This window comes from Odocoileus virginianus, chromosome 3, assembly GCF_023699985.2.
Source record: "Odocoileus virginianus isolate 20LAN1187 ecotype Illinois chromosome 3, Ovbor_1.2, whole genome shotgun sequence".
NCBI lineage: Eukaryota > Metazoa > Chordata > Mammalia > Artiodactyla > Cervidae > Odocoileus > Odocoileus virginianus.
Genome location: NC_069676.1, coordinates 23,825,588 through 23,969,766, shown reverse-complemented (window position 1 = coordinate 23,969,766; position 144,179 = coordinate 23,825,588). Strand labels below are relative to the sequence as shown.

At 39.7% G+C, this 144,179-nt stretch overlaps 1 protein-coding gene, 1 long non-coding RNA gene and 1 pseudogene across 3 annotated transcripts; 1 reads left to right on the top strand and 2 right to left on the bottom strand.

Moving 5' to 3' along the window:
• Window positions 1-56,280: 56,280 nt before the first annotated feature.
• LOC139034346 (uncharacterized) lies at window positions 56,281-61,366 on the bottom strand. The gene is made up of 2 exons (XR_011486779.1): window positions 61,280-61,366; window positions 56,281-57,841 (listed from the first exon to the last, which is right to left on the bottom strand). It is a non-coding gene; the product is annotated as an uncharacterized lncRNA (long non-coding RNA).
• PRRC1 (proline rich coiled-coil 1) lies at window positions 61,285-119,731 on the top strand. Of its 2 annotated transcripts, none has more exons than XM_070465079.1 (9): window positions 61,285-61,375; window positions 70,108-70,231; window positions 71,310-71,699; window positions 74,171-74,331; window positions 77,098-77,200; window positions 78,639-78,802; window positions 86,537-86,640; window positions 91,883-91,985; window positions 119,430-119,731. In XM_070465079.1, the coding sequence occupies exons 2-9, from the start codon at window positions 70,126-70,128 to the stop codon at window positions 119,454-119,456; spliced, it is 1,158 nt and encodes a 385-aa protein (XP_070321180.1). In that variant the 5' UTR covers window positions 61,285-61,375; window positions 70,108-70,125; the 3' UTR covers window positions 119,457-119,731. The 2 variants fall into 2 exon arrangements, with proteins under 2 accessions (XP_070321180.1, XP_020770278.2); XM_020914619.2 differs by lacking the exon at window positions 119,430-119,731 and adding an exon at window positions 97,513-100,896.
• Window positions 119,732-125,004: 5,273 nt separating this feature from the next.
• On the bottom strand, window positions 125,005-125,472 carry LOC110151288 (cytochrome b-c1 complex subunit 7 pseudogene; annotated as a pseudogene).
• Window positions 125,473-144,179: the final 18,707 nt, after the last annotated feature.

Below are 144,179 nucleotides of genomic sequence, written 5' to 3'. Positions count from 1 at the left end.
TTAAAGACTAAGCATAACATTTTAAAACATAGCCATGGAACTACATATTACATGATACAAATTTCCTCTTTGGCAGTTACTGATTCTAAAGGCGGACTGATTTAAGTCAAGATGGCATCTCTAAAAAAAATTTTGTCACAGCCCAAGCTGATTATTTCAAGGAAAACTTTGCTTAGGGTTTACATCCTGGATTATTCATTAAAACAAAAACCTAGACTCACTACTTTTTAGTCAGAGCTCTTATATTGTAAGAGATTGGTTCAGAAGCTAAGAGAAAATCAGTTCTCCCAGGAAAACCTCAGAGGAATTTTGGAAAACCAGCAACTGCTCTGAGAGGCAGGAAGTGCTGTGACCCTTACCCAATGACAGAGCTGCCTGGGAACCTCAGCTCTTATGGGGGTGATCAGCCAGTACCCAAATCCTCTAGTCCCAGTGGATTTCTTGACATTTTTACTCACAGCGATTCTCAGCATCTTGTTAGCTAAAGCACATCGAACTGGAGCCTGTTGCTTGTGTGTGATCATTACATTGTTGACTAGAGCAGATGGCCTGCAGCCTTTCTTAATAGAATTGGAAGATGTTCCTTGACTTCTCTCTGCTAGTCTACAGAGTATCGTCTCAACCTTCTGTGAACTTCTTCCCCACATCCATCCCACTGCATACAGACCACACCATCTCTTCCAAGTGACATTGATTCATATTGCAAAGAAAATATGGGTAGTATGTTTAAGGGATTCTGACCGCAATTCCACAGTTAATTACAGTTACAGTAAGTCTCCATATTTATTTTATATAGACCTTACTATCTTCATTGTCTGCTTTTGCAGTGCTTTATTAGTGGTTTTAATGTGACTACTTTAAATTCTTTGTCCAAATGAGAACATACTCTAAGTCAATATCGTTTGAGAATGATAGGAAAAAAAGAAGAAATAAGGAGTGGCAGAATTGGTGATTTTCAGCTTAGACACCTGTGATCTTGATCATGAAAGTTCATTTCACTTGACTCTAGTCTATTCACCTGAAAAGATACATTACCTTCATAGAATTGGCATAAGATGTAAAGTATATGTTTGAAATCTCCAGGTGAATGTGCCACTTACTGGAAAATAATATAAAATAACTTTGAGATGTTGAAATATTTTGATGAAGCTCAAATTTACCAAAGTTATCATTGTAGGAAGAAGGGATATAAATGTAATTTTCTAGAATTAGTAGAATGGTGTAAGGTACACTTCTGGGGTGATTAGTCATTTAGTAGATTCTTAGTCATGGGTGGACAGTAAGGATAGGAAAAGATAAACCAATAGCTCCAAATCCTGATTTAATCTGTTCAGCTCTAAGATGAACCTTCTGGGTAGCTCTGTTTAAATCACTTCATCTTACACCATAGGAGTGACATCTGGTGTTTCCAGCAACTGATGACATCAGAGAAATAAGGATGGGGAAAAACCGTCCATGAGATAATTTGTGGAAAAGTCCTAACCTTTGTGGAATGTGCTGCTGTGAAAACAGCAAATATTATTTTAACACAGGGATAATCTCATGTTAGGAAACTATTTTTAAATAAATTAATGAACTTCATTTTTTAGAACGGTCTTAGGTTTACATCAAAATTGAGTATAAAAGTACATAGAGTTCCCCCAAAAATGTGCCTGTTGTACCACTTCCCTGATATCAGTATCCTCACCAAAGTGGTACATTTATTACTATTGATGAACCTACATTGGCACATCATTATGATTCAAAGTTTGTAGTTTACATTAGGGTTCATTCTTGCTGTTGTGCATTTTATGGATTTTGACTAATGTACATACAGGTATAGTGACATTTACCCATCATTGTAGTATTGTACAGAGTGGTTTCACAGCCCTAAAAAATCTTCTGTGTTCTGCCTATTCATTCCTCCCTCCCCACCAACCCCTGGCAACCACTGATTTTTTACTCTCTTCATTGTTTTGCACTTTCTGGAATGTCATATAGCTGGAATCATATGTATGTAGCTTTTCCAGATTGGCTTCTTTCAGTTGGTAGTATGCATTGAATAGCTTCCTCCACATCTTTTCATAGCTTGATAACTCGTTTCTCTTTGGTGTTAAATAATACTCCACTATGTGGATGAACCACAGCTTATCCATTCACCTGCTAAAGGACATCTTGATTGCTTCCAAGTTTTGACAGTTATAAATAAAGCTGCAATAAGTATCTATGTGCAGGTTTTTGTGTGGGCATAAGTTTACAATTCATTTAGATGAAAGCCAAGGAGTATAATTGTTGAATTGTATAGCAAGTAAATGTTCAGTGTTGTAAAAAACTGTCAAACTGTCTTTCAAAGTGGCTGGTCATTTTGCATTGTCACTTACAATGAATGGATTTCCCTGGTGACTCAGTGGTAAAGAATCCACTTGCCAATGCAGGAGATTTGGGTTGGATCTCTGAGTTGGGAAGATCCCCTGGAGAAGGAAATGGCAACCCACTCCAGTATTCTTGCCTGGGACATCCCATGGACAGAGGAGCCTGGCAGGCTACAGTCCACGGGATCTCAGAATTGGACACAACGACTGAACAACAACGCATAATTGATCTAGTGACTTCTCATTCTTTTGATATTGTCTTTTGCAGAGCAGAAGTTTTTAATTTTAATGAAGTCCAGCTTATCAGTTATTTCTTTTATGGATCATATCTTGATGATGAATCTAAAAAAACATCATCATATCCAAGATCATCTAGGTTTTTTCCTATGTTATTTTATAGGAAGTTTATAGTTTTGCATCTTAAATTTAGGTCTGTGATCCATTTTGAGTTAACTTTTGTGAAGGGTGTAGTCTTTGTCTAAATTCATTGTTTGCTAGTGGATGTCCAGTTGTTCTAGCACCATTTGTTGAAAAAACAACCCTTGCTTCATTATATTGCCTTTGTTTCTTTATCAAAGATCAGTTGACTATATTTACGTGGCTCATTGCTGTCCTGTCTAGTCTGTTACAGCAGGTCTGTCTGTTCTTTCACCAACCTTCTCCACTTCATCTGTAGGTTAGTGTCTGATGTTAGTTTGGGGGAAATTCTTGATTATTGCTTAAATACTGTTTCTTTTCCTTTTGCTATTCCCATTATGCATAGCTGTCCCACAGTTCTTAAATATTCTGTTTTTTTCTTTCTCTTTGCTTTCAAGTTTTAGAAGTTCTGTTGTCATGTTCTCAAGCTCAGAGGTTCTTTCCTCAGCTGTGTTCAGTCACTGTGAACCCATCAAATGCATTTATTTCAGTTACAGTATTCTTGATCTCTAGCATTTATTTTTTATTCTTTCTTAGAATTTCTGTTTATCTGCTTATATTATCCACCTGTTCTTGCATGTTGTATATTTTGCCATTAAATACCTTAATCATAGCTTTTAAAAATTCCTGGTCTGGTAATTCCAACCTCGGTGCCATGTGTGACCCTGGTTCTGATGCTTGTTCACCTCTTCAGACTTTGCTTTTGCCTTTTACTATGCCTCATAATTTTTTGTTAAAAGAGGTACATGAGGTATTAGGTAAAGGGAACTGAGATAAATAGGTCTTCAGTAATGCAGTGATGAAGTATGGAGGGAAGGGGAGCATTCTCTTTTTTAACGTTTTATTTTATATTGGAGTATAGCCAATTAACAATGTTGTGATAGTTTCAGGTGGAAAGCAAATGAACTCAGCCATACATACACATGTATCTGTTCTCTCCCAAACAGGGGAAGCGTTCTTTAATTCTGTGATTGGTCTCAGCTTTTCCTGAGCCTTGCTTCTGGGCTGTGAACTTCACAGGTGCTCTCAATTTTTAGGGGGGACAAGTTGATGAGAAAAGGCTGAGCTTTCCGTCCTGCCAGGTCAGTTGCATGTGTACTCCGTTGCTTGGTCATGTCCGACTCCCTGCCAGGCTCTTCTGTCCGTGGAATTTTCCAGGCCAGAATCCTGGAGTGGGTTGCCATTTCCTCCTCCAGGGGGTCGTCCCAACCCAGGGATGAACCACGTCTCTTGTGTCTCCTGCCTTGGCAGGTGGATTCTTTGCCACTGTGCCACCTGGGAAACCCCCAAGTCAGATAGGCTCTGATGAAAGCCCAGCAGGTTAGGCTGTGGTTCATTGGTTTCTCCTGAGTTAAGCTTGTTAAGGGCGCGCTCTCGTGTGTTGCAAAATGGTTCCCCTACCCCGCACCCCAATAGAAGCTGGAGAGGATTTTTCTCTGATATTCCCTGTGAGAACCTAGTCTGAGCTCCCGGAGCTCATGAAAGCGCAGAGTCTCCCCCATGACTGGGTCCCTCTGGAGTTTTTAATTCTCAGATTTGCCCACACTGAGCCCCCAGCAGTTCACTAACTGCAGTTCGGGTTTTTCTGCCTCAGCACTGCTTCCTGCAGCCATTTCTGCTCTGGTGAGTCATGACTCTCTCTAGCCATCTGTCTGTCTCTTCAGTTTTGAGAGCAGTGGTCTACCCCGTGACCTCCCTTTTCTGATGGATTTAAGAACAGTTGCTGATTCTTTAGTCTGTTTGACTTTTTACTGGTTATTAGAATGAAATGGCGACTTCTAAGCTCCTTACATGCAGGACTGGAAGCTGTAAGTCTAAAATGCCATTTTTATATCAAGTAAATTTTGACTTTTTAAAATTATGACTGTGAAATTGTGTTGCAAACAAATGCTGAATTTTTCTTTCCTCTTGAATGTGCCAAAGATCCTTATTCCTCAGTTCAATACCACACTAAGAAGGGCCTACTTTGTTTTACTGGAAATTTTCAATTATTAACATTTCAGCTGTTTTCTTTTGATAATCGAAAAAAGTGCATTTTGAAAGTTTCATTTTAGTATTTCATGTGATGGTTTCCATGTGTATGGTGCAGAGTGAAATATTGGACGTTTAGAAAATTATTTTTACCCTCTGGAAGCTTCTAGTCTAAATTGAATTTTCTTCCTTGTATGTAGCAACCATTCTTTCTGGTGTTTGATGGCAAAGCCAGGAGGAAAAGTATTAATGTGTTTCCTCAGTAACTGGTACTTCATGAATCCATGAAAAGTTCTAAAATATTAAAATGCAGCTAGGCATCCCAAGAATAAGATTCACAATATTTATTTAAAAACAGCCACTAAAATTATTGTAATCAGACATTTCTCTCACTTCTTGAGTCAGTCATTATCTAAGTTATTACTCAAGTAATCAGTTATTATTTATTCATTTGAACGAGTCTAAAATTCATTCAAACTTTCCAATTCTACCCTTTTTCCCTCCTGATTTTCTTATCCAAACATGTATGGAATAATGGCTGCATCCTTTCCTGTCAAAACCCTGCTGGGCAATAAATCACTTTCTATTTTAAGCAACAAGTGATTTCATTTATCAAGACATTCAAATAGTTGCATAAATTAGTAAGACAAACCCAAGAGAAACAGGGCTTGGATACCTCTGTTAACCTTTTATTTCTCTGCAATTATTTTCAGTTACCTTGTGCAGTGGTCTTAGGACTTTTTGATCCTTGCTGCCATCTCTGCTATCAGCAGGGTTTTGCCTAGATTCAGCATCATATGTGATATATTCCAAGTTTTTTTTTTTTTTTAAAGTATTTCCATGGCCTAAATAAAAATGAAGTATGGTCATTTCCCATTTTTGAAAGCTAAAGATTTTTTTCACAGTTTTTCAGCACATCGATGAGATGGGGCTGGGTTTTTTGCTTTTTTTTTTTTTAACCACTAGTCCACGGCTGAAAGCTCTCATTGGAGTGTAAATTCTGACCACATCCACACACATGCATTGCCCCAGATCTTGACTGTTTTTCTTAGCATCGTAAAGTTTCTGTGAGGCAGCTAATATGAAATGCAGGAAGTCCAAGCTCATGATAACTTGGCAGTTTCCACTGAAGGGCTTTGAATTCTCATGGACCAAAGTTCAGTCAGAAATCAAATGAGTTATCCAAGAAGTGAAATTGTGCCTCAATACAAACTCAGGGAGGAAGAGAAATCTTTCCAAATATTGAACAAAGAACCTTAGACACAAACCTATGAAAGGAACTAATCAGAGGAGAAACTCAGCATGGATTAATAAACCAATGTGCACAGGTATCTTGTGAATATGCGGTGTGTGGTCTCTAACCCAGCAAACATTCCTATGTGTGGTTGCCCGGGTCAGAGGAGATGGAGAGAGGAAAAAGGCAGTTTGTCTTGAGTTTAGTTTTGGTCACTTCTGGCTTAGCCATGAGCGTGCATGTCTGAACTGGGATGCGTTATGAAGATATGCTTGGATATAAAGAGTTTCTTAGACATCTGGCCTGGCAATAGTTGTGAATTTTTAGTAAAGGGCAATTAATATGGCAGGTTCTAGTGCACTTTTTAAAATTACTTTTTCAGTTTCCTCTTTCTCTCACAGTTTTTAAATTTAATTTTTATTTTATATTGGAATATAGCTGATTTACAATGTTGTGTTAGTTTCAAGTGTAGAGATGTGATTCAGTTGATCATATGCATATATCCATTCTTCTTCAGATTTTTTTTCATATAGGTTAAAACAGAATATTGAGTAGTTTCCTGTGCTATTCAGTAGGTCATTGTTGGTTATCTATTTTATATACAGTAGTGTATATATGTTAATCTCAAACTCCTAATTTATCTATCCCTACTGTGTTTCCCCTTTGGTAACCAAAAATTTGTTTTTGAAGTCTGTGAGTCTGTTTGTTTTGTAAATAAGTTTATTTGCATCTTTTTTTAGATCCCTCATGTAAGTGATATCATGTGACATTTGTCTTTGTCTGACTTAATTCACTTAGTATGATGATCTCTAGGTCCAACCATTTTGCTGCAAATGGCATTGTTTCATTCTTTCTTGTAGTTAAGTAATATTCCTTTGTATATATATACCACAACTTCTTTATCCATTCACCTATCAATGAACATCTAGGTTGCTTCCATGTATTCACTATTATAAATAGTGCTGCAATGAACATTGAGTTGCATGTATCATTTTGAAGTATGGTGTTCTCTGGATATTTGTCTTGGAGTGGGACTTCTGGGTCATATGTAAGCTCAACTATTAGTTTTATAAGGAACTTCTATTCTGTTCTCCATGTTGGTTGTACCAATTTACATTCCTATCCACAGTGTAGGAGGGTTCCCCCACCCCAGCATTTATTACTTGTAGAATGTTTGATGATAGCCATTCTGACTGATGTGAGGTTATAACTCACTGTGGTTTTGATTTGCATGTCTCTAATAATTACTGATGTTGAGCACATTTTCATGTACTTTTACTGATTGGGTTGTTTATCTTTTTGTTATAGAGCTTCATGTGAGCTCACATGTATATTATGTATATTATGGAGATTAATCACTTGATGGTTGTATCATTTGCAAATATTTCTTCTCATATGGTTTCTCTTGCTGTGTTGTGCAAAAGCTTTCAAGTTTAATGAGCCCCCATTAGTTGATTTTTGTTTTTATTTTCATTACTGTAGGAGGTGGATCCAAAACGATATTGCTGTGATTCATGTCAGAGAGTGTTCTTTCTATGTTTTCCTCTAAGAGTTTTATAGTATCTTGCCTTACATTTAGGTCTTTAATCCATTTTGAGTTTCTTTTTGTGTATGATGTTAGCGAGTATTCTGATTTCACTCTTTTACATGTAGCTGTACAGAATTCCTAGCACCACTTATTGAAGAGACTGTCTTTTATTCAGGTATATTCTTTCCTCCTTTATCATGGACTAATTGACCATAGGTGTGTGGGTTTATTTCTAGACTCTCTGTCCTGTTTCATTTATCAGTATGTCCATTTTTGTGCCAGTACCATATAGTTTGATGCCTTGTAGTATATTCTCAAGTGAGGACACCTAATTCTTCGAGCGCTTTTTTCCCCCTCAGGATTGCTTTGGCTCTTCAGGGTCTTTTGTATTTCCATACAGATTAAAACTATTTTTCCTAGTTCTGTGAAAAATGTCATAATTCTTTTGATAGGGATTGCATTGAATCTGTACATTGCTTTGGGAATTGCTTTGGGTAATATAGTCATTTTCACAATATTAAATTTTCCAATCCAAGAACGTGGTGTATCATTCTATCTGTGTTAGCTTCGATTTCTTTCATCAGTGTCTTATAGTTTTCAGAGTACAGGTCTTTTGCCTCCTTAGGTAGGTTTATTTCCAGGTACTTTGGCCTTTTTGATGCAGTGGTAAATGTGGTTTTTTTTTTCTTAACTTCTCTTCTGATCTCTCATTATTAGTGCATAGAAATGCAAGAGACATTTATGTATTAACTTTATATCCGGCAACTTTATTGAATTCATTGATGAACTCTAGCAGTTCTCTGATGGCATCTTTAGGGTTTTCTATGTATAATATCATGTCACCTACAATGCTGGTTTGAATTCTTTTCCAGTTTGAATTCCTACTATTTCTTTCTCTCCTGATTGCCATGGTGAGGACTTTCAAATCTACACTGAATAAAAGTGGTGAGAGTGGACATCTTTGTCTTGTTCTTGATCTTAGAGGAAATGCTCTCAGCTTTTCGCCATTGAGAATGATGTTGCTCACTGAGTCTGAACAACCCAATGGATTGTTGCATGCCAGGTTCCTCTGTCTTTCGCTATGTGGAAGCCACACATGTCCATTGAGTCGGTGATGCTGTTTAACCATCTCATCCTCTGCTGCCCACTTCTTTGGCTTCAATCTTTAACAGAATCAGAGTGTTTTCCAATGAGTTGGCTCTTTGCATCAGGTGGCCAAAGTACTGAAGCTTCAGCTTCATCATCAGTCCTTCCAATGAATATTCAGGGTTGATTTCCTTTAGGATTGACTGGTTTGATCTTGCCATCCAAGGGACTCTCAAGAGTCTTCTCCAGCACTGTAATTTGAAAGCATCAGTTCTTTGGTGCTGAACCTTCTTTATGGTCCAACTCTAACATCTGTACATGACTACTGGAAAAACCATAGCTTTGACCATACAGACTTTTGTCAGCAAAGTGGTGTCTCTGCTTTTTAATACACTGTCTAAGTTTGTCATAGCTTTTCTTCCAAGGGGCAAGCATGTTTTAATTTTATGGCTGTAGTTACTGTCCACAGTGATTTTGGAGTCCAAGAAAATAAAATCTGTCACTGCTTCCACATTTTCCCCTTCTATTTGCCATAAAGTGACTGAATGCCATGATCATAGTTTTTTGATAGTGATGTTAGCTATGGATTTGTCATGTACGGCCTGTATTATGTTGAGTTTTTATCATAAATGGGTACTTAATTTTTGTCAAAAGCTTTTCCTGCATCTATTGAGATGATCGTATGATTTTTGTTCTTCAGCTTGTTAATGTGATATATCATGCTGATTTGTAGACATTGAAAAATCTTTGCATCCCTAGGATAAATTTCACTTTATCATAGTGTATGATCCTTTTAATATGTTGTTGGATTCAGTTTGCTAGTATTTAACACATTTTAAAAGCAAAGGTTCAAGTTTAGATTTTGTCACAACTGTCTGCTTTTTACATTCCCACTGGGAATATAAAAGTTAATATTCATCTCTAAACCTAATAATCTCTCTTCATCCTGGGAGAAATAACTCAGTAGACCTGAATGGACATTCTCTAAGACAGCCTCAGAGATCCTCATTTTATGGGCTCAACAAAGAATCTAATTCAGGTCTCAAGAAGGTGGCCATAGGGTCAGAAATGAAAAGGAAACCTTAAGTCATTTAAAGAGAGGTTACAACTCAGGAGTTAATACAACACTGATTCTGTGTTCCCATGACATTTACAACTGAGGATGTCCGACAGGAGTTGTAAGTTAGAATATATACCCTCAAATCAATTGTTGTAAGATGGGTAAATATATGTTCAAGGTGAAAAACTGGTAAAAAATATCAGAAAATTGTTTACCTGGGCTTATGATATGTTTTAAAGACAAGTTTATTATTTTCAATGACTTTATAATTATGTTTATTTAATAATTGGTACTGGCTCTTTGTGAATTATTTCAATCCGGAAATAGGTTTTGCAACATGTCATCAGGTTACAAACATTTGTATATGCACAGAAAAGTTCTGGAAGGACATGCACACAAAAACAAGTTGTGGTTGCTTCTGGCGAAAAGCAGCAAGAAGGGAAATGGCTTTTCATTATATAAACTCTGTGGTGATTTCTATTAACCATGTCCAAATATAAGGTTCACAAATTTTCAAAAAGTAAAAAACAATGAATGAGAGAAATGTCATGTGTGTGCATAAGGGGCTTATAGGCTAATAATTTATTTCAAAATTAGAGTATGGTGTGTGAAATGATAAAACACATTTGTGCTGATATGGCAAAGAAGTGCCTAACTGCAATAGCTATTTTTTTTTAAGTATAGTGAATTTACAGTATTACATTACTTTCAGATGTAAGACATAGGCATTTGATAGTTTTATAAGTTATACTTCAAAGTTTTTCCCCAGAAAAGGAAAAGGCTACCTATTCCAATATTCTTGCCTGGACAATTCTGTGGACAAATGAGCCAGGCATACTGCAGTCCATGGGGTCGCAAAGAGTAAGACATGACTGAGTGACTAACACATTTCCAAAGCTATTATAAGATATATAAAAGACTATATCCCCTGTGCTATACATTACATCTTTGTAACTTATTTATTTTTAATTGGAGAATAATTTGTAACTTACTTTGTACCTAGTAGCTTATTCCTCTTAATTCCCTTCTCCTATTTTGTCCCTTCCCCAACCTCTCCCTTGCTGGTAACCACTAGTTCATTCTTGGTATCTGCAAGGCAACAGGTATTTTCTCACAAAAGCAGGAGAAGGTATTGACTGATGAGGCTCCCTTTTCTTTTCTTATGCGGCATCTAACTTTTTTAAAAAAATAATCCTCATTTACCAATTACCAGAAACATGGAATTCTTTGTGCCTGAAACAGATTCTCATGAACAAAGGAACTAAGAGGAAACAAAAACCAGAGAGTAATTGTTTCTAAACAGAACACACCATTCTCACTATGGGAAGAGTCATTCTTTAATACAGTCTTCTCTGATGATTCTTCCCCTTTCTTTCCTTCTCTTTCCCACCATCTCTCAGGCAGGGTTGAGCATCATGTTGATGGTTTGCTGCTGTCAGTTGTAAAGTAGAATATGCAGTGGATTTGTCCATGAACTGCTGATATTGTAAGTGCATCCTCCCATCCTGCATGATGGCCTGACCCGGTGGCTCTGGATCAGTGGCCCTGGCTTTGCCAGCGTGTGACACAACGCTGACAATGCCATGGCAGTCGAGCTGAAGGCCATTTGCACAGTGTGACATGCCTCCTCGCTTGGTGCACTTGCGGGGATTTTGATGATGTGATCCATTGTTAGAAACAAGGGGCCACTTCATCTTGACATGGACAAAAGGGGTGAATTACTGAAAAGCTTGAAGGAGTTAAGTTTCTCATAATAAGCCAACAGTCTGGGAAGCACTGGCAGCAATATAATCCTTTAGAAACACACTGATCTTCGGGTTTCTGTTCATTGTCTGCTAGTGTTCAGAATTCCATGCTTCTGAACTTTTTTTGCTTGGCAGGAAAAAAAAAATGGAATGTTTTAAATGTATGAAACATAATAGCTTATTGTAACAGCAAAAGTATTGTGTTTGTAGGCCCCCCTTTGGCAGATTTTTCTTGAAAGTTTCAGAAATCCCTTGTTAACTTTTAATGCTTTTAATTGTAAAATGCACTTTAACCCCAAAGTCGCCGCATCTCTGCACTGTCACAAAAAGAAACTGGTTAGTTTTGTTTTCCTGCATGTCTCATTGCTCCTTTTCTTTCTCAATAGTCTTAAGAAATACTTGAAAAGAATATTTTTTATATTGAGAGTTCATCTCAATTGTTACCAAGACAAGTAATTCCATTAATTAATATAGTCAAAATGAACAGGAAAAAAAATCTGAGTTCCCTTGCTGCCCCTTTAAGCTTTCTAGTTAGTGAAAGTGGAAAATACCTACAGCAGACAATTCAGGCAATGGTTTCCCATTATGTAACAGCCAGTTTGCAACAAAAGGCAAAGGAAGAAGGGAAATAGAGTAAATAGGGATTTACAAAGCTTCTGAATAAAGATGAGAATTAAACTTTACATTCTGTACTTCCAAAATGATTTTTCACTTGAAGTTTCTAAAACTGACAAGTACAATTTAGAATTACTTGACCTTTTATACTACTATTTCTAGTAGAAGAAAACTTTCTATAAGTAACTAAAGTTCTTTCCGTATTCCACAACAGTGTTTAGATAGTGTAAAAAAAAAAAGCCAAGTTATTGTAACATAATTTTATCATCATTTCTATTACCTAAATACACATAACAGTACAAAGAATATCATCTAACTTGTGGTAAATAAAGATTAATTTTAACTTTGTTCACATTAAGTATTTTGCTGAATACAATAGAACACGTTCTTAAATTTTAACCCCTCTCCCTATAAAAATGATTTTACACTGATGTTGAACACCTATTTCATTTGAGTGAGTTTACTGATGTTATGTATTATATACTGTGTGAATTCTCCACAACCAATTAATGATCCAGATTGACTTTCCCTGTCGAGCTATGAGCTGATTAGTTCTGCGATGTACTGTTACCATCATAAAATGAAAAATCATTTAATATTGACTTCACTAAGACACCCAGAAGACAAATTGGCCCCTAACAATAACATCATGCTCTTCAAAGCCAAATGGAAATGAATTTCAGATCGTGGACACCACTGCTTCTTCCCTTCTATCACAGGAGTAATTAGTGCTAAATGTACTTTTCTTAAATGCATCAATGATAATTTGATAGTTTACATCAAGATTTTTGCCAAGTGTGTTTGGTTTCTGTTCCTACCCAACCTTTAATCTATTAATCAATGCTCTTGATAAATATTTAGCTCAAGATCAGCTTCCTGTCGTCTTATAAGAACCCTCTTCAGCTTCAATTCCCAGTTCTTAACCCAGTGCCTGACCATTAGTAGTTGATCTTGTACCTACTAGAATACATGCCAGATGTTGTTCCAAATTCCATATGTATTAACTTACTTAATATTCATAATAAGGAGTGAACTTGTTATTACTGCCATTTTACAGATTACAAAACAGCGAGGTTCAATAACTTTCCAAGTTCATTTAACCAGAAAGTGGAGGAGCCAGCCTTTAAACTCAGGCAGTCTGACTCCAGGTCTTGCATTCCTAACCACGAAGCCGTGTATACCCAAGCAATGTTGATTTCACAGGACTGATTTTACTGGATACTTCCACAGATACCCTGAGCAATTTAAATGCCTTGAAAGGGGGATGAGGAAACTTATTTGTCCAGTGAAATCTGATTACTTAGCAGAGATGGGAGCTAAATTATGTTTTCCTTATATTCTGATTTATCTTATGCTACTTTAAATTAAATACGAAGGCAATATTTCTTTTGTAATGTGTCTAAAATACTCCCAGTTTATAAGTTCTCCCAGAATGTCACATGCAATTTAGGTTCGCTGTTTTCATCATTAAGTTTCTTTCTCTTCAAATGAAAGATCCATTTAAATTAGCATGTAAGTTAATTAAGAATGAGTGCATAATTCATTTTATGGATAAGTAAAGTGAAAACGTGTTAAGACACTTAGGTGCATAACATTTGATGCAATTTTTTTCCACTACACTCTATGTTTATAGATAATGCTGTCTTGAGTGCCTGGCTATTTTTCTCAAAATCTGAGGTAATGCAATAACTATTATGAAAGGGGGCTATGCTGTGCTTTAGGCAGATAATAAATAGTGTAGTATTACTGTTCAAAGGTGGGAATGCTTACCTCTGGCTAAAGGAGTAGGATGTAGGAAGAAAGACCCAGAAGAACATCTCCCAGGATGGGTCTTGAAGAGTAAGTAGAACATGGTCTTATAAAAAAGATGCAGGCCATTCCAGGTAGAAGGAATATTCAAAGAAGGACAACTCTGGTTCCTAAACTGTGGTGGGCTCAGCTAACATGGACTCTTTCCTGATACAAACACCTGAAGATTCTGGGGGGGAAAAAAAATAGGAAGAATAATGTAAATACTATGGCTGAGACTGTAAGATTAAAAAAAGTGGGAGGGGACAATCCTTTTGGCATCAGAGTTCCTGAGACACGGAGCATTGGAAGTAGAGACGATTACCACTGTGGTCTGGAGCTGGGATCTCAGACCCACAGTTAGGTCTCACAGGCCTAGAAGCCAAAGACTTAATGCCTGCCAAAAATAAGAGTCTTGCCCTCCAGAAAGATACGAGCTAATAACATGCATTAAGATAGGAAAGGCTGCTCACTCTGTGACAGGATGCTAGAAAAGTGACATCTACAAGACCAAGGATGGGGAAGAATGTCCAGAGCAATGTGTAGGGGGAAAAGTCTCCATAAAAAATGTATATAGTTCATCTAAGAGGAAAATTTGACATAAAAATTATTCAGTGGCTTGTGATATCCCTAGATACCAGATATTGTAAAAATCAATACCATTCCAAAATGTCACTTGCACAATTCAAGCCACATAGGGTTAAAGATAAACAATTAAATATTAAAGATGTAACAATTCCTACTGAAGATGGCCTTACAACAAACATTACCAAACAAATGAGGAAATATGTCATACTTGAAAATTAGCAAATACAGTAAGCAGAAGAGCAACATCTTTAAGAATTTGAGATAATAAATCCATCTGAAAGGGGAAAAAATACCTATGTATATATTAACTAGAGGGATAAAAAAAGGAATGAAATCCATAAGGAGAACCAATACATCAAGACAAAAGAACAAGTGGATTAGAGAAAGAATAAAATGAAATTTCTAGAAATGAAACATACAGTCATTTAAAGTGTCAGGGTTAAACAGCAGATTACACAGTCAAACAGAAATCTGTAGCAGCCATGAAACCGAGCAAGTCCGCTCTCCAGTAGGGAATGTAATTGATGAATGGCCCCAGGTGCTTTGCTCTGAATCCACCCCCACATTCAGGCAGAGGCAATGCTTCCAACAGCCTGATCCAAATCGTGACTAAGTGCTCTAGGGATACTAAGGCAGACTGAGTCCCCTTAGACTCAGGAGTCTTCTAATGAGTGACTGTGCCCCGAGGTTTCCCAATGGCCTGGCAGAAACTTTCTTAGGGAGTTTAAGACACCATGTATCCAACTCTCCTTCCTTCCCTCCCTCCTTTGAGGACTCAGACTTGCAGACCCAGTCCGATAGCCCCCTACTTCCAGTTTCCTCCTTTTCTCCTTCACCACCATTTCTTTCAATTAATCTCTTGCTGTCTAAACCCATCTTGATGGGGACCAAACAAATGCAGAAACAAGATCTGAAATAGAGGTCTGAGAAAAATTATCAAGAATGCAAGACTGTAGTAGTTTATAGCATCCAAAAGTAAGGGCAAAATTAAAACATTTTTGTATTTTAAAAAGAAAACAAGGCATTTTACTCACAGATCCTGTTTGCTGATATAATTCAGAAATAAGAACATTGAACCCAAAATGAAAGAACAGATCCTAGAAAATAATGATAAATACATGGATATTTTTTTAATGAGAATTAAATATAAACAACAGCAAATGACATAGTTAATGAGATTTTTTTTTTTTTTAAACAACCCTAGGTCATAGATAACATGAAATGTGGGAAAATAGTTAAATCATTCTATGGAATAGTTATTGTTCAGGAAGAAGATAAATATTTGAATAAATTTATCCGTTTAAAGTCAAGTAGGTACAATAACTCAGTTGGTAAAGAATCTGCCTGCAACGCAGGAAACCCCAGTTCGATTCCTGCTTTGGGAGGATCCGCTGGAGAAGAGATAGGCTCCCCACTCCAGTATTCTTGGGCTTCCCTTGTGGCTCAGCTGGTAAAGGAGCCACCTACAATGCGGGAGACCTGGGTTCGATCCCTGGGTTGGGAAGATCCCTTGGAGTAAGGAAGAGGCTACCTACTCTGGCCTGGAGAATTCCATGGACTTTATAGTCCATGGGGTCGCAAAGAGTCGGACATGACTGAGTGACTTTCACAACCAGGTAAAAGCACAAAATGGGAAAGATAGGATCTCTTATAAACATGCTAGTTTGAACATGTGTTTAGCACCACATATTTCCCAAATTCCATTAAAATGGCAAAAAATAAATAAGAAATAAACCCACAAGGAAAAGGAGAAGAGAAGATGGGATGATAACAGCCAGCCTGTGTTTAAAAATAATTGAAGACATAAAGTATATTAACTAGAAAAATACATTATGGCAGGGGAATAGGAAATACAAAAGCTTTTAATGAGTAAAGCCTATAAGAAACAGTCCAACTCACGTCACACAGTTAGGAAAGGACAGAGAAGTGCAAATAACAGGTTTTGCTAAAGCATGGGTTGGGGGGGGGGGGGGGGGTATTTGGGGGGAGGTAGAGTTGAAGAATTGATTGAAAGCATAAAAAGCAGTTCAAACCTCACACCACCTCCATGCTGCAAACAAATGCCTGCTTTTCCCTCACCACAGCAAAAAAAAAAAAAAAAAAAAATAGAAAGTTTATTCTCTGAAGACACTGTCCTCGAGAAGTTCTGGTGTTATTGGGTTGGTGTGACCGAGAGCAGGTGAGGGGCCAAACTAGAACAGTCAAGTTCTGCAAGCTCCCTCCCCAGGCCTCTCCTCTCCTCTGGGCTCTCAGAGGGCCGACACCCAGGCTGAGTCTCAGGCAGACATACAAAGACCGCTCATTGATGAAACGGACCAGCCCAAGATAACCACGTGAAACAGAAAACAAAAACAATTCTAGATCCTCTATCATGTGGGGATGTCACTAAGAGAAATTTCAATTAGCTTTTAAGGGCCTTGTTCTTAAATGTGAATAGACATCCCGTGAGCACTAGACATTCAAGGAAAACTTCCAGAGTAAAAGTGGGCCATAAAAATAATGGAATAAACAGATAGAAAATAATCTGGAAGATGGAGCAAGTAATTTAAATATAAAAAATTAATATTCTATTAAAAATAGAACTTACTGCACTTTTGAAATAATAATAAAAATTCCCATTGAAAAATTAGAGAATAAAAAAGCTTTGGAAAGGAAAATTTGGACTGCAGGACCAACATTTTAAATAGAAGAATTAGAATACAAAATTTAAAAATGATTCCAGAAAGTAGAACAGGAATTTAATGGATCAGCAATAGAGAAAGGAAAGAAAATTAGAGGATCATATTAAGAGCCAAATGTTAGGAGCTTTAGGAAAAAGGAACAGAAAACATAGGGAAGTATCAAAGATCTAATACAGAAAAACTTAATGACCCAAAGATAGGAGATTCCAGATTGAAGATGCCCCACTGATTGCAGAGTAGAATGAAAAGAAACAAAAAGTCTGTTAAGAAAGTACATCACTGTGAAACATCAGTACCTTAATACACGGGTGATTAAGAGAAAAAGTTGAAAGTTTCCAGGAGGAATCAGAGAATCAGATACAGAATGACACTGTACTTCTCAGCAGAAATATTGGAGAGTGTAAGGAATGGGAAAATGCTTTTGAGATTCTAAGGGATAATTGATTGTTGGTTTAGATTTCACAGCCCCATATTCAGTTAAATAATCAAGTGTGAGAGTACAGTAAATCATCTTTAGACATGCAAGTTTGGAGAAAAAGCTGCATCCCAGGCACCCTTTTGTAAAGTAATCTTCAGAAGTAATTTTCAGAATCTCAAGACAGGCTGGGAAAATAAGAAACAAGAATCATGGAGTATGGGGGTAACAGAGCTAATATAGTAAAAGCAGGATGATGGTAAAGAGGAAATCCCAGGAAAGTAGTCATACTGGTTAAGTCAGTAGATTGTGTCTAGAGTAAGGATTTTTTAAAGTAGCATAAAATACTATTTTATAAAACAAATATAATTATTCAAAGAAAGAGCTGAAAGTGTTCAAAGAGGTTCCTTTCTGGGAGTGGGATTTAATAATAGGAAGGCTAGCCTGTTCCTTTTCCTCTTAAACCTAAGTACTAAAGCTTTGACTTTGTGACATTTTTGTGTTACTTTAAGGAAATTAATCTTTTGGATTAAGAGAATCTACCAAGTATAAAAAGAAAGTCAGTATGGGGAGCAGTCAGTGAAGTGGAGAAAAGGAAATGGGGAATATTTTTGTGCAGATGTATACATTGTTGTTCATTCCTCAGTTGCTAAGTCATGTGTGACTCTCTGACTCCACGAACTGCAGTACGCCATGCCATGCTTCCCTGTCTTTGATTGTCTCCTGAAGATTGCTCAAACTCATGTCCATTGAGTCAGTGATGCTATCCAACCATCTCATCCTCTGTCACCCTATTCCCCACCTACCTTCCATCTTTCCCAACACCAGGGTCTTTTGCAATGTCAACTCTCTGCATCAGGTAGCCAAAGCATTGGAGCTTATCAGTCCTATTGAATGTTCAGAGTTGATTTCCTTTAGGATTGACTGGTTTGATCTCCTTGAAGTCCAAGGGACCCTCAAGAGTCTTCTCCAGCACCCCAATTTGAAAGCATCAATTCTTCAGAGTTTAACCTTGTTTATGGTCCAACTCTCACATTCATACATGACTACTGGGAAAGCCATAGCTTTGATTACAAAGACTTTCGTTGGCAAAGTGATATCTCTGCTCTTTAATATGCTGTCTAGGTTTATCATAACTTTCCTTCCAAGGAACAAGCATCTTTTAATTTCATGGCTGGAGTCACTATCCACAGTGATTTTGGAGCCCAAGAAAATGAAATCTGTCACTGTTTCCACTTTTTTCCCCTGTCTATTTTCCATTAAGTGATGGGACTGGATGCGATGATCTGAGTTTTTTGAATCTTGAGTTTAAGCCAGCTTTTTCAGTCTTTCACCTCCATCAAGAAGCTCTTAAGTTCCTCTTTGCTTTCTGCCATTAGAATGATATCATCTGTATATCTGGGGTGGTTGATATTTCTCTGGGAAATCTTGATTCCAGCTTGTGATTCATCCAGACTTGCATTTTGCATGATGTACTTTGCATATAAGTTAAATAAGCAGGGTGACAATATGCCAGTTTGACGTACTCCTTTCCCAATTTTGAACCAGTCTGTTGTTCCATGTCCAGTTCTAACTGTTGCTTCTTGTCCTGCATACAGGTTTCTCAGGAGACAGGTAAGGTGGTCTGGTATTCCCATCTCTTTAAGAATTTTCCACAGTTTGTTGTGATCCACATAGTCAAAGGCTTTAACATAGTCAATGAAGCAGAAGTAGATGTTTTTCTGGAATTCCCTTGCTTTTTCTATGATCCAGCGAATTTTGACAACTTGGTCTCTGGTTCCTCTGCCTTTTCTAAATCAAACTTGTGCATTGGAAGTTCTCAGTTTGCATCCTTCTGAAACCTAGCTTGAAGAATTTTGAGCAATTCCGTGCTAGCACGTGAAATGAGTACAATTATATGGTGAAGTGCTAGTTGTTCAGTTGTGTCTGACTCTCTGCAGCCTCAGTGACTGTAGCCCATCAGGCTCCTCTGTCCATGGAATTCTCCAGGCAAGAATACTGGATTGGGTAGCCATTCCCTTCTCCAGGGGATCTTCCTGACCCAGGGATTTAACCAGGTCTCCTACATTGCAAGCAGATTTCTTTACTGTCTGAGTCATCAGGAAATGGTAGTTTGAACATTCTTTGGCATTGCCCTTCTTTGGGATTGGAATGAAAACTGACCTTTCCCAGTCCTCTGGCCACTGCTGAGTTTTTCAAATTTTGCTGGCATACTGAATGCAGCGCTTTAACAGCATCATCTTTTAGTATTTGAAATAACTCAGGTGGGATTCCATCACCTCCTCTAGCTTTGTTCATAGAAATGCTCCCTAAGGCCCACTTGATTCACACTCCAGGATGCCTGACTCTAGGTGAGTGATCACACCATCCTGGTTATCTGGGTCATTAAGACCTTTTTGGTACAATTCTTCTGTGTATTCTTGCCACCTCTTCTTAATATCTTCTGCTTCTTTTAGGTCCTTGCTGTTTCTGTCCTTTATTGAGCCCTTCTTTGCATGAAATGTTCCCTTGGTATCTCTAATTTTCTTGAAGAGATCTCTAGTCTCTCCCATTCTATTATTTTCCTCTATTTCTTTGCATTGTTCACTTAAGGTGGCTTTCTTATGTCTCCTTTCTACTTATTCTCTAGAACTCTGCATTCAGTTGGGTATCTCTTTTCCTGTCTCCCTTGTCTTTTGCTTCTCTTCTCAGCTATTTGTAAGTCCTCCTCTGAAAACCTCTTTGCCTTCTTGCATTTCTTTTTCTTGCGATGATTTTGGTCATGGCCTCCTGTACAGTGTTATGAACCTCTATCCAGAGTTCCTCAGGCACTCTTGTCTACCAGATCTAATCCCTTGAGTCTATTCCTCACTTCATAAGGGGATTGATTTAGGTCACACCTGAATGGCCTAGTGGTTTTCCCTACTTTTTTCAGTTTAAGCCTGAATACCTTTTACAATAAGGTTGTTGTGATCTGAGCCACAGTCAGCTCCAGGTCTTGTTTTTGCTGACTGTATAGTGCTTCTCTGTCTTTGGCTGCAAAGAACACAGTCAGTCCCTGTGATCATTTTGGTTGGCTTTCTGTGGTATATCCACTCTTTTTCAGATTCTTTTCCATACAGGTTATTACAGAGTATTGGGTAGAATTCCCTGTGTGATACAGCAGCTCCTTGTCAGTTATCTATATATGGTGAAGTATACATGTCAACCCCAGCCTCCCAGTTTATCCTCCCCCCACCCATGCTTTCCCCTTTGGTAACCATAGGTTTGTTTTCTGTGTCTAGGAGTCTATTTCTGCTTTGTAAATAAGACCATTTGTATCTTTTTTATGTTTTAGATTTCACGTATTAGTGGCATCATATGATATTTATCTTTCTCTGTCTTTCACTCAATTTGGTAATCTCTAGGTGCACCCATGTTATGGCAAATGGTATTATTTCATTTATTTTTGTGGTTCAGTAATATCCCATTGGTATAATGTACCACATCTTCTTCTTCATTCGTCAGCTGATGGACAGAGAAGTGTGGTCATTTCGATTATTTTATAAGAATGGAGGAAAAAAAGAAGAATAGCAACACCACAAATGTAAAAGCACAAACTAAGATCATAAAAATCTAAAATATAAATTAGAAAATAATGTAACAGACTATACTAGTCAGATAAAAGTCAGAGTCTCATATAAAATAACAAATCCATCTCTGTTTTGTTTAAAAGAGACATACTTAGAGCATGACAGTGTAGGAAGATAGAAATTGCAAAAATGGAAAAAAATGTATCAAACAACACTAATCAAAAGAAAGTTGTCATCATTATATTAATGTCAAAATAGACTGTAAGGCAAAAGTTTATCAGAGACAAATAATTCCTACATGTGGATAGAATAATTTACTTGGAAGCCATGATTTTGAATCCATGTGAGCCTAATAATGTGGCTTCAATCTATATAAAGAAACACTGAGAAAATTTCAAGGAAAAGTAGAAAATGAGAAAAGTGTAGCGTTTTTTGAAAATGTAACAATCTTGGGCTAAAGTTACTTAAGTGTGTGTGTGTGTGTGTGTGTGTGTGTGTGTAGATATACATAATAGTGATATAGGTATAGACATGGATAAAGGTGTATCTTTACATATGATTTATTGAACTATCCAATTAGTTTTTATAAAATGCAAGGAAAAAACAGCCAATCTTTCAGCTTCTAAGGGCTTTGCTCCTAAATGTAATCTCAACAAGTCCAGCTCTTCCTGTTGTTTTCGGGAAATGAAAGTCTAGTCCGGTCCAGTATAGACAACTCTACATTCACATGATTTTAGTTACTCTCCTTTCCCAGCTCAATTGTCACAGGTGTGAAAGCCCACCATGGGAAAGCTTGATGTGGTTGGCTTCTTTCCTTTTCCTTGGAAATCTCTTTTCTTCACTTCCTAGATGTGTTGTTGGCCAATGAGGAAAGGAGGTGGGGCATAAAAGGGGATTAAGGAAAAGGCAACAATTTTTGAAAGTTTACAGGGTTACAATCTGGTATGAAGCTTTGCTTTGCGGTCATACCCAAATTCCGGCTCTTTCTTTTAAGAGATACTTTTGTGAAAATTTATTTAGACACTTCTTCTCATTGGCAGTTTCTAAGTCCCTGGATTGGCTAACTTTAACAGTCCACCCTTCTGTTTCAGTCACCTTGTCTCTTCTCAGTCATGCTCTTGGGAGTATCTCCCTCCCAAGCAGCCATAAAATCTTGAGAGAGCTATGCATCTGTTTTTGCTAACAGATTCTGAAACTACAGGCCAAATCCAGGCAGACCTCCAGCCAGGCTCTCGTCTTTACTCATGAGTCAGGTACCAATTACAGTGTCCCCCGAGTCTAGGAAACACCTGTCTAGCTCTCTGATTGGTTCTTTTGAAACAGGCTCCTTGATTAAAATGAGAGGAACATTAACACAACATATGGATGGAGAGAAGAAACACCATGGCTCTGCAACGTTTCCTCCCCAGCCTCTTCATCAACACCTAACCAATTCCCTAGACTAGTCTCATGCACCGGAGAAGGCACTGGCACCCCACTCCAGTGCTCTTGCCTGGAAAATCCCATGGAAGGAGGAGCCTGGTAGGCTGCAGTCCATGGGGTCACGAAGAGTCGGATACAACTGAGCAACTTCACTTTCACTTTTCACTTTCACGCTTTGGAGAAGGAAATGGCAACCCACTCCAGTGTTCTTGCCTGGAGAATCCCAGGGACAGGGAGCCTGGTGGGCTGCCGTCTATGGGGTCGCATAGAGTCGGACACGACTGAAGTGACTTAGCAGCAGCAGTAGTATCTTATTTCACACACACCCACACACACACACATCACCTTGTACTCATAATTTAAAGCCTTTAAAAAAACCACGGTGCAAGTCTCAATACGTCTCAAAGAACTGACATGATACAGACTGTGTTCCTTTATCTCAGTGCAATGAAAACAGATATAACTCAATGAAAAGATGACATCTTCATAGACTGGTAAATTTAAACACAATTCTAAATGAGTCATGGGTCAAAGAAGAATTGTAAGATTAGAAAGTGACTAGAATGGAATTACAAAGATAGTCTCTACGTATCAAAACTTGGCACCTAAAATCTAACTTAAAGGGAAATTTAAATATACATAGTAGGAAAAAAATTTACCTGTAGAGAGTAAGGATTTTAACTTTGATTAGATGCCAATAGGGTGTTGTTCACAGAGTTTATTGTATTAGATTATTTATACTCGTGACTTTTTAAAAAAACAATTATTTTCTTTATTTTTGAGGATATCTCAAGGAGTCTATTTATTTTGAAAAAATCTGGGAAAACTCAGGGTTTTAATGGCAGAGGTAGTTTTAAGTGCTGAAAGTTCAGAGGAAAAAAAAAAAAATTTAAGCTTTGAGCTCCCTCTACAGGCCCAAAGAAAAAATTCCCAGAAACAGTAAGAAACTACAATGAGATAATAAACCCCATATAAAGATGTTTTAAAATTCTCAGAACTCTTCACATTGTTGCTTCACTTTAAGGGGAACATCCGTGATGGTGAAGCATCGATGTGTACCCAAATGGTGCTTAGAAGAACCTATTCACTTCATCTACATTATTTATGAGTGACACATTAGCTCACCCCCTAGTGGACATTTGCAAAAAATGACACAAAGATATCTTGCAAGATTAAACTATTAAATTGTATGATTGAGACAGCCCCGGTTGAGGCTCTCAATATTATTTAATCCAGGCAGTCATTTTGTGCTTGGGGAAATGTAACAAACTTACTTATGACAAGAATAGAATATCTTCTCAATGTGTATGTTTTTTCGTTTGTATTTTCTTGATAATTTTTTTTTGTTTGTTTTAAATTTCATTTGAGTACAGTTGGTGGCTCAGAGAGTAAAGATTCTGCTTGCAATGTGGGAGATCTTGGTTCAGTCTCTGGGTTGCAAAGATCCCCTGGAGAAGGGCATAGCAACCCATGCCAGTGTTCTTGCCCGGAGAATCCCCATGGACAGAAGAGCCTGGTGGGCTACAGTCAGTAAGGATGCAAAGAGTCAGATGCAACTGAGTGACTAAGTACAGCAGAGCACACAGTTGATTTACAACGTTGTCTTAGCTTTCAGATGTACAGAAAAGCGATCCAGTTATAAGTATGTACGTGCGTGTGTGCTGAATAGCTTCAGTTGCGTCCCACTCTGAGACCCTATGGACTGTAGCCCACCAGCCTCCTCTGTCCATGGGATTCTCCAGGCAAGAATACTGGAGTGGGTTGCTGTGCCCTCTTCCAGAGTACCTTCCCAAAACAGGGATAGAACTCATACCCCTTACATCTCCTTGTTTTGGTGGGTGGGGTCTAGCGCCACCTGGGAAGCCCATACACATACCTATATCCATTCTTTTCAGATTGTTTTCTCACATACATTATTGGAATATTGAGCACAGTTCTCTGTGCTATAGAGTAGGTCCTTGTTGGTTATCTATTTTATATTTATTAGGGTATGTAAGTGTTTCCCAGGTGGCTCAGTGGTTAAAAAAAAAAAAAAATCTGCCTGCAATGCAGGTGACATGGGTTTGATTCCTGGGTTGGGAAGATCCCCTGGAAAAGGAAATGGCAAATGGCAACCCATTCCAGTATTCTTGCCTGGGAAATCCCATGGACAGAGGAGCCTGGTGGGCTACAGTCCACGGGGATACAAAAGAGTTGGACATGACTTAGTGACTAAACAAGAACAAAGCATATGTAGATTAATCCTGAGCTCCTGATTTATCCCTCTCCCCTACGTTTCCCCTTTGGTAAGCATCAGTTCATTTTTGAAGACTGTGAGTCTCTTTCTGTTTTGTAAATAAGTTCATTTGTGTCATTTTTTTAGATTCAACATATAAATAATATCATATGACATTCGTCTTTCTCTGACTTACTAGGTCCACCCATGTTTCTGCAGATGTCATTATTTCATTCTTTCTTATGGCTGAGTAGTATTCCACTCCATTCCACATATTCTATATCCATCATCTTGTCAGTGAATAGTAGGTTGCTTCTGTCCTGTGCTAAGTCGCTTCAGTCATGTCCGACTCTGTGACCCTATGGACCATAGCCCGCCAGCCGCTATCCATGGGATTCTCCAGGCAAGAATACTGGAGTGGGTTGCCATGCATTCTTCCAGGGGATTTTCCAGACCCAGGGATCAAACCCTCGTCTCTCAAGTCTCCTGCATTGACAGGAGAGTTCTTTACCACTAGCGCCACCTGGGAAGCCCAAGTTGTTTCTACGTACTGGCTATTGTAAATAGTCCTGCAATGAACACTAGGGTACATATATCTTTTTGAAGTATGGTTTTCTCTGGTTATATGCCCCAGAGTGGGATTTCTGGATCATACTAGAGGTCTATTTTTAGTTTTTAAGGAGCTTTCATACTATTTTCCATGGTGGTTGTATCAATTTACATTCTCACCAACAGTGTAGGAAGGTTCTCTTTTTCTCTACACCCTCATCAGTTGCTTGTAAACTTTTTTGATGATGGCCATTCTGACTGATGTGAGGTTATACTTCATTGTGGTTTTGATTTGCATGTCTCTCATAATTGATGTTGAGCATCTTTTCATGTTTTTTTAGACATCTGTATGTGTCTTTGGAAAAATGTATATTTAGATCTTCCATTCACGTTTGATTGAATTGATTTTTTATGTGTATATATATAGAGGGAGCTACATAAGCTGTATGTTTTGGAGATTAATTCCTCTATAGGTTTCTTTGTCTGGGAATGTTTTCTCCCATTCCATGACTTGTCTTTTTGTTTTGGTGTTTTTCCCCTCAATTTATTTATTTTTAATTGAAGAATAATGACAGTGTTATGTTGGTTTCTGTCACACAACAACATGGACCAGCCATAGATATACCTGTGTCCCCTCCCCCCCTCCCTCTTGGACCTCCCACCCCATCCAACACAGAGCCCTGGTTTGAGTTCCCTGGGTCATGTAGCAAATTCCCACAGGCTATCTATTTTATATATGTTGGTGTATATAGTTCCATGCTACTCTCCATCGTCTTTTTGCTTTGCTTACGGTTCCTTTGCTTTGCAAAAATTTTAAGTTTAACCAGGTCTGATTTGTTTATTTTTGTTCTTATTACACTAAAAGATAAATCCAAAAAGATAGTGCTGTGATTCATGTCAAAGACTGTTCTGCAATGTTGTCCTTTAAGAGTTTTCTAGTGTCTGGCCTTACATTTAGGTCTTTAATCCATTTTAAGTTCATTTTTGTGTATGGCATTAGAGAATGTTCTAATTTTTATTTATTTTTTTTTACATGTAGTTGTCCAATTTTTCCAGCACCACATATTGAAGAGACTGATGTTTTCTCCATTGTAGAGTCATGCATCCTTTGTCATAGATTAATTCACCATAGGTATATGGGTTTATTTCTGGGCTTTCTACCCTATTCCATTGATCAATATTTCTGTTTTTCTACCAATATCATGCTGTTTTGCTTACTGTAGCTTTTTAGTATAGTCTGAAGTCAGGAAGCCTCATTCCTCCAGCTCCGCTTTATTTAATCAGGATTGTTTTGGCTATTCACGGTCTTGTGTGTTTCCATACAAATTGTAAAATATTTTGTTCTAACTCTGTGAAAAATGCCATTGGTAATTTGATAGGGAATGCATTGAATCTGTAGATCACTTTGGGTAGTATAGCTATTTTCACAATATTGATTTTCTCAACCCAAGAACATGGTATATCTCTGCATCTGTTTGTGTCATCTTTTATTTCTTTTAACTGCATCTTAGTTTTGTGAGTACAGGTCTTTGGCCTCTGTAGGTAGGTTTTTTGCTAGATATTTTACTCTTTTTGATGCCAGGGCAAATTGGATTGTTTCTTTGATTTCTCTTTCTGATCTTTCATTGTTAGTGTATAGAATGCAAGGGATTTCTGTGTGTTAACTTTCTATCCTGTAACTTAATCAAATTCATTGATGAGCTCTAATAGTTTTCTGGTAGTATCTTTAGGATTTCCTATGCATCTGCAAGCAGTGACAATTTTACTTCTTTGCTAAGTTTGACTCATTTTGCTTCTTTTTCTTCTGACTACTGTGGCTAGGACTTCTAAAACTATGCCGAATATAAGTGATGAGAATGATCATCCTTGTTTTGTTCCTGATCTTAGAGGGAATGCTTTCAACTTTTCACTGTTGAGAATGATGTTAGTTGTAGGTTTGTCATATAGGGCCTTAATTATGTTGATATATGTTCTCTCTATGCTCACTTTATGGAGAGCTTTATTTTTTATCATAAACAGACATTGAATTTTATCAAAAGCTTTTTCTGCATCTATTGAAAGGATCATATGGCTTTTATTCTTCAGTTTGTTGATGTGATGTATCACACTGATTGATTTGTGGATACTGAAGGATCTTTGCATCCCTGGGATAAATCCCACCTGATCATGGGGCATAGTTTGTGTAATGTATCGTTGAATTTGTTTTTCTAGAATTTTGTTGAGGACATTTGCATTTATGTTCATCAGTGATATTGGCCTGTAATTGTCTTATTTTGTAGTATCTTTGTTCTGGTATTGGGGTGATGCTGGCCTCATAGAATGAGTTTGGGAGTATTCCTTCTCTGCAATTTTTTGGAAATAGTTTCAGAAGGATGGATTGATAAAATTCACCTGTGAAGCCATCTGGTCTAGACTTTTTTTTTTTGGTTTTAAAAATCACTGTTTCCATTTCAATACTTGTGATTGGTCTCTTCATATTCTCTAGTTTTTCCTGGTTCAGTCTTGGAAGGTTGTACCTTTCTTGGAGTTTGTCCATTTCTTCCAGGATGTTCTTTTTATTGATGTATAGTTGCTTGTAGTAGCCTTTTATCACCCTTTGTATTTCTGTGGTGTCCACTGTAACTTCTTTTTTATTTCTAATTTTATTGATTTGCACCCTCTCTTTTTCTTGATGAGTGTGGCTAAAGGTTTATCAATTTTATTTATCTTTTTCAAAGAGCCAGATTTTAGTTTCATTGGTCTTTTCCATTGCTTTCTTCATCTCTATTTCATTTATTTCTACACTGATCCTTATGGTTTCTTTCCTTCTGCTAACTGGGTTTTGTGGATTCTTCTTTCTCTAGTTGCTTTAGGTGTAAGGTTAGGTTGCTTATTTGAGATGTTTCTTGTTTCCTGAGGTAAGATTGTATTGCCAAAAACCTCCCTCTAAGAACTATTTTTCTCATACATTTTGTATCTTTATGTTTTAATTGTCATTTATTTCTAGGTAGGTTTTGATTTCTTCTTTGATTTCTTCAGTGATCCATTGGTTGTTTAGTAAGATGTTGTTCATCCTCCATGTGTTTGTGGTTTTTACTGTATTTTTTCCTGTAATTGATTTCTAATTTTATAGCCTGTGGTTAGAAAAGATGCTTGATATGATTTCAATTTGCTTAAATTTATTGAGCCTTGATTTGTGGCCCTAGATATGCTCTATCCTGGAGAATGTTCCATGTGCACTTGAGAAGAAAGTGTATTCTGCTGCTTTTGAATGGAATGTTCTATGAATATCAATTAAGTTCATTAGGTCTAATGTGTCATTTAAGGCCTGTGTTTCCTTAATGATTTTCTGTCTTGATGATCTGTCCATTGATGTAACTGGTGTTAAAGTAGTTGTGTTACTGTTGATTTCTCCTTTTATGGCTGTTAGCATTTGCATTATATATTGAGGTGCTCCTATACTGAGTGCTTATATATTTATAATTGTTATATATTTTTCTTGGATTGATCCTTTTGGTTATTATGTGGTGTCCTTCTTTGTCTCTTATAACAGTCTTTATTTTAAAGCATCTTATCTGATGTGAGTATTGATACTCTAGTTTTGATTTTCATTTGCATGTAATACCTTTTTCCATCCCCTCACTTTCAATCTATATGTATCCCGAGATCTAAAATGTGTCTCTCAGAGACAGCATTTATATGGGTCTTGTTTTTGTATCCATTGAGCCAATCTGTCTCTTTTGGTTTGAGCATTTAATCCACTTACATTTAAGGTAATTATTGATAAGTATATTCTTATTGCCATTGTGTTAGTTGTTTCAGATTTGTCTTTGATGGTCTTTTTCTTCCCTTCCTCTTTTGTTCTCTTTTGTGATTTGAAAACTAACTTTACTATTGTGTTTGGATTGCTTATTCTTTTTTGTGTGTATATCTGTTGTAGAATTTTGGTTTGTGGTTCCCATAAGTTTTTGATATAGCAGTCTGTATATGTACAAAATTGTTTTAAGTTGCTGGTCTCTTAATTTCAAATGCATTTCCAATATCCTGCATATGTATGCTCCTCTTCTCACAATTGCTGAGGGAGAGGTATTTATTTTTAAATGGAGGATAATTGCTTTATAATATTGTGTCCACAATGTTATAATTTTATAATTATAACATCATAATTTGTGTCCACAAATACACATATGTCCCCTCCCTCTTACCCTCCCCTGCCACTCTCCACCCTATCCTACCCCTCTAGGTCGTCACAGAGCAGTAGGTAGGTTGGGCTCCAGTATGAAGATTCCTTTAAAAAACTAGAAATAAAACTACCATATGACCAAGCAATCCCACTACTGGGCATATACCCTGAGAGAACCATAATTGAAAAGACACATGTATCCCCAGTTTTAATAGCACTGTATAGAACAGACTTGTGGACTCTGGGAGAAGGCGAGGGTGGGATGTTTCAAGAGAACAGCATTGAAACATGTATATTATCTAGGGTGAAACAGATCACCAGCTCAGGTTGGGTGCATGAGACAAGTGCTTGGGCCTGGTGCACTGGGAAGACCCAGAGGGATCGGGTGGAGAGGGAGGTGGGGGGGGGACCGGGATGGGGAATACATATAAATCCATGGCTAATTCATTTCAATGTATGACAAAAACTACTGTAATGATGTAAAGTAATTAGCCTCCAACTAATAAAAATAAATGGAAAAAAATAATAATAAAAAAAGATAAAAAAATAAAACAGCTAGGACATGTAAGCAATCTAGATGTCCTTTGGCAGATGAATAACTAAAGAAGTTGTGGTACAAATATACAGTGGAATATTACTCAGCCATAAAAAGGATTGCTGGTTTTGACATCATATCTAGGAGGATGATTTCATAACTTTACTTCATGTTTACCTTTGCTGGCGAGCTTTCCCATTCATAATTTTCTTGAGTCTAGCTGTGGCTGGACTTGAGTGTTTTCTTTCCCATGTTATGGAAGTTTTTGTCTATAATATCTTCAAATATGTTCTCAGACCCTTTTTCTCTTCTCCTTCTGGGACCCCTGTAATGCAAATTTTGGTGTAAATATAACTAGTATTTCTGATCAGATTGTGAAGTAGAGTGCTCATGTAATCATGTTAGTTCACAAAATCTTTACTGGTAGCTGGAATCAGGACAGAAAAATAAGAACTGCATATATTCAAGGCAGCTAACAGCATGTGTTAAAAAGAGATGGTGTGAAATATTTAAAGCATTGAAAGGAAAAACTACCAATTAGAATTCTGTAGCCTGCAAAATTATTCTTCAAAAGTGAAAGAGAAATAAAAACTTTCTCGGCAAATAGAAATTGAAGGAATTTCCTATCAGTAGGCTGCCTAGCAAGAAAGGTTAAAAGACGTTCTTTTTCTGAAAGAAAAACAATATATATTAGAAACACTGATCTACATAAAGAGAGGAAAAGCATTAGACAAAGTAAACTGATATAATGTTATCTAAAAGTGGGCTTGGATTAGTTGTAAATGACTATTGCTAACTCTCGGGTTGTTCAGTCACTAAGTTGTGTCCAATTCTTTGTGACCTCATGCCAGACTTCCTTGACCTTCACTATCTCCCTAAGTTTGCTCAAACTCATGTCCACTAAGTCAGTGATGTCATCCTCTGTCATCCCCTTCTCTCCTTGCCCTCAGTCTTTCCCAGCTTCAGGGTCTTTTCCAGTGAGTTGGTGCTACACATTAGGTGGCCAAAGTATTGGCACTTCAGCTTCAGCATCAGCCTTTCCGATGAATATTTAGGGTTGGTGTCCTTTAGAATTGACTGGTTTGATCTTCTTGCTGTCCAAGGGATTCTCAAAAGTCTTCTCCAGCACCACAGTTTGAAAGCAGCAATTCTTCACTGCTCAGTCTTTTTTATGGTCCAGCTCTCACATCTGTACATGACTCCTGGTAAAAACCATAGCTTTGACAATATAGGCCGTTGTCAGCAAAATGATGTTTCTGCTTTTTAATATGCAGTCTAGGTTTGTCATAGCTTTCCTTCCAAGAAGCTAGCATCTTTTAATTTCATGGCTGCAGTCACCATCTGCAGTGATTTTGGAGCCCAAGAAAATGTAATCTGTCAGTTTCCACTTTTTTTCTCATCTATTTTCCATGAAGTGATGGGACCACATGCCATGATCTTCATTTTTGAACGTTGAATTTTAAGCCAGTTTTTCACTCTCAAGAGGCTCTTTAGTTCCTCTTCACTTTCTGCCATTAAATTGGTATCATCTGCATATCTGAGGTTGTTGATTTTCTCCTTGAAAACTTAATTCCAGCCTGTGCTTCATCCAGTTTGGCATTTCAAGTGATGTACTCTGCATGTAAGTTAAGTAAGCAAGATGACAATATATAGCCTTGATGTACTCTTTCCCCAATTTTGACCAGTCCATTGTTCAATGTTCAGTCCTAACTGTTGCCTCTTGTCCTGCATACAGGTTTCTCAGGAGACAGGTAAGATGGTCTGGATTCCCATGTCTTTAAGAATTTTCCAGTTTGTTGTGATCCACACAGTCAAAGGCTTTACCATAGTCAATGAAGCAGAAGTTGATGTTTTCTGCAATTCCCTTGCTTTTTCTATGATCCAGTGGATGTTGGCAATTTGATCTCTGGTTCCTCTGCCTTTGCTAAGTCCAGCTTATACATCTGGAAGTTCTCAGTTTATGTACGGCTGAAGCGGTTGGATTGAAGGATTTTGAGCATAATCTTGCTAGATTGTGAAATGAGTGCAATTGTATGGTAATTTGAACATTCTCTGGCACTGATTGCCTCTCTTTGGGATTAGAATGAAAATTGACTTTTTCCAGTCCTGTGGCCACTACTGAGTTTTCCAAATTTGCTGGCATATTGAGTGTAGCACTTTAATAGCACCAGCTTTTAGAATTTGAAATATTTCAGCTGGAATTCCATCACCTCCGCTGGCTTTGTTCATAATAATGCTTCCCAAGGCCCATTTGACTCACACTCCAGGATGTCTGGCTCTAGATGAGTGAACACACCATCATGGTTATCTGGGTCATTGAGGTTTATTTGTGCAATTCTTCCGTGTATTCTTGCCACCTCTTCTTAATCTCTTGTGCTTCTGTTAGGTCCTTGCCATTTTTGTCCTTTATTGTGCCCATCTTGGCATGAAATGTTCCCTTGGTATCTCTAATATTCTTGAAGATATCTCTAGTCTTTCCCATTCTACTGTTTCTCTCTATTCCTTTGCATTGTTCACTTGAGAAGGCTTTTCTTACCTCTCCTTGTTATTCTCTGGATCTCTGCATTCATTTGGGTACATCTTTCCCTTTCTCCTTTGCCTTTCACTTCTCTTTCATCAGCTATTTGTAAGGCCTCCTCAGACAGCCACTTTGCTTTCTTACATTTCTTTTTCTTGGGATAGTTTTGGTCATTGCCTCCTGTACAATGTTATGAACCTTTGTCCATTGTTTTTCAGGTACTCTGTTTAGACCAGGCACTCTAATCTAGTCCCTTGAATCTATTTGTCACCTCCACTGTATAAGGCATTTGATTTATACCTGAGTGGCCTAATGGTTTTAGATCTAATGGCCGAATGCCCTTCTTTCTTCACTTTGAGCCTGAATTTTACAATAAAGAACTGATGATCTGAGCCACAGTCATCTCCATGTTTTTTTTTTTCTCTTTACTCACTGAATAGAGCTTCTCCATCTTTGACTGTAAAGAATATAATCAGTTGATCTTGGTATTGACCATCTGGTGATGTCCATGTGTAGAGTCATTTCTTGTGTTGTTGGTAGCCATTACCAAAAAATTAAGTCATTATTTATATATTGAGAAAAAAGAAAAAATAGAATCATATAAAATGGTCGATTAAAATCACAGAAGCCAGAAAAAAGGGTGGCAGACAAAAAATATATTAAAAAAAGCCAATTAATAGAAAATTATATCAGAGTGGGTAAAAAGCAAGACCCAACTATGTGTTGATTATGGACACTTTAAGTACAGGAGATTTTAGTTCCAATATCTCAGTTCATAACATAGCAAATTAATAAATAATTTTCAATGGAATATATAGATAATATTAGCAATAGGTAGGTAAAAGTGTTTTCCTTGGAATTAAGTTCCATTACTTCATATTCTGTTTACATATCCATTAAAAATTGGAGCTAACTGGATATGTTTTAGGACACAGAATCTTAGTCAATTAAAAAAAATTACGATATGAATTGATATGAATAAAAATGAAAAAAGTGATATGAATAAGAAGTATAAATATTATTAGTAATTGGTTAACAAAAGCAAATGAATTCATTAGCTATTGGATCCAAGTCAATTCAGTAAGACAACTGGTGAAAAAATTAAAATGATGAAATACATAGCCTTCTTATGTAAAAGCAATAATCCATTAGAAAATGCAATAGAAGAAAAGACCCTATTGACAATGGCAGGAAAAATATAAAATACTTAAGAAAAACTTATGAAGAAATATTTAAGTTCTAATTTTTTTAAAAAATTAAATACTCTTATCAGGGCACATAAAAAGTGATTTTGACAAGAAGATAGCATTATAAAGATGTCAGTTGTCTTTAATGCAATCTACTTGATAGGATCTCAATTAAAATATCTGAGTTTTGTTGTAGTATAGAATAACTGATCATAAAGATCTCGTAATTTGATACTAGAAAAATAAAAAAAGATAAAAGATAAAGTTTCTGCATGGCTAAACACACATATGCAAAGTCAAAACCCAAATTACGAAGAAGACAAAATATTTGCAATATGTATTATATATAAATGCCTAATTTCTTTACTGTATGAAGACTGCCTATCAACTAATTATAAAGTCAATAATATAATGTAAACCAGAGATCACATCAAAAAATTATAAAGTCAATAATATAAACCAGAGATCACATCAAAAGAAATACAAAAATGCTTAATTCCACTCTTCATAAGATAAATGCAAGGGAATATTTTTTCCACCTGTAAATCAGCAAAGATTCAAATATTTGATAACAAACCTTAGTTGGAGAAGAAGTAGAGAAGCAGGCCTCATACATTACCGATGAGGGTATAAATCAAAACATCCCCAATGAAGAGCAATTTGACAATATTTATCAAAATTCCAAAGACATATCCTTTGATTAAGTAACTCTACTTTTTGGAATTTATTCTACGAATATGCTTGTGATGTGTAAAATGGCGTGTATCCAAGTAGAATCAATATAGCATTGCTGGTATTAGCAGAAGATTGAAATGAACTAAATGTTTAGGGATTGGCACAAATTAAAGAAATTATTGGCAATTTAATCCATTCAATGGAAGTATCAATATATGTAGCTCTTTATCAATTAAGTAGCAGAAATGAATGATGTGGAAATAGTTCCACAGCGTATATGCGTGTGTGTGTGTGTGTGTGTGTGCATGTGTGTGTGTGCATGCATGTGTTACTGACTAGGGTTCTTGGCCTTCTTAATTTATAGAAATTGATCAGAGGCCAGAGACTTTCTGACAAGGTTTTATTGGAGTACCTACAGCAGTTGGGAGGCAGGGGTTAAAAACAAGTAACAGGTTCCCTTGCTCACTCACTCACTGATGGGGTGGTAAACTGGTTCCTTATATGGAATGAAGGTTGGAGTGTTTTCAGGTGTTGGGTCAGAGGGGTGTGCCTAATGACTTGTCCACCTCTTTGTGGTGGTGTGTGCAGGGGGCATGCCTAGTACCCTGCTTTGCTCCTGACCTGACTTTTGTTCCTGGCTCTTCAGAAGTAGCAGTTAGCAAACACATGAAAAGATGCTCAACATCACTCATTATCAGAGAAATGCAAATCAAAACCACAATGAGGTACCATTATACGCCAGTCAGGATGGCTGCTATCCAAAAGTCTACAAGCAATAAATGCTGGAGAGGGGGTGGAGAAAAGGGAACCCTCTTACACTGTTGGTGGGAATGCAAACTAGTACAGCCACTATGGAGAACAGTGTGGAGATGCCTTAAAAAACTGGAAATAGAATTGCCATATGACTGAGCAATCCCACTCCTGGGCATCCACACCGAGGAAACCAGATCTGAAAGAACATGTGCACCCCAATGTTCATCGCAGCACTGTTTATAATTGCCAGGACATGAAAGCAACCTAGATACCCATCAGCAGATGAGTGGATAAGGAAGCTATGGTACAATTACACCATGGAATATTACTCAGCCATTAAAAATAATTCATTTGAATCAGTTTTAATGAGATGGATGAAACTGGAGCCTATTATACATAGTGAAGTATGCCAGAAAGATAAAGACCAATACAGTATACTAATGCATATATATGAAATTTAAAAAGATGGTAATGATAACCCTATATGCAAAACAGAAAAAGAGACACAGATGTACAGAACAGTCTTTGGGACTCTGTGGGAGAAGGTGAGGGTGGAATGTTCTGAGAGAACAGCACTGAAACAAGGATACTATCAAGGGTGAAATAGATCTCCAGCCCAGGTTGGACGCATGAGACAAGTGCTCAGGGCTGGTGCATTGGGAAGACCCAGAGGGATGGGATGGAGAGGGAGGCAGGAGGGGGGATCGGGATGGGGAACTCATGTAAATCCATGGCTGATTCATGTCAATGTATGGCAAAAACCACTACAATATTGTAAAGTAATTAGCCTCCAACTAATAAAAATAAATGAAAAAAAAAAAAAAGGAAGTAGCAGTTAGGTTTTTTGGTCTTTTTTTTTAAAATCTTGTTCGTAATTTCCCCCAACTTTTCAGGCACACAGTTATTTTTAGTCCCTTATAGTTTCTTTGTATTTTGTTGTTGGTGGAGATGTTTGTCCAGGTGCAAGCATTGCAAGGGTCGCAGGTTTCATCCTGTCTCATTCCACACTGAGAGATGCTACACCATTATTCTTAAAGGGTAAGGGGCTGAAGGTCTCTTCTGAAACTTCTTTCTGTTGGACAGAGGCTGCAGATCCTAACCTACCCTAGAGGTATAGAAGTTCCCTGCTGATTGTTCCAAAGAACTGTAGGGACCTGGGCCACTTCTGAAATGGGTCGAATTCCTTGAGCCATAGTGAGTGAGCCTTACTTCAAACTGTGTTAGAGCCTAGAAGACACAAACCTAACCAGAGGTTGAAACAATCAAGGGAAGAACAATAGTACCCATTAAAGAGCCTAGAAAGGGAAGGAACCAGATTAACTTTGGGAAGGCTTCTTTAAGTCTTGGTCCACCAGTGGAGGCAATATCGCCTCTGCCAAAATTGTGAAGCCAGTCTGTGCAGGCATTTATTTCCTTAATATTAACTTCTGCCTGTCCTGTCGCATTGATCCAGGGGCAGCAGGTAGTATTAGGTATCACACAAAGTACCTTTTGATGGGGCCTGTCTTTTGGATAGGTATCTCAGGTTTTCCACTGGCTTACAGATATATTTTTTTCCTCTGTTGTGACCTGCAGGGTTTCTGGAGGTAAAAGCTTTAGTCTGGACAAATGTACCCAACTAGATATCCTTGCAGTTTGACAGCAGTGAGTGTGGCCAAAGTTACTTTATAAGGGCTCTTCCATCTTGGCAGTAGTTGGTCTTCAGGGGAGCGTCTTTCCAGGTTTTAAGAAGAACTTGGTCCCCAGGGTTTATTTGTGAACTGTTCCTTCCTCTATATTTTTAATGGGAGCTGGCAGTGCTTTGTGGGCATAGTCCTAGATTGCCTTCTGAACTTGTCCTAGATTAATAATAAACCTCAGGGTCTGGTTCACTTCCTTCTCTAGTACAATGTCAGTAGTAATAAAGGCCTCTCATAGGTCATTTTAAATGCGCTGAGCCTCAGACCATTCCTTGGGGCTACATGGAACCTTAGGAGTGCAATAGAAAACAAGTTGGTCCCAGGGTTCGACAGTTTCTTGGCAGAGTTTTGCTAAGTTTTTCTTTAAAGTATGGTGTATTTTTTCTACCTGTCATGGTGCAGGGAGGGGGAGGATGCCAAGAGGTATGTAGCTTGTAGTCTATCCCTAGGGTCACTGTGAGCCCCTGTGTGATTTTTGGCTATAAAAAAGGACTTGGTATCACTGGAGGGACTTTAGAAGTCCAAACTGAGCAGTTATTTTCTTTAAAAGGGACTTAACTGACTTCCATGGCCTTTTCAGATTGGGTGTTGAAGGCTACAACCCATTCTGTGAAAGTATCAATAAACACCAGAAGGTATTTATACCCTGATCATGAGGGCATTTGGGTGAAATCTAACTGCCAGTCTTCCTTGAGATATGTCCCTCGGTATTGAATGGGCTTATGAATTATTATGGGCTCATAAATCACAGGCAAGTGCCACTTATTTTATTGTTCTTTTAAGACCCTTCCCTGAAAAAAGGCTTTTGCACTGAGTTCCATAGTGCATCCCTCCCATAATAGGTGGTATCATGTAAGCTGTTAGTTTCCATTGTTGAGACTCAGGAATTAGAAACTTCCCTTCCTTTTTATACCTGTGCGTCCCTTCTCATAGTCCCATTTCTTAGCATGTTCTTGTTCCTGTGAGGAGTACTGGGGAGGCTGGGGGAGCCAACCACTAGAACCATAACTTGTTCAGGTTCCCGCAGAGGAGCTGCCTGTTTTGTAATCTAATCCGTTTTACTATTTCCTTGGCTCACAGAATGCCCATCCCTCTGATGGCCCCTCCAGTGGACAACTGCTGCCTGGTTTAGGAGCTGCTCTCCTTCTAAAAGAGCAAGAATCACATCTTTATGTTTTATGGGGGAATTTCTAGCAGCCAACATGCCTCCTTTTTTGCAAATGGCAGCATGAGTATGTAGCATATGGAACCCACAATTAGAGTCAGTAAAAATATTTAATTTCTTATCCCTCCCTACTTGCAAAGCTCTCATTAATGCAATTAGTTTGGTCTTTGATGTCTGGGGTGGCAGGGCCCTGGCTTCTCTGACTTCATCTAGACTAACTAAGGCACACATACTCCGCCCTTTGGGTTACCATTTCTATAAAACTGGTCCCATCAGTAAATCACTCAACCTCAGGACTGTCAAGAAGTTCATCTAGCGGATCAGATCAGCTGGAATAAGTTTGTTCTGTGGTGTCTATATACTGTTGTGCTGTATCCACTCTCAACCGCTGGAAGCAGACTTGAGTTGGTACACCTTTAAGGTCATTTGGGGGTGTCCATTAAGAGGACCCGATATCTTGTTAACGTTTCTTCAGCCAGCCAATGATGTCCTTTGACTTCAGCATAGATTGTACCACTGAAGAGTTAACCCATCTAAGTGTTGTCCCAGGGTGAGCTTAGAAGCCTCGTTAACCAATAGGGCTATGGTTGCTCCTATACAATGTTATGAACCTCCACCCATAGTTCATCAGGCACTCTATCAGATCTAATCCCTTGAATCTATTTGGCACTTTCACTGTATAATCATAAGGGATTTGATTTAGGTCATACCTAAATGGTCTAGTGGTTTTCCCTACTTTCTTCAATTTAAGTCTGAATTTGGCAATAAGGAGTTCATGATCTCAGCCATAGTCAGTTCCTGGTGGTGTTTTTGCTGACTGTATAGAGCTTCTCCATCTTTGGCTGCAAAGAATATAATCAGTCTGATTTCAGTGTCGACCATCTGGTGATGTCCACGTGTAGAGTCTTCTCTTGTGTTGTTGGAAGAGGGTGTTTGCTATGACCAGTGTGTTCTCTTGGCAAAACTCTATTAGCCTTTGCCCTGCTTCATTTTGTATTCCAAGGCCAAATTTGCCTGTTACTCCAGGTATCTCTTGATTTCCTACTTTTGCATTCTAGTCCCGTATAATGAAAAGGACATCTTTTTTGGGTGTTAATTCTAAAAGGTCTTGTAGGTCTTCCTCAGTTCAGTTCAGTCGTGCAGTCATGTCTGATTCTTTGCAACCCCATGGGCTACAGCACACTAGGCCTCTCTGTCCATCACCAACTCCTGGAGTTTACTCAAACTCATATCCATTGAGTCAGTGATGCCATCCAACCATCTCATCCTCTGTCGTCCCCTTCTCCCAGCTTCAATCTTTCCCAGCATCATGGTCTTTTCCAATGAGTCAGTTCTCACATCAGGAGGCCAAAGTATTTGAGTTTCAGCTTCAGCACCAGACCTTCCAATGAATATTCAGGACTGATTTCCTTTAGGATGGACTGGTTGGATCTTGCAGTCCAAAGGACTCTCAACAGTCTTCTCCAACACCACAGTTCAAAAGCATCAATTCTTCAGCGCTCAGCTTTCTTTTTAGTCCAACTCTAACATCCATACATGACTACTAGAAAAACCATAGCTTTGACTTGATGGACCTTTGTTGGCAAGTAATGTCTCTGCTTTTTAATGTGCTGTCTAGGTTGATCATAACTTTTCTTCTGAGAATCAAGAAGCATCTTTTAATTTCATGGCTGCAGTCACCATCTGTAGTGATTTTGGAGCCCCCAAAAATAAAGTCTGTCACTATTTCCATTGTATCCCCATCTATTTTCAATGAAGGGATGGGACCAGATGCCATCATCTTAGTTTTCTGAATGTTGAGTTTTAAGCCAAATTTTTCACTCTCCTCTTTTACTATCATCAAGAGGCTCTTTAGTTCTTTTTCACTTTCGCCCATAAGGGTGGTGTCATCTGCATTTCTGAAGTTATTGATATTTCTCCCGGCAATCTTGATTCCATCTTGTGCTTCATCTAGTCTGGCATTTCTCATGATGTACTCTGCATATAAGTTAAATAAACAGGGTGACAATATAGACTTGACATACTCCTTTCCCAATTAGGAAACAGTCTGTTGTTCCATGTCCGGTTCTAACTGTTGCTTCCTGACCTGCATACAGATTTCTCAAGAGGCAGGTCAGGTGGTCAGATAGGGCTTCATAGAACCGTTCAATTTCAGCTTTTTTATCATTACTGGTTGGGGCATAGACTTGGATTATTGTGATATTGAATGGTTTGCCTTAGAAATGAACAGAGATCATTCTGTTGTTTTTGAGATTGCATCCAAGTGTTGGGGAAGTGTGTAATTTCCTCGGTTCTGTCTCACCACAGCAAAAATTTGAAGCATCAGACGGGCCAGGGTTATAGCTCAGCTTTATTGGCAAGCAAAGGAAAATACATCCTTGAGGCATGAGGGCGGGCTGCCCCAAAAGGCACGAAGGGAAGAAACGTCCTCAGGCCCAATTTTGGCTCCTCTTTTTATATGTCTTTTCTCCTCCACCTGCGCCTGCCCTATGTAAATTGGGCTAGCCAGGAGGGCTGTTTGTTTTACCTGAGGTTCTCACTCCAGTCCTCGGACTTTCCTTTGTTCTGTTTCCTTGGGCTTTTCCCTTTGTCTTTTAGCTACCGCCATTTTGGACTCCTTTTTCCTAATCTAACTACCTAACACAAGTACTGCATTTCAGACTCTTTTGTTGACTATGATGGCTACTCCACTTCTAAGGGATTCTTGCTCACAGTAGTAGATATAATGGTCATCTAAATTAAATTCACCCATTCCAGTCCATTTTAGTTCACTGACTCCTAAAATGTCGATGTTCACTCTTGCCATCTCCTGTTTGACCACTTCCAATTTACCTTGATTCATAGACCTAACATTCCAGGTTCCTATGCAATATTGTTCCTTACAGCATCAGACTTTACTTCTGAGAGGGTAACAGGCAGGAAGGACAGGGGTCTCCAAATGGAGGAAATAGGCTGTAAATGTCAGACATTTTTTTATCTCTCTCTTAAGCAGCAGGAAGAAAGAAACTACAAGTGTTAGATTTTTTTCCCTTCTCTATACAAATTCAAAAAGAGGTTTCTTTTAAAATTCTGTGTTGCCATGATGACACCTAGTTCCACCTGAACTTAACTTTTCTCAAACCTTGAGCTAACCAATGTATTTTTCTTATGGAAATGTTTGTCTTAAGCTATGTTAATGAACTATGTATTTACCTTAGATTCTGTCTTCAAGTGGGTTCCACCTAAGACTGAGAATCCACTTAACAAACCAGTATGTTTTACTCATGCAAATGTTCTCTTAAGCTATGTTAATGAACTTGTATTTGCTTGGAAACCTGCCTTTCTTCAAGATTCATGTCAATCATTTTATGGCCCGGGACAACTCACCTTGTGCCAATGTTGTCTCAAAATGCATGTTGTGGGTGAGGAGCTTGATGCCAGTCTCTGAGTTTTGAGACATTTCCTTTCTCTAATTAGCAGACTGCTAGTAGCTATATAACATCTAGCTAAAGACTAGCAGAGTGGGGCACTCTTTCTGCCCCCTTCTGATGTCTATGTCAGAAGCTTTCTCTATCTCTCTTATACTTTAATTACATAAAAGCTCTGAGCAATCAAGCTTCGTCACTGGTCCCAGGTTGAATTCCTCTCCTCCAGAGGCCAAGAATCCTGGCATCTTTCACAGCTCAGCAACACCTTTTACTTCAATCACCAGTCACATCCACAATTGAGTGTTGTTTTTGCTTTGGCTCCTTCTCTTCATTCTTTCTGGAGTTATTTCTCCACTGTTTTCCAGTAGCATACTGGGCACCTACCAACCTGGGGAGTTCATCTTTCAGTGTCCTATCTTTTTGCATTTTCATACTGCTCATGGGGTTCTCAAGGCAAGAATGCTGAAGTGGTTTGCCATTCCCTTCTCCAGTGGGCCACATTTTGTCAGAACTCTCCACAAGGACCCATTCATCTTGGGTGGCCCTACATGGCATGGCTCATAGTTTCACTGAGTTAGACAAGGTTGTGGTCCATGTGATCAGTTTGATTAGTTTTCTGTGATTGTGGTTTTCATTCTGTCTGCCCTCTGATGGATAAGGATAAAAGGCTTACGGAGGTTTCCTGATGGGAGAGACTGACTGTGGGGGAAACTGGGTCTTGTTCTGATGGGCGGGGCAATGCTCAGTAAATCTTTAACCCAGTTTTCTATTGAGGGGCAGGGCTATGTTCCCTCCCTGTTGTTTAACCTGAGGCCAATCTATGGTGGAGGTGATGAAGATAATGGCGACCTCCTTCAAAAGGTCTGTACACACACTGCCACACACAGTGCCCCCAATCCTACAGCAGGCCACTGCCAACCCATGCCTTTGCCAGTCACATCCACAACTGGGTCTTGTTTTTCCTTTGGCTCCGTCTCTTCATTCTTTCTGGAGTTATGTCTCCACTCTTCTCCAGTAGCATATTGGGCACCTACCAATCTGGGGTGTCTCCACTGGAAACTCCTTGACACAACTGAGGGCTCACCTGAACTGAACTGGTGATTGCTCCTGCCTGCAGGCAGCTTGGCCATCCCAGGGCCCCTGAATCCAGTTGTTTTGGAAAGCAAGTTACTGATCTCTAATTTATCCCATTTGGGGGACTCCTAGTGTTATTTCTGGCCTCTTGTGAACGTATAGAGTGAAAGGCTGTCCAAATTTGAAAGCCCCAATGCCGGTGCTCTACTCAGCTCAGTATTTTGAGTCTCAAAGGCCTGCTGGTGTTCCGTATTCCATTGAAGGGGTTCCCTTTCTTCTCACTTTAGAGCCTCACATTAGGGTTTGGGACTTCCCAGGTTGTTCAGTGGTGAAGAATCCACCTGCCAATGCAGGGGACACAGGAGACACAGGTTTGATCCCTGGGTTGGGAAGATCCCCTGTAGGAGGAAATGGCAACCTAATCCAGTAGTCTTGCCTGGACAGTCCCATGGACAGAGGAGCCTGTCAGGCTATAGTCCATAGGGTCACAAAGAGTCAAACACAACTGAGCATGAATGCACAGGGGTTTTGCTTATAAGGCCATAATTTGGAATCCAGATATGAGAGAGCCCAGCCAACCCAAGAAAAACTCGGATTTGCCTCTTTGTGGTTGGAGATGGTTGCACTAATTGCTATATTTCCATCTGTGGTCATGGCTCATGCCCCTGAGGTCAGATCAAATCCTAAATATTGAATCCATTGCTGTGAGATATGAGCCTTGGTTGGAGAGAATTCATATCCCCTTTCTGCCAGAAAACTTAGGACCCTAACAGTACTTTTATTTGAATCTTGTTTGGCCTCATTACTTATCAGTAAATCATCAATATATTGTAGCAGTGTTCCCTTCTCAAGACTCCATTCCTGCAGTTCCAAATAGCTGGGGGCTGTCCCCAAAACCCAGTGGAAACACTGTCCAGGTATACTGGGTATACTTGGGTGGAGGGTGTCAGAGCCCCTCCATTCAAAGGCAAAAAGATATATTGAAAGTCTGGATATAGGGGAATACAGAAAAAAAGAACACATCTTTGAGGTTCAAAACAGAGAAATGCTGAGAACTCCCCAGCACTCGGGTGTGGGTTTGGGTGAATAGTGATGCCTGCCTCACTCACTGTTCATAAACCAACATTCTCTCTTAGGCTTCTGAATGGGAAGGATCTGGGTGTTGCAAGGGTATTGGCAAGGCCTAATGAGTCCATGTTTTAGAATTCAGTGAGCAGTGGTTGGATTTCCCTCAGGGCCTCAGGCTTTAAATGATATTGTCTTTTCCAGGGCTATTTCCCTGAGGTTTTAACCTTATTTTTACTGGGGGAACACATTTTGCCCTTCCTGGCACTGAGGTATCCCAAAGTGCAGGATCTACTCATTCCCCAGCTTCTTGGGGGATGTCTTGTGGAATATTTTGATGACCAGCAGGTGGGTATTTAGGGCTACTAATTGATGCATTCTCTGAATTCTCTATCTCCTTGGACTTCACCCTGTTCTAAGACTATGTAAAATGAAAGTGTTAGTCATTCAGTCATATCCAACTCTTTGCAGCTCCATGTTCTGTAACCTGCCAGGCTCCTCTATCCATGTGATTCTCCAGGCAAGAATACTGGAGTGGGTTGTCATTTTGTTTTCCAGGGGATCTTCCAGACCCAGGGATCAAATTCGGGTCTCCTGCATTGCAGGCAGATTCTTTGCTGTCTGAGTCACCTGGCAATCCCTAGCTCCTCATTATTTAGCAAATCTCTTCCAAGGAGGGATACAGGACATTCTGGCATATACAAAGAGGCGTGAGTAATAACAGTGGACCCGACACCACAGGCAGGGAAACATAAATCGCCCTGCCTTTGACTGTCCACTGGCTCCTGTCACAGTACAATCACGGTTGGAGAAGGGGCCAGCTGGCCAAGTCAGAACAGAGCAGGCAGCTCCAGTGTCTACAAGAAACTCAGGTCTCTTACTGCTGTATGGAGTGTGACCTGAGGCTCTGTAGGAGTAACGAGGATGGATCTAGTTGGATCTGGAACCAGGCAGGTGCTTGGGCCCCGTCAGTGAACGTGTGGGAATCTCTTATCCAAGAGACTTGCAAGGAACTGGGGCGGTCAGATTTGCCCCTCAGGTATCCTACAGGAGGGTGCTGAGGACAGACCCCCTTCCGATGCTCTTCCTTCTGGCAAAATGCACATTGGTTCGAGCCCAGGTGGCCTCTAGGGATCTGTCCCTCGAGGTGATGGGTGGATTAAAGCAGCCCAAAGCTGTGTTTTCTTTCTTAGCCTCTTATCCTAATTGGCCTCCTCCATGAAGTCTCAGTTTTTACAGATCTTGAAGGCCTCCTCTACCAAGGTTGACAATGTGGCTTGTGGCCCAGCCTCAAACTTCTGCAATTTTCTTGGGATCTTAGGAGTAGCTTGGGTAATAAAATGCATGAGCTGTGGAGTTCTCCCCTCTGTGGACTGAGGGTCTGCATTGGTGTGCTTGCTGAAGGCCTCTGTCTGCTGGCTCAGCAAGACTGTGGCGTTTCATCTTTACCCTGTGTTATCTCTCGGACCTTGTCATAATTTACAGGATTCACCATACACCTTTCAGTCCATCTGACAGACGAGTAATATCTCATCCTAGCCTGGCCTACACGACCTTCATAGTCCTCATGTGGGTCAGGTTCTGGGACTGCATCCCCATCTGCCTAACAAATTTGGTGTGGATTGGGGCCACTAGTCCATCTGTGTGTTTCCTGGCCTTTCTAGGTATTCACTCCTTTTCATCTGGGGTACAGCAGTGGGCCAGAACAACCGTGATGTCCTGCCACATGAGACGAATGTCAACCCCAGCCTAATAAATCCATCCCTAAACTTGTCAGGGTTCTCTGAGAACCTGCCAAACCTCTCCTTACAGATTCCTAAGTCCCCCATTAAGAAGGGGACATGCACTCCAGTGATTGCTCTGTTCCCATCAGCTACTTCACGGAGGGCATAAAGGCCTTGTGGGACAGAGGTGGGGGTGAACTTTGAAGCTGATCCTGGATGACAAGAAGTTCCTCTACATGTTACCCCGGAGGGACTAGTCTCTCCTTCCTGGTGTGATGGAGGAGATAAAGGGACATAAAGAGGAGAAGTTGGGATTGGTCAGAGGGACCCGGAGAAGAGGCGGCTCCAGGGATGCAGGTGGGGCTTGGTTCATCCCTGAGAGCTGGGAAACGTTGAAACAGAATCATCTAAGATGTTGCAAGTGTTTTCTGATTTCCCAGGCTTTTGATTACAGGAGTCACATAGAGTGAGTGAGGTTTTGGTGAAGGACCATGAATGCTTGAGTGTAGAGAACCTCAGTTCATTTTTCTCATCTTGTGACAGCAAAGATCCAATTGCAAAATGGTAAGTATCATATACCTAGCATGTTTCAGGTGACGGGGTCATTTCTTATTTACCAGGATTGCTCTTAGATTTAAGATTGCTCTTACCACAGATTTTCTCTTAGATAAGCTAGAGGGAAGGCAGCCTAACTAACAAAACATTGTCAAAGGACCACAGTATTGATTGTATAATAAAATCAGATCAACATCACCAAATAGGGAATTATAAATTGTGAATCAAGTGGTTGTAAATGGGCACTTTCAAATTGTCTTTTGAGTGGGTTACATGTTTCTCAGATATTTTTGTTTTCAGTTTTACCTGGGGCATTCAAAATGAATGGGTTTCAATGAGGTTTGCCATATGGTTTAATGGTTTCTTTTAAGTCTCAGTAGGAAGGTCACATCAAGCAAATCATTTTTTTAGTATCTGCTAACAGGTTTTCTGTGGTCTTTGTCCTGGGAGTCTGATAGAAAGTAAGAAACAAAGCAAGGCAGATAGTTATAAGGGCCTTGTAGAAATGATACAGATAAAATTCAATAAAAGTTCAGAGAAAAGAATTTTTTTGAGGGTTCAAGGAGGACTTCATGGACTATAAATCTGATGGACCTATAATCTCCACAGGCTGTAGACCTAATAATGGAAGGGATTTGTTATTGCCATTTTTATATTAAACAAGGTGTAGTGGTCATTTATTGAATGTTGGTGTTTTGGATCATAAAAAGTAGGTTTCGATCAATTCTCCTTCCTAATCAGAGAAAGGGCTTCCCTGATGGCTCAGTGGTACAGAATCCACCTGCCAACGCAGGAGATAAGGGCTCAATCTCTGGGCCTGGAAGATCCCTGGAGAAGGAAATGGCAACCCACTCCAATATTCTTGCCTGGAGAATCCCGTGGACAGAGAAGCCTGGGTGGGCTATAGTCCATGGGGTCCCAAAGAATCAGACACAAGTGAGGACTAAACAACAGCATTATAGCTTACAGACCCGTTTTCAGGCCATTTTTCTCCATTCCCTAAATTATGCAAGAGCCAGGCAATGTTAGAGTAGTTTTCCTCTTCTCAGCCTATTTTCAAAATTTTCCAGATCTTAAGGATACACTGCAGAGATGTTTCTTCTGGCTTAGAAGAGGATCCTCGCATGTTGAGTAACCTGCAATCAATAAAGAGCCCTTCTAGAAGTGAAGTCTGGAAACATTTACCCGGAGGCTTTTGTCCTGTAATAAGTTTCCCTATGCTGAAGATGTTTCTTGAGATTTAGCGTCTATGAAGTCTAGGATGTTGGCTGCTTGGAAGTGGCCAGTCTAATATGAAATCTGTTACAATGTCTGGGCTGCCAAAGTCTGAAGCAAAGAGGGTCCTAGAGGTATAGAAAGGAACTCCTGGAGGAATTGGAGATGGGCACAGTGGGAAAATGACACAGGGAATATTCCTACAGGGGATTTTTTTTTTTTTTCACATAGAGTAAGCTGTGAGACAAGGAAGTAGAAGAACCCCAAACCCTCTCCCCTATCTGTTTGGCAGCCACGATAAAACTGGGGAAAGCCTGATGATTCCATCTGACACAGGCAACAGTGAGTTTGGACAATGATTCCCATGTAATTTAACATACCAAATGAACCCAGTAAGTTTAGGATCTCTCTTTGGGATGCTCCACGGGCCCCATGTGGCAACCATGAAGTGTCTTTGACATTAGCATTCCCTGATTGGAATATCCCATAATCTCCAGAAACATGTGTCTTCCCAAAGCACAGTTGCTTTCCTTAATATGGTGTAAGATGTATCTAATAAACCCAAACATCTTTAGTTTGCCTCTTACGAGAAAACAAAAGTAGGTAAATGTAGACCTGTTTAGCAATTAATGCTCCAGTATTTCATTTTACTTAAAATGACCTAAAAACTCAGTGAATGTCTCTCATTTAACTTAATTTAGTTTTAAGTTACCAAAATCTGGAGGGACTTTTAAGTAACTATAATAGTACAAGAGCTTTTCAGTAAATTCTATAGAGGTACTCAAAAGCTCTTATCCTAGTTATATTTACTTAAAAGTGTAATCATATTGGGTAGTTTTCCTTCCTGACAAAGTTGATAACAGAAACAATATGTACTTAGTGACTTTCAGTAACCTAAGGTACAAGAAAAATATTACACTTAATGTTGATAACTCTAAAGACAGATCTGTATTAAATCCACAAGCTTAAGCTAGACAAGTTAATTTTTTGCAAAGTCAGCTATCTCATGGCTTTCCCACTTGAATTTAAAAGGCTTCCTTTTTGCTCCCTCAGTCTGGGGGACTCCAGGTGGATGAGGTGGTTTCCCAGAGTCCAGGCAGAATAGTTGCATTGCAAAGGCAGAGGAGAAAGATGCAAGCTCCTCTCTTATTGTCTTGCTCTTTAAAATCCTACCAAGTAACCCAAGGCTGGAGTTTCAGGCAATGCGGGTTGTGTTTGCATTTCAAGACGTAAATGCTCCGCTATGCCCACACTGTAGACAGAGACTTGCAGGAGCAGCTGGACAGACAGAAGTACATGAAACAAAGATCCTTTTAAAAGCATGTGCCAGTAAGAGAAGGTGGACGGACACCCCTGGTGGCTCAGATGGTAAAGAACCCGCCTGCCAATGCAGTAGATGTGGGTTCGATTCCTGCATCTGGAAGTTCCCCTAGAGTAGGAAATGGCAACCAACTCCAGTATTCCTGCCTGGAGAATCCCAGGGACAGAGGCGCCTGGCAAGCTACAGTCCATGGGGTCGCAGAGAGTCAGACACAACTTAGCTTCTAAACAACCACCACTGCCAATGACAGAAACTTAAAGACACAAACAAGGAGTCTTCATGATGAAAGGGATGGGAGGGTAGGGGTGAGCACCAAGGGAGAGTGAAAGGGAGGAAGGAAAGAAAAGATGGAAAAAGAGAAAGAGACAGAAAGAGAGAGCCTGCCATTTCAATCTGCACCCCTGTGACCTGTGCACTTCTAGAAAGGGCGAGTGAAGGAGGGCGCACCCTGCCCACTGTCCACCAGGGTGATCAAGCTCAGGAACCAGCCAGTTGTACATCATCTGTGGGACTCTCGCCTATGCATATATGAGTTGATAGAAACCTGCTGCCTCCGCCTGTTCCCAAGGGGGCTTCTCTTGGCAGCAGGAAAGTACAGATAAGAGTGCTGGAGTGATAGGACTTCCAGCCACTGCGTGACACGAGGTTTGAACTGCTATCATTCTTGTAAATCATTTGGGAGAGACCCAGGTCTCCCCGGTGTGAGGGGAATCTCTCCCCCTCCACTTGTCGCCCATCAGGGTGAGCCAGTCCGGCCAGAGTGAGCAGGTCTCACAAGCTGAGAGGAGAGATTCTGCGGCTGTCTGACGTCCACTATCTCGGACGGTGAGGACACAAATAGGAGAGGACAGAGGGAGGAGAAGTAGAGAGATTTCAGGAGAGGGGAGGGGAAAATGGTGAGGGAGAAAAGACAAAGAGAAGGGGGAAAACCTTGCCCGAATGAGGGTAAGGGGCCAGGAGGGCGGGCTTACCAAATGTAGTAACGCTGAGGCAAGAGTCAGATGATAGCTTGTCACCCGTGGGGAAGCTGCTTTCAAGGAGGCCCGAAGGTGCCCGGATCTTCTGGGAAGGGGACAATCGTCCCCTCGTGGTTACCACAAAGTATGTTACCGACCAGGGTTCTTGGCCTCCTTAATCAATAGAAATGGATAAGAGGACAGACATGAAATTCAGGCAAGGCTTTATTGGGGCTCCTGCTGCAGCAAGGGGCAACTAGAGCAAACAACAGTTTCCCTGGCTCACTTGCTCCCCGAGGGGCGCAAGCCGGTTCCTCATATAGGGTGAGGGTTAGGGTGTTCAGGGCTTGGGCCAGAGGACGGCCTTAGGTGGCTTGCCCACCCTTGTGTGGTGTTGAGTGCTGGGGGTGGGGGAGATGCATATGAAGTGCCCTGCTTTTGTTCTTGGTTCTTCAGACGTGGCAAATGGGCTGTCGGGTCTTTCTATATCTTGTCCATAATCTTCCCCAGCTGTGTGTGTTCAAAGTTATTTTTAGCTCCTTATAGTTTCTTTGTATTTTGTGAGACACGGAGCAGTGGTTTTCTCTAAGGAGAGGAACGCTGAGGCCAAAGAGAAACTTGGCATTATAGGCTTATGAGAGAAACCTGGCATTACACACCTTTCTATAATTTTGAATTTTCTGCTGTGTCTATACATGACTGATGAAAAAACATATCAACTCAAACTTTTAAAAAATGTTAAAAATCTGAATTTATACTTGCTAAGCAAGACTTAGCTATGCTCGTAGGATCCAGTCTCTGAAAAGAGAACTGCTGACTTTTATAGGGACCGTATTTGATCCAGTCATTAGAAATGCAATTTGACAGCTCTCTCTCCTCCACTAACCATATTCTTCGGGCCCCCCAAACCTGTTAAAGCCTTCTGTTTCTTTGTAGACCACAGTAAAGCTCTGTGGAAAAGTATCGTAGAGATCGGAGTGGAAGCAGGTGGGCCCTTAGGAAACTAGCGAAGATTTCCAATGGAAGGGTGACGGAGTTGGCTAAGGTGACAGGGCTTCTCAGGTGGCACTAGTGGTAAAGAACCTACCTGCTAATACAGGAGACAGAAGAGACTGGGGTTCGATCCCTGGGTTAGAAAGATCCCCTGGAGGAAGGCATGGCAACTCACCCCAGTATTCTTTCCTGGGAAATCCTGTGGACACAGGAGCCTGACAGGCTACCGTCCACGGGGGCATGAAGAATCGGACATGACTGGAGCGACCTAGCAAGGCGACATCAATAGAGCAGAGGGGGTATGGTCAATCCTAAGAATTTGCTAAAGGGTTGAATATGGAGGATGAGAGAAAGGAGGCATAAAGGGTATCTCTAATGTGGTGGTGTTGTTTTTAAATAAACTTTACTTTTCAGAACAGTTTTAGAGTCCCAGAAAAATTAAGACAGTACAGAGTGTTTCCTTATACTCCACACCTAGTTTCCTCCATCTACTAGCATCTTGCATTAGCACGGTGCCTTTGTTACAATTAATGAACCAGTATTGTTATATTATTAACTGAGGTCCAGGCTTTTATTTGGATTTCATTACTTTTTACCTAATATCCTTTTTCAGTTCCAAGATCTCATCCAGGATACTTCTGAATATAAAAATGGACAATGGCCAGACCACATATAAAAACAGAACTGTGACCCACAACCTGTAACAACCTGCCCAGGAAGCCAAATGGTAACCCCAGCAGCAATCAGCCCCAAATGGCCAGGACTTGATTAATAACTGACAGCTTCCAATTTAGGACCAACCACAGAAAAGCAAATATGCACTCCTAGCCAGTCACAGGGAACACTGGGCTTCCAGTTAGCTCACCTATGGCTTCCTCATGCCACAACCTTTAATAAGAGTGTACTGGAAGCCTTCACTTCCTTCCACTAAAAGCTTTCTCACTGCACTGCCTGCCTTTGAGTCTCTGCCAAAATGGTGGTGGCTAGACTACCCTGCAAGATCTGAATTAAGAGTCTTTTCTTGTTCTCATTTGGGTGGCCTTTGTTTCTATACCTCATCATATTTAGCTGACATTGTCTCCATAGATTCCTCTTGGCTGTAATAGTTTCTCAGACTTTCCTTACTTTTTTTTTCAAGTGATGAATGGATTTTATTTTTATTTTTTAAAATTTATTTTTAATTGGAAGATAATTGCTTCACAATACTGTTGGTTTCTGCCATACACCAATAAGAATTAGCCATAAATATATGTATGTCCCCTCCATCTTGAACCTCCCTCCCATCTCCCACCCCATCCTACCTCTCAAGGTTGTCACAGATCACCAGTTTTGAGCTCCCTGCATCATACAGCAAATTTCCACTGACTAAGTTTACACATGGTAAGGTGTATGTTTCAATGCTACTCTCTCAATTCATCCCACCATCTCCTTCCCTCACTGTGTCCACAAGTCCGTTCTCTGTCTGCATCTCCATTGCTGCCCTGCAAAAAGGTTCATCAGTACCATCTTTCTAAATTCCATACATATGCGTTAGTATACAATATTTTCCTTTCTGACTTATTTTACTCTCTAAAATAGGCTCTAGGTTCATCCACCTTACTAGAACTGAGTCAAATGTGCTCCTTTTTATGGACCTTGACAGTTTGGAGGAATATTGGTCGGAAATGTTGTAGAATATATATTCTCATGGTTCCTCAGGATTATGGGTCTTTGGGAGGAAGACTACAGAAGAAAGTGCCATTTTCATCACATCGTATAGAGGGCAGACTATCAACATGGCTTACCACTGTTGATGCTGAGTTTGAGCTAAGGTGTTTTTTGTTTTTTTTTTTTCACCAAAGCAAATGGAAAAGCAGAATTGCCATTCATTGACCAGGAAGAGTATAAGTGGAGTGATTTTGGAAACATCAAGAATTTTAATTAGCCTTCTGATTAAACACCAAAAAGCTAAAGCTACTGAATAGGTTAGAATTTAGGAGAGAAGTTAATGGTTGAAGATATAAATGGTGGAATCTCTGAAATATAGCTGTTATTTAAAGCCATGGACTAGATCACTAAGAACTTGAAAAAGGGGGTGCAAGTTTATTTTTTTCTTTTAAATTTCAACAGGAAGTTTTACTGCAAATAAGAACAGTTTTGATTTTTACTTTTCTTGTTAAAACTTTTAATCTTTTTCCATTATTCCTGACTTTAAGTGAAATCTTCTAACAGCTCTACATTAAGTACGCTATCTTCTATGCTATTTTGCATATGCTCTTTATCAGGTGAAAGATGCCTTCTAATTCTAGTTAACCAAGAGTTATTATGAATAAGAGTTGAACTTTCTCAAATGTTTTTTTCTGTATCTGTTGGTATTATAGACTTCCTGGTGGCTCAAATGGTAAAGAATCCACCTGCAATGCGGGAGACCTGGGTTTGATCCCTGGGTTGGGAAGATTCCCTAGAGGAGGGAATAGCAACCCACTGCAGTATTCTTGTCTGGAGAATCCCCATGGACAGAAGGGCTATAGTCCATGGGGTAACAAAGAGTCGGACATGACTGAGCGACTAAGCATATGGCACATTGGTATTATTAGATTGATTTTCTCACATTTAAAACTTATTAAATCACCAATACATTCTTCTGAAATGGAACCATTCTTGCATTCCTGGGGAGAAAACCTAGTTAATCACAAGGTATATCATCATCCTTGCCATCATCATTCTTGTATCTACTGCAATTCCATTTTGTAACATTTTATCTAGTACTTTTCATCTATATTCATGAATACAATGCCTTATTTTCTCATCTTATGTTGTTAGGAAAGTAAAAGTGAAATTGTTAGTCACTCAGTCATGTCTGACTCTTTGCGACTGCATAGACTATAGCCTTCCATGCTCCTCTGTCCATGGAATTCTCCAGGCAAGAATACTGGAGTGAGTAGCCACTTCCTTCTCCAGGTGTGATCTGATGATAAAGAATCTGCCTATGATGTGGGAGACCCACGTTCAATACCTGGGTTCAGAAGATCCCCTAGGGAAGGGCATAGCTACCAACTGCAATATTCTTGCCTGGAGAATCCTATGGAAAGAAGAGCCTGGCAGGCTACAGTCGATGGGATTGCCAAGAGTCTAACATGACTGTTTGACTAATGTTGTTCGGAAGTCAACCATAATTAACATCTGTCTCAGAAATCACTTAGCAATCCTTCACTTGTCAGGGAAGGAAATTGAAGCTCAGAGAAGGTAACTTCAGAGTTGCATTGTTAATTAGTGGCAATACTAGATTTCTAGTCTAATGTGCTTTCCACCTTACTCTAATGACCTGCTCAGCAACAGTTCTAAAAGAATGCCAGTGGGAAGACACCAAATGGCTATGTACATGCTGTTGGGTTGGTGTGTGATATGTGAACTAGGGGGCTTTCCAGGTGGTTCAGCAGTAAAGAATCTGCCTGCAATGCAGGAGACATGGGTTCAATCCCTGGGTTGAGAAGATCCCCTGGAGGAGGGCTTAGCAACCTGCTCCAGTATTCTTGCCTGGCAAATCCTATAGACAGAGGAGCCTGGCAGGCTATGATCCATTCGGTCGCAGAGAGTCAGACATGACTGTAACAACTGAGCATGCACGTGTATGACCTAGACTCATTTATCTCCTAGGCTGTCTTTCCAAAACTTCATTTCTAAGCCTTTAAGAAAATGCTGAATTGCCAAAAGAATAAATACAAGTTTTGAGCTGTAATTATTGCTTGAAAATGAATATGCTTATTAAAAACAACTGTGTTGTTTTTCCTTTTTCTTTTTTCTAAACTATGATGTAAAACCTAGGGGGGAGAAGTGGAGTGCTCTTAAATTCAAAGCTTTGAGAAGCACCACTACAGACATAAATATTTAGGAGTTATTATGCATTGGAAACAACTAGTTAAAATTATGCAAACTTAACTTTGTAAAAATACAAAAGTCTAAAAAGATTTAGAATCTTTTGTAGTATTATCACATATTATCAGTGCGGTTTTTGTTTTACCAGAAAACTCATTTTAGTTGCTTGGTTTCTTGTCTAAAGTAACACTTCAGATTTTCCAAAGAAAGCATATTTGTTCTGCCTCCTACATGATTATTTTCAGCAAAATCTCATTTAGGAGAGAAAAGGAGATGATTATAAGTGTTTTATGCAGTGTATGTTCTATGCATAGATCTTCATAGAAAATTCAAATCCATTCAAAAGAAAGTTTATAGAGTACTCACTCTGTGTAAGCATTTGAATATACTGGGACTCTAAAGACAAAGTTATTGCCATCAAGGAACTCATAAATGTACAGTGAATATAGACACAACCAACAAAAATGCAATGCACAAAGATTTATAATGGAAGAAAACTTTGAGCTGGTTCTTGAAAAATGAGGGGTGGCTCAGATAGGAAAAAGGGTCCACCTGCAGTGTGGGAGACCTAGTTTCAATCCCTGGGTCAGGAGGATCCCCTGGAGGGAGGGCATGGCAACCCACTCCAGTATTCCTGCCTGCAGAATCCCATGGATAGCGGAGCCTGGCAGTCCTCTGGGGTGGCAGAGAGTTGGACACAACTGAGTGACTAAGCATATCACAACACAGAAAGGGGAAAAGGCATGTCAGGAAGAGGAGTGAACAGAGCAAAGGCTTGTGAGGTAGCAGATCCTTGAGGCTGGTGCCTGGGGATGGAGGAAGATGCAGGAAGAGAAGAGTCCAGAAAATAAACATGAGTTGATATTTCAATGCTAGTCTCTCAATTCATCCCACCATCTCCTTCCCCCACTGTGTCCACAAGTCTGTTCTCTATGTCTGCATCTCCCTTGTCGCCCTGCAAAAAGGTTCATCAGTACCATCTTTCTAGATTCCATTTATACATTAATATATGATATTTGTTTTTCTCTTTCTGACTTCACTCGGTATAATAGGTTCTAGGTTCATCCTCCTCATTAGAACTGACTCAAATATTATGGCTGAGTAATACTCCATTGTACATATGTACCACAGCTTCTTTATCCTTTTGAAAGGTTGCTGCTGCAAGCCGTGTGTTACATTGGGATTTGTGACCTTCGGAGGAGAGGATTTTGATCCGGGGTCAGAGACGAGGCTTGACTATTTGCAGCTTTTTGTGTAGAAAAGTTTTAATAAAGTGTAAAAGAGATAAGGAAAGCTTCTGACATAGACATCAGAAGGGGAAAGAAAGAGGGCCCCCTTGCTAGTTTTTAGCAAGGCATTTTCTGTCTGTTGGAGAGCTTCTAATCAGGTAAAAGAAACACCTCCAGGTTGAGGGAGTTTCACCAGGCCCCTCTCCCGCAACGTGCATTTTTGAGATAGGATGTCAGGATGTGTGTCATCCCCAGCCATAAAGCAACTGACATGAAAACTGGTGTGTTGAGCCATTATCAGTCCAAGGTTTGAGAAAAGAAAAAAAAAAAAAGGTTAGTCTTAGGCAGAAACAGTTTCATCCACAGAGAAGGGGGAAGAATATGCATGCCACTTGCAGTTTATTTCCTCCTGCTGCTTTGGTATCTCTGGCCTTTTTACCTGTTCGCCTCTCACATTCATATTTTGATGGACATCTATGTTACTTCCATGTCCTAGCGATTGTAAATAGTGCTGCAATGAACTTTAGGGTACATGTGTCTCTTTCAATTTTGGTTTCCTCGGGATATATGCCTAGTAATGGGATTGCTGAGTCATATGGTAGTTTTATTCCTAGTTTTTTTTTTTTTTTTTTTAAGGAATTTCCATACTGTCTTCAGTAATGGATTTACATTTCCACCAACTGAGCAAGAAGTTTCCCTTTTTTCCACACCCTCTCCAGCATGTATTGTTTGTGGATTTTTTTATGATGGCCAGGATGACTGGTTTGAGGTGCTATCTCATTGCGGTTTTGATTTGCATTTCTCTAATAATGAGTGGTGTTGAGCGTCTTTTCATGTGTTTATTAGCCATTGTATGTCTTCTTTGGAGAAATGTCTGTTTAGGTCTTTTAGCAGGTGGATTCTTAACCACTGGACCATCAGGAAAGGCCCGATAAGTTGAGTTTTTAGTATTTTACCATGCAAGCAATAAGGAGACAGAGTGTTTTTATAGATGCATATTTTTAAAAGGATTCGTTTATTTTCTTTTTTGGCTGTGGTAGATCTTTGTAGCCACACGCAAGCCTTCTCTAGTTGTGGCGAGTATGGATTACTTTTTGATGCAGCAGGCAGGTTATAATTGCAGTGGCTTCTCTTGTGATGGAAGACAGGCTCAGTAGTTGCGACTTGCACACTCCAGATCACTGATTCAGTAGTTGTGGCTCATGGCCTTAGTTGCTCTGTGGCATGTGGGATCTTCCCAGACCAGGGATTGAATCAGTGTCCCTTGCATTGCAAGGTGGATTCTTAACCACTGGACCACCTATAAATGCTTATTTTAGGAAGATAAGTTACTTCGTTGAAGCAAACCACAGTGGACTCTGGTGATGATTGTGCAGGCAAGGGGCAGTTACTGACATTTTCACACTGTAACTCACATATGCAGAGAGGAACTCCTTAATAGCTCTGTAACTAGCATAAACACAAAATTTATTGTACAAAGTGGAACACTTTTGAGAATGAAAAGTGGTTGCTTTTACTAGTACGCTGGGAATACAGTCATAAACTGGCAGTGTCCTTGGCAAATTGAGAGGTTGAGTTACTTTGTAACTAGATGAAGTTTTCTTCTGTTGAAAACAAACAAGCACATCAAACCTTTATTTGGAAATTACAACTCAGACTCACCCAAATAAAAATCTTTTCGGTTTAAAATAGTCATTGTCGGGTGAATATTTAGACAATTTAAAAGTCAAAGAGTAACACTTAACACAGAGATTACTGTGAGTCTGGCACTGTTCTAAGCACTTGCCACATATTTAGTTATTCAGTCCACAAGTAAAAGACTGAGGAAAGTATTACTATAAATTCTCAGTTTATAGGTGAAAAAAATCCAGACACAGTGATTTTAAGCGAATGTGCTCAAGGCCAGCTGTTGACCTAGCAGGTACTGGAGGCAGAATTCAAGCCCAGGGCATCTGGTACCAACATCTGTGTCCCAATCTTCCTCACACTGCCTCTCAGACTCTTGGTCATGGCTTGCTTGCCTCCAAAATTTGAATTCTGGATAAACAAACAAAGAATACTTTTTGGTATAGGGTATGGCATCCCTGGTAGCTGAGATGGTAAAGAATTCTGCCTGCAATGCAGGAGACTCAAGTTCAATCCCTGGGTTGGGAAATTCCCCTGGAGAAGGGAATGGCAACTCACTCCAGTATTCTTGCCTAGAGAGTTCCATGGACAGAGGAGCCTGGTGGGCTACAATCCATGGGGTCGCAAAGAGTCGGACATGACCGAGTGACTAACACATATGTTCCATGCAGTGTTTGGGACAACCCTCCTCATTCCTAGTTGCCAAAGGCGCTTCATATTCTCTTTTGTAGGAGTTGGATGTGGGCATGAGACCTTGAGCTCTATGCTTGGGCCAGTACCCTCAACACATCCACTGACATGTCCTTCATGGCTATACAACTCACAGACTGTTCTCTCAGTAGAGCCCATGGTCTCTCAAACAGATTCAACTCTGTCTCCAGTCCTGATTGTGCTGTAGATGCTCAGAACCTCAGCCTGGTCTCCTCTCCACCTGGAGAAACACACATCAATATTCACATGAACAGTACAAAATTTATGGACTGTTTTAAGACTATATATAGGTCTGTTAGCTCTGAGGTGAGCTAGGAAAAAGCCTCAACTCAAATGGGAAATAGTTTGGTTTGCCTTTGTTTTCAAGCCATAAAAACAAAATTCTACTATAGCACTGTATATTTCATGGTAGCTCAGAAATGAACTCTATTATGTATTAGAGACTTCCTCTAGGAAGAAATTTGATGAGATATGCTAGTAACCCAGACAGTGCTTTTGGTAAACAATCCACCTCCCCGTGCAGACGATGCAAGAGACATGCGTTGGATCCCTGGGTCGGGAAGAGCTCCTGGAGGAGGAAATGGCAACCAATCCAGTATTCTTGCCTGGAAAATTCCAGAAACAGAGGAGCCTGGCAGACTACAGTCCATGGGGCCACAATGAGTTGGACATGACTGAGCACAAGACAAGACTACTAGATAAAACCAAAAGACCTACGTAGTTTGTTTGTTGTCATTAAGCTATATTTTTCCCTTGACTCCCCTCACTGCCCTTTGTCTAAGAACATATCTTCTAACCCATCACCTAAAATTAGGCAAGAATTTGGGGGTAGAGACAAACAATTCTGGGTTCTAATTCCAGGTCTACACACAATTCTCAGAGCCTTAGTTTTCTTATTTCTAATATTGGAATAGTAATAATAATACCTGACATACAAGTTCTTTTGAAATTCAAGTGAAAAGTGATGAGTAAAACATATTATAAATGCAATTCAAGGTTAATGTTAAAATTCATTTTATAATCCTGTTTATTTGGTTGACCCCTGTCTCTCATGATCCATATAGTGGGTAGAACAGTGCCCTTCACAAAAAAGATATGTCCACTGGGAACTTGTAAATAGGAGGTTATTTAGAAATAGGGTCTAGACTCTTAACGACCTTTAGATGAGATCATTGTGGATTTAGGGTGGCTCCTACATGCTCAGCTAGCAAAGAATCCACCTGCAATGCAGAAGACTTGGGTTTGATCCCTGGATTGGGAAGATCCCCTGGAGAAGGAAACAGCTCTCCACTCCAGTATTCAGGCCTGGAGAATTGCATAGACTGTATAGTCCACCGGTCATAAAGAGTCGGACATGATGAGCGCCTTTCACTTTCACTACATGCAATAACTGGCATGTTTATAAGAGAAAGGCAAGACAGACACAGGAGAGAAGGCCATGTGGACACAAAGGCAGAGACTGGAGTCAGGCTGGCATGATCCAAAGAATAGCTGGCGCCCCTCAAGCTGGATGAGACACGGAAGAGCCCTCAGAGAGGCCCTGCTGACCCTTGAGTTTGGACTTCTGGTCTCCAGAACTCTGAGAGAATAAATTTCTGTTGCTTTTAGCCAACCAGTCATGGTAATTTGTTTTGGAGGTCTTAGAAAACTAATACAGTCACATCCAATCCATCAGGAAATCATGACAGCTTGACCTTCAAAAGATGTCCACACCATGTACTCGCTCCCCTGCCTGCCCCATTAGTTACACTAATGCATGCGTGTGTGCTCAGTCATGTCTGACTCTTTGAGACCCCAAAGACTGCAGGCTGCCAGGCTACTCTGTACTCTAAGGCAGCATCACCTCATTGTGATCATTCCACTTTTGTCTTTGCACCACCACCCCCTTCACAGTTCTCAAACAGCAAACAGAATATGACTTAAAATGGAAGGCAAATCTTATCTGTCCTCTGCTCAAAACCTCCCACCTGCTTCTCATATCTCTCCAAATATAACCCAAAGGCCTTAAGCTGGCCTACAAGGCTGGCTACCATCTGGCCCTTCTATCTCTCTGACCTCATTTCTAACCACCGTCTTGGTCCCAATTTCCTTCTTGTTTGGCAGACATGCCAGGTACCCTCCCTCAAAGCCTTTGGGTGTTTTTCCCTCTGTTCAAAGAATCACAGGGCTGCTTCCCTGTGCTCTCAAGTAAAATCCTACCTACCCAGAGATACCTTACGCTTCTGGCCCATCCAAAGTGGCCTCCCCCAGTTGTTGTGAAGATCACTTCACCCCATTGACTTTCCTCAAAGTGCCCATCACAAACAGTACTCACTTTATTTTTCTGCTCATAGCTTGCCTCTCCCTTAAGAAGATCTGCCTCTCCCTCAGTGTAAGGATCTTGTCTGTCTTGTTCATTGCTACATTTCCAGTACTGATGCTCAGAACATTGCAGACACTAATATATATTTGTTGGTTGAATGGAGAAACCAACAGTTCTTACAGTTATTAAGGGTGTTGACCAAATAGGATGGGCGGTAGTAATTCTTTTCAGCACGACCCCGAACAGCACTCTATGGAGAGTAACCTAGACCGCCACCTACACACTTCTCAGGGGACATGATAAGAGTCACCACCTTAGGGACCAGTCCATTGAAGCTGCAAATCATTTTTTCTGAAGTTAGGGCACAGTTAAACAGTATTAACTCTTTAGTGAGGTATTTTAAAATGTTTTTAGCTGTCAAGTCTGAGAAATATATTAATGCTAATTCTACAGATGAGTTCCTGAAAGAATTGGAAAATAAGGTAAACAACAGTTATTTGTGTATTTAACACTCAGCACTTTAAAAAGGGCTTTTGTGTGTCTTATTTTGATTCTCTTACCTGCTTGATTAGAGATGGCAAGTATTCTTATCTTACAGATAGAAACATGGAGACTCAAGGAGAATAAGCGATCTGTATAAGGTAACATGACTGCATAAGCAACACTAGGGCAGTCAGGACTCGAACCAGGGCTTCTGATCGCAAATTCTTTATATTCCTCCATTGTACTGTATTGATTGATTTATTTAGGGTACATTATTGGCACCGACTTTCAGGACCTGTTTTAAGTGCTGCACATAAGGTTAAGAAAGTGGATAATTTTCGGTTTTCCATTAAAAATATGTGTAATGCATGAACTTGGGGAAAATCAGTATAGTATCTGCCACCCTGCTCTCTCTCTTTCCTGAGGCAACCGCTCTTATCTGGAAATCTTTGAAAATACATAGGATAAGTCTGTTTTAGGAGCGAAGTCACGCCTGGAGGAGGCATGCCCTTGGGTTGGGGGGCGGTAATCGCTTTCCCTGGGGGCGGTCATGGGCAGAGTAAGTGAGCTACACCCAATAACAAGGGTTCCATTCTCGCATGCTGAGGTTGCGTAGTGGAAAGGACGGCAGTCGTGTTTCTGGAGAGGGCAGCGCCCGGCCTGGTGGCACGAAGATCTTTGGACCCAGGTGCTCTAGCAGGTTCAGCTTGCGGCTTCTGGGCGGGGTTCTGGGGGAGCGGGGCGGGGCTTGGGGCGGGGCCTGGGGCGGGACTCAGCGCGGGGCGGCGCGGCGCGCCGGGGACGTGGCAGCCTCAGGAACCGGCGCCTACGGTGGCCATCTTGGAGGCGGGCGTGCGCGCTGCGGGGTCTTACCTGCATGTTGCTCGTGTTCTCGCAGCCGTAGTCTTACACCTAGCCTGTCTAGCCTCCACTTTTCACTGCCACGCAGACACTATCTCGAGCCTGCAGGTAAGCGTTAGTCCGGCAGCAATGCGGGTGCATGTGGGCGGCGGGATGGGGCTCAGGCGCCCAAACCAGCACCCAGGGGCCCCTTGGCTGCGAGGGGGGCGGGCCGGCCGGGCCCGGAGGCGAGGGTCGCTCGAGAGCTCCTTAGTGGTACAGTCGGGGCTCCCGCTGTTGGAGCGTCCAGGGTTCAGCCCAGGCAAAGGTAGGCTTCATGAGGCAAGCATTCCTGCTGTGGATTTTGCGGAGAGTGCGGCCCGGGGGTCTTGGCCGGTTCTAGGGTCCGGTCCCCGGACCCACACCGGCGCCCCGGGTGTTTGGCTCCACCTTCCACCGCGCTGGCCAGAGGGGAGAGACCGGAGGTAGGCGACCTTGGCCCTGCCCAGCCCGCCTGGAGACGTGGCAGAGCCGGGGGGAGGCCGCTCCCGCCTAGGAGACTCCCGGGTCAACAAATGGGGATGGGCACTAAGAAGGAGCTTCTTTAACAGTGGGTTCCCCCTTAGATGCCTAGCGCCGCTCTGGAGGGCTTTTGCACTCTGCTGTCTGTCTGTCCATTTTGAGGACCTGCTTTGAGCACATTTGCGGGATAGCCTGTGTCCTAGATTGGCAGAATTTGTCCAGTTTAAGAGAGTGTCGTTGGAAGTAGTTCTTGAGAGACAGCATGTATGTTTCCGCGAACATGACACATTTTGACATTCCAGTCTTTTTCTTTACCGCTGCTATTTGGTCAATGAACATTTATAGAAGTTATTTTGGGGATCAGAACTGGGAATGCAGAGACAAAACTCAGACCTTCCTGCAGTAGTGCTCACTAAAGGGTAGTAGAGAGCATCTTTTGAACCGGCAGTACATTAACAGTAGTAATGGTTTTTAATAAGATTTTATGTTTATCAGAGGTTCATTATTCCACCTCTTGTATCTTTATAAATAGCCACCTACTTTTAAGAGATAATCCAAGGCACAAGCAGATTGGAAGAACAGAGTGCATCCAGAAACGGACCCAGTTTTCCAACCCATTTCCATCACTTTTTCTTTAATGCTGATACATTAATATAATTTTTGTGTTGAGACTAAGCTTTTAGAACCTCTACAACTCTGACATTTCCCTGTTACTTTTATCACAAACTTTTCTTTAGTAGCTGGTATTATATTCCCTGGTGGCTCAGCAGTTAAGAATCCTCATACAGTGCAGAAGACTTGGGTTTGATCCCTGGGTGGGCAAGATCCCCTGGAGGAGGAAATGGCTACCCCCTCCAGTATTCTGGCCTGCAGAATTCTATGGACAGAGGAGCCTGGTAGGCTACAGTCCAAGGGTCACAAGGAGTCAGACATGATTGAGCACATTGTTTATGAATCCAAGATTTACCCAGTATTGTTGTTAAGCTAGTTCTCAAACAGTCTAGCTTTTAAAGACAGAAAGAAATTGACCAATATTCCATTTTATGGGTTGTATTCATTGTACAAGGTCTTTTGCAAGTGTAAACATTGCACTTCATTCAGTTATGTTTATCTTTAAATTTGACTCCCACTAATCACTTGGAGGATTGGTAGCATTTGTAGTAGGAAGATGAATAACCAGTGAAAAAATGAGATGAAAAGAGAGAGCTTTGTCAGGGAGTGATAAAGTCCCCAGAAGGTGGTTCTGTCCCATATTATCTACCTTTGATCTGTTGTTTAGTCACTGAGTCGTGTCTAATTCTTTTCAACCCCATGGACTGCAGCATGCCAGGCTTCCCTGTCCTTCACTGTCTCCCGGAGCTTGCTTAAACTCATGTCCATTGAATCAGTAATGCCATCCAACCATCTCATCCTCTGTGCTCACCCCTTTCTCCTCCTGCCTTCAATCTTTCCCAGCCTCAGGGTCTCTTCCAATGAGCCATCTGTTTGCATCAGGTGGCCAAAGTACTGTAGCCTTAGCTTCAGCATCAGTCCTTCCAATGGATATTCAGGGTTGACTTCCTTTAGGATTGACTGGATCTCCTTGCTGTCCAAGGGACTCTGAAGAGTCTTCTCTGGTACCATGATTCAAAAGCACCAATTCCTCGGCATTCAGCCTTCTTTATGGTCCATCTCTCACATCCGTACATGACTACTGGAAAAATCATAGCTTTGACTAACAGACTTTTGTTGGCAAAGTGATGTCTCTGCTTTTTAATACACTGTCTATGTTTGTCATAGCTTTTCTTCCAAGGAGCAAATGTCTTTTAATTTCATGGCTGCAGTCACTATTCCACAGTGATTTTGGAGTTGAAGAAAATAAAATTTGCCACTGTTTTCACCTTTCCCCCATCTATTTGCCATGAAGTGATGGGACCAGTTGCCTTGATGTTAGTTTTTTGAATGTTGAGTTTTAAGCCAGCGTTTTCACTCTCCTCTTTCACCCTCATCAAGAGTCTGTTTAGTTCCTTCTCACGTTCTGCCTTTAGGGTGGTCTCATGTATACATCTGAGGTTGTTGATATTTCTCTCAGCAGTCTCAGTTCCAAATTCTGCTTCATCCAGCTTGGCCTTTCACACTATATACTCTGCTTATAAGTTTAATAAGCAGGGTGACAATATACAGCCTTGATGTACTCCTTTCCCAATTTTGAACCAGTCCATTGTTCCATATCCTCTTCTAACTGTTGCTTCTTGACCTACATACAGATTTTTAAGGAGGCAGGTAAGGTGATCTGGTATTTCTATCTCTTTAAGAATTTTCCACAGCTTATTGTGATCCACACAGTCAAAGGCTTTAACATAGTCAACGAAGCAGAAGTAGATGTTGTTGAATGAAAGGATCTTGCCTGTCTGGATATCTGCTTTCTACTTCCTGCCCATAGATCTTTCATCTACACTCATAGTAAAAGTTTTAAAAGTGTTGTGCATATTTGTTTTACTTCCTACCTCAGTCCAGTTTGAAACTGGCTTCTATCCTCACTCCATTTTGGAAACAGCTCTCACTAAATTTTAACTCCAGTTTGGCAAATCTCTTGACTTTTTCATATGTCATCCTATTTGGCTTCTCTGCAGCATCCGATACCATTGCCTTGAACACCCTTCTCTGGTTTTTGGACACCACTGCCTTCTGGTTTTTTTCCTGTTTTTGTGGTCTCTCATTCTTCTCTGCACGTGTTTTTTTCCCCTCGTTGGGCCATCTTCTTTTTTCACTTAGTCTTCTCAGATTATCGCTTTTCAGCACATGACTTTAGGGACTGTCAGTGAACTGACGAAGCCCCCATTTATGTGGTTTCTGAGCTGCAGACCAAGTCAGCTGTACTTGGTTGCTTCAAGGAGTTTGCGCTTAGCATGTCCAATATGAAATACTGCGTAATCCCTTCTTTCCCAAAACATCAGACACACACTTTGACCTCCTCCAGTGCTCCTTATCTTATTGAATGGCACCACCATCTGTCCAGGTGTGCGGGTCATGCCTCTCCACTTCCTGGACCCCATATCCAGCCTATTGCTGGGTCTTCCCACTTAAACATCTCCCGAGTCTATCCACTCTTCTCCATCTCCACTGTCATCACTTTAGGCTAAACCAGAGTTTTTCAACCTTGGCATTGTTGTTTGGGGCCAGATAATTCTTGTGACTGTCCTGTGCATTGTAGAATTTTTAGCCGTATCTCCAGCTTTTACCCACTAGATACCCCTAATACTTTGTAGTTGTTGGTTTTTTTAAATATTTATTTCTTTGGCTACCTGGGTCTTAGCTGTGGCATGCGAGATCGTTCTTCTCAGTGCATGGGTTTCTCTAGTTGTCACGTGCGGGCTCAGCAATTGGAGTGTGCACGCTTAGTTGTCCTGCAGCATGTGGGGATCTTAGTTCTTCAACCAGGGTTTGAACCTATGACCCCTGCACTGGAAGGCAAATTCTTAACCACTGGACCACAAAAATGTCTTCAGACACTGCCAAATGACCCCTGAGGGGCAGGTCACTCTTCTTCACTCCCTGTTTGAGAGTCACTAGTCTAGAATGTTATTTGAAATACTTCTGTATCATTCTTAAGCGTCTCCCTGCTGTTCTGTGTAGATGTCCTATGGCACGGTCTGCATTCTTTGGTCAGAGGAATGTTTTCAAAACACAAATATGAATTGCCTAAAGCAGCCTAAATATCCTTCAGCAAATAAATGGATAATCAAACATCTATAAAATGGGATAGTATTCAGCAATGATAAAGAACCAACCAACGATCCATCCAACGGCTTGGATGGATCTTGAGAGCACCCTTTTGCATGAAAAAAGCCAATTTCAGAAGACATATGCAGTATGGTTTTATTTTTGTAACATTCATGAAATGAGAAAACAGAGAACAGTTGTTTGTCAGGGTGTATGGCAGATGAGAGGGTGTAACCAAGGAACAGCACGTGGGAGTTTGTTTGGGGAGATGGAACAATTCTGTGTCCTGATTGTGGTGTTGGCTCCGAGAGTCAGTGCATATGATGAAATGTCATAGAACTGCATACAGACTCACACATGTGAATAAAAACAGGTGAAATCCAAAGAAGGTTTATACTTCAGTTACCCATATTGTACCAGAGTTAATTTCCTAGATTTTATGGTTGAACCCTAGTTATGTAGGATGCTGTCATTGGAAGGAGCTAGGTTTAGGGTACTGATGAACTCTGCCCTGTATTGGCATCTTCTTGTAAGTCTAAAATTCCTTCAAAGAAATTAAAAGACAAGTAACTTCATCCCTAGTTTGAATGCCCCCACGGTGACTTTCTGTTCTTAGAAGATTCTACTCTTTAACTTGGCTTGTAAATCTCAGTACAGTCTGGGCTCCCATCCAGGTCTCCAATCCTCATTCCTGTTCCTTTCTGACTTTCTGTATGTTCACTTTTTTTGGCATGTACCCTCCTTGTCTTCTTTCCCTTTCCTAATTAAATCCTGATCATCCCTTTCTGACCCCAAGTCAAAATCATTTTCTAGCAAACAGAATTGTTCTTATCCTCCGAGTACATCATTCAGGCTACAGTTTACTGTATGTTGGTGTTATTGGTTGTCTCCTGGGCTGGACTGTAAGTATCCTATTTGTTTTTGCTTACAGTCTTATTTCCAGAGGCACCAGTGTAGTGCTTGGCAAGTGATTGACCTTCGCTGAATATTTGTGAAATGAGTAAAAACTTCAAAAACGTATTTGTGATGTATTTAGAAGTTCTCATTTTATCCTTGAAGTAGGCTTGAAAGTTTGTAATTTTTAAGGAAAATTTTCCAACATTTTTGTAATCCATTTTTGTCTGTTAGGAAAAATGCTCCTGGCACTTTTGCTAAAAACTGACTTTTCTAAAAGCTGAGACCTAATCATGTAGCCATTATGTTGTTGTTTAGTTGCTAAGTCACGTCTGACTCTTGCAGTCCCGTGGACTAGCCTGCCAGGCTCTCCTGTCCATGGGATTTCGTAGGCAAGAGTGTTGGAGTGGGTTGCCATTTCCTTCTCTAGGAGATCTTCCTGACCCAGAGATCAAACCCGTTTCTCTTGCCTTGGCAGGTGGGCGGTACCTTTTAGAATGTAAACAAAGAAAAACTGGGAATAGGGAAGAATACTGGAGTGGGTTGCCTTTTCCTTCTCTAGGGGATCTTCCCAACCCAGGGATCGAACCCACATCTTCTGCTTCGGCACGTAAATTCTTTTCTCTGAGCCACCTGGGAAGTGGAGTAGCCTGTTAACAGGAGTAGCCCATGTACACTGCTTAGTGAGGAGGGAGGAAGTGTTTCAGAAATACTTTACATAATTTATTTTTGAAGTAATAGTGACTGGAATCTAGATATAAATCTAACATGCATTCCTGTGGCAGAAATTAAATTAGTAATTTACTATTTGAAATATATTGGGTAATTACATAGCTAACATAAAATTATTTCTCAATTATGAAGTAGGTGTATGAAAATGTCTCAGATTGTTTGCACATTAAATAGTCTCACTACTTAAAATTTTGGCAAATCCTTCACCTGGAGATAAGTGGCATTGTATACAGTAAAAACAGACATCTATCTGTTGGTTGTGTAACACTTGAGCTATGTAATTTTTATTTTATTTTATTGGCATATAGTTCCTTTACAGTGTTGTGTGTGTTTCTGCTGGACAACGAAGTGGATCAGCTATATGAAGACATATACCGCGCCTCTAAGCCACCTTCCCACCCCACCAGCCAGTCCCTCCCCTGCGGGTCCTCACGGAGCCCTGCGCTGAGCTCCCTGTTACAGTGTTACACAACTTCCCTCTGCCTATCTGCCCTACATATGGTAGTGTGTATATGTCAGGCCTGCTCTCCCCACCCCCCACCGTGTCCACATGCCTGTTCTCTCTGTCTGCACCTCTGTTCCTGCCCCGCAAGCAGACTCGCCTGTACCATCTTTCTAGATTTCATACATATGTGTTAATACATGATATCTTCTCTTTCTAACTTACTTTACTCTGTATGACAGACTTGGGTCTGTCCTGACCCAGTTTTGTTCCTTTTTATGACTGAGTACTATTCCGTTGTGTGTATGTACCCCTACATGTTCATCCATTCATCTGTTGATGGACGTCTGGGTTGCTTCCGTGTCCTGGCTGTTGCAGATGGTGCTGCAGTGGACACTGGGGCGCGTGTGTATTTTGAATGATGGTGTTCTCAGAGTATGTGCCCAAATGGTGGGATTGCTGGATCGTATGTTAGTTCTATTTTTAGTTTTCTAAGGCACCTCTATACTCTTCTCCGTAGTAGCTGTATCAATTTATAGTCTCACAGTGTACGAAGGTTCCCTTTTCTCCACACTCTCTCCAGCATTTATTGTTTGTAGATTTTTTTGATGATGGCGGTTCTAACCAGTGTGAGGTAATATCTCGTAGTTTTGATTTGCATTTCTCTAGTAATAAATGGTATTGAGCACTTTTTTGTGTTTTTATTAGCCATTTGTATGTCTTCCTTGAAGAAGTGACTATTTAGGTCTTCCATCCATTTTTTGATTGGGCTGTTTATTTTTTTGATATTGATCTACATGAGTTGCTTGTATATTTTGGAGATTAATCCCTTGTCAATTGTTTCATTTGCAAATACTTTCTCCCATTCTAAGGAATGTCTTCTCATCTTGTTTATGGTTTCCTTTGCTTTGTAAAAGCCTTTTAAGTTTTATTAGGACCGTTAGTTTATTTTTGTTTTTATTTTTGTTACTCTAGAAGGTGGGTCAGAAAGGATCTAGCTGTATTTTATGTCAGAGTGTTTTATGTTTTCCTCTTAAGAGTTTTATAGTGTCTAGACTTGATTTTTAATCTGTTTTATTTTTGTGATGGTGTTAGGAAATGTTCTAACTTCGTTCTTTTACATGTAGCTGTCCAGTTTTCCCAGCACCTCTCATTGAAGAGGCTGTTTTTCTCCATTGTATCGTCTTGCCTCCTTTGTCAAGCATTAGGTGCTTATTGGTGCCTCAGGTTATCCCTAGACATTGAACTGTATTTCTGTTTTTGTGCCAGTACTGTATTGTCTTGATTAGTGCAGCTTTGTAGTACAGTCTGAAGTCAGGGAGCCTGATTACTCCAGCTCTTTCTTTCTCAAGATTGCTTTGGCTGTTTGGGGTCTTTTGTGTTTTCATACAAATTGTAAATATGTTTTGTTCTAGTTCTATGAAAAATGGCATTGGTAATTTAAGAGGGATTGGCCTGAATCTGTAGATTACTTTGGATAACGTAGTCATTTTCACAATATTGATTATTCAGACAAAGAACATAGCATAGCTCTGTGTCTATTTGTGTTGTCTTTGATTTCTTTCACCAGTGTCTTACAGTTTCCTACATACAGGTCTTCTGTCTCTTCAGGTAGTTTTATTCCTAGGTATTTCATTCTTTTTGTTACAATGGTAAGTGCGATTGTTTTCTTAATTTCTCTTTCTAATCTTTCATTGTTAGTGAATGGATATACAGGAGATTTCTGTGTATTGATTTTGTATCCTGCAGCTTTACTAAGTTCATTGGTTCGCTCTAGTAGTTTCCTGGTGGCCTCTTTAGGATTTTCTATGTATACTACCATGTCATCCACAGTGAGTTTTATTTCTTCTTTTCCAATTTGTATTCCTTTTATTTCTTTTTCTTCTCTGATATCTGTGGCTAGGACATCTAGAACTATGTTGAATAATATTGGCCAGAGTGGGCACCCTTGTCTTGTTCCTGATTCTAGAGGAAATGCTTTCAGTTTTTCACTATTGAGAATAATGTTTGCTGTGGATTAGTCATATATGGCATTTACTGTGTTAAGGTAGGTTTGCTCTGTGCCTGTTTTCTGAAATGTTTTTGTAATGGGTATTGAAATTTGTTGGAAGCTTTTTCTGCATCTATTGAGATTTTCCTATGATTTACCCCTTCCATTTGTTAATATTGTGTATCACATTGAGTGATTTGCATATATTGAAGAATTCTTCCATCCCTGGGATAAATCCCATTTGATCATGGTGTGTGATCTTTTTAATGTGTTGTTGGATTCTGCTTGCTAGTATTCTGTTGAGGATTTTTGTGTCCGTGTTCGTCAGTGATGAACATGGCCCGTAATTGGCCGTAATTTTCTTTTTTTGTGTGTGATGTCTTTGGTTTTGGTATCGGTGATGGTGGCCTCATAGAATGAGTTTGGGAGTGTCCCTCCCTCTACAATTTTTTTTTTTGAAGAGTTTGAGAAGGATAGGTGTTAACTCTTCTCTAAATGCTTTATTTTCTAACTATACAAGGTTTAAAAGTATACTTTTTATTACTGTGTAATCTTTATTACATTTTAATATTTTTACAGTTGTACTGAAATTGAAAAATGATGGAAGAGAGTGGAATAGAGACAACACCACCTGGGACCCCCCCACCGAATTCTGGGGGCCTGGCTTCTGCTGCTGCACTGTCTTCCGCCCCAGCTCCTTTAGGTACGTGCAGTTGTCTAGCATCAGTGGGTTTTGAGGAGAGTCAGGATACTGTCATCTTTTCTCAGAGTCATTTAACAAAAGCCTAGAGACATACCTCAGAGATACTGTGAGTTCAGTTTCAGACCACTGCAATAAAGCAAGTCACATGAATTTTTTTATTTCCTAGTGCATATAGAAATTATGATTGCACTATACTGTAGTCTCTTAAATGTGCAATAGATTATGTCTATGTCTAAAAAAGAAAACAGTGTACCTACTACAATTAAATACTTTGCTAAAGCATTGCTTTAAAATGCTGGCTGTCATCTGGGTCTTCAGTGAGTTGTAATCTTTTTGCAATGCCAAAGGTCAGTGATCATGAATCACCATAACAAATAGAATAATAATGTAAAGTTTGAAATATTTTGAGAGGTACAATGTCGCAGAGGCACGAAGAACAAATGCTGCCGGGTAAAACGGCACTGATAGACTTGCTTGATGTAAGGGTTGCCACAAACCTTCAGTTTGTAAAATGAAGCAAAATAAATTGAGGTGTGCCTCTGTATTAAAACTTTTGTAATCTTTGCCAGGATGAAGGTAAATAGCCTCTTTTATTTAAGCCAAAGGCAGAAAACATCTTTGTTTTGCTTTAATTTTTATTTTTTGTTTTTATATTAACTAGAAATCATCTTTGTTATGACAGAAATATCCTAAAAAGCATGTGTTAGCTTTGTCTAATGTTCTGTGACTTTGTGGAGATTAACCTTCTGACCAAAGTTTTTCAGCCCTAAATTGTGAAGTTTTATGCTCGTATTAGCAGAGATGAAAAGCAGGTCTATTTTATTAAAAGCACAGCAAAACAAACAGAAACAGCAAAGATCTGCAATACCATAATTTTATAGACCTGCTGCTTTTACTGATGGGAGTTGAAAGTCATTTGCGCTCAGTCATACTCATGTATTTTAAATTACGTATTTAAAGATAACTCTTGGGAATAGGGTCTGTTCAATTTAAAAATTTTCCAAGATGGTAATGAGATGCTTTGAAAACTAAATTAAAAGCATGTCACTGAGTGTGATTTTCCTCCCCTCTCTCCTAGCCGCAGCCAGCACCTTCCCTTCTCCCAGCGGGCCCTCTGTGCAGACCTTGCCGCCGCAGGCGTACCCCGCCCCCCAGCCGCCCCTGCCTCCTGTGCAGCCTGCGGCGCCCTTGCCCTTCCTGACGTCCGCACCCGTTCCTTCTGTCCCTCCGCTCGTCACCTCCCTGCCACCTCCCGCTTCTCCGCCGACTGCGGCTGCCTTCAGTAATCCTCCTCTGTCCCACTTCCCGCCCTCCGCCTCTGCCCCAAACCCTGTCTTGTCTGCGCCCCCAGCGGGCCCCCCCACTTCCGGATTCTCGGTTGGCTCAGCGCACGACATCACCAGGGGACACGCAGGGAGAGCCCCGCAGACGCCCCTGATGCCGTCATTTTCCGCGCCTCCGGCGGCAGGTACGCTCTCGTCGACGCTTTGAAACGGGTGGCTATGGGGGATGTTTCATCTGGTGTTTTTTATAACAGCTTTACTGAGGTGGAATTCCCATACAATTCCCTTTCACGTGTACAGTGTAATAGTTGTTACTATATTTACCAAGTTGTGCAGCCATCACCACAGTCGATTTTAGAACCTTTTAATCACCCCCAAAGAAACTGCATACCTGTTAGCAGTCACTCCATACTTCTCCCAGTCGTCATGGTTCTCAGCACCACTAATGTACCTTCTGTCTCTGTAGACGTGCTTGTTTGGGACATTTCCTATTAAATGGACTTGTATTAGTATGCAGTCTTTTGTGACAGGCCACTTTCACTTAGTGTGATGTCTTCAAGATTCATCCGTGTTGTAACAGGTGTCAGAGCGTTCTTGCTTTTTAGGATTGAACTATATTCCGTTGTATGGCTGTCCCATGTTTTGTTTATTCATTTCATCGGTTGATAAACTGTTGGTTGTTTCCACTTTTTGGCTATGGTGAGTACTGATTTTATGAACCTTGGTGTGCAAGATTTATGTAGAATAGAAATGTTTTCATTTCTTTTGAGTATGTACCTAGGTTCAGACTTGCTGAGTGTTTTTCTTTTTCCTGAAGGGCTTCATTTTTTTTTTTTTTTTAATAAATTGAAAAAGTTGCTTTATAACATTGTGTTAGTTTCAGGTGTGCACATAGTTACTCAGTTACGCATATATCTATATCTATTCTTTTTTAGATTCTTTTCCATTATAGGTTATTACAAGATATTGAGTAGAGTTCCCTGTGCTATACAGTAGGTCCTTGTTATTTATCTGTTATATATATATAGTAATGTTTTTCTGTTAATCCCAAACTCCTAATTTATCCCCCCTTTTCGCCTTTGATAACCATCAATTTTTTTCTTTTTTTTGGTATGTCTGTGAGTTTGTGTTGTGAATAAGTTCATTTGCATCATGTTTTAAAATTCCACATGTAAGTAATAATGTGATATTTGTCTAATTTACTTCACTTAGTATGATAATTTCTAGGTCCATCCATGTTGCTGCAAATGGCATCATTTCATTCTTTATGGCTGAGTATACATATCCCATTGTGTATACATATACCACATCTATTGATTGATCTGTTGATGGACATTTAGGTTGCTTCCATGTCTTGGCTCTTGTAAATAGTGCTGCTCTTGGGGTGCATGTCAGAATTGCTGACTTTAGTGCAACCATCAGACTACTGTCTAAAGCAGCTGCACCATTCATTTTACTTTCTTAGCAGCATTAAGGAGGGTTCTTGTTACTCTGCATGAATATTTTATTCCCTTTTCCTTGATTTCCAGAGCTTCCTATTTTCATTTAAAGTATTAAAACTGATGTTGCTAAATATATGATTTTTATGATATGATATAAAACTTAGAACATGGTTAGTATGTGAAAGCAAAAGTCACTCAGTTGTGTCTGACTCTTTGTGACCCCGTGGACTGTACAGTCCATGGAATTCTCCAGGCCAGAACACTGGAGTGGGTAGCCTTTCCCTTCTCCAGGAGAATCTTCCCAATACAGGGATCCAACCCAGGTCTCCTGTATTGCAGGCAGATTCTTAACCAGCTGAGCCACAAAGGAAGGGAAATGTCAGACAAAATTCCAAAATTTTGTCCTAATATTTTGTGTGGTTATAGAGAAACACCAAGGTGAAGTCTGAGTTTAGCTTTACTTAAAAATTATCAGGACCGAGTGATCCAGGGAGTAGTTTATTTAGCCATGTAAAAGTTCAAAATCAAATAAGTGTATGTACCATAAGTTGGTGGTATTGGACTATTTTATTTTCTAGGTCAAGAACACCTACTTTTTTTGGCTTCCCTGGAATGGTTATTGGAAATCAGTATTAAAACTTCATCCTGTCATATTCTTCCTATTGTTTCTCTAATTTTAGGAAAAGAAACAACTTTGTTGTGATTTTTTTTTTTTAATCCACTTTGGATTATCTAGTTTAACAAAAACTTTTGCAGAGTGCAGGTATGACACTCATGTGTATGTATATGTGGATTTTCTTTTTGAGTTAAAATATCATATATGGATATGTTTACTAATTTTTATATGAATTTTGTATGATGAGCTTGAGTGCTCATAACAGTTATTTTTATGGTTTAAGGAGAATCAGGCTATAGCTGTTTGCGTCCACGTGCTACATTGGGCAAACATGAAGTACTTTTGGGTATATTTGTTTGGTCCATTTTCAGGGCACTAGATAGTAAGCCTAAGAAGAGGGAAAGAAATTTCTTTTTTGGAGTTCGTATAATTTATTTAGGTGATTCTTTGAAATCATATCTCAGTGTTGAAATGCCTGAGTATATAGTAACATGATTAAAGTTGTTTTGAACTACCTATTTCATATGTTTATCATCTTTTTTATAGGAGATATTTTATGGAATAAATAACATATGTTAACATTTTTGCCATTAACTAGGTATTTTGCCAACTCCTATTACTCAGCAAGCTGGTTTGACATCTGTGGCACAGGGAACTGGAACTACATCAGCCATCACTTTCCCAGAAGAGCAGGAAGACCCTAGAATTGGTAGAGGTCAGGATGAAGCTTCAGCTGGTGGACTCTGGGGTTTTATAAAGGTAAGGGGTATTTACTTTAAAAACTGTGTGTAATTTTTTAATTATAAAACTTAAAGAGAATTTTGAAAGTAAAAAAGAATAGTATAAGGAAAAATCATTGTAAAATATCTTTTTAGTCTTATTACACTTTTTCTGGGCTTCCCTGATAGGTCAGCTGGTAAAGAATCCACCTGTCATGCAGGAGACCCCAGTTTGATTTCTTGGTTTGGAAGATCTGCTAGAGAAGGGATAGGCTACCCACTGCCATGCGGGATACCTGGGTTCGATCCCTGGGTTGGGAAGATCGCCTGGAGAAGGGAAAGGCTACCCACTCCAGGATTCTGGCCTGGAGAACTCCATGCCAGTCCATGGGGTTGCAAAGAGTTGAACACAACTGAGTGCCTTTCACTTTTACTATACTCTTTCTATATTTCCTCTTAGTCTTCTGGATGTGCATATCTAGGTAGATATATCTTTTTAATTAAAAGCAAAGTGAAGTAGTGACATGTGGATACAATTTTGTGTCTTTTGTTTAGTTTTACCTAGTGATCATGAACAACTTTCTGGCCATAAAATATTCAGTTTACTTTGCCCAACATGTCATTCATTGCATTTATTTCCTGTGTTTTATTTCACTAACCTGTTGTTGGCGTTTTCTGGTTGTAATTCTTATTAATAAAATTATGGTGAGCCTCTTGTATGCAAATCTTTGTGTACTTCTGCTTTATCAGAGTTAGTTCCTAATGTCAGTGTGAACATTTTAAAAACTACAGGTATATATTGCTCTCCAGGTAAATTATACCAGAACACCCTGTTGTAAGATCTTTCACTTGCCAGAAATGATTATTATTTTCTAATTTGATAGGCAAAGAAAACAATACCTTGTTTAAATTTACATTACTTTGTTATTGAATTTGAGCTATTTTTTAAACTGATTTTTGACCATTTGTATTTTTCTTTTGTGATGTCTGTATTCCTATTCTTTGCCCAGTTTTGAATTGGGATTACTTTCTTCTTTAGTGACTTCATAAGAACTCTTATGAATTTTATTTTATGCTGTCATATGTTGCCATATTCTCCATTTTTATCTTACATTTCAACTTTATTATGCTTTATTGACACAAAATCTTCTAAATTTTTGGAAGTCATTTCTATGAGTTTTTTTAAATGATAAAAATGATCTTTACCTACTACATTGTGATCATTGTTTTTTTTATGATTTAATTTTCTTATGGCAGTATTTTTTACCAGACCGTTTGATATAGCTGATACTTTAATATATTGTGGAGGTAGAAATCAAACTTACTTTTTTTTTCCAACCACTTAATCGAGTATTCTAAAATCATATCCCAGTGATTTGATATGTCACCTTCATCTTAGTTACTAAATTGTGTCTGATAATGTCAGTTAGTGGGCTGTGTATTTTATTCCCTGCTCTGCCTGTCCTTGCAGCAGTACCACACTATTTTAATTATTGTAACTGTTTGTTACACTAATATTTATTGAAAGCCTACTCTGTGCTGAGGTGGGGATTGGAATATCTGTTGAATCAGATGGAAAGGTAAGTTCGCAGTCTTTGCATTCTTAAAGACAGATCAGCATTTGGTTGTATAAGTTTTCTGTTTTCTCTTCAAAATTTTTCTCTACTGGTCTTTTCCATTTATTTTTCTTAACCACTTTCTTAAATGATTCCAAAGTCACTTTGTCAAGTTCCCTTCAATATTCTGAGGGTTTGGTTGTAATTTGATTATATGTTAAACATATTGTTTAATTGTTAGGGAGTTAAACTGATTTACAGCATTTGAGCTTTATGTATTAGAAAAATGGCATTTTTTCTAAGCTTGCTTCTTTTTATCACTTTGTGCTTTTTAAAGGTTTTCTTTATGTAGGAACTATGACTTCTTTTCCTTGTTAAGAGCCTGTGTTAGCATGTCAGTTACCAGTTGTAATAGTTCAGCTATACAGATTTTGTAAATAACTCTTTTAATATTCAGCATAAGATGAGTTGACAGTCTTAAATATCGATGTTATGAAGTCATTTTTTGTTTTGAATCACCTTAGTTTAATGGTAGGTTGAGACAGGTGGAATCATGGCCTGTCAGCCAGATGCCATCTCAGGAGGCATTGCTCCCTCTAAGTCTCTTCCACTGTGGGAGAAGCATAGATGGAAGGAACTCCTCAGATCTGGTTCTTTCTATCTAATAGTGTGGTTTTAAGAATTCAGAGGAATAGGTCTTTTTTAAAAGACCTGAGAGTTTGGAACAAAACAAATAGGGAGTAGGAGAAAACTTTCATAGATATAGAGTATTAATATTAAAGTAATAAGTAATTTTTCTGGGAAGTAAAGATAAATTGTTTTTACTATTAGGGAACAAAATATGAGTGTTTGGAGAAACATTTGATTACAGTCTTTATTTGAGACCCTAATGGACAAGTTTTGCCTAGTCTTTTATATAGATAACTAAATAAATAATAAGTAAAAATATATGTATACATAGAAATGAAATTAACATATGCATACATATATGCGTATATACAATAAACAGGTCAGTGTTGGTTGAAGTAGGGTCTGTAGGTTACTGTCAGTCACAGTGAGATGAAGAGAAGTTGAGGGGAAGCATTTTGAAATTTCATAGTAATTTGACATTGCCATAGCCTTATTTTTCTTACACTTTACAAAAGTATAGGTCTGCAGTGCATTGGAAACTTAAATTTTTTTTCACCATCCAGTAATCACAGTGATCTTTGCTTAGAATGAGTATTTACATGTGAATTTGTTCTGTGCAGGGTGTGGCTGGGAACCCTATGGTGAAATCCGTGCTCGATAAAACGAAACATTCGGTAGAAAGCATGATCACAACGCTGGACCCTGGCATGGCTCCGTATATCAGTATGTAAAGCTAGAGCAGCATTTGCCATGTAAAGTATGTGCTCATGTCAGCCACTGAGTGTAATCCAACAGGTCTTGTCATCAGTGGCAGTCCTCCTGTGTTCTTATACTGATTGTTAGTCTTGGCGCTTTTAATTCATGTTTTTCTTAGTCATCATTAAAATTTTGGAAAACTTCACAGCACGAACTTTGCAGGAGTAAAAATGATTTGAATTATTAGTACACTTGCTGATTTTATTTATAAATATGGTTAGTGTTGCTTTATATGAATTTTACTATCACTGTTGACATTTGAAGTGTTGCTTTGTTCATATATGGTTTTTGGCATTTCTCCAGTTATCTATTTTAATTAAATGTGGTTATGTGTATCTCAGGAATAAAATTTTTAGAGGCTGTTAATCTGTTTACTAATAATATCTCATTACTAGGTTTGCTAGGAAAGCTGTTTTAATTTTAACCACCTTGGAACCCTCATTACCAGGAATTCTCCTGAAGGTTAATGTACATATCCAATAAGTGAAATAACATAGTCGTTCAGCAGGGTTTGTGACCAATTATTCGTAAATCTATTGAAGGTAATTTAGTGGCCAAAGCTGTGCATCAGGTACTTGAACAGAGGTTTTCAGTAGCAATTAAAAGTTAATAACTTTCTCAAGTCTTGAGTCTCTTGATAATTGACTGTCTAGTAAATGTCAAAAGATAAGACCTGCTAATGGTAAGTACCACTTATTAAATATTTGATCTGCCAGATACTAATTCTCATAAGAGATCTGCAAGCTAGGTGTTATTTTCCCCAAGTTTTAGATGAGGAACTTGTGTTCAGAGAAATTTATTATTATTCTCCGTCATACAGCTTGGTGTGGAGCTAACAGCCACTTTGCTTCCCTTTAAGTAGAAAATTGAATCAAAGAATTAATTCAACTGAATTGGTCTCTGTGTTTCTAATTATCACAATTGGACCCTACCATATATATTGATTTTATATTATTCATAGTAATCAAGTTTGATATAATTTGTAGTATATATATTCTTTTCACAGGATCTTATTTTTAATGAGGAAAAGAGAATTAGTATTTTCAGAGCTCTTGTTTTAATGTGTATTGTATTAGACCCATTACCTATTTGAAGCATTTACCTTATTAATCCTTAGAGCAAGCTCTGTGAGTGGCAGGAATTTTTCTTTAAGGAAGCAGGCTCCGTGACTTCCCCACGCTAGACTCAAAATGGACAGGCCTAGGGCTGAGTCCTAACATCACTGCTAAGTAGCTGTGTGACCTCGGGCAAGACCTTGTCGGCCTCAGTTTCCTCAGCCAATAAAAAGGTTAATCTGTATCTTGTGTCGTTTTGCCAGGTTGGTACTAATTATGTCATAAAATGTTAGGGCGTGTAGTAATTATGAGAATTTCATTAATTTGAAATTTTCTTCTGGTCTTTTTAGAATCTGGAGGTGAACTGGATATTGTAGTGACCTCGAATAAAGAAGTAAAAGTTGCTGCCGTCCGAGATGCCTTCCAGGAGGTCTTCGGCCTAGCTGTGGTTATAGGGGAAGCCGGACAGTCCAATATTGCCCCACAACCAGTGGGCTATGCAGCGGGATTAAAAGTGAGTAATAGAACATCTTCTTAGGATATAGAAACTGCTGGTTTATTTTTTCATAATTCTGATGATGATTCTATGGTCTCTGTGGAGCAGTTGGGTTTTTACATACTGAAATACTGATTTGGTTTTTAATTGGACAACTCTCTAGTGTTAACAACGATACAGTGGAATTTTGATTATTGGGAGCAGGGATGACCCACATGCCAGAGCACAAAAAGAGAGATGTTAGTCCTGAAAGAGATCTTCTTAACCCGGTATTAATATTTAAATCCATTGCTGCAGTTATCCCTTGCATCTCATAAGCTTTTTATTACTATCACTATTAGTAATAATTTACTTTATTTCTTATGGTTTATGGGATTCTTATGTATTTAGAAATTTCCAGAATAGTAAACAGGTTTTAAATTTACCTTATGAGTCCCGCTTTTCTCTGTACTTGGTGAGGGGACTCAGCCACTCACCGAAAAAGCTTTCTTAGCTTGCTTACTTTGAGTCTTCCCTTTCCTTGTCCATTTAACAGACTTACCTTAGAGACCCAACTACCTGGCAAGTTATAGACACAATGCCTGTGTATAACCAGAGTTTTCCAGGGTCTCACCAGCATGTAGAAACCTATTAAATCTTATAATGCACTTACCAAAAGGAAGACACTGCTGTAGTTTTTGATAGTGAAGGAAGATGACCTTGTGATTGCATCTGTAGGTGTCTATAATCCTTACATAGTAGTGGCAGATGATAGATTTCATACACTTGCATACTCACACCTCCACTTGAATCTCGTATAGTCTTCTGGCCTATAATCATTAAAAACAAACAAACAAAAAAACACTGTCAATTATCCAAACCAATCCTATTACCATACTAGACAGAGTCCCCTCTAGCCTTCTAGGTGCTAAAGTTCCAAGAGCTCTGCCCTCCCTCTCATACACATTTTATCATCACCATCAGTATACAGACATGCAGAACAAATGAACAGTTCATCAGCATACAGACACTGCTCCCACCTTAAAAGGAAAAAATAAACCAAAGAAAACCTTAGTTTTTTACCCCTTTTTCCCCATCACCTCCTACCTTAGCTTTTTGCTTCATTTTGCAGCAAAATTTCCGGAGTTGCCAACACTTTTATCTCTAGTTCTTTCTTCATATTCTCTTAACACTCACCTCAGTCAGGGTGTCACCCCCCACCACTCCACTGAGGATGTGCTCTCAAGGTCACCAGTGTAGTTCCGTCTACTTTGTGCTAGCATGGGCCTTAAGACTCCTCTGTAATGTCTTTGATGCTCACGGATGCCACACTTGGTCTCTTCCCTGCCTCTGATTCCTTTCTGCTTTCTTTCTTGGCGCTTCCTTTTCTCCCCAGCCTCGTGATGATGTCATCCAGTCCCATGGCTTTGAGTAGCCGCTCTGTGCTGACAGATTTGAGTTTATATCTCCAGCATAGACCTCTCATGTAAACTCGGTTTATATAAAAGTTGCCTTTTTGATACCTTCACTTGACTGTCTCAGTATGTCTAGTCCTCAGCTACTTTTCTTTCTTTCTGATCTGTTTCCCCAAGGTTTCTCCATCTCAATTGATGACATCTGTGTTCTTCCATTTTCTCAGGTGAGAAACCTGGAGTCATCCTTGATTTCTCTCATTACCCATGTCCATTTCATCAGGAAATCTTGTTCACTATACCTTCAAAATACATCCAGCATCTGGCTGCTCATCACTGTCTTCATTGCCTCCACCCTGGGTGAAGCCATCACAAGGTCTTGCTGAAATCTTGCATTCACCTTCTAACAGGTCATCAGTTTCTACCCTTGTAGCCCTGTAGGTTATCTTCAACAGAGGAACTAGGATAATTCTTTCAGCACACTAGGTCAACCCATGTCACTGTTCTTTTCAGAACTTTATGTTTCCCTTAGTGTAAAAATCCAAATTCCTCACCATGGTTTCCACAGCACCATATGACCTGGCTGAACTGGCCTATTTTTTTAATTTTTTTTTTCATTGAAGTATAGTTGATTTTCACTGTTCAGGTGTATAGCAAAATAATTCAGTTATACCATATATATGTGTGTGTGTGTGTGTATTCTTTTTTAGATTCCTTTCCATTATAGGTTACTAGAACATACTGAGTATAGTTCCCTGTGCTATACAGTAGGTTATTATTGTTTATTTGTTTTGTAGATAGAGTAGTGTGTATCTGCTAATCCCAAAATGAAAGCGAAAGTGAAGTCTCAGTTATGTTGACTCTTTGCAACCCCATGGACAGTAGCCTACCAGGCTCCTCAGTCCATAGGATTTTCCAGGCAAGAGTACTGGAGTGGGCTGCCATTTCCTTCTCCAGGGGATCTTCCCAACCCAGGGATTGAACCTGGGTCTCCTACATTGCAGACAGACACTTTACCGTCTGAGCCACCACAGAAGCCTAATCCCAAACTCCTAACTTATTCCGCATCCCGTTTCTTCTTTGGTAACCGTAAATTTGTTTTCTGTGTCTGAATCTGTTTCTGTTTTGTAAATAAGTTCATTTGTACTTTTTTTTTTAAATTTCACATAAGCAGTATCATGTTTGTCTTTCTCTGATTTACTTCACTTAGTATGATAATCTTTTAGGTCCATGATTTTGCTGCAAATGGCAGTGCCACATCTTATTTATCCATTCATCTATTGATGAACATTGGGGTGTATGTATCTTTTCGAGATAGAGTTTTTGTCTTTTCCAGATACATGCCCAGGAATGGGGTTGCTGAATCATATGGTAATTCTGTTTGTGGTTTTTTAGGAAACCTCCATACTGTTCTCCACAGTGGCAACACCTCCATTTTTCCTGTAGCTTCGTCTTCTGTAGTCTTGCCCCTTGCTCACTCCATGCCAGCCGTATTGACCTCCTTGCAGGTCTTCATCCATATCTAACAGGCTGCTCTCTCACAGCCTTTTCACTAGCTCTCTGGGAGACACTTTCCTCACATACCTACTTGGTTGACCCCTAACCTCCTTCAAGTCCTCAAGTCTTCCCTGTGCCGCGAGGCCTGTCCTGACTGCCTGCTGCAGGCTGCACCCACTGATCCTGCATGCCTGATCCCTCGAACCCTTTTTTTTTCCTCCTATAGCATTCAGTATTTTCTGACCTACTATATAATTTATATTATTTTTATTTTTAATGCTTCCCCCCCCCCCCCCCCCGCACTAGAATTTTAAGTTCTACAGGAGCATAGATCTTTGTTTTGTTTACAGACATGAATAGTGCCTTTTTTTTTTTTAATGATTATCTAGCAGCCTTATTGAGGTAATTTGGTATCAAACCACAAACAGTACAATTCAAAGTGCTAGGGTAAACCTTTAAAGGTAATTTTCTCAACTAAACAGTCTAATGCAAAAGACATTTTCACTCTGGGAGCTGTTTCGAAGCTTGGGTAAGCAAACCTTACTGGAACAGATATTTTCCTTACGAGAACTCTAGCTGCCCATCTGTTGGCATACTGTGATAGTACCTTTACCATCAGACACTGCACTGTCTTCACACTTGTCTCTGTGCACTTCTGGTGATACACAAAGACTGTACAAGGCCGGGGTAGACCCAGATAGTTTTTAGCAACTCTGCTTCTCCTTCCTCAGTTTCCACATGCTTTCTTTCCTAAAATGTTCTGACTGAATACATACTTGTAATGGAGTCTCCTTTCTCACCTCCTCTTTATAAGCTCTGCCCTCTCCCAGTAGAAAATAAAGACATACCTCATGTCCCCAGATTGCCTCAGAACATGAAATCCTCCCGAGTGTCATCCAGAGGGACAACTCCAAATAACGTTTTGGATGTCCTGGACGCAAATGACACAGTGACTCAGTAAAATCTTCTGGCAAGTCATCTGGTTTCTGATTGTTCTGGAAAAAAAAAAATCAGAAAAAGGACCAGATAAAGTTGTCAGCTGATAGGTCGTTAATACTTTCTAATGATAGATCACTATATGATTTCTGGAATATAACTCAGAATTTCATGGTTTTTAAGGCTTGAGTCTTCAATATTTTATTATGCTAAATATCATTACATCAAAGATACTTCAGGTAAGTAGGTACTGAACTTGAAAGGCTGATGGAGATTTTTTTTCTGTAAAAAACCTTGTTTTATGAACATTAACAGTTCATGTTGTGATTTTGCTATTACTTGACAGATTTGTTTTAGTATTGGTTTTTGCCCTTCAAATTTAGACACGGTTTCCTTTTCCAGAGTCTTTAATACAAGCTTAAAATTCATTGAAACTGATATAAATATCAAACTGATTTTTAATTTTATCAGTTGCTTATTTTGGGTACACTAGAGGGAGCTAATGAGAAGAAAATAAAGCCGAGTATTAAAATTTCAAACCAGATTTTTTTCTCTCCATCTGCTTTATTTGAAGTGAATGGCTTTTTTGAACTAAACCTAAGTTTTCCTTTACACATACGAATTTGTTTCAGTTCAATTGCTCAGTCGTGTCTGACCATTTGCGACCCCATGGACGGCAGCATGCCAGGCCTGCCTGTCCATCACCACCTCCCAGAGCCTGTTCAAACTTAACGTCCATTGAGTCAGTGATGCCATCCAACCATCTCATCCTCTGTCATCCCCTTCTCCTCCTACCTTCAATCTTTGCCAGCATCAGGGTCTTTTGAAAATGAGTCAGTTCTTTGCATCAGGTGGCCAAAGTATTGGAGTTACAGCTTCAGCATCAGTCCTTCCAATGAATATTCAGGACTGATTTCCTTTAGGATGGTCTGGTTGGATCTCCTTGCAGTCCAAGGGACTCTCAAGAGTCTTCTCCAAACACCACAGTTCAAAAGCATCACTTCTTCAGCACTCAGCTTTCTTTATAGTCCAACTCTCACATCCATACATGATTACTGGATAAACCATAGCTTTGACTAGATGAACCTTTGTCGGCAAAGTAATGTCTCTGCTTTTTAATACTCTGTCTAGGTTGGTCATAACTTTTCTTCCAAGGAGCAAGCATCTTTAAATTTCATGGCTGGAGTCACCATCTGCATTGATTTTGGAGCCCCCCAAAATAAAAGTCTGTCACTATTTCCATTGTTTCCCCATCTATTTCCCATGAAATGATGGGGCCAGGTGCCATGATCTTAGTTTTCTGAATGCTGAGTTTTAAGCCAACTTTTTCACTCTCCTCTTTCACTTTGATTAAGAGGCTCTTTAATTTTTCTTTGCTTTCTGCCGTAAGTGTGGGTGTCATCTTGTGTATCTGAGGTTATTGGTATTTCTCCCGGCTATCTTGATTCCAGCTTGTGCTTCATCCAGTCCAGCATTTCTCATGATATACTCTGCATATAACCTAGATAGACAGGGTGACAATATACAGCCTTGATGTATTCCTTTCCTGATTTGGAACCAGTCTGTTGCTCCATGTCCAGTTCTAACTGTTGCTTCCTGACCTGCATACAGGTTTCTCAGGAGGCAGATCAGGTGGTCTGGTATTCCCATCTCTTGAAGAATTTTCCACTGTTTGTGGTGGTCCACACAGTCAAAGGCTGTGGCATACCCAATAAAGCAGAAGTAGATGTTTTTCTGGAACTCTCTTGCTTTTACGATGTAGGAAATCAATCAACCATAATTAAAGTTAGGAAGCTCTCAAGACTTCTCTAATGCTAAATTTTAATTTTACTGAAAAACTAGGTATACTTATGACCACTGTCTTATAAGTTATATTCAACAGACATGTAGTTACCATCCATTAGAAATTATGAAGAAGTGTGTAATTTTGGTTATTTGGACCAAGTTGCTTAGTTTAAGCTCTCAGAGGACAGTGTAAGCTTTAGAGGCCTTTCTGCATCTTATTTCAGTTCTGAGATAATTACTCCGAATTATCCAGGCCTTTAAACTGCCTAGTTTCTGATTCCCCCTTCACTACTGAAAAATAAAGTTAAAATTTCCTTCTCAAAACATGGGACTAATATTAAAGTGACTCTACTTGTGACTCTAAAAGATGTGCATTTAAGTAAATGCTCTGGTCAGAGGAGGAGAGCGGCTGATTTACCCACTCTGCATTTTCTGGATTCCATGAATAAAAACAAGAAGTAAACTTGTCTTCCCAACTCACCATCCTGTCTTTCATAGGTGCTAATTAATTTCAGGTAAATATTTTGTGAACCTTAGGCAGAATAAAACCCTGTGCTATAGGGTAGTGAAAAATGAACTGACTTAATTTCTGTTTCCTGGGAGCATGAAATCTAGGACTATTTTTTTATGGTACATAGTTGAGATACCATCTTTAAAAAGTTGCAGATGAATCTCTAAACAGCCCACTAATCCCCTAATAGTTTTTACTGAGTTAACATTTATTTAAACATTTTTATAATAAAAATTAGCCATAATTACCTTTTGGGAGGAGTGAATTAGGCAGATTTACTTTATTCCATACTAAGAATTAAGCTCATCTTAGCTGCTGTATTTTCTTCCAAATTCAGTAGTGATCTCCTCATTCAATTTGGTGATGCCATATTTACATATTTAGATTCCTAACGTTAGCTCTGTAGGCCTTTAGAAGCCCTTGATTTTCCTCTTGTTCACTTTTTCATGTTGTAAGCTCTTACTGAGTACCTGTTAAGTTAGATGCTATTCTAGGTAGCCGAGATACAAGAGTAAGCAGAAATATAGCTTGATTCTGTTGTAGTTTAAGTCACATCTTCTTTGATCTTCATGTTTAGCAACTGTTGACAAGTTGGTTTACATGTTCTCACACAGTTGTCACTTCTTTTTTTTTTTTTTACTTCTCTCTGAAATAAATTCTATTGTTTCTAAAAGTGCCCTGGCTTTCTTAATTTTTATTTTTGAAGAAGAATTGACCTCCTAATCTCATTCACTGCTTAGTGCTGCTGTTCATGATAAAAATAGGTGTATTATCCATGACTAGTTTTACTTAGAAATGTTTTATTTAGCTTCTTGTACTCATTCTGATAACATCATTCATGAGTACTTTTATGAAGTGATTAAAATGAAAGTACTAAATGCCTGCCTTGTCCTCATTAGTCTAGGTTTTAGTTTCCTACTATAGATATATATTTAATTCATGATTTTTGAGTTATCTGTATAGTATTCTCAGCCCCTCAGTTTTATTTCATAAATGGCAATTATTTTCTTGAATAAGCTTTGGTGTAATGAGTACACTGCTGTTAAAAAAAACTGTCATTTTGGTGCATATTTTAAAAGTGAAGTCGCTCAGTCATGTCCAACTCTTTGCAACCCCATGGACTGTATAGCCCACCACGCTCCTCTGTCCATGGCATATATATAAAAGGACTCAGAAGAGAAACAACATATTTACTATTGATAAGATTGTTTACCTAGAAAAATTTGAGAGAATCAAGCAAAGAACTACTAGGATTGAAACATTTAAGATGACCTCTTGCCAGATAAACATTAAAAAGCACATAGTTTTCTTATATTAGTAATAACCAGTTAGAACATGGAGTATAAAATTATCCATTTCACAATAGCAACCAAAATAATAATGCGTATAGGAATAACTTGGAGGATATGTTGCAGACTATCAATATTAAGGGGAGTGTGAGCACACTTCTTCACTGTTTACTCTCTGTTCTGTGTGTTTTCTTTTTTTTGTGTGTGTGTGTGTGTTTTCATGTTTATAATGAGTATATATGTATTTGGGTATAAATGTATACACATATTATATAATCATCAATTAGCATAGTTAATACTGATTAACTTGAAATAGTTTCTAATATACACTGTTTCTATTCAGGGTGCCCAGGAACGGATAGATAGCTTGCGTCGAACTGGAGTGATTCATGAAAAACAGACTGCTGTGTCAGTAGAAAACTTCATTGCAGAATTGCTTCCTGACAAGTAAGAGGCTTTTTTTTTTTTTAATTGTTTTTTTCTTATAAAGAGAACTTTCATGACAAGATCTTTTCATCTTTTCTCTTAGCAACTTTCAAATATGCAAAATTCATTATTAATCCCATGCTGTACATTACATCCTCATGACTTATTTTATAACTGGAAGTTTGTAGCTTTTAATCCCCTTTATCCGTTTTACCCTGTCTCCCACTCCTGCCTCTCCATCCACCAGTCTGTCCTTTGTTTCTGTGAATTCACTCCCCCCCTCCCACACACACAGGTAAGGGAGCGCATATGATATTTATCTTTCTCTGTCTGACTGACTTTAATTACCTTAATTCCATCCATATTATTGCAAATGGCAAGGTTTTCCTTACTTTTTAATGGAATAAGATACTGTTTTATAAGCACATGCATATAAATACCACACTACATGTATACATATATGTGTTTGAATGTGTATATATAAATCACATTTTGTTTATCATGGACAAACACTTAGGTTGCTTCCATGCCTTGGTTGTTGGAAATAATGCTGCCATGTTTCGGTCTCAGTAGGTTGTGTGTGTTTTTAGGAATTTATGCATTTCTTCTAGGTTGTCCAGTTTGTTGGTGTATAATGGGTTCAGTGAGTGGCTTATTACATTTCACTTAGGAGCAAAAATAGAATTGCTCACACTGAATGTCTAGTAAAAAATTAGAACCAGACAGAAAATATGTTATGGTCTAGCTATATCATCGCATTAGTTATGTGACCTGTGTAGCTTAGCTCACATTTCTACTCTTGTTTTCTCCTTTTTTATTATAAAATTTACATTGTGTTGCCTGCATTCTAAGACTGTGTTAATAATCATCAATTAAATAAGATACAATGGTGTAGCTTTGCCTTGGATGCTGACTTCCGTAACAAACACAAACACCTTGCATAGCTGTTCAGAGTGATGGGAGGTCTGGCAAGATGGCCTGGAGGCAGTCACCAGGTTTGAGTTCTGCACTACCTCTCATCTGTGTAGGCTGGGAAAAAACCTCTAACAACATGATTTGTCATTGTTTTTGAGGGCATTAAACTTTTAATAGATGGATTTTTTGATTGGAGAATTTTTTTTAATTTGCAGAATTGCCTTATTTTGGAATAGCTTCGCAACTGTTGAGACCTACCTTCTTCCTATTTACTGTGTGATTTTGTTGCTTTTGGGCTTTCCCTGTGGCTTAGCTGGTAAAGAATCCGCCTGCAATGTGGGAGACCTGGGTTCAATCCCTGGGTTGGGAAGATCCCATGGAGAAGGGAAAGGCTACCCACTCCTGTATTCTGTCCTGGAGAATTCATGGACTGTACAGTCCATTGGGTCAGACATGACTGAGTGACTTTGACTTCCACTTTGTTGCATTTATTTTTTGTTTTAGTATTGAGTAACACTGTGCCTAGTACTTTGTAGCTATAGTATACAAAAAATGTACTCCAACTTTGAGGATTTATTATAGACCAGGTGGGAGAGAAAATATATACAAGATAAACAGTTTTAAATGACTCTGTAAGTGTGTAAATCTTTACTTACAGGAAATGTTACATATATTTTCACTGGAAATTTGATGTGGAATAGTGTCAGATAAGAGTCATGAATGATTGGTTCTTGAGCTGAAGTTTGAAGAGTAGTTAAAATTTGGATAAGTGAAAAAGAATAGGTAGGGCATTCTATGTGGAGGAAGAGTGTGAAGATGATTAAGATATATTTAGGTGTCAGAGATTATATCAGCTTGGCTGAACATTGTTGGATAGAAAGTCAGGAGTACTTTGGGGACAGACTGAAGAGCTTTAAATACTCGGTTGGGAAGTTTGAACTTTCTACATAAGCACCAAGCAACAATCCACTGGTCATTATTATTTCATTTTTTTTCCCCTCTATTAATATTGACATAAGGGTTACCTTAGAGATTCCATCATGCCTTTTCCGTGTATTACATTATAGTACAAATAATGACTTGGTAATATGATTTACCCCCTACATCTTGTGCAGTATTGTAAGTTATCTTAATTGTGCATAAACTCAAGATATTGTTAGTATTCTGGTCACTTATATTTATTTTTTGAAGACCTTCCTTCATTTTTGGTTTTAGGTCTGGGATCATTTTCACTCTGCCTAAAACATTCTTTGTACTCCATTAGACTTTAGCCATGAGTTCTCTTAGCTTTTGTCTGAAAACGCCTTTACGTACCTTTATTTTCGTAGGGTGTTTTCTCTGGACAAGGTTGGCAGATCTCTTCTTATATAATACTTTAAAGATGCCATTGTACTGTTTTCTGGCTTCCATCATTTCTGTTACATCAGCTATCCAGCTTGTTGTTTCTGTGAAGAAAATGTGTTGTTTTGCTGCATTTAGGATCTTTTTTGTCATTGTGTTTTTGCAGTTTTACTATGGTATGTATAGGTGTGCATGTGTTTGCTTATGTATTAAACTTCTGTGGGTTCACCAAGCTTGATTCTTTGTGTCTTTCACTAGATTTATGTCTTTTGTCCGTTTTGGAAAGTTCTTAGCCGTTTTACCTTCAGAACTGGCTTCTGGCCCATTTTCTCTTGCTAGGACTCCACTGACACATTGTTCACCTCTGACTGTACCCTCCATTTCTCATGGTCAGTCCCCTCTTCCCTCTACTTGCTCACTCTAGTCTTCCTCTCTGTTCTTTAGTTTGAGTATCTCCCATGTACCTGTCTGCTGCTGTGTAGCCAGTACACTGTTTTTTTTTTTTTAATATAGATTCAATGTATCTATTGGATATCTATATCTTTCCTCCCGTTGTGGCAACCTTTACCTCCGCTTTCTTTAGAATGAGTCATTAAAGATCCTTGTCTGCTGAATCCAGTGTATGGGCCTCATTTAGCCTCCTTTTGGTGTAATGATAAGGTGCTGTCTCTGTCGATGCCTCAGCTCACAGTCTTTTAAAGCCAGGTATTGTTTATAAGAAACTCGAGAGTCTTCAGGTAATCCTGAGACGGTTCACTGTTTGCTGTAGTAAACCGTGGTGAGGTGTGTGAAAGGGGTGGTTTGGTGCACTGCAGTCACGACTGACCTGAGTCCAGACTGGGTAGTGCTCAGCATCACCTGAAGGTCTTAAAGCGCACCTTTATAAAGTTGTCCCTGTCTAGAACGTTACTCCGTTTTGTCTTCCTTGCTCCTTCAGCTCTTGGATACCTTTGGTTATAATTTATAGTCTCACCCAGCTTTTCATTGGTCCGCCATCAACTGCACCATCATACCTAGACATGGTATTTTTCGCCAAACATTAATGCTTTTTTGAGCAGAAGAGTAGCAAATAAGTAGTATTAGGAAGTCTGTTGATGGTTTCCAGTATGGTTAAGGATGAGAGAGGATGGAAAGGTTGTGGTATTAAGATACAGAAGGGGGATAGAGGAAGAACATGAGAGCAAACAGCAAACCCACAACCCAAAACACTTGATAGTTTGCTTTGGCTACTAATCTCTGTGATGTTCCCATAGGAAATAAAGGCACAGAAGATAGAGAAATGCATGCTTATAACTAAGGCAAGAAAAGACCAATGTTGTCTGGCCCCTAACAGAGCAGAGCCAGTAAAGACCTAGCTATTTGTGATGACCTTTGCATCAGTTAACACTCCATGAGGAAAATTAGCGTCTTGTGTACCAAAATGGAAAAATACCTATGAAGCATGAACTGTCCTTATTCTGAAATTAACCCAACCTAAAAATATTGGGCTATGTGTGAGATGGATTAAAATGTCCTTTTGGAAAGTAACCAGTGATACTGGATAGTCCTTCTTGGTAAAATACAAACTGGCATACCTATATCAGCTCCTCAGGTTCTATTTCGATTTTTTTCTGCTACATAAAATCCAAGTCTTGGAACTACCATTCTTAAGTCCAGGTGACTTCTTATAGGATTTGGCCAAGTCTGCCGTATTTCACCAGCCACAAGGAGAGGGTGAGGAGGAGAGAGTTCCTTGGTGACTGTCCTTGAGCATGAACAGTGGAGACCACCACTCTTCCTCCTGCGGAGTGGGGAGTGGAGGTGGGTAGAAGGACAGGAAGGAGGAGGGAGAAGACAAAGTTACTTGGCCAGCAGCACTAGCGAGAGGTGCTGAAGGGGTCTCAGTGATCATGACAGTGACGGCACGTTAGATTTGAGTTGGAGGAGAATGGGATACTCAGGCTGACACATGGGAGCATGAGAGTAGTGTGGAGACGGGGAGTTCTAGAGTGTGCTCACAGGCATTGTGGGAGGTACCTTCAGAGGAGCTGCTTTTCAGGAAGGCCGTGCCGTGCCTGGGAGCTGAGTCACTGCAGTTCTCTGCTGTCTGCACAATACACAATTGTGTAAAATAAAATATTCATTCATATCCCAAGGAAAATAATGATTCATATAAGATAAATTATTCAAGGCTCTCAATTCCAAGCAAAGTTTTACGATACGAAAACTGTAGACATAATAAACTGTCATTTTATCAAAGTTGTTACTCTGTTTACTATCTTGTTGTTTCTTTGAATATGTGTAAAAAAAAAGTTTCCTAATCTGTATTGTATTTCATAGCACTTTAATCTGCATATTTTAAAATCTTCTTGCTCTGTATCTTCTCATTTAAAACCATGATTTCCTGCTTCTGGTTAATTAAAATGCTGATGATGTACTGATAACCTCACATAAGTCAGTTTTAAAATTTATCACTTTTTAATGTGTATCTTAAAATGGAAGAAAGTTTTCTTGATTTCATGAAGCTGTCCTCAAATCAAAGTTTGATTCATTGTGAACAATTCAGAAATTGTGATTAGAAAGATTTATCAGGAATGAGGAGAGAATTTGTTATTTCTTGAATGAGCTTATTTTTTAAGTCAGTTAGTAACTTTGTAACTTGGCTATATACTAATCATAGAGTTGGTAGTATAAAATTTCCCATGTTAGAAAATGATGTTTTTAATTATGATAAGCTATTTGCATTTTCAGATGAATAAATTTATCTGTTGCATATTTGAGCACTTCTAATTGCCATTCTTCTCCCCAAATCTTAGCAAGAAAAGGAATTGCATGATTTTCAGCTATTTTTGTTCTTACCCATTTTCCCCTCTCCTCTTGGAATTAAGCCAACAGGGCAATTTTATATGTTGTTTTTATGGTTTATCTTTTAATTAGTCTGCTAGTGTTTTATCCGAAGGACAGTACTTTATCAATTCGTAGAACTTACTTAGCATATCCACAACTTGAAACTCATGTTCTCTTGCAGATGGTTTGACATCGGCTGTCTGATAGTTGAAGACCCTGTGCATGGTATTCATCTGGAAGCATTTACACAAGCCACACCAGTACCCTTAGAGTTTGTACAACAGGTTAGTTTTATGCTTTTGCATTATGCTCCAGGAAAGCTTGAAATATTGTTCTCAAAATTTTTATTGAAAATATGGTATATTCTTGATTTTACTTCACTCTTTTTCCTTTTAATCTTTTCTCTTTTTTAATTTCTGTTCCTTCCACGTTGTTTCAGTACCTCCCTACTTTTATTTTCCAGTGGTCTTTGAAAAGGTAAATCTATTATATGGTTAATTGCTCTTTTCTTCATTGCTTTGCTTATTTTTATGATTGTGTTCATTACCTTTGGGTTAGAAAAAATTTACCTATTCTGATTTTATGTTAACCTTTAAGATACTGTCTCATTTATCTCACATTTTCATTTTTCCTGGTTACTCTAGTTCCTTTTTCTTTGTCCTCATCTTCCTCTTTAATTTGTTCATTGTTAAAAACATGCGGAAACATATTTAGAAGCAAGTTTACAAACCTTGGATGAAAGGCAAATGTCTTTTCAGTTTCCTGAAAAATGTTTACCTACCCACATAGTTTCCAGAAGAATGTAAGCATTAATCTATAATGAGTTTCATTCCTTCTACATTTTTGTTACTTTTAATCCTTTCTTGAACAAAATGGAATGTAAGAGTTTATTTACATTGGACTCTTGAAATGTCATTTCAAAACTCTCAAAAGTTATTTGGGACCTTAGATTTTTGCGAATTCTCTTGGGATTTTCCCCCAAGAGAAAGTATGTATGATGTATGCACTCACATATAAACTTGGCTTATGTGTTTATAGAGCCCCTTAAAGCCACCTGTGACCTTCTTAGGGGTTTACATTTTAGATGGGGAATAAGAATTGATGCTTAAAGTTTTGTTACCATAATAACATACCACTGATATCATAATTTTTACCACAATTTCTTTTCAGAAGTTTGAAGAAAGCATTTTTATATATACATGGTAATGTTAAATTCACTCTAGTATGAGGGTGGTTAAGAGATGGTAAACAAATGTTATGCCTACTACTATACCAATAATATAGAAAAATTACATACTGTTGTTGATTTTCTAGGAAAATATTCTTGAATTAACAATGGCAGTTTATAACCACTAGGTTGAACCATACAAAATTGCTCTTTGAAGTTAGAAAAAACAGCCACATTTTGGCAGTTTGATGTGATTTAACTTAATTATCTTAGTGAAGCCTTTTAATGCTCCCCAAAAATTGAGTTGGACACGACTGAAGCAGCTTGGGCACACATGCACACACAGTGGTGTTACAAGTGAGGTGTAAAAGATATTCGAAGAATAGATGACTGATGCATCTAATGCAGAGAGGTAGTTTTCCATTTTATTCTGTGAGTCTGGCTTGTAACCTAACCAAAAACAATAATACAGTATCACTTAAGAACTAATTGGTAAAATTAATAAAATTTAGAAATAGAACAGTAAAAAGGTTTCTGAAACCATTTCCTGTGTGTGTGTGAGGGGGTGAGGTAGTTCTTCCCACACCACCAAACTGTTATCCAATACCTGCTGGACAGCCTATAATTCAACCCAGTTCTGACACTTTCTACCTATAAAGAGTGTTGGATCCCACAGATTAAGGAGTCAGTCCTACAAGACTGCCTGCCTCCCTTCTTTTCAGACACCTCATAAGTCCATATTGCTACATGAACTTCTGACTGGTTGTTTATCAAAGGAAATCAGAGTCTCATCAGTGGTATCATATGATCTGACTTATACGTAAAAAAAGAAAAAGATACTAGTGAACTTATTTAGAAAACGGAAGCAGACTCTCAGACATGAAAAATAAACGTATGGCTGCCAAAGGGGAAGGAGTTGGGAGGGATAAATTAGGAGTGTGGGGTTAATAACTGTACACTACTCTGTATAAAATAGGTAACAACATATACTGTATAGTACAGGAAACTATTCAGTATCTTGTAGTAACCTATAGTGAAAAAGAACCTGAAAAATAACATATATTCATATATATGTATAATTGGACTACTTCACTGAATACCTGAAACTAATATAACATTGTAAATCAACAATGCCTCAATTAAAAAACAATGGTCAAGGGATCAGTCCAAGAAAAAGATAGAACCGTTGGAAACATATATACACATAGCATAGGAGCACCTCAGTATAATGTAAACGTTAACAGCCACAGAAGGAGAAACTGAAAAACTAACAATAGTAGTGGGGATTTTTAACAACCCACGTACACTGCTGGTCAGATCATCCAGACAGAAAACTAATAAACATGTACCTTAATTGACCCATTAGACCAGGTAAACTTAATTGATATTTATAAGACATTCCATCTGAAAGTAGTAGGAATATACTTTCCTCTCAAAGTGCAGACGGGACATTTCTCCAGGATAGATCACATCTTGGGTCACAATCAGGCATCTGTAAATTTAAGGAAATTGAAACCATAGCAGGCATCTTTTCCAATCACAATGCTATGAGGTTAGAAATCAGTTACAGGGAAAAGAAACTATAAAAACGCACAAACACATGGAAGCTTAACAGTGATACTAAATAACCAGTGTATCACCGAGGAAATAAAAAAGTACTAGAGAAATGACAGCAAAACCACAACAACCCAAAGCCCGTGGGATGCAGCAAAAGCAGTTCTCAGAAGTTTATAGCAATACAGTCTTAGCTCAAGAAATAAGAAAAACCTCAAATAAACAACCTAACCTTACACCTAAAGGGACTAGATAAAGAAGGAGAAACAAAACACAAAGTTAGCAGACAAAAGAAATCATAAAGATCAGAGCAGAAGTAAATGAAATAGAGACAAAGCAATAGGAAAGATCAATGAAACTAAAAGCCAGTGCTTTGAAAAGATAAAATTGACAAACCTTTAGCCATCAAGAAAAAGAGAGGACTCAAATCCATAAAATTATAAATGAAAAAGGGGATGTTTACAACTGACACAGCAGAAATAAAAAGATCATAAGAGACTACTCTAAGCCACTGTATGCCAATAAAATGGAAAACCTAGAAGAAATAGACAAATTCTTAGAAAGGTACAACCCTTATAGACTGAACCAGGAAGAAGTAGGAGATACAAACAGTTCAGTCACAAGTAATAAAATTGAAACTATGATTTAAAATCTTCCAATAATAATAATAATTTTAAAAAAAACTCCCGAACCAGATGGCTTCACAGGCAAATTCTATCATACATTTAGAGACGAGTTATCACTCATCTTTCTTAAAATCTTCCCAAAAATCCCTGAGGAAGGAACACTCAGGGACGTTCTGTGAGGCCACCATTACCCTGATAGCAAAACCAGACAAAGATAATCACAAAAAAAGAAAATTACAAACCAATGTCACTGATGAACATACACACAAAACTCCCTCTACAAAATACTAGCAAACTGAATCCAGCAATACCTTAAAAGGCTCACACACCATGATCAAATGGGATTTATCCCAGGGATGCAGGAATTCTTCAATATCTGCAAATTAACCAGTGTAATATGCCATATTAGCAAATAGAAGAATAGAAACCATACGATCATCTCAATAGATGCAGAAAAAGCTTTTGACAAAGTTCAACATCCATTTATAATAAAAACTCTCCAGAAAGCACAGAAAGAACCTACCTCAACATATATGATAAACCCACAGCAGTCATCATTCTCAGTGGTGAAAAACGGAAAGCATTTCCTCTAAAGTCAGGAACAAGTCAAGGATGTCCACTCTCAGCACTTTTAGTCAACAAAATTTTGGCATTCCTAGCCACCGAAACCAGAGAAGATTAAAAAAAAGAAAAGAAATCCAAGTTGGAAAAGAGTAAAACTGTCACAGTTTGCAGATGACATGATACTATATATAGAATATCCTAAAGATGCTATCAGAAAACTACTAGAGCTTATCAGTGAATTCAGTCAAAGTACAGGATACAAAATTGATACATAGAAATCTGTTGCATTCCAATACATTAGCAATGATATATCAGAGAAATCAAGGAAACAATCTCAGTTACCACTGAATCGAAAAGAATACTTAGGAATAAACCTGCCTAAGCAGAAAGAAGACTTATACTCTGTTCTTCAATCAACATCTTAAGGTTCTCAGAGACGACACAAACAGATGCAGAGATATACCATGTTCTTGGATTGGAAGAATCAATATTGTGAAAATGGCTATAGTACCCAAAACAATCTACAGATTCAGCACAGTACATATCAGATTATCAATGGCATTTTTCACAGAATTAGAACAAAGAATTTTACAATTTATATGGAAACACAAAAGACCACAAATAGCCAAAGTGATCTTGAGAAAATAAAATCAACTGGAGGAATTGGGCTGCCTGACTTCATAATAATCAGTATGGTATTGGCACAAAAACAGACACATAGGTCAGTGGAACAGGATAGACAGTCCAGAGATAAACACACACACCTGTGGTTACCTCAGCTATGACAAAGGAGGCAAGAATAACAATGGAGAAAAGACAGTCTCTTCAGTAAGTGGTGGTGGGAAAACTGGACAACAACATGTGAAAGAATGAAATTAGAATACTTCCTAACACCATACACAAAACTCAACTCAAAATGGATTAAAGACCTAAATGTGAGACTGGACACTACAAAACTCTTAGAGGAAAACATAGGCAGAAGAGTCTTTGACATCGCAGCAGTATCTTTTTGGATCCACCTCCTAGAGTAATGAAAATAAATGGGACCTAATGAAACTTAACGGAGAAGGCAATGGCACCCCACTCCAGTGTTCTTGCCTGGAAAATCCCCTGGACGGAGGAGCCTGGTAGGCTGCAGTCCATGGGGTTGCGAAGAGTCGGACGTGACTGAGCGACTTCACTTTCACAGGAAATGGCAACCCAGTCCAGTGTTCTTGCCTGGAGAATCCCAGGGATGGGGTCGCACAGAGTTGGACATGACTGAAGTGACTTAGCAGTAGCAACAATGAAACTTAAAAGCTTTTGCACTGCAAAGGAAATCATAAATAGGATGAAAAAACAATCCTTAGAACAGGAGAAAATATTTACAAATGACAGTGACTGACAGGGGATTAATCTCCAAAATAAACAGCTCTTGAAGGTCAGCATCAAAACCACCACCCAATCAAAAAGGGACAGAAGACCTAAATAGACATTTCTCCAAAGAAGACATACAAATGGCCAACAGGCATCACAACTATCAAGCCTGTGCTCTAGAGCCCAGGAACTGCAAATGTGCTGCAGCTACTGAAGCCTGCGCACCCTAGAGCCCATGCTCCACAAGAGAAGTCACTGCAATGAGAAACCTGCACATGCAACTGCAGGAAAGCCTCCGCACCAATGAAGACCCAGCACAGCCCGAAATAAATATCTTTAAAAAATTAAAAAAAGACAGATTGTATTTTAACAACGAGTTTTGTCGCCTTTATAATTTCATAATTCAGCAGCATAGCTGTGTTTCTCATGGTTTGTCATAATCTCTACTAAAAGTAACTTGAGGGACTTTGAAATGTCACTTATAGCTAGTTCCAGTAATTTTTTTTTTAATGTATTAAAAATCTCAATTTCTTTTTTCCTGAGGCTCAAAGTCTGACTCCCCAGGACTACAATCTGAGGTGGTCTGGCCTTTTGGTGACAGTGGGTGAAGTCCTGGAGAAGAGTTTACTCAACGTCAGCCGGACTGATTGGCATATGGCTTTCACGGGCATGTCCCGTCGGCAGATGATCTACAGTGCGGCCAAAGCAATAGCGGGCATGTATAAACAGCGCCTGCCCCCCAGGACCGTGTGAGAAGCCTGGCTCCGGGCTGCTGACACTGCTCACTTGGAGCTACTGGTAAAGAAGAGACAGACCCTTACACTGGACAGCTTTAGTCAGTCCAGCTGTTCTGATCATTTCCCGTAGGCTGCAGTTTTTCTCTTCTAGAAAGGTGTATCATTCCAGTAGGTGAAATGAAACAGGTCCTTTTTATGATTACATAATTTCACATACCATAGTTCCCAAAAAATTTATAAATATTTTTATAGGACAGTTTGATACACCAGATTTATAAGGTGCAAATTCATGTGCTAAGGTATTTAACTTGATGATGTGTACTTGATTACTATTTTGTTTTTTAAGAAATAGTTGACTAAAGAACATGTTTACTGAATATTGTTTAAAGGCATTGTTTCTTTTAATTCATGATTAATATCTTCCCTGCCAGTCTTTGAAGCTTTTTGTGTGTGCATGTGCTCAGGTATGATGCTAAGCTGTGGGCTCACCAACAGACTGTTAAGACAGCTACTTGTAGGGAGATGGTGCACTTTTCTATGCATATTTTTAACATGGGCCAGAATAGCAGAATTGATCATTTTCTTTTTGGTTATCACATTATACACATATGGTCTGAAAAATTCCTTTTTTTTTAAAGTAAGTTTCAGCATTTCACATTCATACTGTATGATAAACATTGGGATGATACATTTTATTTTTTCATTGCTCTGTGACAGCTAAGTGGCAAATGATTCCAGTCTATTTAAATTAGAAGCATTGGGTATTTTTTGCATAATACTATTCAGCACTTCCAAGTAAACTCTGCAGCCATTATTTCTGTTTTAACTTATTTCTCTAGCTGTAATAGAGAAGTTTTTGAGAGGAAATTATGAGATTATATGACTTACTTTAAGGACACTTCTTATTTAGTTTGCCTTAAACACTGCTTTTCTAACTTTGTGCCATTCTGCCTTTACTTTTTATGCAGGTTTTCAAAGAAACAATTTTATAGTGAACCTGGTTTATTTAGTGCATTATGTTTGTATTTAACAAAAGCTTCTTTTTCCCCCAAATAATATATTTTACCAAGTTTGGATTTATAAAAATCAAAAATAAATACCTTGTCATATACTTTTGAACTCTATATATGAAAGTTTAAATAACTTTTGAAGATCGTTTCTTATATAAATGTAATTTAATTTTTATTTACTCTTCTATATAATTCCTTAGAAGTAAAAAAATTAGCACAATCTTATAAAATCTTTTAATGTGTTGAAGCTGTTATCCTGTACTGTCATTATGTGTCATGTTTGCTTTGTTTTAATATCATTTCAAGTACTTATTTGACTTCTATTTTTTTTCTAACCCGAGGGTGATAAAATTACATATTAATTTTCCACCTATGTTTTAATTTCCATGCCCTGTATAATGATTGTTGAGTGCAATTCAGATATCTGTGTCATTAAAAATAATGAGAGAGAAGACAGATGTAGCCAGTTGCTATAGCATAATAGGAACAGAATACTTATTTTCCCTTTTTACTGGTATTTATGGAACACTTCATCTGTGTTTTCTCCATCTTCCATGATTAAGGGAAGCCTTTCTCCAACATTTGTTTTTTTTATTTTAAAAAGCTGCCCTTTATCGTGGTGTCAGACTAATGACACATCACTGTTAGGCATGAAGGAACATATGCCCATACTTCATATTTCTGCTTTTTTCCCTTCTATTATAGGGAAATTTTACAGATCCTAAAAATAATCCGAGTTTTCTTTTTATTTTACCAAATCTCAAATATCTTAATTGATGTTTTTGGGGATTGTTTTCATAAAATAACTAACATTGACATCCCATTAGAGGACAGTCTGCAGGTCATCAGATAGCAATGCCTATGGTTTGGGTGCAGCTGATTTTCTGGCAGCTGGTAATTTGCACGCCTGCTCTTTGTGAGTGGGTAAGGACTAGGAGGAAGGGCAGATGGAAAAGATAAATACATGATCTCATTCTGGCCTCTTATTCCTTTTTTGACCCAGAGTTACCTTTGAAAGGCTGATGCTCATGACTGATTGTACACAGTCAGCTTTCCCAGCTTCTTGTATATTTTTTCATGCTTGGATTTCCTTGTTGTACAAGGTACAAGAAAAGTCATCTCTAGCACACCACAGCATCCTGGGCCAGGCAGCCTTTTACTGTTGGTATTGTGACATGAGATGTGCTGCTCATCAGCCTAAGGCCACAGCTCCCTTCACCAGGCATCCAGCCGTCCTGTTCTATTCCTGCTTGCTTCCTTATAACTCCCCCACTAGCATTTTTTAGGGTGAGTTGAGCTGAGACTATTTCTTTTTTTCACCCTCAAGCATCTTGGGACTACTTATCTTTAACACAGTTCTTTGCCACTACTGTTTTGGTCATGTTTGTGTGTTTTGTTTTGTTTTTTTCGTTTGAAGTGCTCCCAGAACTACTTACTGAATTTGAGAAGTTTGTATACTTTTTAGTTAAGAAGTGTGAAAGAGAATAGGAAAAAAATGCAGGAAGAGTAATTTTACATCAACCTCAGTTGACAGAACATACTCAGATTACTCATATTAATAGTGTCTTGTTACTAAGTTTATCGGGTAACCTAGAGCTGGGCCCCAGATTCTGGGTAGAAAAGATTGAGCCAATACCAGTAGTTTTCTCCTCTCTTATTATTACTTCCCCTTTCTTTGTGCTTTCTCTCAAAGATTAATGAGGTAGAAAATTGAAATGAATAGATATAGACAAAATGGTAGTATGATAGTAAATATAGGTAGATAACAGATGAAAGTGTATTGTATACATTAATTCAAAATCATGCAAATTACTAATACACTCAGGGCCAGCTAAATTAGTTTAAGATGCTGTTGAAATTTACTTTGTTCCTTGGCTAGAAAAATTTCTAAACAGGAATTTTGTGTTCTGTGAAGCCAAACTGGTAACATTTTATGTTCTAAAAGATGTTGGGTTATACATAAATTAAAAAACTTAGATATTTACTCCCAGAATATGGAGAATAAGCTCTGGGAGTTGGTAATGGACAGGGAAGCCTGGCATGCTGCAGTCCATGGGGTCACAAAGAGTCGGACACGACTGAGCGACTGAACTGAACTGAACTGATGCAGGATGATGTATCGGATAAAGCCAATTTTGTACGTATGTAAATATGTCATAAATAAATAATACCTCAACTTACATCCCAAGTGATTTTTCAAATGTTAATCATATTCATATTATATTAGAAGGACCCATTTTCCTTTTTGTCTCAACTTGCCACTGGCTGCCAAGAATTATGGAATAGCAACTTTGCCCATCTTTCAAGTGGAAAGGTAACATTCAGATACAGTTGACCCTTGAACAGTGAAGGCTTTGGGGAGCTGACCCCTAAATATACAAGTCCACATACAACTTTATAGTTAGCTCTCCATAGCCATAATTCCATATCAGAGATCAACCAACCACTGATTGTGTAGTACTGTTCTGCCTGTTCATTGACAAAACTGTATATAAGTGGACCTGCACAGTGCAAACCCATTTTGTTCAAGGGACAACTGTGTGCCAGAGTTTCTAACTTCAAGGTTAAAGAAATCAGGATATTTGTGGGAAAAGGATACACTGGAGGTAGAAGGCAAGAAGTTAAGGCTGTTTTCATGAGGAACCCTCTCTGGTCATGAGTTTAATTTACCCTTGACCTCCAGGAGTATCCTCTTTTTTAAAAAAAAAAGTTTATTTTTTACTGTTTGCTATTCTGAGCCTGTTATCCCAAGATAAGAGATTTTTCTTTTGTTTTGGTGGGGAGGGGGTGCATGCCAAAAGATGATAGGATATTGATTTGAGGGCTTTGTTTATTTGCCAAAAGGCAAACTCCGGGGCTTCCCTGGTGGCTCAGCTGGTAAAGAATCCGCCTGCAGTGCAGGAGACCCCAGTTCAATTCCTGGGTTGGGAAGATCCCCTGGAGAAGGGAATGGCTACACACTCCAGTATTCTGGCCTGGAGAATTCCATGGACTATATAGTCCATGGGATTGCAAAGAGTCAGACACAACTGAGCGATTTTCACTTTCAGACTCTGGTGGAGCATGGTGTGCTGCATGGTGGCAGAGTTCCAACACACTTAGGCACTGAATAACAACAAAGAAGTATTGTTTTCAAAAGACCAAAAAAAGCAGTTTAGAGCCCAGGAAAAGCCCTGTTAAATTCATACTTTGTTTCAGAATGAACTGGAAGAGGGGAAAAAAATGTTTGGCAACAGAAACAAAATTGGCAAAGTCATTATTAAGGAAATTTAATAATTTAAGGATGAAGGAAATCTTTGGAACAATCCATAAAGTGAACTCGTTTTAAGGATTTAAAGCAGTCAGAAAGGAAAGAGGAGCTAACATGAGATAAGTACCTACGGTTAGACAATGGAGTAGACACTTAACTTTTATAGATGACATAATGGATCATATTAAGCTGCTTTTCCAATATCATCACAACAAACAAGTTACAGAGATAGAAGTCAAATGGAATGTGTGACTTGCTAAACCATTTTCTTCCAAGACATCCTGAATATTTGCTTCAGGAAATTAACAGGTAAATCACTTATACAATTATTTGTTGAATCTAACAATTCAAATAGTGGCATGAGGACTTTGCTCTAGTATACTTTTAATTTTACAATATTATGTTTAAGGAAAACTTTGCCTTTAGTTTGAGAGGGCTATTTTGGGCTTTGTTGCTGGTATGAAAATATATTTCTGATAGCTGATTATTCTAACTCCCCAAATTAGGAAACCTTAAACTAGGTTTGAGTATCATTTTTAGGATAAATGCCAGAAATGTCATTATTGTTAAACTAGTTTTCAAGCAAGATAATAACCATATATAAAACATTGTAAAAGACTTATGGCTGCTTTAGAAATACCTTTTTGAGAATCACTGCTGTAGTACAAATCCTGACTCATTCTGCATATACTAAGATATTTCAGAAAGCCATGTCACCAAGATGGCACCACAGGTGGTTCTTGACTTTGCCTCTCACAAGAAGACCAGCTAAGAATTATTCATGGACAAGCTGCCATTAAGAGAATCCCAAGTCGTGGAGATGAGGCTTGAGCATTTCCCAGTGCCACCGAGGCCGAAACAGACCACATTAGATGGTGAAGAGGAATGGCCACACACCAGCTGCACTGCTCCTCTCCTGGGTTGGAACAGCACCATGCTGTGAGCCGATGGTAGGAGAAAGCCTAGGAGTGACACCCAGTGTCGTGGGTTGCTTTGCGGAAGCTGCTACTCTGGTCTCCACTGGAGGGTGCAGGAGAAACTTAAGTGCATGACCACTGGGAATCTGATTGTGATGGAGAAGGGAGACCGAGTTCATACCTATAGTACTCAAGTGCCAAGAGCAGCTTTGCTCATGTACGGAACCAAGTCAGTGGAGCAGTCTGACCAGGGAGCTTGGCAGGTGCAGGTCTATCTGATTGAGGTCCTCACATGAAGAGCCTAAATAGTCGTCGAACCTGCTCTGCCCCAGTCCAGGCAAGGGGGCTTAGACACAGGCCAGCAGACGAGTTGGGTGTAGCTCTTGGCCCTGCCTGACCAGAAAGGCTGGCATGAATGCCTAAAAGCTGCACAGCCCAGCAATGCTTGAGCAGAGAATTAGCAGGCAGAGCTTAAGAGTGTACTGCAAGCCCAGTGGTTCTGTTCAGCCAGAGAACTTGGGGCACAGGATGATCCGAGTCATGACCACAAACCAAGAGCCTTACTAGCCTTGAGGTTTGGTCTCCCACTGTGTCCTGACAGGGAACAAATTCGAAGCACCACCAATTCCTAGATAAAACCATCAGCCAACTCAAAAGAAACCTAACTAGAACACACAGGAAGCGGTCTAGTCTATCTAACAGCGATGCTTACAGTGGAACTTGACACAGAGAACACAGCTCATGGTTTTCTCCATCTGCAAGCAAAGCCACTGGCCCCAGCTGACCAGGGAATTCATTTAGTTTTGCTTGACTTGGGTCTCCAGAAAACAAGCTGTACAGGCCCTGGGATCTGTCCTGTTGTCCTGCCATAGCAGGGAAGCTAACTCATTGCTCCACCTTTGCTGAGCATATTTCCAACCCTGATGGCCTAGTAAGCCTGACCAAAGAATCTAGATAGCTGCAGAGCCCATTCTATAGCCTCACTTGGGCAGAGAATCAAGCCAGCAGTTTTATCCAACTGTTTTCAGCCAGTGGCACCCTTATTCTGAACCTCAGGGCTTGGCAGTGACCTCACCCAAAAATATACCTTGATAGCAAGCACCACCTCTCCAAGGATGTTACCAGCAGACATGTCCAGACACTCAAACTGAGCTGACCAGTGATTAACTTTCTTTGCCAGTGTGGACCTGTAAATTCTGGAAAAGACGACTTACTCAAATGCACAGATTCCAATGTAAGGAATCAAGGATCACATAAATGGAGGTAAACATGACACCACCAAAGGGAACATACATATCTAAAAGTTAACCTTAAAGAAATGGACATTGTGAACAGTCAGACAAATAATTACGAATAACCCTCAAAGAAGTTCAGTAAACTGTAGAAACACAATGACAAGTGAACCAAGTTAGGAAAACGAAGCATGAACAAACGAGAAGTTCAAAAAACGGAAATCACTAAAATAAATAATCCAGAAATCTTAGAACAGAAAAGCACAATAATTATAAACTGAAGATTTAAATTCAGAAGCTCAAATGCAGACTTGGCTGTGCAGAATAATCAATGATCTAGAAGACCGGATACTGGAATTATTGAGTCAGAGGGAGGAAACGGAATGAAAAAACCTTTAGGAATTATGGGATGCCATCAAAAGAAACAATATCTGCATTATGACAATTTCAGAAGGAAAAGAAAAAGGACAGGAATGACATTTAAAGTTGCAACGGTTGAAAACTTCCCAAACCTGGGGAGAGAAATGGACATCCAAATCCGTGAGCCACAAAGGACCCCAAAGAGGTTGAACCTGAATAGGGCTCGACTGTGACACATTATCATTAAATTGTTAGAAGTTGAAGGAAATTTTGAGAACAGTAAGAGAGAGACGTTACATATAAGGGAATCCCCATAAGGTTACAGGCAGATTTCTCAACAGAAAAATTTCAGGTCAAGACAGAATGGGATGGTATGTTCAAAATACTGAAATCAAAAACTCGCTCAACCTAGAATTCCTTATCTGATAAAACTGTTCTTCAGAAATGAAGATGATAAAAGACTTTCCCAAATAAACCTAAGTGGAGGGAGTTCTCTGAATGGAAGTATAGACGCCAATTAACATGTTAAAAAAATGTAAGGAGGTAGTGTAAAACTAACTGGTAATGGTAAGTATATTGTCAAAGTTAGATTTTGTAATATGGAGAAGGTGGTGCTTAATGCACTTAAACTCTAGTATAAAAGTTTTAAAAGTAGTGAAAATAACCATAATTCAAATGATACTATAATAATTTCTTTATATAAAAAATTGTTATTAATAACAAAATATTTTATTCATGATAACATAACACTAATAATGGTGTTATTGGTAACATCAGTAATCTAAAGTGTGGAGGGAAGAAGAAGGTGTCAAGTTTAGGAATGCTATTGAAGTTCTCAGTTTCAAATAAGGTGTTATAATTTTAAAATATTTTATGTAAGTCTCATTGTAACCAAAAGGGAGAAACCTACAGTAATTACACAAAACAACATGATAAAGAGATCAAGCACTTGGATACCAAAAGAATCCAAAACAAAGTCAGCAGGATAAGAAACCAGGAATGATTCTATACAACAGCCATAAAAAATAAAGGAAATGACAATAGTAAGTCCTTACCTATCAACAATGACTTCAAACATACATGGATTAAATTCTCTGATCAAAAGGCATTAAATGAGTGCATTAAAAAATAAGATCCAATGATTTGCTGCCTATAAGATTTATTTTCTTTTTAAGACACAGAGACTGCCAACAGAATTAAAAGAAGAAATAAATAGCCGTATAAACATCTTATTCTCATGGATTGGAAGAATTAGTGTTCATACAAAATGGCCCTAGTCCCCAAAGCAATGTACAGATTTAATGTGATTTCAATTAAATTACCCATGGCACCTATTCATAGAACAAATAGCTTCCCTCCCACTACCCAATTTATATAGAACCATGAAAGACCCAGAAATGCCAAAGCAATACAGAAGGAAAAAGTCAAAGCAGAAGGCAAAAGGCTCCTAGATTTCAGACAATACTGCAAAGTCAAACTAGCATGGTGTTGGCACAAAAACAGGCATATGGATTAATGGAACAGAATAGAGAGCCCTGAAATAAACCCAAACACCTAGAATCTATCTTTGACTAATGAAGCAAGAATAGACAATGTGAAAAAGACAATCTCTTCAACAAATGGTGCTGGAAAGGCTGGAGAGCCTCATGAAAATCAATGAAGACAGAACATACTCTAAGGCCATACACAAAGATTAAATCAAAGTTGTTTAGATTTAAATATAAGATGAAACCATAAATCTCTAGGGAAAAAAAAATAGGTAAAACACTCTGATGTAGATTGTAACAATTTATGTCAATTGTAACAATTGACATTGTAACAACTGTAACAATTCTTAGGTCAGTCTCCCAATGGAGTAGGAAAAAAAATTAAAAAATGGAACCTAGTCAAACTTACAAGTTTCTGTACAGCAAAGGAAACCATAAACAAAACAGGCAATAGACCTAAGTAGACATTTTTCCAGATAAGACACACACACGACCACCAGACAGCAGTATGGCATTTCCTCCCAAAATTAAAAATAGAATTACTTTGTGATCTACCAGTTCCACTCTGGGTATTTATCCAAATGAAAAAAGAAAGAAAGAAAACACTAACTCAAAAAGTTATCTGTACCCTCATATTCTTTGCAACATTATTTATAATAGCCAAAATATGGAACTACCTAAGTATCCCTGATGGATGAATGAATATAGAAGATGTGATGCATATATGAAATGAAATATTATTCCATTTAAAAAGAAGGAAAATCTTGCCATTTACAACAACATGGATGGACCTTGAGGGCATCAGGCTAAATAATACAGGTCACAGAAAGACAAATACTAAACGATGTCACCTGTATGTGGAACCACAAAACAACCACTACCACAATAATAGCAACCACAAACTCCTCATAGAAAAAGAGATCAGATTTGAGTTTACCAAAGACAGGGGGTTGGGGGAAGGGACATTATCAAAAGGGACAAAGTTCTAGTTATAAATATGTACTAGGAATATTGTATAAGAGAGTGACTATACTTAATACTGCAGTATGATATATATAAAAGTTGTAAAGAAAGTACATCCTAAAGAGCTATCATTTTTTAAAAGTTTTTTTTTTTTTTCTCTTTGGCTTTCTCTTTTTAATGTTTCCTTGGTGAGATGAGGGATGATTAGTAAAGTTACTACAGTGTTCATTTCACAGTAAGTCAAACCATTGTAATGGTTTATATGTTAAATGTATACAGTGGTGTATGCCAATTATACCTCAGTAAAACTGGAAAAAAAATTAACAAGTGTTGGCAAGGATGTGGAGAGAAGGGAACACTTGTGCAGTGTTGATGGGAATGCAATTGCTATTAAACAGTATGGAGGTTCCCCCCAAAGTTAAAAATAGGGCTAGTGCATGGATCCCTCAGTTCTACTTCTGGGCATTTATCCAAAGTAAATAACAATAATAACTTGAGAAGCTATCCACACCTTCATGTTCATTGCAGTGTGGCTCAGAATACCCAAGACATGGAAATAACCTGCATGTCCGTTTGATTTGACAGATGAATGGAGAAAGAAGCTGTAGTACTGGGTTTCCCTGGTGGCTCAGTGGTAAAGAATCCATCTGCCACTGCAGGAGACACAGGTTCAATCCCTGATCTGGGAAAATTCCACATGCCTTGGAACAGCTATAACTACTGAACCTGTGCTCTAGAGCCTGGGAATTGCAACTACTGAGCCCACATATGACAACTACTGAAGTCCATGTGCCCTAGGGCTCTGGCTCCACAAGACTAGCCACCAAAATCAGAAGCCTGCACACCTCAACTAGAGTAGCTGCTGCTCACCACAGCTAGAGAAAGGCTCATGCAGCAATGAAGACCCAGCACAGCACCCCCCCCCCCAATTTTTTAAAGAAACTGTGGTTCATGTATACAATGGGATACTATGCAGCAATATAAAAGAATGAAATAACATTTGCAGCAACAAGGATGGACTTAGTGATGATCATACTAAGTGAAGTCAGTCAAAGAGAGAAAGACAAATACCATAGGACATCACTTTTTTGTGGATTTTTATTAAATGATGCCACAGATGAGCCTATCAACAAAACAGGAACAAACTCACAGACATAGAAAACAGACTTGTGATGAACCAAGTAGGGGGAGGAAAGATGGAATCAGAATTTGAGGTTAGCAGATGCAAACTATTGTATATAGAATGGATAAACAACAAGGTCCTACTGTATGGAACAGGGAACTACATTCAATATCCTGTGATAAACCATAATGGAAAAATATATAAAAAGAATGCATACATACACATCACTGAATCACTTTGCTGTGCAGCAGAAACTAACACACATTGTAAATTAACTATATGCCAATTAAGAATAATCGTAAATGGAACATTAATACTCCATTCTCAACAACATTTAGGTTATCCAGACAGAGAATCCATGAGAGGATTTGAACAACACTAGAGAACAAAGAAACCTAAGAGACATGTATAGAACATTCTATCTGACAGCATCAGTTTACATATTCTTCTCAAGTGCTCATGAACCACTTTTTAGGCTAGATCATGTGTTAGGCCACAAAACAAGCCTTAGCAAACTCAAGAAGGGTGAAGTATCCTCTCTGACCACCATGGCATGAAACTAGAGATCAATAACTGGAGAAAAATGGGAAATTTCATAAATGCATGGATATGAAGACTCTTCTGAGCAACCAATGGATCAAAGAAAAAATTAAAGGAGATATAAAGAAATTTCTAGAGACAAATGGAAATAGGAACACAACATACCAAAACTGAGATAAAGCAAAAGCAGTTCTAATTGAGAAGTCCATAGCAATATATGCCTACTTTAAGCACAAAAGCTATATATATATATATATATATATATATATATATACTAACCTAACTTAATGCATTAAGGAACTATAAAAAGTAGTACAAACTGAATCCAAAATTGGTACAAGGTAGGAAATAAGAAAAGATTAGGGCAGAAATAAGTGAAATAGAGAATAAGAGAACAAGAAAACAATAGAAAAGATAAATCTAAGAGTTGGATCATTGAAAAGATAAACAAAATAAGCCATTAGCTAGACTAAACAAGGATAAAAAGAGAGAGGATCCAAATCAATTGAATTATAAGTGAGAAATGAGACATTATAACTGATACCACAAAAATACAAAGGATTGTTAACAGCCACTATATGCCAATAAGCTGGCAGTCTTAAAGAGGAGAAGTTCATAGAAACATACAACATACCATGATGGAATCAGAAAGGACAGAACATTGGTAAAGACCTGTAAGGAGGCTGAATTAAGCACTTGAAAGAAAGAAAGAAAGTCGCTCAGTCGTGTCTGACTCTTTGCGACCCCATGGACTGTAGTCCACCAGGCTCCTCTGTCCATGGGATTCTCCAGGCAAGAATACTGGAGTGGGTTGCCATTTCCTTCTCCAGGAGATCTTCCCGACCCAGGGATTGAACCCGGGTCTCCCACATTGTAGGAAGATGCTTTACCGTCTGAGCCACCAGGGAAACACCTGAAAACCTCCCAATGAAGAAAAGCCCAGGACCAGATGTCTTCATGGCTGAATGTTACCTAACATTTAAAGACGACTCAATCCCAATTCTCAAATTCTTTCAAAAATTCTTAGAAGGAACACTACCAAACTCATGTTGTGAGACTCTATTACCCTGACACCAAAGCAAGAAAATGATGCTACCAGAAATGTACAGGCTAATATTCCTGATGAATATAGATGCAAAGATGCTTACTTAAATACTAGCAAACTGAATTTGGCAGCACATTAAAAGGATCATTCATCTTTGATCCATTGTGATTTATCCCTGGGATGTAAAGATAGTTCAGCATACACAAAAATCAACATGATATATGACATTGATAGAATGGAAGGGGTGGAGGAGCATATGAACATCTAAAAAACTAATGAAATTCAACATCTGTTCAAGGTAAAGACTCTGAAAAAATTAAATATAGAAGGAACAGACCTCAACATAAAGGTCATAACAAGTCCACATGTAACATGATAATCAGTGGTGAAAGACTGAAAACTTTCCTTTAAAATCAGGAACAAGAAAAGGATGCTCCCTCAGCATTTGTATTTAACATAGTATTGGAAGTCCTACCAAATAATACAAGCTACAGGAAGAAATAAAAGTCCTCAGGATTTAAAAAGAAGAAGGACAACTGTCTCTATTTGTAGATGACATTATTTTATATATGGAAAATCCAAAAAAAAAATCTTGATCTAATCATCCACATGAGTAAAGTTGCAGGACAGAAAATTAACATACAAAAATCAGTGATGCATCCACACATTAATGATGACTATCTGAAAAAGAAGTGAAGAAAACAATTCCATTTATGAACACTAGCATGTTCATAGCAGTATTATTTATAATAGCCAAAACATGGAAGTATCTAAGCATCCACTGCTGGATGAATGGATAAAGAAGATGTGATGCATATATGCAATGGAATATCATTCCACTTAAAAAGAAGGAAAATCTTGCCATTTACAACAACATGGATGGACCTTGAAGACATTAAGCTAAATAATAAAAGTCAGAAAAAGATAAATACTATATGATGTCACATATATGGAACCACAAAACCACCACCACAACAATAGTAACCAGCAAACGCCTCATAGAAATAGAGATCAGATTTGTGGTTACCAAAGACAGGGCATTGGGGAAAGGAGGAATTCAATCAAGTGTCAAAAGGGACAAACTTCTACTTATAAGATATATGTACTAGGGATAAAATGTACAAGAGGGTGACTATAACTAACGCTGATGTATGATACACATAAAAGTTAAGAAAGTATATCCTAAAGAGTTATAGTTAAAAAAAAAAGCTTTTTTTTTTTCTTTCTGGCTTCCTCTTCTTATTGTTTTCTTAGTGATATGAGGGGTGCTAACTAAAAGTAGTGTTCATTTCACAATACAGATAAGTCAAACCATTGTAATGATTTATACCTTAAATGTGTACAGTGTTATACGTTAATTATACCTCAATACAACTGGAAAATGATTAACAAGTGTTGGCAAGGACATGGAGAGAAGGCAACACTTGTCTCCTGTTGATAGGAATGCAAATTTCTGTAGCCATTGTGGCAAACAGTATGGAGGTTCCCCCCAAAATTTAAAATTGAACTATTTCATGGATCCCTCAGTTCTACTTCTGGGCATTTATCCAAAGGAAACAAAAACACTAACTTAAAACGTTATCTGCACCCTCATATTCTTTGTCTAATTATTTACAATTGCCAAGACATGGAAGTAACCTAAGGGTCCACTGATTAAGAAGTGATATATATACATAATGGGGTGTTATTCAGTCATAAAAATGAAATCTTTTCACTTACAACATGAATGGACCTTGAGGGTATTATGCTAAGTGGAAGACAAATACAGAGAAAGACAAATATATTGTGATCTTCGTTTACATGTGGAATCTGATTTTTAAAAAATGCTAAGAAAATCAAACTTGTAGAGAACCTATTAGTGGTTTCCAGTGTTGGGATGTGGTAAGCAGATGATAATGGGTAATGTTAAAAAATGGAAACTTACAGTTATTAAATATGCAAGTAATGGGCACCTTTATTATGTAGGTAATATGTAGCATGATGACTATGCTCTTAGTCATATGACTTAGTTATTAACACTATATTGTATATGTTAAAATCACTCAGAGAATAGATTTTTTTTTGTTCTTGAAGAAAAAATTTAACTGTGTGGTGATGGATATTAACTAGACTTACTGTGGTAATCATTTCACAGTATATGCAAGTTCTGCATCATTATTTTGTACACTTGAAACAATATATAGTGTCAATTATATATTATATATATGTCAATATTATCCTAATTTTAAAAATGGTGGAGATAGCCTTATGGACAGGGAGAGGACTAATGAAGAGTTGAGGAGGCTGAGTTCCAGATAAAGAACAAAACTCAGAATGGTCATGGAGAATGATACAGTCTCTTCCAAGGCACAGCAGGGGGCTCATTCAAGCCAAAGAGAAAAACATTTGCTGAACTGGAAACCAGTGGAGTACACTCCAGAGATTCTTTTTCTCATCTGTATTTGTGATTTTGCGTTTGGTTGCTATAGGTAGGTTGGACAAACCAATATGACTTCTAGTTTACACAGACAATATCTACCCAGTTACCATTTTGTTTAAGCTAATTGCTACTGAAATATGGATTGTAGCAGAAGAGACTAAACTTGTTATTTGCTTTGTTATCTTTAGAAATTTTATGGGCTGAATTAATTGTGCCCTTCCAAACTTCTTAGGTTGAATTCCTAAACCCAGTATTTTAGAAGTGGAGGAACTTGGAAATAAGATCTTTTAAGGTAAAACTGGCTGGAAGAAGCACAAGCTGGAATCAAGATTGCTGGGAGAAATATCAATAACCTCAGATGACACCACCCTTATGGCAGAAAGTGAAGAGGAACTAAAAAGCCTCTTGATGAAAGCGAAAGAGGAGAGTGAAAAAGTTGGCTTAAAACTCAACATTCAGAAAACGAAGATCATGGCATCTGCTCCCATCACTTCATGGGAAATAGTTGGGAACAGTGGAAACAGTGTCAGACTTTACTTTTGGGGCTCCAAAATCACTGCAGATGGTGACTGCAGCCATGAAATTAAAAGACACTTACTCCTTGGAAGGAAAGTTATGACCAACCTAGACAGCATATTAAAAAGCAGAGACATTACTTTGTCAGCAAAGGTCTATCTAGTTAAGGCTATGGTTTTTCCAGTGGTCATGTATGGATGTGAGAATTGGACTGTGAGGAAAGCTGAGCGCCGAAAAAGTGACGCTTTTGAACTGTGGTGTTGGAGAAGACTCTTGAGAGTCCCTTGGACTGCAAGGAGATCCAATCAGTCCATCCTAAATGAGATCAGTCCTGGGTGTTCATTGGAAGGATTGATGCTGAAGCTGAAACTCCAATACTTTGGCCACCTCATGCGAAGAGCTGACTCATTGGAAAAGACCCTGATGCTGAGAGGGATTGAGGGCAGGAGGAGAAGGGGACAACAGAGGATGAGATGGCTGGATGGCATCACCGACTCGACGGACATGAGTCTGAGTAAACTCCAGGAGTTGGTGATGGACAGGGAGGCCTGGCATGCTGCAGTTCATGGGGTCACAAAGAGTCGGACACGACTGAGCGACTGAACTGAACTGAAGGTAAAACTGGACCTATATGGTGGATCCTAAGCCAGTATGACTGGTGACCTTAAAAAGAAGGGACTGGGATACAGGTCAGTGGAGGCAAGACCATGTGAAGACTCAGCGTGAAGAAAGCCATTTCCAAGCCGAGGAGAGAGGCTTCAGAAGACAGCATACCCTGCTGGCCCCTTGAACTTCTAGCCAAAAGAACTGTGAGAAATGAATCAGCACTATATTGAAAAGCACTTAAAAAACCGTCTCAGGCAAAGTCAAATGCCAGTAGGGTTCAGGGAGGCAACGGAGGTGGGAAACACGAAGGGGCTGCCCTGGTATACACATAACCCATGCATCAGAGACAGATGTTCTCAGCTTCAGATAACTGTTGCCCGGGGGGGACTCTGGGCCCTGGTGTGGCAAGATTTGATTCCCTCCCCCACCCCTGCCAAAGTATCCAGATATCAGGATTTTAAACAAATTTGCCCAGTTTTCAAAACCCTGACCAAAGGATTGAGATCCAGTCTCTGGGCTCCCATTGTGACTTGTTTGGAATCTAACTGACTGTACAAATCTACGTGTCAATTCCCCTGAGAAGTTTTTAATGGGGAGAGTTCTGTGACTGGTGTGTGGTGGGGCCCCAAAGTGTGGGTTTGTACCAACTGAGCTCAAGAGCTGGTTTTTTCTAGAGCAGCACAGGATGCTACATGTATATTATAGATATTGAGATCAGAGTTACATTCCATTATCTCTTACTTACATCACCTATCCTTTTTTATTGGGCTGTTTCATCCATGCTTTCCTCCAAGTAGTGTCAAGATGAGATTCTTTCTTTCCCGCCTTTGCAGAGTTGCCATATCCAGGATAAATCCCAACACTTTGTAAAAAATTAGGACCTAATGCATTAGCCTACAACTGTTCCTCCAACTTTTTATTTTCACTTCTTTAACATGGAAAAAACAGGGAGAAAAAAAAATCAAGTGTGTCTAACAAACATACCTAATTAGATTCTGAAATCTCTTCTATAACATAAAAAAATTGAAATACTTTTGAAGCTGAAGCACCAATTAGCAGGGCTTGTCATGGAAAGAACACTTATAAAGCAAAACTCAGTACCACACTTTGAGGTTTGCGTAATGGCTTTTTGGCAGGCCATGTGTTTTTCCCCTGTTTCTTTGCCTCTAATGCTTTAAAAGGGTATCGTCAAGTATTCTTGTCAGCAGGGACCTGGCATTAGTACCTGGCATTAATGTCTCCTTCCTGCACCCCCACATGCCTTGCTTCAGCCTCCTGACAGGGAAACAGCCAGCCACCCAGGCAAGGTTTTAGGAATTTGATGCTATGAAAAAGAGGGCAGTAAATTAGGGAGCTGGAGTCTGTCTGTCTCTTTCAGAACACCCCACTTCGGGTATATGAAATGTGTGTTGCCAGCAGGCGTTTCTGAGACAAGATGATGAAGTAGAGGTTTGCATATATGATTTTGTTTTTTCAGCTGACTTGGCCCTGCTGGATATATAGGAGGTGAGAGACAGAAAAAATGATTAAACTGCCTGCTAGTAAAAACATACCTTTCCCTGCTTCTTAGTGTGAAACTAAGGAATGGTAGATAAATATTTCCATGAAGTAATAACTGCCCCTTGAATAAGCTTCCATTAGTATAAAAGAAAAAAAAAGGGCAGCCTATGCCAAATTCAAGTTCGAGTAAAAATGTGCATGTACTCACGGTGGAAAGAATAGAAATGTTCAGTATGAAATCAGAGAGACAATTAAGTAGATTTTCTGAGTTTCGGCTGTTGTTGCAGGAAGAACAAATCCACTTAATCATATACACATGTATATTATGTAACAGATAGGTAGATTAAGTTTCGCTCAATGAGTGCCTATTTCCAGGTCTTCTCTGCTTACGTGCATTACCTAATTTAGCTTTCACTTTGCATGGAAGGCACTATTATCTCCATCCTGTAAGTGAGGTTCATTACTTGCCTAAGGCCACACAGCTAGTAAGAGGTGGCAGGAAGACTTGAACCCTGTCCTGTCAGGGCTGAATTTCATGTTCTTTCCATTGTAAATGATGAGATATAGATAAAATGAAGCTGATTTTCAAAGTTGTATAAAGTTGGATCTGTCTCATGTGTATGGCTGCTGTATGCTAGGCAACTATGGGGGCATATTAAATAAATATTCCTGATTATAAGTGATAAATCAGAGAAAGACAAATACCATATAGTTTCACTTATATGTGGAATCTTAAAAAAAAAGAATTCATAGATATAGAAAACAGATTGGTAGATGGGGAAGTGGATGAAATGGGTCAAGGTTATCAAAATGTACAAACTTCCTGCTATAAAATAAGCCTTGAGAATATAATGTACAGTGGATTGCTGTAGCTCTTAATTGTATACTTAACGTATGTGTAACATACTGGGTTGGCAAAAAAATTCATTTGGGTTTTTCTGTAAGGTGTTAAGGAAAAACCTGAACAAAACTCTTGGCCAACCCAATACACATATTACATAACCATGTGCTTATTATATATGTGAAAATTGTTTACAGAGATGTAGTTAGACTTATTTTGATTACTTTGCAATATATACAAATACCCAGTCACTATGTTATATACTGGAAACTAGTGCTATATGTCAATTACATCCCAATAAAAATATAAACATACATTTAGGTTATCACTCTAGTTTTAGCAAATTTTTGTGTAGAGTACTGTATAGTATAAAAGAAAGTAGAATATTTTAAAAAATGAAATAAAAGAATAAGCCTCGAGTTTTGTTCTGGGGGAGGTCAAAGTAGAGACAAAGGCATAAACAAGTGATACCAAGACTGCAGGAGCAGCACTTCTGTCAAAGCAGATGTGGGGGAGGCTTCCTAGGGGAGATGCCACTTACAGGTCAGGATGGATGGCCATGGGGTAGAATGTTCTACACAGAGGGCAAAGCAAGAACATGAGCATGTGGTGTGTAGAGTGAAGAACCGCATGTTCTGTGGCTGGGGAAATGGAAGAAGGGGCTGGAGAAGTGGGTTGTGGTCATTTCATGTTATTGTATTTCCCCATAAGATTACCAGATAATAAAAATATATGTGTATAATACATGCATATATGTATATACATATGTATATTTTTATAGAAACAGCTAGTAGCAGTGTAAAATATGTATTAATTAGCAAGGGAGAGAGAAGCCAACTTGGAAGATATAAAAACAGTTTCAATGGGAACAGATCAAGACCTGGATTAAGGCAGTGGTGTCCAGGACAGATGAAAGCAAGATGTCTCACAGCTGGGTGATAATGCCAGCTCAGAAAAAGTGTTGTCTGCCTCCATATTATGTCAGTACCATCCCTGAAGATGGTTTTCCAGGCCAAGAATCTGTTGTGACAGCAAGAAGGGCTTCTGACAGTGGATACATATGTAAGATGCATCTATGGTCCTCGCTGGCTCTAAAGGATTTCAGCTCACGAGAGTTCCATGTTCTGTTCTGGCTATGGACTGTGGAATATTTGTGTCCTGCCCTCGTTATTCTGCAGTTTCAGAGCCAAGAGGAATTGTGTAATTTTTGGAGTGTACCAGAATTATCTGAGGCAGTCTGGAAGAGCTCAGGTCCCATATTAGGGAAGTTCTCAGAGATACCTGACTAAAGAATGTCCTCACCTGTGGAAGAAACGTGTTATCTCCAGGCATGTAGCTCCCCTATTTTGTGAACCACAGATGGCTGCTGAGACTTGCCTCCCAAGCACCTTGCTTCCCAGCTCCTCCTTTCTCTCTTCCCTGTAAATCTGGCTAAGGATACCTTACCAAGAGTGGAATTTGACTTTCAAATGAGACAACACACAGCCAGAGGCTTGCTCCCCCGTCACTAGAGGGCGCCAGTTGAACGTAAAATGTCTAGACATGACCACCCATAAACTTCAAATATAGCAAAATCTCACCTTTATGGATTGCAATAAGGTAACTTCCCCACTACTTCATCCTTATTAACTCCATTTCTGCTACTGAGTAAAACAAACATGCTAACTTTGATTCTGTAATGTTTTCAGAATTCTCTTTTAATTCATCAATCTAGTGAGTTGGAGATGCGAAGAACATGTTTTTCACAAAATTACATGACTGCATCATCTTTGCTGCCACTTTTCTGGCTCTCATCACGTGTTGGTTTGTGTGTAAAACCTTATATGAACTTTGCACATGGTTGAATTTTCGATTCTGCAAAGTGAAAATGGTTGGTATGGGCGGAATGTCCACCCCAGACAGCATAACTGCAAGATAAAATTACACCCTGCAGCATGTAGTTTTTCCATAAGACCTACTTGTTATGTTCTGTTGAAAATTAAGACAAACTGCTCAGATGCTATAACCCTGCATGGGATTGCACAGAAAAAGAACCACAAAGAAGGTGTCAACTGTCCAGTGTCCACTGCTTTGCTCAGGAGCCCGACCCCCTGTGCCAAGACCTTGCTGATGTTTGTACAAGCAAAACTGGGCTGATCCTACCTTATCTGCTATGTGTTTCCTAATCCATAATCTTGTGCCTCAAACAAAAAAAAAAAAAAAAAAAAGGAAAGTGAGTATTCACCACGGAGCTATTTGATTCTGTGGAGTGCTGACAGGTACTCTGTGCTGAGTAGAATTACAGAGACTCCCAGGCAGACCCAGTATCAGGTCAGCTATAATTGGCCCCTGGTGAGCGGTCACGAAACTCAGGCTGTGGGAGCAAGTGCATTAGGGGCCCTGTGACAGCAGCTGCCATGCATTTTCTGAGTGCTGTCAGACAGGATCTTCAGTCACAGCGTGCTGTGTGCTGGGCGCTCTAAAAATGGAAATGAAACCACCAGATCCTCACCAGACTGTGAGGCTTGATGGATGAGCTTAATGAACCCAGGATAAAGGAATTGGACCAAGCAGAATGTAGAAAAAAGATTAAGAACTGAGAGGCTTCCATGCCCTTGGGGAATCTACATATTCTCCAGGACTGAGGCAAGTGGGTTGTGGGGGCTCACCCTGTGGGAAGGCAGGGCTGGCTGGAGGTCAAGTTCAGTCATATACTGAGCAGCCACTGAATGCCTGGTTCCGGGCTAGGCTTTATACCAGTTCAGCCTTAATGACATTTGTTTCAGCCTTGTAGAAGAAGAAATGGGGCTTACACTTATTTTAAAAACTTACCCAAGATGACAGTGCTCAGTATAAGATGTCACAGGAGAATAAATAACAACCACCACTGACCACATACATACCCGGTACCAGTGGCATTCTCTGCTCTGACCCTTACGACACTTAAGCAAAGCTATCACGACCATTTTGTAGATGAGACACCCAAGGCTACCAGAGCTTAAATCACTTACCTGTGTGCATCTCCACCTTCACCTCCTCCCGACTCTCTCAGCCCTGCCATCACCCTCCAGGTATCCTCAGCTACACCACGTGTGCAGATTTACTGCTTCGTTCTAGAATTAAAAAAAAAAGAAAATCCCGATCAGTGAATCTATAATGCATACCCTGGAAATATAATTAAAATCAGGTCACCAAGACCAGCATCTCCCAGGCATCCAGCCCTGTGCTTCTGGCCATTCCAAGGGTCCCATGGCCAACATTCTTAGGACACTGAACATGCTTTACCTTCTTTCTCAGAGGCTTCTAAACTTACCTACCACACGAGATCTGGGAAAACAGAAGAAATGTTCTTAATTGAGGACAAGAAAGTTCTTTTCGTTTGCACAAAGCCCCTGTGCTTCAAGCATGTGACCTTAAGCCTCAGCCTCCTCCCTGTGAAATGAACTAATACATAGAAGAGCCCATAAAGCAAGTTCTGTATAAGCAGGGCGATTGCTGCTACCGTCATCTCCACCGGGAAACAAGGCTCCCGGGGCACATGGCCAACGCATTGGAGGTCTCATCAAAGGTGTGGGCCCATCGTCCAGAGCCCTCTTGACACAGCAAAAAGGCGCTTGGGCAAAGGTTGGTATTTGTAATCAGAGAGTCACGGCTGCTCAGCCTCTCCCTGTCTGTGTCATAAGATGAGGAATAAATAGTCTCTTCCTGCTACTTTTTGTGGAGATGAAGGAAGCAAAGAGCTCAACAGGTGTGGGTTGTTATCATCAGAAGGTCAAGGGACCACACCTGTCAAACTTGAGGCTCTGATGCAACGCAGGAGAAACTGAACTTCTCCTGGTGCAGCTTAGACGCCACTGTGGGAAACGGAAAAAGTTCTTCATTTTAACATTTATTTGGTCCAAAGCATATTTGAAGGTTAATCTCATTCCTTCCAGGGAGAAAGTCTGATGAAGTGGCAGTAAAGGAAAGAATTCACTGAATGGAAAAACGTTTGGAGAAGAGTGAAGAAAACCCCTAGAAAAGGCTGCAGACCACTCTCTCCCCTTTGCCGGAGAGAGTCTGAGAAGCGGTCTCAGACCTCATCTGCTGGGAGGCCGCCCAGGAAGGCGCGCAGTGGCATCGGCCGAATGCAGGCAGGGCAGGCAAGGTGAACGTGGGTGCCTACTAGGGACACTGTCGCTTCATCTCTCCTGATTCCACATAATCCTTTAAATAAACACAACCTGTTTCCATGTGAGTAACTGTCTCATTCCATAGATGTCTAATCTGAAGGAATAATAGGTATTTCTCTGGAAAATTACTGAGGATCAGAGATCCTTCCTCCCACGCTTGGCTCCGCCCCGTGTAAGATGGACCACGTGGGTCTGTAGGCGCCGAGCCAGGGGAAGCTGACAGTGGGTGAGGCAAGGTACGGGCAGAGGAAGGGAAGGCTGGGGAAAGGCAGGGAATGTTATTTGGAAGGACAGACAGGCTTCTTTTGTCAAGGCTGCTTATACCACACGTTCTTCCCAGAGGCTGATTAAGTTCTACTGGGGAGAGAGAATCCACAGCCAAGAAAACTTAGCATGCACATTACGGAATAAAGTGAAGGAACACGTGTTTGTGTGTATCTGTGCCTATTTATTTGTGTGTGTGTGTGTCTTTACATCAAAAACAGAAAAGGTACACTCTGCAAATCACAGGGGAGAGCAGCAATTTTGAAGATTAGACATAAGCCATTGATGAGACTTTGACATCTTAAAATGGTGCACTTAATAAATTGCTTTTACTAAAAAAAAAAAAAAAGTCCACTGTAATGAACTCACTGGAAGCAAGACAGGTTTTTTCAGTTTAAGCCAAGGGATTGCATCCTTATGTTTGTTGAATATACATGGAAACACTTGTATCAAAGAAGTGCTCAATAAATATTACTATCTTTTTTCTCCCCCCCCCTTTTTTTTAATCAAAAAGGGAAGATAAAAACAAAAGCAGGTAGGCAGGAGGAAAAAAATAGGGAAAGAGAGGAAAGAAAGAAAGAAGGAAGGAAGGAAGTTCAAGAAAGAAAGGAAGAAAAACTTCCCTGAAGATTCTATCTGCTAAGACATGGAAGAAATTTGTGTGTTTAAATAGTGATGATATTTGTGGACATTTCAGGCAGTTTCCTACAGTGCATCCTGTGAGTAAATACCATATATAGGGTGCTCTTTAAACATTAGACTTACAGCCAGCTCACTATATAACACCAACGGCACTTCTTAAAGAGACATGACCACCAGCCATCAGACCGTTCCTCCTATGCTTCTGTCTTATCCCTGAGTGTTTCTCTTATAGAAGGGAAAAAAAAATGTTGTTTTTTTTTTCTTAGCAGCAGTTGTGAACTGTACCTTTAAAATCTAACCTTTGAAATCTGGCTATGATCATTTTGTTGACCTTAGCTGGACTGTGTTATTCTCTTGAAGTCAAAAGGCGTGAATAGATCTCTCTGTGTGCTTAGCCCTCCTCCAAGCCAGGCCAGCCTAGGTTTTCTTTTGGCATATTCACCAGTACGACAGACAAGTAGGTTTTGATTTACAGATATACATAAGTAGATGTGATTTCCTTTCCAGGAAAAGGGCACGACGGCTAATACGCTTTAATTTATACACACGGGGCTCTTTTAAAAGGCTGACCTGCAGTCGGGGCTTGGTTAAAGTGGGTCCGTCAGCAAGAAGCATTGCTTCCAAATGCTCCCTGGTAGACTGTCAGTCTGGAAAGACATGGAGGCAAGGAGGTGGGAGGGGAAGACTGACAGAGGAAGAATTTGGTGGGCAGGAACCTAAACAGCTCACTGTAAAGGTTTCCTAAATTTCACAAGCATCCAAATTTTCTTTCTCTGAATCTGGTTTCCTTTTAGTTATTTCCTGTTTGTCAGGCACAGGTGGTCCTTTCACCAGGAAGTACCGACAGCTTTATTTTTTCTGACCTGTAGTTTTTTGTTGGTGAAGATTACTATTAAAATGAGGTTGACTTGGTCCTGTCAGCTTGGTGTCAATTTTCTAGTTGTATACATGGTTCTTTCAAGTGTCATAAGTGAAAGCTCTGATTTAACCATCCCCAAAGCTCAACAACATTTCCAGGGGCCCCAGAACAATGAGTTTTTTGGAGAAGTGAAGCCGGGAGGAAAATAGGTAGGGTCCTTTTGAGCATCAGGAGTCTCCTGCGCTAGGTGGCCACTCGGCCGGTTTGACCACAGTGCTGGGAAGGTCCAGGGAGGCTGTCTCCAAATTGGCTAGACCAGCTGCACAGACAACAGTTTTTGCTTCAACCCACAGCTTGAACCCCTAAGCCTGGGGAAATGTCTGCCTTTTTTAGTGGGGACCTAAAAGAAAAGCGTCTCAGCATTTCTAGCCCCGTTCTGCGCATTTGTCCTTGCTTTGTTCCCTGACAACCCGGAGAGACAAAGGCTCCTGTGTCCTTTGGGTGGCTGGCCCGCCCTCTGTGGAGCGCTCTGCTCCCTCCGCTATTCAGACTCCGTTAGGACTCTTCCTGTGACGGGAAGGTGATAAAAGAAACACACTTCAGATGGTAAAAACAAGCGTCCGGAAGGATCTTGTCATTAGGCTGAGACAAATGAAAAAGCCAGGCCTCTGGTTTCTCCACCTGGACCTAGAGCAGCCGAGGAGGAAACGCCGCTGAGCTCCAAGCAGCCGTCAGCAGGGTGGGCGCAGGGGCGGCCCCTCCGCAAGCACATGATGGGGCCGGGGCACCTCCCAGCGGCGGCTCTGTCCACAGTTTGGACAGCCCTTCCTTCCTTTCATCTCATGTCAGTTTTTTCCCCTCCCTTCTTTTTTATACTCTCACTGACCCCCTTTCCTTTCTTTACCTGTCAGTGTTCCCCCTCTGTTCAAATCTCTTGACTCCAGTCATCTTCCATCCACTTGGCAGATCCCTCCTATGGCGTGACCCCTTCTCTATGGCATATAATGTTAGTGTGTGTGTGTGTGTGTGTGTGCGCGTGTGTGTGTGTGTGTGTGAGAGAGAGAGAGAGAGAGAGAGAGAGAGAGAGAGAGAGAGAGTTGCTCAGCCATGTCCTTCTCTTTGCAACCCCATGAACTGTAGCCCACCAGGCTCCTCTGCCCATGGAATTCACCAGGCAAGAATACAGGAGTAGGTAGCCATTTCCTTCTCCAGGGCATCTTCCTGACCCAGGGATTGAACCTGGGTCTCCTGCACTGCAGGCAGATTCGTTAGTATCTGAGCCACCATAATACCAGTAATGGCTATCAGTTATTGAGGGTTTATCATGTGCTTTTTATCTTGCTGTAGGTGTTCCAGCCGCCTCTGAGGTGCTGTGTTCATCAGGATGGGCTGGTGGTTGCAATAAGCAGTCCCAGCACTGTGGTGAGACTGTTTTTGCTTTCATGCAGAGTCTGGAGCATGGTTCTCACTGGCAGCACCTTCCAAGGCTCACCTTTAAGCCTCAGCACTGGCTTCTACACCCTTTTCATGATGTACCTCGCCCATCCTGGAGTTTTAGCGTAGAAGGCACAGAGGATGTGGAGGGTCACAAGAATGTTTCAGGGAGGCCACTGAGTGGTATCCGATTACTTCCCCCACCCCTTATCATCCACAAGTCTGATATATAGTCCCTCTTAACTTCAGGGCAACCAAGAAATGCAGGATGAAGATGAAACTGCATGATGGATGCATCACGGTCTCTTCCACAATTGGGTGCTGTCAACCCCTCCACATAAGGAAGATGGGGCCTAAAGATTCAGAGTCAACAGCTAATAACAGGGAACCCCAATTCCAACCTTGCAAATTTGACTCCAGAATTACACTCTTCATCTTGTGTACTGCCTTCTGTGATTCTCTTCTGATAAAAAGCGAGTCCTTCTTTCATGCTAACACTACCTTTTACAAATCTTTACTTTCCTACTTACCACAAGGCTGCACCTACTGTACCAGACTATGAGTGCCCCAAGGAAAAGGAAAGCTCTTTCTCATCACAATATCATCAGCAGATGATGCACTATGCCTGGGGAACAGTGGGGCTCAATAAAAGCTTCATAAATGAAGAATAGCTGTGGTTTGTGTGTGGAGTCTTAGAAGGGCCCCTAGGGGACTGGATTACTTCACTCTGCAACTTTTCTAGATGACTGTCAAGGAGTCTGGATCAATGCAACAACTGCCCCCACGTAGCTATTTTGAACACAGCCATAAGACGGATCCTTTAAAAACATAAGTCATAGGCATCTTCCTTCTCCTAAAATGTCTCCATGACAAAACTGTATCCAGATTTTTGTTTCTTAATACCATACTCTAACAAAAGAAACTAGGACTACCCAGAGAAATGACTGATTTCAGGGTTGAGACAGGAAAAATACAAGATGAGCCTGGAGCTTCTTAGAGTAAGTGTCAGGAGATGAGGATGTGCTAAACACAAAACAAAGTAAAAAACAGGGCATGTCAAATGGACACAGAAGCCGATGTGAAAGAAGTCCCAATGTCCAAAGCCAGAACTATGGGAAGAACAAAATAAATAATGTTAGTAACGGATTATAATCCAAAGAATAAAATGATTGTCCATGAGTCTATACTCAGAAATAAATGAATAACCAAATAATGGAAAAGGCACAGAAGGATTCTTTATAGAAGAATTCCAAATATTAAACACAGAAGGAATTAAGGAAAGAGGAAATCACCATTAAAACATCACCTGTTACAGTCAAGATTTACTGATGGATGCTATTATTAGTAGGCAAAACTTTGAGAGAAGCAGGCTATTTTCATTCTTTGAAGTACCTCCTCCAAAATATTAATTGCAGGCATACCAGGAAGTTGTCTGGGTTTGGTCCCAGACTGCTGGAAAATAAAGTGAGTATTACAAAAAATCAAGGCACACAAATTTTTTGGTTAACCCATACATACAAAACTTAGTTTAGGACTTCCCTGGTGGCGCAGTGGATAAGAATCTACCTGCCAATGGGTCATGGGTTGAATCCCTTGTCTTAGAAGACCCCACGTGCCATGGACAACTAAGCCTATGCGTCACAACTACTGAGCCCACACTCTCGAGGCTGAGACCTGCAGCTACCAAGCCTGTCTGTTTCAACTACTGAAGCCTGGGCACCTAGAGGCCCTGCTCTGCAACAAGAGAAGCCACCGCAATGAGAAGCCTGGGGCACTGCAACAAAGAGTAGCCCCTGCTTGCTGCAACTAGAGAAAGCCTGTGCAAAATCAATTAAGACCCGGCACAGTCAAAAAGTAAAATGAATAACCACATAAGAAATAAAAATTAGTTTACATTATGCTGTAGTCTATTAAGTGTGTGTTAACACTATGTCTAAAAAATGTATATACCTTAATTTTAAATGCTTTATTGCTAAAAAAAAAATGGTAACCATCATCTGAGCCTTCAGCTCATTATAATCTTTTCTGCTGGTGGAGGGTCTTGCCCCAGTTTGATGGCTTCTGACTGATCAGGGCGGTGGTTGCTGAAGGCTGGGGAGGGGGTACCTGCAGCCGTTTCTTTCTTTTTTTTTTCCCAACAATAATTATGATATTTATTTAAAGTAATACATTTACAGCCCAGATAGTTCTACATTGTACATTTCAGGTTTAACCAGCTTCATAAAAATACTTGAGAACAGCTGTACCCACAGATTTAGACTACTAAATTACTTCTTTGCCCATTTTTCTCTCTCTTTTCTTTCCCGAATAACCTCTTTCAGATACGGTTCAAGGTAGAATTTATCCTCCTCATATTTTGTCCACTGCTCTTTAGGCAGGATCTGCTGCCTCATGCTGAGGTCCAGTGCTCTCTTAATGTGAAACACTCTGTCGTTATAAAGGTTCTCAGGAAGCCTTCTTATGGCTTCTTTTACATCGTCATTCTCATGTATTGTGTCATCTCGCATTAAGCCCAGTTTATTGAACCGGCAGCGTTGTAATACCATTTTCGAATACCCTCCAGCCACCTGCTTGATGCTGAAACAGCTGGCCGGCCCGCCATGTTGACCTGACCCAGCAGTTTCTTAAAACAGGACAATTTCTTGCTATATTGATGGTCTCTTCCTTTCACTTGAACATTTAAAGGCCATAGTATGGTTATTAACTGGCCTAATTTCAATATTTTTGTGTCTCAGGGAATAGGAAGGACCATGGAGAGGAAGAGAGATGGAGTGTGGCTAGTTAAGGGAGCCATCAGAAGACACAGTTACTATCAATTAACTTTGCTGTTTTCTATGGGTGTGGTTTCTGGGGCCCCAAAACAATTACAGTAGTAACATCAAAGGTCACTAATCATAGATCACCATAATGTAGTAATAATAAACATGATTGATATATTATCAAAGCTACCAAAATGCGACAGAGATACAAGTGAGCAGATGTTGTTGGAAAAATGGCACCCACAGATTTTGCCCAATTCGAGATTGCACAAATCTTTGATTTGTAAAAAACACAGTATCTGTGAAGCACAATAAAATGAGGGCGCCTGTAATTACTGTGGTGGTTTTAACATACTTCCCACAAATTCTTTGTTACTGTTCATTCCAGGATGTGGAATTGTGGACTGGACTTTTGACTTATTTCTAATGAACGTATGGAAAGGGGAAAATAGTAACTTTGCAGCACAGAAATGTGGCAGATATCACCTTCATCAAGTGATCAAAATTAACAATACCATGGTAAACCGTGGTAACATTATGTTCCTCACGATATGTGATGAGAAAGACACTTCATTTCTGTTGGCTTCTTCCTTCAAACCCACAACCCTAGTCTTTAGAAAAATCAGACAAACCAAAATTAAGGGACACTTTACAAATATCTGACCAGTACTCTTCAGAGGGGTCAAAGTCATAAAAAACAAGGAGGAGAAGCTGTCACAGTCTGGAGGAGAGCTCAGCATGGTATCCTGGACTGGATCCTGAGACAGGAAAGGGACGTTAATAGAAAAAGAGGTTAAGTCTGAAATGTAGTTCATAGTTTTAGACTAATGTTGATTACTTAGTTTTGGTAAATATGCCATGGTTATAGAAGGTGTTTACATGAAGGCAGACTGAGTGAAAAGTATTTGAGAACTTTCTGGATTTATCATGGAAATTCTTCTATAAACTGAAGAAATGATAGGAACCACTGAAGAGAAAAAGCCTCTCCATTCACACTGAGTCAAATCTGAAGTCCTGTCAGGAGCCTGCAAAGTCAGACATGATGCTCATGATCCCCTCTCTGTCTTGCCTCCTCTCATTCCCTCCCCACCTCAGGCAGCTTCAGCTACAGGGGGACTTTCCCTCTGATTCTTCAGACACGTCCAGCCTGCTCCCACCTTGGGGCCTTGACACTCATTGTTCACGTTGGTGGGAAATCTTCCCCCCAGATATTTTCATGCCTAGCTCCCTTATCTCTTGGAGATCTTTATTCAGATGTCTCCTAATCAAGAGACTTTCTCTGACCAACCTGTGTAAGGACACACACGTCTGGCATAACCCACCCCTTCCCTTGCTTTACTTTTCTTTGTTGCTCTCAGCATCATCTCTCATTCACTAGACTTCATCTGATTTTCCTCATTCTTCCTTGTGGCAGGCAGAACGATGCCCCCCTGAAGATGTTCATGTTCTAATCCCTGGAACCTATGGCTATATTGTGCTTAGTCACTCAGTTGTGTCCAACTCTTTGCAACCCCATGGACTGTAGCCCACCAGGCTCCTCTGTCCATGAGATTTCCCAGGTAAGAATACTGCAGTGGGTAGCTGTTCGCTTCTTCAGGGACTCTTCCCAACCCAGGGACTGAACTTGGGTCTCCTGCTTTGCAGGAAGATTCTTTATGGGTTGAGCCATCAGTGTTGCGATATGTCAAAGGGGAAAATTAAGACTGCAGATGGAACTAAGGTTGTTAATCATCTGACCTTGAAATGGGAAGGTTCTCTTGGATTATCTAGATGGCCCAATATAATCACAAGGGTCTTTAAATGTGGAAGAGGGAGACAGAAAATAAATTGGAGGGATTCACCATGCTGCTGCTGCTGCTGCTGCTAAATCGCTTCAGTCGTGTCCGACTCTGTGCAACCCCATAGACAGCAGCCCACTAGGCTCCCCCATCCCTGGAATGCTCCAGGCAAGAACACTGGAGTGGGTTGCCATTTCTTTCTCCAATGCATGCAAGTGAAAAGTGAAAGTGAAGTTGCCCAGTTGTGTCCAACTCTTAGCGACTCCATGGACTGCAGCCTACCAGGCTCCTCCGTCCATTGGATTTTCCAGTCAAGAATGACTCAGTTCTCCACTGGTGGTTTTAGACAATTAAGGCACCTGTGAGCCAAGCTGTGGGCAGGCTCTTGCTGCTGAAAAAGATGGACAACTCTTTCCTAGAGCCTTTGGAAAACGGTAGCCCTGCTGACATTTTGTTTTTAGCCCAATTTGACCCTTGTCAGACTTCGGCTTTAAAGAACTATAAGAGGAGTACTATGAAACTCCTAGAGGAAAATAGAGCTAAGACACTCTTTGCCATAAATCACAACAATATCTTTTTGGCTCTGTCTCCTACAGTAATGAAAATAAAAACAAAAATAAACACATGGGACCTAATTAAACTTAAAAGCTTTTGCACAGGAAAGGAAACCATAAACAAAATTCAAAGACAGCCTATGGAATGAGAGAAAAGTGGAGAGCTACATAAAGACAAACAAAAAATTAGAACATCCTATAACAACATACAAAAAAATAAACTCAAAATGGATTAAAGACCTAAATGGAAGGTCAGACACTGTAAAACTCAGAGGGAAACATATGCAGAACACTGACATAAATTGTAGCAATTTTTTTTTGGATTCACCTCTTAGAATAATGAAAATTTTAAAAAAAAGATGAAACCCAATTAAAAATTTTGCATAGCAAAGGAAACCATATACAAAGCCAAAAGACAACCCACATAATGGGAGAAAATGTTTTCAAATGAAGATACTGACAAGGACTTAATTTCCAAATATATAAACAGCTCATGAAGCTCAATATCAGAAAAACAAACAACCCAATCAAAAAAGGCAGAAGATGTAAAGAGATGTTTCTCCACAGAAGACACCAGATGGCCAAGAGGCATATGAAAAGATGCTCAAAATCACTAATTATCAGAGAAATGCAAATCAAACCTACCACGAGTTATCACCTCACAACAGTCAGAATGGTCATCATCAAAAAGTCTACAAATAATAAATGTTGAAGAGAGCATTGAGGAAAGGGAACTGTGATACACTGTTGGTGGAAATGCCAGTTGATAGAGCCACTATAGAGAACAGCATGGTGGTCCCTTAAAAAACTAAAAATGGAGCCAGCATTTGATCCTGTAATTCCACTCCTGGGCATACATTCAGAGGAAATCATAATTCGAAAAAATCTATGCACCCCAATACTCATTGCAGCACTATTTTGTAATAGCTAAAACCACTAGACCATTAAGGTATGACCTAAATCAAATCCTTTATGATTATACAGTGGATATGACAAATAGATTCAAGGGATTATCTCTGATAGACAGAGTACTTGAAGAAGTATGGACAGAGGTTTGTGACATTGTACAGGAGGTAGGGTTCAAGACCATTCCCAAGAAAAAGAAATGCAAAAAGGCAAAATGATTGTTTGAGGAGGGCTTACAAATAGCTATGAAGAGAAGTGAAAGCCAAAGGAGAAAAGGAAAGATATACCCATTTGAATGCAGAGTTCCAAAGAATAGCAAGGAGAGAAGCAGAAGATATTAAGAAGTGGCAAGAATACACAGGAGAACTATACAAAAAGATCTTCATGACCCAGGTAACCACAATGGTGTGATCATTCACCTAGAGCCAGACATTCTGGAATGCGAAGTCAAGTGGGCCTTAGGAAGTATCACTATGAACAAAGCTAGTGGAGGTGATGGAATTCCAGTTGAGCTATTTTAAATCCTAAAAGATGATGCTTTGAAAGTGCTGCACACAATACACCAGCAAATTTGGAAAACTCAGCAGTGGCCGCAGGACTGGAAAAGGTCAGTTTTCATTCCAATCCCAAAGAAAGGCAATGCCAAAGAATGCTCAAATTACTGCACAATTTTACTCATTTCACATGCTAGCAAAGTAATGCTCAAAATTCTCCAAGCCAGGCTTCCACGGTATGTGAACCATGAACTTACAGATATTCAAGCTGGATTTAGAAAGACAGAGGAACCAGAGGTCAAATTGCCAACATCCACTGGATCATTGAAAAAGCAAGAGAGTTCCAGAAAAACACCTACTTCTTCTTTATTGACTATGCCAAAGCCTTTGACTGTGTGGATCACAACAAAGTGTGGAAAATTCTTAAAGAGATGGGAATACCAGACCACCTGACCTGCCTCCTGAGAAATCTGTATGCAGGTCAAGAAGCAACAGTTAGAACTGTACACAGAACAACAGATTGGTTCCAAATCAGGAAAGGAGTACGTCAAGGCTGTATATTGTCACCCTGCTTATTTAACTTATATGCAGAGTACATCATGCGAAATGCCAGGCTGGATGAAGCATAAGATAGAATCAAAATTTCTGGGAGAAATATCAATAACCTCAGATATGCAGATGACACCACCCTTATGGCAGAGAGTGAAGAGGAACTAAAAAGCCTCTTGATGAAAGTGAAAGAGGAGAGTGAAAAAGTTGGCTTCGAGCACAACATTCAGAAAACTAAGATCATGGCATCTGGTCCCATCACCTCATGGGAAATAGATGGGGACAGTGGAAACAGTGTCAGACTTCATTTTTTTGGGCTCCAAAATCACTGCGGATGGTGACTGCAGCCATGAAATTAAAAGATGCTTACTCCTTGGAAGGAAAGGACCAACCTATATAGCATATTAAAAAGCAGAGACATTACTTTGCCAACAAAGGTCCGTCTGGTCAAGGTTATGGTTTTCCAGTGGTTATGTATGGATGTGAGAGTTGGACTGTGAAGAAAGCTGAGTGCCGAAAAATTGATGCTTTTGAACTGTGGTGTTGGAGAAGACTCTTGAGAGGCCCTTGGACTGCAAGGAGATCCAACCAGTCCATCCTAAAGGAGATCAGTCCTGGGTGTTCATTGGGAGGACTGGTGCTGAAGCTGAAACTCCAATACTTTGGCCACCTGAGGCGAAGAACTGACTTATTTGAGAAGATCCTGATGCTGGGAAAGATTGAAGGCAGGAAGAGAAGGGGATGACAGAGGATGAGATGGTTGGATGGCATCACCGACTCAATGGACGAAACTCCGGGAGTTGGTGATAGACAGGGAGGCCTGGTGTGCTGCAGTCCATGGGGTCGCAAAGAGTCAGACACGACTGAGCAACTGAACTGACTGAAACCATGGAAGTAAATTAAATGTCCATTGACAGTGGAATGGATAAAGATGTGGCACATATATACAGTGGAATATTATTCATCCTTAAAAAAAGAATGTAATAATGCTATTTGCAGCAATTATGGATGAAACATTAGAGATTATTATACTAAACAAAGTAAGTCAGAGAAAGACATATAAAATGATACCGCTTATATGTGAATTTTTTTTTTAATGACACAAATTGACTTATTTCCAACACAAAAAGAGACTCATGGACATAGAAAACAAACTTACAGTTACTAAAATGGAAACAAGGGTGGTGAGAAGGACAAACTATGATGTTGGGATTAACATATACACACCTATTATGTATCTTCCCAGGTGGCACTAGTGGTAAAGAACCTGCCTACCAATGCAGAAGACATAAGAGACATGGGTTTGATCCCTGGGTCAGGAAGATATGCTGGAGGTCATGGCAACCCACTCCAGTATTCTTGCCTGGAGAACCCCATGAACAGAGGAGCCTGGCAGGCTACAGTTCATAAAGTCACAAAGAATCGGACATGACTGAAGTGACTTAGCATGGTGGGGCACTGTTATGCATTAAATAGATAACCAATAAGGACCTACTCTATAGCACAGGGAACTGTACTCAATATTTTGAAACAGCTTATAAGGGAAAAGAATCTGAAAAACAATATATGTATATATTCATTGTGCTCTATACCTGAAACTTAAATGATATTGTAAATCAACTATATTTCAGTAAAAAAAATTAAATATAATGAAGGAACTATAGGATTAAAAAACATGTTGTTTCAGGCTAATAAGTTTATGGTAACTTGTTACAGCAATATAGAAGACTGACTCATATGCACCATATCAATGACCCATTCCTAATGTCCATACAGAATCCTGGGTCTGATGAGTGCTGTCATTTTTCCATAGTGGGAACTGCTGTCCAAGGTAAGGACACAATCTTGCCTCTGACTGTTTTATCACAAAATCTCCAGAGGTGATCAGAAAAGACAGTCAAGTCCTGGGAGCACAGGCTGTGTCTGAGGGTACGTGTCGGTGTGTGCGAATGAGGAGGGACAGTGCTGTTGTGTTGAGATCCTGTCATTCACTCAGTGATGTCACAGGCATGGTCCCTAGCTTTGGGGTAAATGTTGTAAGGTCTTTACCATTTCTTGTGTTCAAGATCTCAGGTCTCTAGGTGGACTTGGACAACATTCCTAGGCACTTTGCCTGAGTGTCTGGCACCATGATTTCTGCTATAGACAAGAGAGAAAACTGTCATTACAGCATCCTGCAGCGTTAGGTTTAGGGCTGACTCTGAGGCATTAAAGAAATCTTATGAGAAGCTGATTTATGAAGGCAGTACAAGCACCTCTCTTATTTATACTTAGAGTCCTTTTCAACTAGAGTCGGAATTTTGAGGGGTTATAGATTGATGGGTGAATTTGCTCGTTTTTATTATGTAGAATAACAGAAGAGCCAGAAGCAATATAACCAAAATACAAGAGAGCTTTATAAATAAAATAGGAATAATAGATACTTGAAAGATAATGTCCCCGAGCACTTTAGAAATGATGAAAGTGCCCTAGAAATGTTTAGATGAATGGCTGTATATTCCTTTTGGAATGGGTTTTGGTTGTTAAATTTCCTTTACTGAGTAACTCAGCAAAAGTTTTTTACCAGATAGAAGATACAAATTGAACACCAGGCACATCCACCATAAAGTTTTCATTGATTTATTTAATATAGCTGTAATCATGGTGGAGCGCTAGAAAACTTCGGTTGGCATGTGACAAGAAAACCTAATTCAACTTGGCTTAAAGAGTAACGGGGATTTACTGGCTTATGTAACCACAAAGTCCCGCAGTAAGGCAGGCTTCAGCAAAGTTGATCCAGACATTTACAGTGTCACCAGACTCTGCTGTTTTTCCCTGCAGTTCTTTCAGCGCTGCTTTCCAAAGTGTGTTGGCTTTCTCTTGGACTGGCTTCTCTCACCTCTATTGGTCCCCAGAGGGATCAGCTTTCCTACTCATATTTGGTGGACAGAGCCTTCCTGGAAACATCCCACCCCTGGGAAATTCAGGGTTGATAACTGCAGAGCAGAGGCCCCCAGACAAGGCCTGCAGGCAAAATCTAGCAGCTTCCTGACGTTACACATCAGCTCTTATTAGACCGCAGTCATGCCCTTTGGCTTACACATCGCCCACGGCTGCTCTCACACTGCAAGGGCAGGGTTGAGTGATTAGCACAGAGAACTATCACACACAGCCTGAAATATTTACAATCAGGCCCTGGACAGAAGTTTGCTGATCTCTGAAACACAGTCATAGGGAATAACTCTGAGATAACTCTCAGCCCAGAAGCTGTTTTCTTCTCACCAACAGCGGTTAATTCATTCTATTTCTCTTCTGTCTTTTTCCCACCAAAGAACAGATGGAAGACTTTTTTCAGGCAAATACAGCTAGTGGTTCTCAAGTCATGAGTCAGATTCTGGACATCTTCAGATTCACATGGATCCTCACAATAGCAATAGCTATAGCTAGAGAAATGGATTCCTTGAGGACCACCGTAAATTAATATTAATACCAACAGCACTACTAGAGGCGAGGCTCTGTATAACACTCTCCCTATAGTAACCTCTCACAAAATCTTGTCAAGTGTGTCCCACAATCATGCCTACTTTAAGGATGAAGCACTGAGAACTTAAGAAATGTCCCTGGTTTACACAGCTGGTAAGTGGTCCAGAGTTCATGGTGCTGATCAGTCATCGTGGCTGACTCTCTGAACTGGAATTCCAACTGAGCAAATGCAGATGGGGACTAAGAATTATCTGTGATTTGTGATGTGGCTCAACACAACAGAAAAGAACAGGGCACTCCACATGACCAGACAAGGAAACAAAACACAAAGGAAGTCAGGGACAGCAGATAAAACTTTCCTTTAGCCACCCTCGCTAAACATTCAAGCAAGGACCTGGTGAGGAGGGCTTTGGAAGGGAACAACAAAGATCCCTTAGTCAAAAAGGGCTAATTTCTAAATTACCAAAGTTAAAACCTGAACCACATCAGTTTCAGGCAGAACGAGTTTCTTGGAATATGCTCCTTAGAAATTGCTTCATTGAAAAATGGTCCTGGGGTCGACTCATGTATGGAATACAGCATCCACTAACCCATGCAAGGAGATTCCCAGTGCAAACATTAGGAGGCTTTCAGAAATGCTAAATAGAGTAGGGAAACCTGTTTGCTTAATCCAGTATTTACTCAATTTATCTGACCACCAAACATTCTTTGGGGTATGTATAAGGTCTAAAGATGTCCCAAAGAATAAACCATTTTTTAATTGAAGTATATTTGACTTACAATATTGTGATGATTTCAGGTATACAGCACAGGAATTCAGTTGTACACATACATGTATATATCTATATTTTTCTGTTCCTTTCCATTTATAGTTTGTTACAGTATGAAAAGGTAAAAAGACATGATACTGAAAGATGAACCACCCAGGTTGGTAGATGTCCAATATACTACTGGGGAAGAGCAGAGAAATAGATATATAAAGAATGAAGAGTCTGAGCAAAAGCAGAAATGATGCCCAGTTGTGATTGTTTCTGGTGGTGAAAATAAAGTCCAGTGCTATAAAGAACAATATTGCATAGGAACCTGGAAAGTTAAGTCCATGAATCAAGGTAAATTGCATGTGGTCAAAGAGGATGTGGCAAGAGTGAACATTGACATTTTGGGAATCAGTGAACTAAAATGGAAGGGAATGGGCAAATTTAATTCAGGTGACCATTATATCTACTACTGCGGGCAAGAATCCCTTAGAAGAAATGGAGTCGCCTTATAGTCAACAAAACAGTCTGAAATGCAGTACTTGGGTGCAATCTCAAAAATGACAATGATCTCAGTTCATTTCCAAGGCAAACCATTCAGCATCACAGTAATCCAAGTCTATGACCCAACTACTAATGCTGAAGAAGCTGAAGTTAAACAGTTCTATGAAGACCTACAAGACCTCCTAGAACACCAAAAAAAAAAAGATGTCCTTTTCATTAATAGGGGACTGGAAGGCAAAAGTAGAAAGTCAAGAGATACTTGGATTAACAGGTAAGCTTGGCCTTGGAGTAACAAAATGAAGCAGGGCAAAGGCTAACAGAGTTTTGCCAAGAGAATGCACTGGTCATAGCAAACACTCTCTTCCAACAACACAAGACATCACCAGATGGTCAGTACCAAAATCAGATTGGTTACATTCTTTACAATAGAAGATAGAGAGGTTCTATACAGTCAGAAAAAATAAGACCTGAAGCTAACTGTGGTTTAGATCATCACTCTTTATTGCAAAATTCAGTCTCAAATGAAGAAAGTAGGGAAAACCACTAGCCCATTCAGCTATGACCTAAATCAAATCACTTATGATTATACAGTGGAGGTGATAAATAGATTCAAGGGACTAGATCTGGTAGACAGAGTGCCTGAAGAACCTGGATAGAGATTCGTAACATTGTACAGGAGGTGGTGACCAAAATTGTCCCCAAGAAAAAAGCAATGCAAGGCGGCAAAGTGGTTGTTTGAGAGGGCCTTATGAATAGCTGAGAAAAGAAGAGAAGTGAAACGCAAAGCAGAAAGGGAAAGATATACCCAACTGCATGCAGAGTTCCGGAGAATAGCAAGGAGAGATAAGACAGACTTCTTAAGTCAACAATGCAAACACACAGAAGAAAACAATAAAATGGTAAAGAGTAGCAATCTCTTCAAGAAAATTGGAGCTACAAAGGGAACATTTCATGCAAAGATGAGGACAATAAAGGACAGAAACAGCAAGGACCTAACAGAAGAAATTAAGAAAAGGTGGCAAGAATACATAGAAGAACTGTACATAAAAGCTCCTAATGACCCAGATAACCACGATAGTGTGATCACTCACCTAGAGCCAGACATCCTGGAATGTGAAGTCAAGTGGGCCTTAGGAAGCATCACTACAAAGAAAATTAGTGGAGGTGATAGAATTCCAGTTAAGCTATTTCAAATCCTAAAAGATGATGCTAAAGTGCACTTTATGCCAGTAAATTTGGAAATCTCAGCAGCGGCCACGGTAGTGGAAAAGGTCAGTTTTCACTCCAATCCCAAGGAAAGGCATTGCTGGAAGAAATATCAACAGCCTCAGATATGCAGATGATACCACTTTTATGACAGAAAGTGAAGAAGAACTAAAGTGCCTCTTGATGAAGGTGAAAGAGGAGAGTGAAAAAGTAGGTTTAAAACTTAACATTCAAAAAATGAAGATCATGGCATCCAGTCCAATAACTTCATGGCAAATAGATGGGGGAAATGTGGAAACAGTGTTAGATTTCATTTTCTTAAGCTCCAAAATTAACTTGGACAGGTACTGTAGCCATGAAATTAAAAGACGCTTGCTCCTTGGCAGAATAGCTATGACAAACCTAGACAGGATATTAAAAAGCAGAGAGATCACTTTGACTATAAGGTCTGTATAATCAAAGCGATGGTTTTCCCAGTAGTCTTGTATGGTTGTGAGAGTTGGACAACAAAGAATGCTGAGCACTGAAGAATTGGTATTTTTGAACTGTAGTGCTGGAGAAGACTTGAGAGTCCCTTGGATAGTAAGGAGATCAAACCAGTCAATGCTAAAGGAAATCAACCCTGAATATTCATTGAAGGACTGGTCCTGAAGCTGAAGCTCCAATACTTTGGCCACCTGATGTGAAGAGCTGACTACTTAGAAAAGACCCTGAGGCTGGGAAAGATTGAGGGCAAGAAAAGAAGGGGTGACAGAGGATGAGATGGTTGGATGGCATCACAGAGTCAAGGGACATGAGTTTGAGCAAGCTCAGGGAGATAGTGAAGGACAGAGAAGCCTGGCGTGCTGCAGTTCCTGGGGTCACAAAGAGCCAAGTGTGACTTAGCAACTAGACAACAAGATATTGAATACAGGATAAACAGACTCATGGACATAGAAAACAATCTTATGGCTACCAAAGTGGGAGAGGGGACAGGGATAAATTGGGGATATAGGATTAACAGGCACACACCACCAAAAAAACTTTTGATCCATTCTGTTGTATAATTTTAAAGAATCATTTCTGGAGAAAGAAATGGCAACCCACTCCAGTATTCTTGCTTGGAAAATTCCGTGGATGGAGGAACCTCGTAGGCTACAATCCATGGGGTTGCAAAGAGTCAGACACGACTGAGCGACTTCACTTTCACTTATCAAGTATACCTGTGGCTGATTCATGTTGATGTATGACAAAATCCATCACAATATTTTTGTAATTATACTCCAATTAAAATCAATGAATTAAATTATGTAAAGTGAAAATGAAAGAGAAAAAAAATAAAGCATCATTCAATGCTTCATCATATGAGTTATTCCATATCCCATAATGTGAAACCACTGCTTCTCAAATTAACTTTTTTGGTTGTCTTTTTTATAATCTTATTAAAAGAGCCCTTCCATGGCATTTAAAACAGGAATCTGAAGCAGATGGGTTTCTGGGGGCCAGATGGACTGACCCAGCCAACCGGGTGAGCTTCCTTGCCAAAATGTGCTGTGTAAGACCCACTCATGGGAGGATCTGTAATATTAGGTTCACCCATTACAATGGTGGCATCATAAATAGTACTGCTATAAAGTACTTAGGGCTTCCCTGGTGGTTCAGATGGTAAAGAATCTGCCTGCAATGCAGGAGACCTGGGTTCAATCTCTGGGTGGGGAAGATCCTCTGGAGAAGGGAATGGCAACTCATTCCAGTATTCTTGCCTGGAGAATTCCATGGATCAAGGAGCCTGGTGGGCTACAGTCCACGGGGTCACAAAGAGTCAGACATGACTGAGTGACTAACACTTTCACAATGTACTTATATGTGAAAGAGCTAAATTGTGCAGGATAACTAAGTAGGAAATCAGAATACAGGAAGAAAAAACCCCTGCAAATACTACAAGCAATAAACTCAGAGGAATATAAAAACTGAAGCTATTGGCAATGGCAGGGCCTCTTGCCAGCAGTGAAGGGTACATGAAGGACGGGAACGTCTGAGCCGGAGCTTAAAGGGTCTAGTGAGCATGGGTGGGATAGGGAGGGAGAAGCTGGGGCGGGGCTCAGACAGCAGGAGCAGAGGCAGCCTGGGTGGACACAGGACCCGAGGCTTGAAGTGGGTAGAGGTGATGGATGTCGCTGGTGAGATATGAGAGGTGAAGTGTCCTGTGCACAGAAGAGCCTAATATCCTCAGAGGACTGTGGCTTTAATTCAGCTGATGACATTGTAGGCTTCTGAACACAAAATCAAAGTGTGTGTTGTTTAACATAGGTCTTGCCAGCTGCAGCATAAAAATGAACTGGGAGGGAGGAAGCTGAAAGAGGAAGTAGCATTCCCTTATGACAGAGGAGATCGAGACCAATGAAGGACTGTTTAATCTAATGTTGTGCTTTCAAAAAGGATGAATTTCTAAACTACCAAAGTTAAAGTCATTGATTTTATTTTTCATACATTTGTCCAGCAGCATTAATTCTACAAGCAACTGTAATGGACGCAATCCATTGTTTAATCACTGTCATAATTCAGAAATGATTTGCTTGCTTTCTTTGAAAATAACCTGTGTATGTCAAGGGCCTATAACCATATATATATTGTTTATTGCAACATCAGAAACAACTGTACGTTTTGGGAGCATTTCCTCCTGGAAGCAGTAATGGTGGGGGCTGTGTGAGGTGGTGGTGCTCAGTGGTCACTGCAGGGAGCCCTGAGGGGGTGAGCAGGGGAGGGCATGTGCACTCCTCCTAAGCCCCTGTGGGTTAGGTTAACTGCTCTTGACAGACTTGAGCCATTTTAGTGACTTTTCATTCTCAAAGGGAGAGTTTCAAATGCCACCATCTCATTTTATGACCCTTTCTCAAGGCACCCAAATCGTGGCCATCAAGTCCTGCTCTAAGATCCAAGTCAGTAACATATATTAAAGAAATTTCTGCTTTCCACAGACGTGAAATATAACCTGAGTCCTTAGTGAAGTCATTTGAGGGGGGGAATGCATCATATAACATGTAAATGAACTGCCTTAAAACCTGTTTGCCTGTTCAGCTGCATGAAGCCCCGTGGTGCCCAGCAGCGGCTCCTCCAAATCTCTTTCAACCCTGTCTCTAAGTCTTCAGGACCCTCTGGCCTTTTTACATTGCTTTTGCTTCTGAGACTGTTTTCTTCTCTCCCTATTGCTTCTGAAAGTTTTCCTTTGCAGAGAACTCAAGCTTTTTATTTTTTATTTCTTTTGTCTAAATGTACATAAATCAATGTAATGCCTCTAGGTATTTTTCTTCACTTTACTCACTACTCCATCTGTGAAACAAAGGCCAGGAAGCTGAGCACCTCAGCTAAAGAATCTTTCTTAGAAAGCTGAGAAGATGGTGAAAACTGTGTTTGCCTAATAGTGTACCTGCCTCACAGATGGGGGGTGACCCATATTACTAAGAGGCTGGAACTCTTTAATCCAGATTATCTGCAGATTAACTCAAGCAAAGATGATCTCTGGAAAGTAGAAAGCTGATTACAGCTAGCAAATCAATGGGCTCTAAACCTTAGTGGGTACCAAAAAAAAACTCTGACTTCAAATGAACTGGCTCCTTTCCTGAAGTTTTCTGCCGCTTGGAAGCAAGTGTTTGAACGTCCTGATTTACAGGATGAAAAGACTCCTGCGCCAGGCCAGAGCCCTCAATGCTGAGCAAGGCTGCTTTGCTTCCCATGGTTGTAGTTTAACGTAAACCATTTCAGAAATTTCTGCGTGTTATTTGAGGACTGAACGGTGACTTGCTCTCAGCCTCATGCTTTCTAGTGTCTGTCATCAAACCCAAAACATTACTATATCCAGCATCCAGGTCAGGTCCCCATGTTATGACAATGAGAGGTGGCTGGGTGAGCTCTCACATCTGAAAACAACTAGAGCTTTCCTCAGCGTTTCCAGGCATCCATGAGGAAATCTTTCTCTCCTGCTCTTCTTTGGGTCTGTGGGTCTGTTTTCTTTCACACTGCCCTTGTCTCTCTGTCTGTCTCACAGTTATACCTACTCTTGGCTACATGTCTGGGTGTCTTCTCTATTATAGAGCTTTGTCCCTACTTGTCTTTGGGGTTTCTTTTTTCTTTTTTCATTTATTTTTATTAGTTGGAGGCTAATTACTTTACAACATTGCAGTGGTTTTTGTCATACATTGAAATGAATCAGCCATGGATTTACATGTATTCCCCATCCCGGTCCCCGCTCCCACCTCCCTCTCCACCCGATCCCTCTGGGTCTTCCCAGTGCACCAGGCCCGAGCACTTGTCTCATGCATCCAACCTGGGCTGGTGATCTGTTTCACTATAGATAATATACATGTTTTGATGCTGTTCTCTCAAAACATCTCACCCTCGCCTTCTCCCACAGAGTCCAAAAGTCTGTTCTGTACATCTGTGTCTCTTTTTCTGTTTTGCATATAGCGTCATCATTATCATCTTTCTAAATTCCATATATATGCATTAGTATACTGTATGGGTCTTTATCTTTCTGGCCTACTTCACTCTGTATAATGGGCTCCAGTTTCATCCATCTCATTAGAACTGATTCAAATGAATTCTTTTTAATGGCTGAGTAATATTCCATGGTGTATATGTACCACAGCTTCCTCATCCATTCGTCTGCTGATAGGCATTTAGGTTGCTTCCATGTCCTGGCTATTATAAACAGTGCTGCGATGAACATTGGGGTACATGTGTCTTTTTCAGATCTGGTTTCCTCGGTGTGTATGCCCAGAAGTGGGATTGCTGGGTCATATGGCAGTTCTATTTCCAGCTTTTTAAGAAATCTCCACACTGTTCTCCATAGTGGCTGTACTAATTTGCATCCCCACCAACAGTGTGAGAGGGTTCCCTTTTCTCCACACCCTCTCCAGCATTTATTGCTTGTAGACTTTTGGATAGCAGCCATCCTGACTGGTGTGTAATGGTACCTCATTGTGGTTTTGATTTGCATTTCTCTGATGATGAGTGATGTTGAGCATCTTTTCATGTGTTTGTTAGCTATCTGTATGTCTTCTTTGGAGAAATGTCTGTTTAGTTTTTTGGCCCATTTTTTGATTGGGTCATTTGTCTTTGGGGTTTCTTCAGGAATCCCTTGAGCACAGTATATAACTCCTCCCTTTAGCCATAAGAGATGGATAGTAAGGTTGGCAATGGACACTTACAAAAAGGATTCCAGCAGTTCACGCTAACATGTTTAAGGAACAAGACACTACTAAGAGAAGGGATTAACTGTATATTAAAATTATTCCCAGATGCCAGAGAGATTAGATGGAGGACAGATATTTTAACTGAAAGTCAGTAATGATGACCAGTAAGGATATGTCTCCTTATTTTTTTTTAACCAATAATTTGAATTTATGAAAAGGGAAAATTATCTAAGGATATCAGTATTTTGAAGAATAGTGTGCTTTAATAGCCAGAAGGAACTTTAAAAATTACCTTGAGCAGCTCCCCAGCCCCGAGGATAAAGACCCAAGCCCACAGCAATGGAGTAACTTGCTCAAGGTTCTTCTGACCAGTGGTCAGAGCTTCTATGTCAGGGATCTAACATGTGCCAGATGTTATTCTAGGTCCCAGATAATGTCACAAAGGAGGTCAAGGTTGCTGTCTTCTTGGGGTTTAAACATCAGAGGAGGAGGCAGATAATAACAAATGAACAAGAACGTTTTAAACAGTGAAGACTCCTTTGATGTTATCAAAGGAAGGTCATGATAGAGAGATGGAAAGAGGTTCTGAAGACAGGACCTTGGTGCTGGGGGGTAGTGAGCCATGCTAGTCTGGTAGAGTGGTGAAAGTCTGAGTGTGTGGGGCACCAGAGCACTCTCACGCCTCCAGATAAAGCACCCTTTTCAGTGCAACCATGGATGGAAGGTTGTCATCTCCTTAGGATGCCCCCAGAAAGATAAGTAAAACCCATATTAAGGATATTCTATAAATAAGCATCATACAAATAAGCACCTACCATAAATAGCAACAGTACTAGAGCATTAAAAACTTTTATTTACATAGCATCCATTCCCTGCCTTTGAGCATCTTAAAGCCTAGTGAACTGCTTCTCATTGCAAAAAAAAAAAAAAAAACAACTTACTGGACTTTGACAGTTACTCTGAAATCTATCCAGGACGAAGGAATGGAGGCAGCTAATGTGACTTAAGCAGGTTCTGATCAAGATCCTGTCCTCTTCTAAAAAAGAGCTATTAGTCATTGTACCCAGGGCTTTGGCTTCATGTTTTATCTACCACACATATTGAGGTTTAATTATATTATTACACTTACACAGTACAACAAAGTCAATATATATATATTGACTTTATATATAAAGTCAATATGTGTATATATATGTACACACAGCACATAATATTGACTCTAAGACTGATACTAATCATTGGAAATAAATGAGAAGAATCAACGAAATTTCAGTGAGCAACTGCCAACATTGCATTCTTTTCTTTTTAAAAATAAAAATTTGGCTAAATATATTGAGATTGAACATGAAGAATTCAAGCTTCAATTTGATCATTATTCTTTAGCCTGTGATTATCTAAGGAGCCACTAAGATATGGATTAATATATATTTAGCGCTGATAATGGAGACAGCAATGGCAACCCACTCTATTACTCTTGCCTGGAAAATCCCATGGACGGAGGAGCCTGGTGGGCTGCGGTCCATGGGGTCATGAAGAGTTGGACACGACTGAGAGACTTCCCTTTCACTTTTCACTTTCATGCATTGGAGAAGGAAATGGCAACCCACTCCAGTGTTCTTGCCTGGAGAATCCCAGGGATGGCGGAGCCTGGTGGGCTGCCGTCTATGGAGTCACACAGAGTCGGACACGACTGAAGCGACTTAGCAGCAGCAGCAGCAGTGCTGATAATAAAGAATACGTTTTTATTATCTCCATGTCTATTTTCAGAGAAAATTTCTCCCAGATTATGTGGGCTTCACATTACAATTGAAGAGGGAAAATCAGAAGCCCTTCGATACTCATTTTTAAATTTTGGAGACAGGGGAAAGGATGGGAGAAGGGATAGGCAGGGAGTTTGTGAACATGTACACACTTTTATATTTAAAATGGATAACCAACAAGAATCTAATTCATAGCAGATGCAACTCTGCTCCAGGTTATGTGGCAGCCTGGATGGGAGGGAGTTTGGGGGAGAATGGATACATGTATGGCTGAGTCCTTTCACTGTTCACTTGAAACTATCACAACATTGTTTGTTAATCCACTATATTCCAAAATGAAATAAAAAGTTTTAGAAAAGTTTGAAGAAAAGGGCTAGTCTAAGGGTATTTTTTTTCCTTGTTTTTAAAAACAGGTTTAACAGAGATGTTGGGATTGTTTAAGACATTTCCAAAGGATCTTTACAATGGTTATAAAATTGTTTTCCGTCTCACTGCAATAACATTCCATAAATTGTTGAGGGGGATGGGGTGACTGTAAAGAATCTAGAAGAGTTTCATAGCCTTGAAAATGTGAAAAATCCACGTGGCCTAATCTTTCTCCAGGAAGTAGAGGTTTATATCCAGTCACGATGTGTGAGCCAGATTTGGGTGAGCTGCCTACTACTCCAGAACTTGGCAATACAAGGCGATCTGATTGTCACAAAGCGTAGAATTTCTCAGAAAGTGTGAGTGGTGGAAGGGTGAGAGTGTGAATGTACCCTTCCTGGAGTAAAACAGGACCTCCAAGCCTTCTCTGTGGTTTCCACTGAGCTTACTATCCAAGAATAAAACACGAGGTGCCAAGGATGTGATTTCCCACGTGCGGGCGTGTTAAGGAGATGGCAGAAGCTCTGTGAAACTGATCAAGGGTTCACAGATGTTTTCTTTGGATGCAGTTTGCAGTGCTATGGGAGTCTCTACTGTATTTCTCTCTCACCCCAAGCCTGGCTATGGAGAGGGGAAGAATGTCATCCTTAGGCCAAAGGAGAGGAGCTTCAGAGGGCCATTCAGACAGCTGACTTTGTGTCGGGCACACTCCATCCCCAGGTTTGACCCCGTGTCCTGGAGTTGGCAGAGAAAAGATGGGTGCACCTCCTCGGGAGTAAATGAGACTGTGGAGTGATAGTGACTGCTCTCCGTGGATCGGGTGTGGGTCTCATAGGGAGAGCCAGCTTGGCCATGAGGACAGTCTGGAGGGGCACAAGGACAATTCTGAGGCACACACTTCTGAAGCCCGAAGGCAGAGGGGTGTAAGCAGACAGCTAGGACAGAGGCATTGTCTGTTCAAAGGCGCTGGGGCCCGAGGCACAGCTGGGTTTTCTGAGGAAGTTGCCCAAGTGTCCTATGCAAATAAAAGCCAACCTCAGATATTGCCCA

What these genes read in the sequence shown, in the direction of transcription:
- PRRC1 (XM_020914619.2), top strand. Translation starts at nt 70,126, where the DNA reads ATGATGGAAGAGAGTGGAATAGAGACAACACCACCTGGGACCCCCCCA. An exon ending in GCTATGCAGCGGGATTAAAA is followed by an intron (nt 78,803 to 86,536) that starts GTGAGTAATAGA and finishes GTTTCTATTCAG; the next exon opens with GGTGCCCAGGAACGGATAGA. An exon ending in GCAGAATTGCTTCCTGACAA is followed by an intron (nt 86,641 to 91,882) that starts GTAAGAGGCTTT and finishes GTTCTCTTGCAG; the next exon opens with ATGGTTTGACATCGGCTGTC.